General features: G+C 41.7%; 2 protein-coding genes across 7 annotated transcripts; both read left to right on the plus strand.

Moving 5' to 3' along the window:
- Positions 1-317: 317 nt before the first annotated feature.
- LOC105027824 (bile salt-activated lipase-like) lies at positions 318-19229 on the plus strand. Its single transcript, XM_029124862.2, has 12 exons — positions 318-501; positions 901-1010; positions 6486-6621; positions 7076-7198; positions 7362-7559; positions 10642-10772; positions 10874-10981; positions 11882-11996; positions 15684-15870; positions 17342-17539; positions 18619-18793; positions 19140-19229. Exons 1-12 carry the CDS (start codon positions 318-320, stop codon positions 19149-19151), a joined length of 1677 nt encoding a protein of 558 aa, XP_028980695.2. The 3' UTR covers positions 19152-19229.
- Positions 19230-36190: 16961 nt separating this feature from the next.
- grin1b (glutamate receptor, ionotropic, N-methyl D-aspartate 1b) lies at positions 36191-89856 on the plus strand. Of its 6 annotated transcripts, XR_002197690.3 has the most exons (22): positions 36191-36912; positions 39410-39544; positions 43889-44065; positions 51670-51732; positions 52428-52525; positions 53155-53276; positions 53915-54089; positions 55078-55222; positions 55529-55615; positions 56063-56201; positions 56368-56495; positions 60896-61060; positions 61193-61311; positions 61874-61986; positions 62813-62961; positions 65384-65541; positions 71176-71337; positions 72447-72556; positions 72900-73045; positions 84009-84119; positions 84454-84523; positions 86940-87027. XR_002197690.3 is itself a non-coding variant. In XM_010900107.4 (21 exons), the coding sequence occupies exons 1-21, from the start codon at positions 36664-36666 to the stop codon at positions 87003-87005; spliced, it is 2817 nt and encodes a 938-aa protein (XP_010898409.1). In that variant the 5' UTR covers positions 36191-36663; the 3' UTR covers positions 87006-89856. The 6 variants fall into 6 exon arrangements, 5 of the variants coding, with proteins under 5 accessions (XP_010898409.1, XP_010898410.1, XP_010898412.1 ...); XM_010900107.4 differs by lacking the exon at positions 84454-84523 and having other exon boundaries at positions 86940-89856; XM_010900108.4 differs by lacking the exon at positions 84454-84523 and having other exon boundaries at positions 56428-56495; positions 86940-89856.
- The last annotated feature ends 32747 nt before the right edge of the window (positions 89857-122603 follow it).

A 122603-nucleotide genomic window follows, 5' to 3' on the forward strand; every position in this document is an offset into this window, starting at 1 on the left:
ATGAGTGAAAAACAGCCTTTAGCACCACATCCGGCCACTATGAGTATTTAGTAATGCCGTACGGTTTGATGAATGCTCCATCAGTCTTTCAATCCTTCATCAACGATGTGTTCAGGGACATGTTATGCAAGGGCGTGGTAGTGTATATCGATGACATCTTGATATACACGGCTACCCGCGCTGAGCATTTCTTGTTGGTGCGCAAAGTGCTTGTTAGACAGTTGGAGCATGACCTGTATGTGAAAGCCAAACAATGTCTGTTTTTCCAGTCGTCTGTGTCCTTCCTGGGGTATCGTTTTTCCAGCGCAGGTGTGGCTATGGAGGAGCATCATATTGACGCTGTGCGTAATTGGCCGACCCTGACCACGGTGAAGGAAGTGCAACAATTTTTAGGCTTCTCAAATTACTACAGGAGGTTTATCCCGGGCTTTAGCCAGGTTGCGGCTCTGATCACCTACCTTCTGAAGGGGGGGGGCGACCCGGTTGCGATGGACCGCAGAGGTGGAGCAGGCGTTTGTGGAACTGAAACATTGTTTCACCACCGCTCCGGTCCTGGCCCATCCCGACCCGTTGCTCCAGTTCATTGTGGAGGTGGACGCGTCCGACTGCGGGCTCGGTGCCATCCTCTCCCAACGGACGGGGAGTCGTAACACGCTGTGCCTTCTTCTCTCTGAAGCTCAGTGCGGCTGAGCGGAATTACGGCGTTGGTGATCGTGAGCTGTTGGCCGTGGTTCGAGCCCGGTCGGCGTGGCAGCACTGGTTAGAGGGGGCTAAACACACTTTCCTCGTCTGGACGGACCACCGAAACCTGGAATACATACAGGCAGCGAGGAGGCTGACCCCTCGCCAGGCAAGGTGGGCTATGTTCTTCACCCGGTTTGTTTTTACTCTCACATACAGACCGGGGAGCAAGAACGTTGGGGCCGACGCGCTGTCCCACCAGCATGACACGGAGGAGAGTGGATGATGCTCCCGTGCTCCCGGCGTCGTGCATCATGGGCGCCGGTGGTGTGGGAACTGGACGCGGACATCGCTAGAGCGCAGCGTGATGAGCCCTCTCCGCCCACATGGCGTTCTCATTCTCCTGGTTCTCATTCTCATCATGCCCTCCAGTATATATGTTCCCTCTGCTTCCCCTGTCTTTGTGTGTTATTGTCTCTCTTTGTTAATAAGAGCACTGTTAAGCGGCGCTGCTGTCTCTACAATATTAAACACAGCAAATACGCATCGCCTTGTTCTCCTGCTTCTCCTTCCATCCATCCATCCATCATCTTCCGCTTATCCTGGGCCGATTGATTGATCTCTAAGGGATCGCCCAGCCACCCTGCGGAGAAAGCTCATTTCGGCCGTCTGTATCCGGGATCTTGTCCTTTCGGTCATGACCCAAAGCTCATGAACATAGGTGAGAGTAGGAACGTAGATTGACCAGTAAATTGAGAGCTTCGCCTTGCGGCTCAGCTCTTTTTTCACCAGGACAGACCCCTAGATACTTAAACTCCTCCACTTGAGGCAGGCACACTCCACCAACCTGAAGTGGGCAAGCCACCCTTTTCCGACTGAGGACCATGGCCTCGGATTTGGAGGTACTGATTCTCATCCCCACCGCTTCACACTCGGCTGCAAACCATCCAAGTGCATGCTGAAGGTCCTGGTTTGAAGGGGCCAACACGACAACATCATCCGCAAAGAGCAAAGACGAAATCGTGTGGTCCCCAAACCTGACACCCTCCGGCCCCTGGCTGCGCCTAGAAATTCTGTTCATAAAAATTACGAACAGAACCGGTGACAAAGGGCAGCCCTGCCGGAGTCCAACATGCACTGGTAACAAGTCTGACTTACTGCCGGCAATGCGGACCAAGCTCCTGCTTCGGTCGTACAGGGACCTGACAGCCCTTAGCATAGGACCCAGGACCCCATATTCCCGAAGCACCCTCCACAGGATGCCGCGAGGGACACAGTCGAATGCCTTCTCCAAATCCACAAAACACATGTGGATTGGTTGGGCAAACTCCCATGAACCCTCCAACACCCTGTAGAGGGTATAGAGCTGGTCCAGTGTTCCACGGCCCGGACGAAAACCACACTGTTCCTCCTGAATCTGAGGTTCTACTATCGGCTGTATTCTCCTCTACAGAACCCTGGCATAGACATTCTCGGGGAGGCTGAGAAGTGTGATCCCCCTATAATTGGAACACACCCTCCGGTCCCCCTTCTTAAAAAGAGGGACCACCACCCCGGTCTGCCATCCCAGAGGCACTGTCCCCGACCGCCACGCAATGTTGCACAGGCGTGTAAACCAAGACAGCCCCACAACATCCAGAGACTTGAGGTACTCAGGGCGGATCTCATCCACCCCCGGTGCCTTGCCACCGAGGAGTTTCTTGACCACCTCTGTGACTTCAGCCCCGGTGATGGACGAGTCCACCTCTGAGCCCTCATCCTCTGGTTCCTCAATGGAAGACGTGACAGCGGGATTGAGGAGATCCTCAAAGTACTCCTTCCACCGCCCGACGACATCCCCAGTTGAGGTCAACAGCTGTCCACCTCTTCTGTAAACAGCGTTGGTAGGGCACTGTTTCCTTCTCCTGAGGCGCCGGACGGTTTGCCAGAATCTCTTCGAGGCCAGCCGATAGTCCTTCTCCATGGCTTTACCGAACTCCTCCCAGGCCCGAGTTTTTGCCTCCACAACCACCCGGGCTGCAGTCCGCTTGGCCTGTCGGTACCCGTCAGCTGCCTCAGGAGTCCCACAAGCCAACCAGGCCTGATAGGACTCCTTCTTCAGCTTGACGGCATCCCTTACTTCCAGTGTCCACCACCGGGTTTGGGGATTGCCGCCCCGACAGGCACCGGAGACCTTACTGCCACAGCTCCGAGCGGGCCGCTTCGACAATGGCGGTGGAGAACATGGTCCACTCGGACTCAATATCTCCAGCCTCACTCGGGATCCAGTCGAAGCTCTGCCGGAGGTGGGAGTTAAAGATCTCTCTGACAGGAGACTCTGCCAGACGTTCCCAGCAGACCTTTACAGTACGCTTGGGCCTGCCGAGTCTGTCCAGCTTCCTCCCTTGCCATCGGATCCAACTCACCACCAGGTGGTGATAAGTTGACAGCTTCGCCCCTCTCTTCACCTGAGTGTCCAAGACATACGGCCGCAGGTCAGATGAGATGACAACAAAGTCGATCATCAACCTGCGGCCTAGGGTGTCCTGGTGCCACGTGCACTGATGGACACCCTTATGCTTGAACATGGTGTTCGTTATGGACAAACTGTGACTAGCACAGAAGTCCAATAACTGAACACCACTCGGGTTCAGATCAGGGGGGCCGTTCCTCCCAATCACGCCCCTCCAGGTGTCACTGTCGTTGCCCACGTGGGCGTTGAAGTCCCCCAGTAGAACGATAGAGTCCCTAGTCGGAGCACTTTCCAGCACCCCTCCCAGAGACTCCAAGAAGGTCGGGTACTCTGCACTGCCGTTCAGCCCGTAGGCACAAACAACAGTGAGAGACCTATCCCCGACCCGTAGGCGCAGGGAAACGACCCTCTCGTTCACCGGGGTAAACTCCAACACATGGCGGCAGAGCTGGGGAGCTATAAGCAAACCCACACCAGCCCGCCGCCTCTCACCATGGGCAACTCCAGAGTGGTGAAGAGTCCATCCTCTCTCAAGGAGTGTGGTTCCAGAGCCCAAGCCGTGCGTGGAGGTGATCCCGACTACCTCTAATCGGAACCTCTCAACCTCACGCACAATCTCAGGCTCCTTCCCCGCCAGCGAAGTGACATTCCACGTCCCTAGAGCTAGTTTCCCTGTCCAGAGATCTGGTTGTCTAGGCCCCCGGCTTCGACTGCCGCCCGATCCTCTCCGCACCGGCCCCTTATGGTCCCTCCTGTGGGTGGTGAGCCCACGGGAAGGCTGCCCCACGTCGCCCGTTTGGGCTGAGCCCGGCCGGGCCCCATAGGGAAAGGCCCGGCCACCAGGCGCTCGCATACGAGCCCCAACCCCAACCCTGGCTCCAGGGTGGGGCCCCGGCTGCGCCATACCGGGTGACGTCACGGAACTCAAAATTTTACTCATCATTAAGGGGGTTTTGAACCGCTCTTAGTCTGACCCGTCGCCTAGGACCTGTTTGCCTTGGGAGACCCTACCAGGGGCATATAGGCCCAGACAACATAGCTCCTAGGGTCACTCGGGTACTCAAACCCCTCCACCACGTTAAGGTGGCAGTTCATGGAGGGGTGCTTCTCCTTCCTCGAAGCCATTACAATTACGCAACTCAAAACATCATAAATACCTGTCATATCATCATCATATTACCGAACATTTCTCTTAGTATGTACATGGAAAATATAGACTAGATTATTATTATATGTTTAGTATAATCATCATCATTATGTAATTTCTTTGTCTTTTAAATCATACCCATCAAGGGCCCACTAAGTATGAATGCTTAGTTTCCAGGGCCCTTATTTATCAATGTTGCGTATGAACATTTTCGTAAACCATTAGTGAGATCAGACTGTGGGATATATAATGTTACTTATACTTAAGAATGTGCATACATTTAAGCGCACCTCTGATCATGTGTACGCACAGCAAGATTTATACGTGAGGCCCCTGGTCCACTGCAGAGTGAAGAGTCTCTCCACCCTCCTTCTGTTGGACTTAAATCCCATTTGTGGATCATACTATTTTGCGTATCTTTTCAAATCAAACCATTTCTTATTAATGTCATACAATATTATGCACTCAGATGAGGCATTAGACTTCATGTGCACAAGCACAATGTTTTAGAATGTGTCTGTTTTATCAAGGCAAAGTACTTACAGGTTTGTGTAAATCAAGTGAACGAGCAATTGGTGAATGGCAACTTTTTGGTTGTGGTGAACATTCTAAATTTTCTTTTTACGAGTAAATGTAAATCTTTGTACAAGCTTTTCTACACAACACTGATAAATAAGGGCCCAGCTCCTTACATAATTGTGAAGGGAGTGACAACTGAATTGATAACAGCCCTGGGAACCAGCCTTATCTGACTCTTACCATGCACTTGAATGGTACCCAATTAAAAAATGGATTGCACCAAAATATGGCACAGACTTCAAAAGCAACATAACCCCCTAGTAATGCAATTGTTCACCAAAGGTTCTGTGTAGTTGTACACCTAAATACAGAACTGAATGCTCTGTTTATCAGTCTTTATTCAACACTAAATTGTCTTGACAATAAACTAAGACTTCAACTATACTCATAAACTAAGAGTTCAATAACTCTGGCCCTCAAAGCCAGTTCCACACCATTTGTTCATTGCAACCTTATAATCAGGAACTTATTTAGACCTGAGATACCTGATCCGTGTGAGTGTTGTCCACAGAGGGAGTTGTGGTGAAAGATAAAACCAAGGTCCTCCTCCCATTTTTATCTCACCTTAACACCTGCTACTCAGACTGTAACCTGCAATAATCTCACACTGGTCACTCCTGTAAAACCTAGCAAAATAATACAGAACATTGCTAAATTCCTGGAAATGAAAATAAATGTTTGTTTTCTCCAATGTTGGAGGATGTCCAGAATCAGTATTGTAGGTGGATATCCAGAATGCTCCAACCAGGATTTCTAGAAGACCTGAGAATTGTTTTAATGTTCCTGACCCAGAAAATGGGTTGATGTGTTGACTTCATAATTAAGCATGTCAAGTCTTTATTTGCCCAAGGAAATTATTACTCAACCTTCCTTTTTAACTTTTTTGGAAAGGAAAGAAAAAGGTGCAGTGGTCTCTTAATTTTTTCCAGAGCTGTATAAAAAGCCTGTGAGTACAAGTAGTGGTGGCTGCAGGCGACTTAGAACAAGTCCAGTACTCAAGGCAGCTAGTATTGTCTTTAAAGCTGGCATCCTTAATCGTGAAACTTCCACACCCATTTATGATGTTACAGTAGCAAAGAAACGTCACTATAAATAATGAAGACAGTTGCTTTGTCCTCTGACATCATTGGATGAACAATAAAACAACAGAACCCTCTGCACCCACCTCCAGCTTTTCAATGGCCTGACAATGAGTGGGCAAAAGCACAAGCAGCTCTGGGACTGGAGTCACCAGACTATCATGTTTATGGAACCCATATAGACTGTACAAAAATATGACATTGACTTCAAAAGAACATTATCAGTTAGTCATGCCTATCAGTTAGTGCATACTTTGTGGTGACATAGTATCCAGACCAGTTAAAAAGCATAAATACTGCCAGGGAGGAAATACTTTCGTCATGTTTTGATATCAGCTTTAGTTTGGTGATGGATGTGCTCTGGAATATTCTGTCAATTGCCACATGTCTGGGGTGTGCTACTTCAGACAAAGTATGTATGATTTTATCCTAATCAATTTCTTAAGCTGCTTAAGTATAATGTAGTTTATTCTTCAACAGCTGTCTTCATCAAACTGTTTTTTAGACTAAAATATTGATGCAAGATATTGAATATCGGTGCAGCTAGGAGGGAGGAATGGTGAAAGGGAAAAATCATGGAATGGGCTTCCTTAGCGGTCGGTCGGTGGATGTGTTCAAGGGAATTCCATTTGCTGATCCGCCAGAAAGGTTTGAGAAGCCAAAACCCCATCGGGGATGGGACGGTAAGTGTTTATTAATGTTCTCTTCTCTTATGCACTCACATCTATCTGCTCTCTGACATTCATTTAGTAATCTGTTCTCACATGGCTTACTAAATTTGATGAGGGGCTAAAAGCAGCACTCAATAGTTAATTATTTTCAGTTGAGCCAACATATGTTCATTGACCCCCACTGCCTGTTAAGAAAAATATTTCAGAACCACTTGCAAACCTGCATGCAGAGTAGGGTTGAAAATTCCAGGAACATTAAATATTTTTTTTTATTAAATTCTGGTTGTATCACCCAAACCAGGAATCACTCAAACAAGGAAGAAAGACCAAGGAATTTAAAGAACTTTTATGGAAATAAAAACCCTATTTTCTAATGTTTAAAATTGTTATGCATGCCAATCCAATAGATCAATAACTTTTAGTTTACATGCAAGAAATGTTATTTCATGTTATTTTTCATTTAAAGGTGTACTGAATGCATATGAGCTCAAGGAGCGATGTCTGCAGGTGACTTTGATGCAGTCTAGCACTCATGGCAGCAAAGACTTTCTTTACCTCAACATCTTTGTCCCTCAGAACAAGGGTCAAGGTAGCCTTCACATAATCAGCAATGCTTTAGTCAAATAGCCATGAAGATTTCTTCCGGGACAAGATTGCATGACACCCCCTCCCGGTGATGAACCAATATTGTAACCTATGGTCCTACAGTATGCACAAACAAGTGGTTTGTCATTATTTTCCAATCTTCCCAGTGTCCATGGGCCTGCCTGTAATGGTGTACCTTTTTGGCGGTGCCTTCCTCCTCAGGGCCTCCAATGATGTCAGCTTCTTGGGCAACTCCCTTTACAATGGGAAGGAGATAGCGGACAGGGGAAAAGTGATAATTGTTACTGTGAACTACCGTGTTGGTGTTCTGGGATTTCTCAGCACAGGGGACTCCAATGCACCAGGTGAGCAAGCAAAGCAGCATTTGGCATTAGGATCCAGGTTCATAAAGCCCTAAAGTATCTAGGGGTGGTTCAGAATGTTCTCTCATATTATTCTCAGATTGGCCCCACACTATTAAAGATGCAGACAATGTCATTACTATATGACAACAGCTCTAGTTCCCGTCCGTAACTCACACTGATCTTACCTAAAGTCAGCACTACCTTAGCCTGCTTTTCAATTTTCTGCTTCCAGAGAGTGAAATGAAATGCAAGACTCTCAAACCTGACACTTTCACCAGTCCTTATATCTCTAGAAATAAATGTGATGATCTATTGCTGTCACAAAAGGTGGTGTAGTGCAGTGTTGCAAGAGCAAGGAACCAGGTGCAGGCAGGTGTAGTCGATGTGGAATCTTTAATAGACAAGAAATAAACAAACACCGAGCACAAAACACACAAAAGCAAAGGGCTGACTATAGCAGCAAAAACGACAATATGCAATGGAACAAGTACTTACTAACAACGGCAACACACACAACATCCAAACACGACAAGAACAATGAGCCACAATGTGGGGAGCAGAGGGGAAACATACATACACATACAAATTAGCTAGATTGGGACCTGGTGTGGAAGATTGGAAACATGTGACAGTCCGGGATGTGTCCGTGAGATATGGAAACTGAGAAACTATGGCACGGTGGCGCTGCTGCTCACCGCACCATGACAGTACCCCCCCCAAAGGCCCGGCCACCGGACAGGCCAAGACGAACCCCAGCCCAAGGGAGGGGGGGGCGGGGCACCGCAGTACCCCCATCGGCACAAACCCGCCGAGGGGGCGGAACAGCCGAGACTAACCAGGGTGGCGGAGCCGTCGGGACAGGCCGGGGAGGCATAACCGGCGGAGGGTCAGGAGCCGGGAGAGCCGACAGAGGGTCGGTAGCCGGCGGAGGGTCAGAGGCCGGGAGAGCCGACGGAGGGTCGGTAGCCGGAAGAGCCGACGGAGGGTCGGTAGCCGGAAGAGCCGACGGAGGGTCGGTAGCCGGAAGAGCCGACGGAGGGTCGGTAGCCGGAAGAGCCGACGGAGGGTCGGTAGCCGGAAGAGCCGACGGAGGGTCGGTAGCCGGAAGAGCCGACGGAGGGTCGGTAGCCGGAAGAGCCGACGGAGGGTCGGTAGCCGGAAGAGCCGACGGAGGGTCGGTAGCCGGAAGAGCCGAAGGAGGGGCCGCCGGGGCGGCCGGGACAGGAAGGGGCGCCGGGGCGGCTGGGACAGGAGAGGGCGGTGGCGGCCAAACCCCGGCAAGCTCAGGCCACTCCTCCTCGGCCTCAGGCGGTGCAGGCCACTCCTCCTCGGCCCCAGGCGGTGCAGGCCACTCCCCCTCGGCCCCAGGCGGTGCAGGCTGCTGCCCCAATGCAGCAGGGGGTGCTGACTGCCGCTGCTGGCAGGTGGGAGGCGCTGGCTGCTGCTCCAATGCAGCAGGGGGCGCTGACTGCCGCTGCTGGCAGGTAGGAGGCGCTGGCTGCTGCTCCAATGCAGCAGGGGGCAATCGGCGCCGTGGCGCAGGGACAGGGGCGGCGGAAGGCCGCGGAGCAGGAAGCGATGTGCAGCAGCCTGCACGGGGTCGAGGAGGCACCGGACATAGAGGGGGCACCGTCAGGACTTCCCTCGGGCACCCACTCAGCCCCCCCCTTAAATTTTCCTGGGGGGACCTCGGACCGATCGTTGGGCACCTCGCCCTCTTCTTCTGTGCTTTCCCAGATGAAGGGAAGATGTCCCTCTGCAGACGAAATGGGTACCGGGCCAGCAGCTCCTTCATGCTGGTGATGGCCCATTGTCTGCATGCCTCCCCGAGTACACGCTCGACACGCTCCACGGTAAAGGGAGCATCCCGCTCCATGTCTCGGTAGAGGAACGTGCCGAGCATGCATAAGAGGAGGCGCCGATTCCACAGGTGATCCTCCTCTGTCATAGCCTGCTGGTTCCAGTTTAGGTGGCTCATTATGTCACAAAAGGTGGTGTAGTGCAGTGTTGCAAGAGCAAGGAACCAGGTGCAGGCAGGTGTAGTCGGTGTGGAGTCTTTAATAGACAAGAAATAAACAAACACCAAGCACAAAACACACAAAAGCAAAGGGCTGACTATAGCAGAAAAAATGACAATATGCAATGGAACAAGTACTTACTAACAACAGCAACACACACAACATCCAAACACGACAAGAACAATGAGCCACAATGTGGGGAGCAGAGGGGAAACATACATACACATACAAATTAGCTAGATTGGGACCTGGTGTGGAAGATTGGAAACATGTGACAGTCCGGGATGTGTTCGTGAGATATGGAAACTGAGAAACTATGGCACGGTGGCGCTGCTGCTCACCGCACCATGACAATTGCACCTACTGAGCACCCTATCCATCTGTACATAATGTGTCACCGTTGGTGGTGTCATGTATTGATACTTACTTTTACATATTCCATTGTACATAAAGTATTGATGTACATTCTATTCATGTGTAATTGATTGTTGTCTTTGCAATCGTTATGCCTTTGGCCAGGTCATCATTGTTAATGAGAATAACTTCTCTATCACTGTACCTAGTTAATGGGGAAATAATAATATGGAATATACATACATACATACATACATCTTCTTCCGCTTCATCCGGGGCCGGGTCGCAGGGGCAGCAGTCTAAGCAGAGATGCCCAGACTTCCCTCTCCCCAGACACTTCCTCCAGTTCTTCCGGGGGGACACCGAGGCGTTCCCAGGCCAGCCGGGAGACATAGTCCCTCCAGCGTGTCCTAGGTCTTTCCCGGGGTCTCCTCCCTGTGGGACAGGACCAGAACACCTTCCCAGGAAGGCGTTCCGGAGGCATCCGAAACAGATTCCCAAGCCACCTCAGCTGACCCCTCTCGATGTGGAGGAGAAGCGGCTCTACTCTGAGCTCCTCCCGGGTGACCGAGCTTCTCACCCTATCTCTAATGGAATGGAATATGGAATATATAGAAGTGAAACCCATCAGCACATAACTGATCCACATGAGATGTTTATTTTGGGTCCTTCAAAGTTGCCTTATTGACAGATGTTTGCTTCCATGGCAGGAAACTATGGACTCTGGGACCAGCATGCTGCCATTGCTTGGGTTCACAGAAATATTCAGGCCTTTGGCGGAGCAAAGGAAAACATTACTGTCTTTGGTCAATCTGCAGGTGCAGCCAGTGTAAATTTCCAGGTACACAACTGTTTAACTACTGCGAAAGAAGCCATAGACAGTGTGTTAATGCTTCTGTTATCATTTTTGTGAACCAAGTTTTATCTTTCTAACCCCGCCAGATGCTGTCTCCGTATAACAAGGGCCTGTTTCGCTGGGCTATCTCACAGTGCGGCACCGCATTAAGTCCCTGGGCCCTGCAGACCAACCCGCTCCCGCTGGCTAATAAGGTCCAACTGTGGTTGCTCTAATACATTTTCTTATTTCCTCATTCATCTGCCATGTTACTTTAATCAACTGACTGTTGTTGTTTTACAAAAAGTGTATTTTCGGTATGTGTTTTTATGAAATGTCATGACAACAACAGTGGCCAACAAGGTTTGTAGTACAAACCTTAGTCAACATGCATTCATATAGATACCACAAGTTATCTATTGCTTAGTTGATCAAAGTCTAATTTAGTAATCATCTCATTGAAATCCACATTGTTCAACATTTTTATTTTGACATTACACAATACAACTACACAAAAAAATACTCTGCCTTCACAATCATGAGAAATAAAACAAAAACACATAAAAAACAGATTTATATTCAAAAATATTGTATAAGACAGGATTATAACATGAGAAAATAAATCAATACAACTAACATAGGAAGTAAATAGTAATGGAAAGATAATGATTAAGTAATGTTAATTCTTATTATTATATACTTTTATCTTTAAAACTGTGGAGTTTTAGCCCTTTGAAGCCTGTCCTTCAGATTGTTGTTGCAATGCCACTGAACCATGATATTCAATCATGGTCACAGTGACACTGGGATCTTAGAGATTGATAAAGGACTATATTCAGTTAGCACACAGGTAGCATCATGGAGGCATCTCTTTTTTTTAGAAGTCGATTTGAAATGTTTTATTCATTGGCTGATTCCTCTTGATGACCCTGGTGGACAGGACTATGAGTAAGTCCCAACAGTTTACCAAATTAAAATGGTAAAAGCATTCAAGGGCATTACCCATGTTAAAACTGCCAGGCCCTTTTCTTTTGGTCCTCCACCTATAGCTAAATGAATACTATATTTAGTTGGATAAACACAATTCTTTATTTCTACCATGTTTGTGATCACAGATAGCTGAGAAAGTGGGCTGTGCTACTGATGAGCAGATGATGACCTGTCTGAAAATCACTGAGCCGGTCGCTCTCACCTTAGCTAGAAAAATAGAGCTGGGGGAGTTGGGAAAAGGTCAGCAGTGGGACTGTGGACTGCAATATTCATCTGCATGTTACAGTGGATTAGATTACAATACCTTTTATAATCCTGTTTCCAGTTGGGACGCTGCGTAAAATGCAAATGAAAACCGAATGCAATGATGTGCAAATCATTTATCCTTATATTTATCCTTATATTTAATTGAAAATAATACAAAGACAACAAAAAAGTTGGAACAGGGGCATCTTCACCGCTGTGTTGAATCCCCCCTTCTTCTAACAACACTCTGTAAGCCTTTGGGGACTGAGGAGACCAACTGGGGTAGTTTTGAAAGTGGAATGTCCCATTTTTGTTTGATATAGGATTGCAGCAGCTCAACAGTTCAGGGTCTCCTGTATTTGTCATTTCATAATGCGCCAAATGTTTTCAATGGGGGACAGGACTGGACTGCAGGCAGGCAGGTTTAGCACCCGGTCTCTTTTACTATGCAGCCATGCTGTTGTGATACGTGCAGAATGTGGTTTGGCATTTTCCTGCTGACAAAATCAAGACCTTCCCTGAAAAAGACATTGTCTGGATGGCAGCACATGTTGCTCCATAACCTGTATTTACAGCTCTGGAAAAAATTAAGAAACCACTCCTAATTTTTCTTAAATCAGCATCTCTACATGTATGGCAGCCATTCCATTCCAGTGTCTGTTAAATTCCAACACAGGCACACCTCATTTTACTTAATGAGTTACTGATTATGTAATCACCCAAACCAAATCTAGTTTAACGAGGAAAAGTATAAAAACCACTGCTGTGGACATCACTAACTTCTTGCAATAGGACCAGCTGGATGGCAAAAACAGTGGAAGTAGTACCTCTAAGGTAATTTGAATAACCAAATAACTATTCAGCATGACAAAAGAGTTGAAAAGAAAAGTTGAGGAAAAGAAGGGTTCAATTCTGGCTTTACTGGCAGAGGGCTACAGTGAGCGTCAGGTTGCTTCCATCCTGAAAATGTTAAAGACAGTGGTTCATAAGAACAAGATCAAGCAAGAGACATTGGGGACAACAAAGCTACAGACTGGCAGAGGGCAAAAACAACTGTCCACCGGCTGAGATGACTGTCAACTCATACGAATGTCATTCAATAACCGTAGGATGACATCAAGTGACCTACAAAAAAAATGGCAAACAGCAAATTGGTTGAAATGCACGGTGAAGACGGTTCGAAACAGGCTCCTAGGGGCAGGGCTGAAGTTGTGCAAAGCTAGAAAAATGCCCTTCATCAATGAGAAGTAAAGAAGAGCCAGGCTGAAGTTTGCAAAAGACCATAAGGATTTGATCGTAGAGGAATGGAGTAAGGCCATCTTGTGATTTTCAAATTTTCAGCTTTGCCCAACACCTGGTCGTCTAATGGTTAGACTGAGACCTGAAGAGGCCTTCAAGCCACAGTGTCTTGCACCCAGTGTGAAATTTGGTGGAGGATCAGTGATGATCTGGGGATGCTTCAAGGCTGGAATTGGGCAGATTTGTATTTGTGAAGGACACATGAATCAAGTCAAGTACAAGGTTATCCTGGAAGAACACCTGCTACCTTCTGCTCTGACAATGTTCCCCAACTCTGAGAACTGGTCTTCCAGCAGGACAATGTTCCATGCCAAGCAGCCAAGGTGTGGATGGAGGACCACCAGATCAAAACCCTGTCATGGCCAGCCCAATCACCAGACCTGTCTCCAGGTCTGAAAACAATGCATATTTTTGGGGTTATTTTGACCAGTTGTTTTTTTCTACAAATAAATTCCCTAAATGACTATATTTTTATTTGGAATTTGGGAGTAATGTTGTCAGTAGGGAGGAGGAGACCCCGGGGAAGACCTAGGACACGCTGGAGGGACTATGTCTCCCGGCTGGCCTGGCAACGCCTCGGTGTCCCCCCGGAAAAGCTAGAGGAAGTGTCTAGGGAGAGGGAAGTCTGGGCATCTCTGCTTAGACTGCTGCCCCCGTGACCCGGCCCCGGATAAGTGGAAGAAGATGATGGTGATGTTGTCAGTAGTTTATAGAATAAAACAAAATGGTTCATTTTACTCAAACACATACGTATGAATAGTAAAACCAGAGAAACTGATAATTTTGTTGCGGTCTCTTAATTCTTTCCAGAGTTGTATATTGTTCAGCATTTATGGTGCCTTCACAGCAGTGCAAGTCACCCATGCCATGTGCACTAACGCACCCCCATACCATTAATGATGCTGCCTTTTGCACTGTGTAACAAGCTGAATGATCCCCCTCTGTGACGGTGACCTTCATTTGTCTTGTCTCCAATTGTCGCTCACACCAGGTCCCAATCAAGTGGTGCTCAGTGTTCTTTTCAATTAAATATCACATCATCGACTGCCACTCTGCCTGCGCCTGGTTCCTTCCTCTCCACCCCTACGCCAACCTGTGACAGAATGACAGACCAAAAAGGAACCCGCAAGCAAGCACCAAAAACCTGCCATGGCCACAGGGATGACTACCTGTGGTCATGGGAAAAGCCGGAGGAGGAAGCTTGGCGTCTCTGCGCTTATTCCGGCTACTACCCTCCAATTTGTTGGACGAGGGGGGAGTACACCTGGAAGGGGGACTGGGGATCGGCTTCCCTCTCATCGGGAAGATTCGGAGGTGGAGTACGAATCCTGGGAACATGATGAGATGGAAGGGGTTCTGGTGTGGGACCCAGTACGGTGCGTGCTGGTTCCGGCCTTCCCAGAGGCTGGCTGGAGCTATGAAACGCCTCCACGATCCGCAACCCTGGGTCCGCGGCCCCGGAGGAGACAACAACAGAAGCGGCGTCACCAACCTGCCGTGAGTCACAGATGTGAGCAGGTTCACACTGAGCATGTGACAGATGTCTGGAGACGCCGTGGTGAACGTTATGGTGCCTGCAACATCATACAGCATAACTGGTTTGACGGTGGGTCAGTGATGATCTAGGGAGGCATATTCTTGGAGGGTCGCACAGACCTCCATGTGCTAGCCAACGGTACCCTGACTGCTGTTAGGTACCGGGATGAAATCCTCAGACCCATCGTCAGACCTTACACTGGTGCAGTGGGATGCTACGTATCGGTGTATCCAACGCCGTTAAGTTGCGCCGCAGACTTTCCAGGAGCTCACTGATGCCCTGATGGTGTCTTGGGAGAAGTTCCCCCAAGACACCATCCACTGTCTCATCAGGAGCATGCCCAGATGTTGTCGCGGAGTGCACTGGCACGTGGGGGCCATACACATTACTGAGTCACATAATGAGTTGCCGTGATGAAAATCACGCAAGTTGGAACAGCCTCTGATTTCAATTGTATTCTTTGATTTTGAGTTTGAATCCCTCAATCGGTTGGTAATTTTGGTTTCCATTAACCGTTGTTACGTCATGTTGTTCTCAGCAAATTATGAGTATGAGTTGCCATATATGAGTATGAGTTGCCAAGACTAAATTCATGCAAGTTGGAACAACCTGTGATTTTTTTCACAATGAATTATACAATGTACAGTAAAGATATTGATCTTTAAAATATTTTGTTCATCGAGACCTGATGAGTGATTTAAATGTTCTCTTACTTTTTCTGAGCAGTGAACTTTCAACTGAATATATTGATTTGCATCATTGCATACATTTTACACAGCGTCCCAACTTTTTTGGAAAATAGGTTGTATATGCTAAGCTTCAAAATAGCCTTCTTGATAAAACAGGATCTGTGCTGGAGCTGCTGGAGCATGCCCCAGTAGTGGATGGCGACTTCGTCCCAGAACACCCCAGCAAGTTGTTCCACAATGCAGCCAATATAGACTATTTAGCAGGCGTCAACAGCATGGATGGTCACTTGTTTGCAGGCGTAGATGTCCCTTCAATCAACAAAAACCAGATGCCCACCACTTCGTGAGTTTTCAGTTCAATGCTATAAGTTATTCTTGGTGTAACTCTTCTTGTTAGGATACTAGTATATTATTTTATTTGTCTTCTGACCCAAGATCCTGAATACATATAACCGTAAAATAGTGTTCCAAAACATCCCTTTACCTTGTTCACTGCTGCTGCAAGTTGATTTCAAGTGTTTTGAAAACTCATATTGGTTTGAAATGTATCTTCCTTTGGTGTATGTCTGAAGGCCCATGGTGTCACAATTAAGTAATAAGGGGTTGTGGTACAGTATAACCAATATACTATGGGTAGCTGTATATTGGCACAATGCATTGAGGAGTGCCTGGTCATAGAGCTGGGCTATGGCATATTGGCAATATACCTCAAAAACCTGAGATGCCTAACTGTTATTGCTATAACTATACAATTAACACACTAAAATGTTATGTAATTCCCATGGTATACAGTCTCGTGTACTACAGTAGTCAGCATTCAGGATTCAAACCACCATGTTTATAATCCACAAACACATTTTATGTTTACTTTGGCTTCAGCCCAGTGTTAGCTTAACTAGCATTATCAAAATTCATGAATTTAAAACGTGCAACCATTCAGCAAAAGCTGAAATGGAAATTGTCTACTTAAAACTGACATTATTTCACTAATATAGTCATACCATTCACCTTATGCATGTTAAGTGTTGGTGTGCATGTTAAGTATTCACAGAGATCTTTTGTGTGGTGAGTCTATTTCATGAACCACAGGGGAAGAAGAGTTAGATATAGTTTTTTGACCATCTGGCTGGAAATTGGCACAGAGAGATCAAATCTGTGAACAAAACTGATAGGTAAACATAGGAAGTATCAGCACAATTGAAATCTGAAAACTGCAAAAAGTACAACATTCTTAAGGGATTTTACTACAATTTGAGTATTTGAAGAATATACTTAACTATACTTATACACTAAAACAATGTTGATGTACTGTTCTTCTCAACTGAAGGGAGGAGATAAAGGAGCTCCTGGCTGGTCTAACCAAACATAATCATTGGAGTACAGTAAATCTGTCCATTCCAAGTTTAAGTATTAAGTATTATACGTGTATTCTATTGCTCCTGCAGCAGCTACTCAATCTGAGATCTACATAAAACATCTAACACATGAGAAAGTACATAACATTTGATTATAATTAATCTAAATATATAACCAATTGACTCTGGTACGTTACGTTGTTCCCAAAAGCAGATTTGAGACGTTAACTACATGGCATACTTCAGCAAACCAGTTGAACATAATTCAATCATTTGCTGGAACAAATACTCATTTTAGCAATTGGAGTTTACTCCCTGCTGTATAGAATGCTTAAATGCCAACCTCTCTTTGTCCTTCAACCTGCTTACCATCATTATAACACAGAAGAATCATTCAAAAGTATTAGCACATACTGTTATTGTCACTTCTGTCATTTTTTAAAATGCTTTTTGTTCCAGTGGTGCGCGTACCTACTCCTACCTATTCAACATGGGTAATCGCATCCCTGGTTTCCCCAGCTGGGTGGAAGCTGAGCATGAAGAGGATGTCCAGTACGTCTTTGGCAAGCCCTTTGACACACCTCTGGGCTACTTTCCAAGGCACCGCACTCTCTCTGAGTACATGATTTCATACTGGACCAACTTTGCCAGAACAGGGTAAAAATGGTTGTCATTAACTTGGTGTCAGATATGTTTGTACCAAGCGTGCCGCACAAGCCCTGAAAAGTGAAGCCAAAACGTCTCGATCGCTAGTTATTTAATGCTCTAAAAACGGTGGTGTGACGTCGTGATTCACAGCTGTGATTGACAGCTATCTGAGCCGAGGAGCCACTGAATCTTCGGAGGACTGAGGAGATTGGAACTTTACATTTAATCTCTAAATTTCTATAATTGATAAAATTTCACACGGACATAATGGGTTGTTCTGCAGTACATTGTGCTAACCGATCTGGCATTTCCAATCGATCTTTGAATTGTTTTCGGTAAGTTAAATTTATAAGCTATTTAATTAGTAAATAAATGTAATGGGCTAGCTAACGTTAGCTAAAAGACAACAAGCCTCGTTAATAGCCATGTTAATAGCTAGCAGGTGATCGTTAGCTAGAAGTTACCAATTATTTTTGTATTAGGCCTATTCTAAATTAAGGTTAAACATGATGTAAGTTAGGCTATAACATATCGTCTAGGTTTAACAAGCAAAGGTTGTACTGTACTTGGACTTGCGATTGATTACGGTATGCGCATTCTGCGAGGGAGAGTGAGGGCGGGGCACAGGGGTGGGGCCGTTGATTTCGCGGCTTTACGGCTTTACTTCCTTCTCGCTACTGCGCATAACTACTGCGCAGAACTGGTCCCAAGATCGCTATCTGCGCAGACGCAAGTCCAATGTGTCAGTGCTGTATCAGGACACTGGTGGCTTCATTTTTCACCAATGGAAAAGAGCGAAAGGGCGTCGTCCATTATTTATACAGTCTATGGTTTGTACTGTCAATTCTTTGTCATTTAATGTTTGGAGGGATCTAGATTCAGCCTAGATTGTCATTTAATCTTCAGATACATTTTTAGATCTAGATACAAAATATTTGCTTATTTTAACTTGGAAAAAGCCTTAAGATCCATGTTGTATATCTTTTTGCAGTAACAGACTGCATCTTTCCTTCTGTTATTGCTTTATTCCTGAAATTAATTCTATATATCTCTTCTCTTGAATGAGTCAATTCACCTTTTTGTCACAGTGACCCCAACCAAGGAGTGAGTAAGGTACCGACCACCTGGCCAGAGTTCAGCTGTTCAGAACACCCCTACCTTGTCATCAATAACAAAATCAAAAAGTCGTCTATCAAGCACAACCTGAGGAGTCAGTATGTGAAGTACTGGACCAGCACCTATGCCAGTCTTCCATATGTTGAGGTCAGTCTGAAGAGGTTAAACAGATTTTCTTTTTGATATAATGTTGAAAGAAGAGGTGGAATTACATTTTTAAGTGTGTTGATATTGATTGACATTGCAAGGGACAACATCGTCGCCCACTAGTTAGAGCATCTGACTAGTCAAATCCTTAAGTAGGAAAGTTCAATACAATTCTGTCACCCTGTCCCTTAGCAAGGCAGTTGTCCCCAATTGAACCCAGGTCATTGCTGATAATGAGGATGTGTTCTCTGTCATATGTTCCTGATAAAACAAAAAGGATAAGAAAAATAAATGTATCAAATCAAAAAACTTACTGTAATTAACAAAAAGGTAATGTTTCCCATAGGTACAGATCTAGGATCAGCTTCCCTTCCAAAGTTTTAGCACATGGAAAGGCTAAACTGAACCAAAATCAACATATGAAGATATCTCTCCATACATCTTGAAGTTCTCTTCCAGTTCCAGGAGGGGGAGCTGCTTTTCCTGAAACTTAGTTATTTACATAGAAAACACAGACAGTGATGATTTCATTCTCTAGTGTATTGCGACACAGTGCGGCAGGTAGCCTAGCGATAAAACCTTTGGTCCAGTATGGTAACTGAAGGGTTGCTGGTTTGAGTCTCTTTGCCCGGAGGGTGAAAAGGCTGTACATTTTTCAGGTTGCCTTGAACAATGCATTAAAAGTTTTCCTGTAAATTGATAGAAGAGTATTTGCTAAATTATTAAAATGTATATTTCATATATTAGAACTGATCTTTTTAGCAGCCCCATTGAGTCCGGTATTACATACATTACATATAAGCTATGTTACTCTCAAGATCTGTTGGAAATATACAGAACTTAGAGTCATTAAGTATGTTTGTGTGTTGTCAGGATCAAAACAATTCACCATAAAATGCAAATCAGAAGAATAAAAACACATATCAACCCATCCAAAAAATATCCAGTTCAACACCAATGCATGCAGTGACAGAGTAACCAGAATGTGTAGTGACTCAGTGTCAAATCATCCATTTAGTGCTTCACTTGAGTGTAGAGGCCTATGCCGCACACACCTACATTTGCATTAATATCCAAGAAGACACTTTTAGGACTTCCATGGTGCTCTTAGCATTTTTTGTCTCTCTATTGGAAAATTGTGTGTATTTCAAAATGATAAAAATTACATTCACACTCATCTCTCCTTGCGCTGGTAATGAAAATATCTGTTGAGAGGTTCCAGATGCAGTGTCTCTTTCTACTTCCTTTCCAGAGTGAATCTCAATGGTCCTTTATGTATTTGCATCTTCTCAATTGTTCATATTCATATATTTGTTTCTTCTCAGGTGAATTTCTTGGGTTCTTTGCATCTTTTCAAAAGGCACCAGAGGACAATGTATTTGGTTCCTTTTTGCATCTTTTCCTCAAATGTGTTTTGAAAAAGAAGATAAGAAGACAGAAATGAAGGAATGAAGGAAATGCAATTGAGATTCACCCCCAGTCGTGAGAACCTGTATTCTCATTAGGGGCACTTAAGCATAATCAAACAGACGTTCGGAATGAGATTTTTCACATGGTGTGATGCTTCAATTATGCATGAAGAGAACATTATGCCCAAATGCACATTTACCAGCGATTTATACCATGCATAATCTGTTTGGAATTCTTACTGTGCTGAAGTTTTCCACAATAAATTGTAAAAATGAACGCTGCCTTTTTTAACTTTAGGTTTACATCCAGTGTTCACTAAACATAGGAACAAGCTGCAAAACTTTGTTTTATAATAATTTATCACTTTTTCTTTTTGCAACTTCAACAGATTTGGGAGGTTTGAAGATGATGGCAAGCTTTTCTCATAGGGATCTGTAAGCAATTCAGTTTTTTCCAGTCACTGCTTCCAACCAGGAAGTCACATGGGTAAATGTGGGAGGACACGCTTACTCACCTGACCACCTCAGTTAATGTTTCAGAAGCCTTATTATTAAATTATAGAGTTTGAATGGATGAGGGAAGCCTAATTATTTATTTTTGTTAAACCAGTAAGTCAGTTGATTGCAGATAATAATTTGGATGACAAACTGGCCAAAGGCATTCAGTTGCAAGATGACAAGACATCACACAGAACACATATTAATAATGAATAATTATAGAGTTACACCAAGACACGTACAGAGAGGTTTGATGGTTTCATCAAGTACATTGATCAGATAGCAGCACGTTTATTTTTGAAGGTGTGATGAAAGTGTTGAGCTTAAGGGTATTTTGCAGTTGTTGAAGGGGGGACTGGTTACAAAGCGGGGTGGCAGAAGGGAGGTAGACAGAAAGAAAACTGTCTTCCATCAGAGTAAACATGTATTACAGGCAGCATAGTGGCTATCCATGAAAAACTGCATGACTACTGGTTAAGTACAATTATGGGCGTGGAAAAAGCCACTTAGGCCAGTGCATTTCCACCCTCTCAACAGTATCCATGAAACGTTCTAGACAGTCAACATTCCAATTCAGTAAATCAATTAAAGATGAAGTCTTGGACTTAAATAAATAATATACTAACTTTTGGTCTGAATGTGTAGTATGGTGTTTATGCGTGCATATTCAGAATCATAGGTGGTTTTGATGACATTAGGTATATATTAGCAAATACATGATAAACTAAGTTTTAGACAGCAGAGACACTTGGGAGGCCAATGTACACCAATTTGGATTTCATATTTAAACATGTTGTTTTGCTGAACAATCATGCCACACACACGGAAGGCATACAAAGTGTTGTCCCTGGTTCCCTCTTTCACAGAACAAACATTACAGGCATAAACCAATGTTCCGTTTCAGTTGGTCACTCAGTGCAACACTTAGAAGATTAGTGCACGTACCAATATGGACTGTGGGTCATGTGCAAAACTATGTGCCACATGTTTCTCCTCTCCTTTCCCAACTGAAAGCTCACTGAAGCTCGGAGCTGTTAGAAAACGGCGGTTTCATATAGTGGTCAAAGAATGTAGAACCCGTTTCAAATCGAAGAAGAGGTTTGCTCAAGTTTATTGGAAAATTGCAGCAAAGATGTAATTCGGTGAACGTTCCATTATCTTCTCACTGTAATGTTGGTTACAAGCTGATATATACATTGAAGGGTGTGTCTATCTAACAAAGATCAGGTTTCTAAGACAGTAACCCCCATGCCAAATGGTCAATGTGAACATTCCTGGGGTTAGTAGAGCGCAACCTACAGAGAGATAATCTAAACAGAGATGTTTCTGTTGTTCTCATTATCTAGGCACATTCACTTCCAATGAAACGTACATATTGTAATTGTTAATGCTCAGATTCCACAGAGCCGTGATGTTCAGATGTTAAGAAAATCACAACAGTATGAGATATTGCCCAGCTCACATCAGCTCAAAACTCCAATCAAATCTCCATTTTGACAGTGCCCAACATGTTGCCTTTTCTGTAGGGGAGTGAGCAACACCAGCACATTATTGTGATAAACCCTAGAGATATCCTTAACACTCCAGTGGAAGAGATGTTTCCCCCTACACTGGATTGGCAAACAGTATCCTGTGAGCTCAGATTAATGTGACTGCAACACCCGCACGGCTCACCGCCCAAGGAATGGTTCGTATACCTGCACTAAGACCGTCCAAATGATTCAGAACGTTTTTGCATAGGTACAGATGTGATTATTTGTCTGTTTTGCAAACGAATATACTTGAGAAAAGGCACTCCCCATTTAAATATTGGAACAACATTTATAAAGATTCTAATCCCCCCTCCAAATGGATTAATGGGTAGTCCGACTTGCTCCGGATGTGACTGCACATCAGGTTACTCGGCATGCAACGGTACATGGTATCGAACTGTTTGAGAAACCCCCTATGGTTCAATACGCACATGTGAACTGCAGAGTTACGATATGCCGGTAAGTTTCCTGTAATTTCCAAAACATGCTTATTGCGCTGCAGAATACACGCACGTATCTTGTGATCAAGTACGGCAGGCAACTGGTTGGAGCCCCAGGCCATTAGGGGGCTCCTGAGTGCTGACAAACTGTACTCCACAGCAATGTCTCAAAATGTGTCAATCGCAGTGATCGCAACACCCTCCACCTTAAACAACCAATGGATGATGTGCAATGATTGCGCCCCACAGGATATCTGCAGATATCAGAAAGTGACATTTAAGACTTTTTTATTGCCACTATGAATTCAATTTAAGACCAATTTCACAACAACACCCCATGCACAAAATGCATAAGGACACCAATTCAACTGAAGTACTTTTTCAGACTTTCTAAGGACCCGTGGACATCCTGGCTCCATGAAGAGAGGGGAAACTAAAAACAAAGATTCTCTCAGCTCCAATGTGCCAGTGGGGACACTAGCGAGACAGAGAGAAGTACATTTAAAGAGGCACCGTTGTCTGTCAAATCTGCTGTATGGGAGCATTTTGGATTTGGCGTTCAAAATGATGATGAGCGTAAAAAGACCATAAACAAAGTACAGTCTGCAAGCATTGCTTTGCCGCTATCGGTTACTCGAGTGGAAAAACCTTATTCATACCGAAACTGTACCGTTACCGTGACCCACAAACCACAATACGTACCAAACCGTGGGGCCACTGTAGTGTTGCATCCCTACAGGAAACTTCCAAAATCACTGGTCTTGTCGCCAGTCATTTTCCTGAAGTGGATATAAAAACTCTACACACCCCTGTTAAAATACCAGGTTTTTGTGATGTAAAAGAATGAGACAAAGATAAATCATGTGAGAACTATTTTCACTTTTAATGTGACCTATAATGTGAACAATTCAATTGAAAACAAACTGAAATCTTCGAGGGGGAAAAATGAAAAATAAAAACCTTACAATAACCTGGTTGCATAAGTGTGCACACCCTCTTATAATTGGGGATGTGGCTGTGTTCAGAATTAACCAATCACATTCAAACTCATGTTAAATAGAAGTCATTACACACCTGCTATCATTTAAAGTGACTCTGATTAATCACAAATAAAGTTCAGCTGTTCTAGTAGGATTTTTTCCATCTCAGAGCAAAAGCCATGGTCTGCATAGAGCTACCAAAGCATCAGAGGGATCTCATTGTTGAAAGATATCAGTCAGGAGAAGGGTACAAAATAATGTCCAAACATTAGATATACCATGGAACACAGTGAAGACAGTCATCATCAAGTGGAGAAAATATGGACATCCCTCATATATTGATGAAAAGATGAGAAGAAAACTGGTCAGAGAGGCTTACAAGAGACCTAGAGCAACATTAAAGGAACTGCAGACATTTCTGGCAAGTACTGGTTGTGTGCTACATGTGACAACAATCTCCTGTATTCTTCATATGAATGGGCTATGGGGTAGGGTGGCCAGACGGAAGCCTTTTCTTACAAAGAAAAACATCCAATTCTGGCTGAAGTTTGCAAAAACAAACATCAAGTCTCCCAAAAGCACGTGGGAAAATGTGTTATGGTCTGATGAAACCAAGGTTGAAAACATTGCCATAATTCCAAAAGGTATGTTTGGCACAAAACAACACTGCACATCACCCAAAGAACACCATATCCACAGTGAAACATGGTGGTGGCAGCATCATGCTTTGGGGCTGTTTTTCTTTAGCTGGAACCAGGGCCTTAGTCAGTGTGGAGGGAATTATGAACAGTTCCAAATAGCAGGCAATTCTGGCACAAAACCTTCAGGTGTCCGTTAGAAAGCTGAAGAGGAACGACCCAAAGCACACATCCAAATCCACAAAAGCATGGCTTCACCAGAAGACGTTTAAAGTTTTGGAATGGCCCAGCCAGAGCCCAGACCTGAATCCAATTGAACATCTGTGGGATGTTCTGAAGAGGGCGGTGCACAGGAGTTGTCCTCGCAATCTGACAGATTTGGAGCGCTTTTGCAAAGAAGAGTGGGCAAATATTCCCACGTCAATATGTGCCATACTAATAGACTCCTACCCAAAAAGACTGAGTGCTGTAATAAAATCAAAAGGTGCTTCAACAAAGTATTAGTTTAAGGGTGTGCACACTTATGCAACACACTTTTCCCCCTCAAAGATTTCAGTTTGTTTTTCAATTGAATAATTCACATTATAGGTCACATTAACCTTGGTAGCCTATGGGGCTTTCGGCCGGATTTCACTACTGGGACATTTTGGGTCCAAGATTCATTTCTGTAACAGATACAACCTATTATGATGTATCCTGGTAATACCAACCCCTCTGACTACAATAAAAACACATAAAAACAGACTTCTGGGTCACTATTTATAAAACTCATCTGTTTGAAAGGCAAAAAATTTTTTTCTGAAAACATTTCTGCCATTCAGCATCAAGATTTTTTTTTAAAGCATTATGAGATTTTGTGTCAATGGTATTTCCTCATACTTTCATGCCTTTACTATCAAATTACACTGTAATTGGGTTGAAAATAATGAAATAATTATATAATAGAAGGTAAAAAATATAGGCACCCCCAAAAAATTTGGTTCTTCAACCTAGAAATGAAACACTATAAAATGAAAGATTAAAAACCAATATAACGGTTCCTTTAGGTGTAATGACACAAAACGCTAGATCGCTAGATCGCTAGTTACGTTTGGACTTATATATTTTATAAACTCAGAAAAATTACCAACTTCTTCCCAAAAACTCAAGAACATCCCCATACTATTTTGACTAAATATTTATTTTTATATCTTATATATAATACAAATGATGTTTTATGGTTCAAAACATCATATATAGTGATGTACACGCTTGTAATATTTATTCTAGTGTACACATGAGCCTTTCTAAGATGCATTGGCAATGTCGTTGCCTGGTGAAAAGTTCTCATAGCAACCCAAACTATACAACTATACAACCCATATTATACACGGACAACCCCAATTATACACGGAACGCTTCAGGAAAGTGGCTACAAATAATATACCATTGAAATCGGACGATTATGGCGAATCCATTTTTCGACTATGGATGGTTAAAAGTGAAAAAAGTTCTGATATGATTTATCTTTGTCTCATTCTTTTTACATCACAAGAACCTGGTGTGTAGACATTTTATATCCACTGTTTATGGTTACATTTTACTAGGAAGCATTATGCAAATGTTTCCCCAACTCCACTTGCACTTGATCATTTTCAAAGAAACTGAAATGGCTGGTAGAAATCTACTGGAATCAACATTTAATAACATTGATGTGGCCCAAAATGTCATATAATCTTCACCACAAAAACCAGGCTCTATGGCTGGCGGTTGCCGCTTTTAGTCTGAAATCACCTTTACAGTTTTTTGGATGTGATGGTACGCACTCTGTTTTGTGTGGATGCTGTTAATTAAATTAATCTTAGTTATGATTTATATATCTTTTGAATCTCATTGTATCTTTTAATACCTAGTACACATTTTGATTAACTGAGCTGTATGCCTATTTAGGAAAAGTCATGGAAGGGGGAGGGTGTAGCTTTCAAAATGGCAGTTTTATTTTAATTACAAACTCAAATGCCAAATCCCATAGGCATTAGGCAGTCCTAGTGTTACATTCCTGTATGTTATGACAGTCACACATGACATCTGGTTATTTAATTTTCAACACTGCTGAACCAGTAGTATTTTTTTGTACTGGCTAATATGAAGCCAGTACAATAATATCATTATTTGGCCCTTCATGTTGCTACAAAATTACGACAAAGATCTTCTGCAAATGAAAGTTTGTCCTATTTATAAATTAGATGGTGCCACCCCATATTCTGCTCTTGCCACCCCTTTGCCACCCCATGTCTAACATCCTGGACATGCCACTGGTTGAGTGTGACCAGTTACAGCTGACCTGCTCAGCCCATCTTTGTTTTTGGGAAGTGAATGAGAAAATAATAAAAACCATATGGAGGATATTAATATTTTGCATCTGTGAAATCAATAATGGAGATTTATTTCTTCAGACAAAGTAATCACTCTTCCGAGATTAAAGCTCCTCAGGCCAATGTCATTCCTGCTCCCTATAACAAGAAACTCCTCTTTTACCCCACCCCCATCTAACCTTGATTTTCACTTTGAGCAATGGGGAGAGCTGGGGATTCATTCCATAGATGGATATGTACGTAGAAGTAACCTTTGCTTCCTTTTATGTGCTGATTGTAACACTTTGTCATGTGTACATAAATCTTTTGGATTAAAAGCTGTTTCCTTTACTCTGTGTTGGTCTCCTGTTTCCATTGAAGACGTGACACTGAGAGAAACCAAGAATATTCACAGGTTAACAGCTTTCAGATACCTACAAATAAAGACTTAAGTTTAAATAAAAAAATAATCTTGTTGGCTGCTTCTTAACATGCCCCACCTACATAGCATAATCATTTTAGTCAACCTTTTTTCAACATCAACTGGGCACTCAGATTTCCATAACATATTGGGAGGACAGCTTGGAATACAGTACATCCATATCTGTCCAATCAACTCCAGACATAATCTTAAACAATTCAATATCATGCACAGACTATATTATTAGAAAATAAATGTAATAGAATCGTCCATTATACAATATGTTCTACTATGTGAAAATGTTTAATTACTGCTTTGACTTATATTTCAACCTCCACGGTTACTGGTCTGACATCTTTGGGATCCTTGCAGATTTCCAGTATATGGTGTTTGAACTGTTGTTTAATTAACCTGGGAGTATCAGAAAAGATGAAAAGTTTACCCATCCCATCACTAACCATACCCACCTGCCCACCGCTTAGTACTGCCTCTCAGGGACCTTGTTGCACTACTATAGACTTAATACTTGTAAATTTGTACATTTACTGCCCTCCCTTATTTTCCTTCATTGCTCATTTAGAATGACAATTTTGCGCTGCATTTGCCTTCATTGCACACCTATACATTCCACTTGTAACATACACTTTACTTAATACTTGTACATTCCCTGCCCTCTTCTATTTGTACTTCTGGTTAGATGCTAACTGCATTTCGGTGTACTGTACTCGTACTGTTCAATGACAATAAAGTTTAATCTAATCTAATATGAAATCTAATCACCCAAGACCCATATGTGGTTGTTTTGAAAAAAGAATGAAGCTCAACAAACTGACAAACACCCTACATTTTAGAGAGAAATTGATTTATGCTGAGAGAAAATGTACCAACATTTTCTTATCTTATCTCCTATTTGGACCATTTGGCACAGTAATATGTCATTCTAAATTATACCTCTGATGTGCTTATCTTTTTGCATGTAGTCTGTGGCCTCGCGTCCTGACCCTTTCCACTGAGCAGTAGAGAGGAGGGAAAGGGAAGAGGGAGACTGAGTGAGGGTGAAGAAGGCTAAGGGGGAGGCAGTGGGGGGTTCTTTAGGTATGTGTTTGGGTGTTTCTTTCTTTTTCTGTTTATTTCAAGGTGTTTTGCCAACATTCATGGCCCCCAGTGCTACAGGCAGCAGTGGAACCCGATAACGTAATCACATTGCCCCATAATTGTTTGTGGGCATGGTTCTCTTTTCTCTGAACACTTAATTTTGGTTGTTGATAAAAAATAAGACTCAATAACATCTGTAGTAGATGCAAGAAAGCCTCCTTGAACCTTGAAAAAAAACAAGCCCAAATCCTGTGGGAAATGTTCTTTGGGAAAATTAAATAAAATAAGAACTCTTTGGCAACACAGATCAGTGCTTGGAATACTGACAGCCAAATGAAACATTAATGAAAAGAACACTCTTGCTTACAATCAAGGATGGCTGAGATTTGATAAAGCTGGGGGTTGTTTTGCTGCCCCTGGTACTTGAAGGCTTGAACACGATCTTGAAATATGCTTATAATGAGGTCTTTTTAGAATCTAATATTCCAGAATCCAAAAAAACGATTCTACATTTTAGGATAGGGTCTTCCGGCAGGACAATTACCACAAACTCAAATAAAAAAACTCCCAGGAATGGTTAAGAGGAGATGCTGGATATTCTGGAGTGCAAATAGTCCTATTTGCCTGTAGAAAGGTGCTTATTCATGGCTGAAAGAAGTATTGTATTGTATTAGCCAAGAAAAGTCAATTGCTTCTGTAATGTTTAATATCCAATAAAAAGGCTTGCTAATGAAAAAACATTTTCAAAAAATTATTCAATTCATTTGAGAAGAAATAGGTCATGATTTAAGTAACAGGATGTCTATACATTTGGTCTCAGCTGTTTCCCTTAGGGCATTGTGGTAGCATGATACAAACTGACACAGAGACAAAAGTTGGAGAATTCCGCTGCTGTTAGCTGCAGTGAGTGAGAGCCTGGAGCAGTGTAGGAATGGGTTCAGCTGCCATATCCTTTTATCTGCATGCCCATGGATCCCGTGTTTCTACTGATGCTTCTGTGCTATCTAATAATCCCAGTCCCATCATTGGGCTCTATGAGCCTTTGGCTTACAAGTCCCCAAGCGGAGGACCATTTGTCTAAGTGGATATTCAGGTGGAAACAAATGTGAAACGGTTTGACTGGCCAGGAAAAAGTCTAGGTCATGATGTGTGTGTATGTTGAGTGTTTGTCTGTGTGTGTGTGTGTGTGTGTGTCTGTGTGTGCTTGTGTTCTCAGGACTTAATGTTTGTGAAGTCTCTGTTCCACCATGCAACGCTTCCTTACCTCCAGTTTTGCTTTTTATCTACCAATTAATTTCCACCATCTTCGGCCATTTTCATAATGTTGGCTACTTTCATACTGACTGATCAGACAGTAATCAAATTCACCTGGTTCTTCTTCTGTTATTATAGTAGTCACACAGGAATACAAACACTTTTAAAACTTACCTACTATAGTGTAACTATGCATTTGAAATTTACCTAGATTTTTAAATAATAATTATGAATAGCAGTTACCACTTTCTGTAGTCCTGATGGCCTACAAGGCCTGGATATATCTCAGAAGTTAACAATCTAGTCTGTACAATTTATTTTTAATGTCTGTTACAATGTTATTTTTATCTGATCTTTTTCAAAGACTAGATAGTAAAATATAATGCCTTATACACTTCAATGATGGCTTTTATTGTGATAAAGAAAATATGAGTGCTGCCAGCATAATATCCTGCTGCTAAAATAACTCTAATGAAGCCTTGAATGTCCATCACTATCGTCACCTATATTGATAGATGTATCAATGTCATTCACAAATGGCTAATTAGCTGTTAAAACTGTGAGTGGTGTTGTGGACATTTCTCTAACCAATGTATTCTCACTGATTTAAGGACTGAGTCCCCTTGTTCAAATTAGAAAAGGAATGTGGGAGTGGGGGATCTGGAATTTGCCTAGGGGGCATCATAGTCTGGTATCGGCAGATTATAAAGTTACTCATTAATCTGCGCATCTGTATAACTCATCAGGGCATCTATTGTCTGTCCGGGTGCTGTAAAAGTTCTTTAGAGTTCAAGAGGTTACCCATGTGGGGAAGGACAGATTGCCCCTTGTGTGAAGCTTAGGTATTGACAGAACAAAGGGAATGTGTTTTATTGACATAACAGATGGGCAGCAACTCACCACACCCCTTTTTCCTCTACAGATACGAACTGTTCATGTATTAAGTTAGAGACTCCTCGGATGATAATGTTTGTAAGCGTTTGACGAGTCTCTCTATTTGAAAATAAACTGTTAAATTGTGCCAAGAGAATTTTGTCTCTGTACTTCCACCTTTAAAAGTTCTGATCGATGAAATTGCCATCACAGTGGCAAAAGAGAATTTGTTCAGGATAGAAAAAAACCTTGCTGGCTACAACCTTCAATAGCTACATTATACAGAAGCCTGCCATATGAAACTGTTCACCATTATATTGTGGATTTTCAAATTATGTCTTAGGATTTATTCAGGATAGACAAATATTTTGCTGACTGCACGGATTTCTCGTTTTTTCACTGGGCACCCTGTTTTGTTTAAAGAATAGGGATCTATCAAAGTCAGATCTTCTCAATACATGTAAAGTCTGATCTTCTCAATACATGTTTATGGAAGTGTACCATAAAATGTTGAACAATAAAATGGACAATAAAATGGACAATAAAATGGACAATAAAATGGACAATAAAATGGACAAACTACACACTCATTGACTTCCAGTGGGACATGCCAAAATGCTGCGTGCTAGCATTTGTTGAGACCTGTCTAGACCGTATGGTGCCTGACTCTGGTTTTTCCATATACTGGCAGGACAGAACTTTGGAGTCAGGGAAATGTAAAGGCGGAGGGGTCTGCATTATGGTTAACTCTGGCTGGGTTTTGGATATTGCAGTACTTTCAACATGCTGTTCAACTGACCTGGAGCTCCTAACTACACTGAACCAAATTATAAACGCAACACTTTTGTTTTAGCCCCCATTTGTCATGAGCTGAACTCAAAGATCTAAGACTTTCTCTATGTAGACAAAAGGCCTATTTCTCTCAAATATTGTTCACAAATCTGTCTAAATCTGTGTCAGTGAGCACTTCTCCTTTGCCGAGATAATCCATCCACCTCACAGGTGTGGCATATTAAGATGCTGATTAGACAGCATGATTATTGCACAGGTGTGCTTTAGGCTGGCCACGATAAAAGGCCACTCTAAAATGTGCAGTTCCATCACACAGCACAATGCCACAGATGTTGCAAGTTTTGAGGGAGCGTGCAATTGACATGCTGACTGCAGGAATATCCACCAGAGCTGTTGCCCGTGAATTGAATGTTAATTTCTCTACCATAAGCCATTTTCAAAGGCGTTTCAGAGAATTTGGCAGTACATCCAACTGGCCTCACAACCACAGACCACGTGTAACCACACCAGCCCAGGACCTCCACATCCAGCATCTTCACCTCCAAGATCATCTGAGACCAGCCACCAGGACAGCTGCTGCAACAATCGGATTGCATAACTAAAGAATTTCTGCACAAACTGTCAGAAACCGTCTCAGGGAAGATCATCTGCATGCTTGTTGTCCTCATCGGTGTCTCGACCTGACTGCAGTTCATCGTCATAACCGACTTGAGGGGGCAAATGCTCACATTTGATGGCATCCAACATTTTGGAGAGGTTCTCTTCACGGATGAATCCCGGTTTTCACTGTACAGGGCAGATGGCAGACAACATGTATGGCGGTTTGCGCATGTCAACATTGTGGATCGAGTGGCCCATGGTGGCGGTGGGGATATGGTATGGGCAGGTGTGTGTTATGGACCACGAACACAGGTGCATTTTATTGATGGCATTTTGAATGCGCAGAGATACCGTGACGAGATCCTGAGGCCCATTGCTGTGCCATTCATCCATGACCATCACCTTATGTTGCAGCATGATAATGCACGGCCCCATGTTGCAAGGATCTGTACACAATTCCTGGAAGCTGAAAACATCCCAGTTCTTGCATGGCCAGCATACTCCCTGTTCATGTCACCCATTGAGCATGTTTGGGAGGCTCTGGATCGACGTATACGACAGCGTGTTCCAGGTCCTGCCAATATCCAGCAACTTCTCACAGCCATTGAAGAGGAGTGGACCAACATTCCACAGGCCACAATCAACAACCTGATCAACTCTATGCGAAGGAGATGTGTTGCACTGCGTGAGGCAAATGGTGGTCACACCAGATACTGACTGGTTTTCGGACCCCCAATGCAGTGAAACTGCACATTTTAGAGTGGCCTTTTATCATGGCCAGCCTAAAGCACACCTGTGCAATAATCATGCTGATCAGCATCTTGATATGCCACACCTGTGAGGTGGATGGATTATCTCGGCAAAGGAGAAGTGCTCACTAACACAGATTTAGACAGATTTGTGAACAATATTTGAGAGAAATGGCAGGTGTTTTGTGATCCAGCCGATGCGGACATTGATGAATACATATACTCCGTCTTAGCATATATCTCCAAGTGCATTGATGATTTCATCCCGAGGGTCAATGTGAAGATTTTCCCCAACCAAAAGCCCTGGGTTAATGGTAATGTCCGTGCTAAGCTCAGAGCACGGTCCTCTGCTTATAGTTCCGGGGACCTGTAGACTTTGAGGAGGTGCAGATATGACCTACAGGAGGCCATCAGAGATGCAAAAAGAGACTACAGAGATAAGTAGGAGTCTAACTTCCACAGCTCTGACCCCAGATGCATGTGGTGTGGGCTGCAATACATCAGACTATAAAGGGATGGCATTCCAGGCTGTGTCCTCACAGGGTCTGCCAACCACCTAGTGGAGGTATTCACCTCTATATTAAAACTCTACTTGACTCAGTCAGCAGTCCCCGCCTGCTTCAAGCAGACCACCATTGTTCCCATACCAAAGAAACCTTCCATCACCTGCCTGAATGACTACTTTGAGCGGTTGGTCAGAACCCACATCTGCTCCACCCTTCCTGATACCCCTTTCAGTTTGCATACTGCCCCATTAGATCTACGGATGATGCCATCACCCTGACGGCACACACCACCCTCTCCCACCTGGAGAATAAATAAATAAATAGGTAACACATACATAAGGATGAAGATGAGATGAGATACATGAGGATGCTGTTCGTGGACTACAGCTCAGTATTCAACAATATTGTGCTCACTATGCTTGTTGCTAAGCTCAGGACCCTGGGACTTAACACCTCCCTCTGCTATTAGATTCTGGACTTCCTGACAGGCAGACCCCAGGTGGTGAGAATGGGCAACCTCACCTCCTCTACACTGACCCTGTGCATCGATGCCCCCCAGGGCTGCATACTCAGTCCCCTCCTGTACTCCCTGTTCACACATGACTGCATGGCCACTCACAGCTCCAATGTCATTCTTAAGTTTGCGGATGACACCACCATCCTGGGCCTCATCTCCAGCAATGATGAGAGCGCTTACTGAGAGGAGGTAGGGACCTGGCTACATGGTACCAAGACAACAACCTCTCTCTCAATGTCTGCAAGACTAAGGAGATGATCGTGGACTTTAGGAAGCGACAGAGGGCCCCATACACATCTCCATCGATGTGCATCAATGGAGTAATAGTGAGTGAGGTCACAAAGGACCCCAGGGTAACTTCTAAGCAACTAAAGGCCTCTTTCACATTGACTAATGTCAATGTGCATGAGTCCACCATCAGGAGAACACTGAAAACAAAGGTGTGCATGGCAAGGTGGCAAGAAGTTAGCCACTCCTCTTCAAAATGAACATTACTGCTTGTCTGCAGTTTGCTCAAGGTTATGTGGACAAGCTAGAAGGCTATTGGAAAATGTTTTGTGGACGGTTGAGACCAAAATATAACTTTTTTGTTTAAATGAGAAGTGTTTGACAAAAGTAAAACACTGCATTCCAGCATAAGTACCTTATTCCATCTGTGAAACATGGTGGTAGTATCATGGTTTGTGCCTGTTTTGTTGCATCTGGGCCAGGAAGGCCTGCCATCATTGATGGAACAATTAATTCTGAATTATACCAGCAGAATATATACCCAGCCAGAGTTAACCATAATGCAGACCCCTCCGCCTTTACATTTCCCTGACTCCAAAGTTCTAAAGGAAAATGTCAGGACGTCTATCCATCAACTGAATCTCAAGAAAATGTGGGTCATGCAGCAAAACAACAACCCTTAGCACAAATGTTATTTTACCAAAGAATGGCCAAAGAATAATAAAGTTAATGTTTTGGAATGGCCTAGTCAATGTTCTGATCTTAATCCGATCTAAATGATGTGGAAGGACCTGAAGCAAGCAGTTTATCTGAGGAAACCCACCAACATCCCAGAGTTGAAGCTGTTCTGTATGGAGTAACAGGCTAAAATTCCTCCAAGCCCATGTGGAGGACAGATCGACAGTTACCGGAAACGTTTAGTTGCAAATTATGCTGTGCAAGGGGGTCACACTAAATACTGAAAGCAAAGGTTTACATATTTTTGTCACTCACAGGTATGTAATATTGGGTCATTTTCCTCAACGAATAAATAACCAAGTATAATATTTTTGTCTCATTTGTTTAACTAGGTTCTCTTTATCTTCCTTTAAGAAAATCTGATAATGTTTTGGATCATATTTCTGCAGAAATATAGACAATACTAAAGGGTTCACAAACTTTCAAGCACCATTGTAAATCGAACAGGGTATCATAACAATGCCATTTAATTATTGTTTGGCAGAACAATGGAGTTTTACCATTAGTTATACATATTCATGGTGACACCGGAACCTAAATCTGGTAACCAAGAATGACCAGTGACTATAATAACATAATGCTTTGTAATGTGTGTCTTTGTGAGAGTGCGCCTGTCAGTGTTCAGCACATCAAAAAAGCTTTACTGCAACAACAAAACAATCATTTCAGAGATCACATTACCCACAGGACAGATGTGGTATATGAAGGTTGGCTTAAAACCTGGCTCAAAATGTCTTTCAACCTATACTTCAAAAAGAGGTGTGGCATTAAAGAGTAACTGTTGCCAAAAAAGATACAGTGTTTCCTGGATTTATAGAGGGCTGTTAATTAAGTGTTATGTGCCTCTGTGAGTATGTAGCTTATGTAAACAATCTTAGTGTACTGGATTTTTATCTGTGTGACTGGCTCTGTATGACCTTGTGTCCCCTGATTTTTACACAACATTGGATAGATGACTGCCAATATGCTTTTTGTTGCCTATCAAAATGATCACACTCTTTCGTCATGCCAGATTTTTCTCTCTCCAAAGCCTCTACCCATAGACGTGGTATAATTGCAAGTTAGGCTCGCGTGTTGGGGGGAAGCGTTCACCACTGCCAGAGATGCTTGTTTCCTTGGTAACCGGGTTCTCTAGAATTTCTCAATGCTTACCTTATGGTTGTACCCTTTTGGAAATCTCGAGCCGTCTGTGATAGGGATTCAATAGATTTTTTTGAGAGTACAAATAAATCGACCCACGTCTTGTTTTGACATAGACTACTAAAACAAATCGCCTATTTCAAAGTCTGCTATAATTGTGTCTGCTTAGTCTCCAATAATTAATGAATCAAATAAAAAAGCATTTATATTAAAATTAATATTAGTGTGTATTTCATTATCAATTAAGGAATACACTTGTATTAAGTTTTGATGTCAGTTAATATGGCATTAGCACAATATCATATATATATGTAGCTTCAGAGCTGAATAGCACGGGTAAGCGAACAATTATCAGTTTCAGTCTGCGTTGTTTTAAAAAAAAATACTTTTAAATGATTACTGCAGACTTTCAGCAGATCATTCACTATTCTATCCTACGAAAACGTTAATATATCAGGATTTCAAGCCTACAGAAAATCATCATTACAAATAAAAATGATTACTTTATTAGTCAACATCTAAATTCCAAAGCCATTTCAAATATCCACTGATAAAGCTGTAATTTCTCGTGGCATCAATATTAAATATTGCAAGAGCATTCGAGCAGAATACTAAAGGTATACCAAGCGGCTTGAGTGGAAGGGCACGCGCGTCGCTGCGCGGGCACGATTTCTGGACCAAGGACAGCCGCTCGCGCTCAGCATCAGGTCATTGGACCCTAACAGCAAAGCAGAACCTCGGACCGTAGTCGTGTCAAGGGCACGGAGACATGGATCTCATAAATATTGAGAAAACACAAGCTCTGCCAAAACAGATTAATCTATGCGAATTATAGAAAGCATTTTCTATCGGCAAAGAAAATCAACAGGATTTACCCACCACAAACCAAACGTGTTATTATTATTTTAAAACGGTAAAGTAATACAGGTTTAGAGATCAGCTGGAGTAAAATCGAAGGAAGCACATTCCTCTACTGGGCGGACTAATGTAATTGCATTCCACTGGTATCGCTGTTAGCACAGGGTCGAGAGGACGTGATCCACGAAGACCGGTTAACTGGGTTGGCTACGACGCACAACCACTCTCAATAGGAGACTCACTCTGGGTCCAGTTGTGTCGATGTCAATATGCGTGTATTTATGCTTGTGTTTTTCATCTCCTGCTCCTGTGCGGGTGGTGGATGTGAACCAAAGATCGTCAATATCGGAGCAGTCCTGAGCCAGAAGAGGTATGAACAGGTGTTCAAGGACGCCGTCACACAGGCGAACACGCTGTATGGGAAAGATAAGTTCAAGATGAACGCCATCTCTGTCACTCATAAACCAAACGCAATTCAAATGGCTCTCTCCGTCTGCGAGGACCTCATCTCGAACCAGGTAAGCATTAATATTCTAACTGGGTAACTGCTTATGACATTTTGGAGTGTAGCTCTAACTGAATTTTAACTACTGCATTGTAACTAGGCTACCCATGTTTACTACTATTTCATCATTCCGTATGTCGGGAGACTGAATTTTAGGATGGCCGCTTATCAAGGCTTGATTGGTTTGTTAACATTGTGTTATAATAAAGAGAGAGAGAGAGAGTTATAGTGTGTCTCTGTGTGTGTGTGCACGTGTGTGTGTGTGTGTATGACAGTGAGAGACATGCGTCATGTTTTTATGTTTGTCTTGTTGTGACTTTTATGAATGGGGAAACAGGTAGCAGAAGAACGTTATAAAATAGTTGCTACAGGTTGAGAAGAAAGACAAGCAGTTTCAATTGTTGCAGTTTATTCTCTGGAGAGACTCTGTGGAAAAGGACCAGGTCCCAATTATCAGTCCTTCATCCCAAGTTGCGAGCAATTGTTCACTTTGATTTATTTGAAAGGACATTATATTGGTTATACTTCAAACAAGCCTCAAACAGGTGTGACAGGAATGACTTTCTTTATGTTTTTTATTTACCATTCCTCTTCGCAATCGTTTCATCATATGTAAATAATGTAAGCTGTTTTGTCAATACGGAAACAACAACAATGAATATATGCATTAGGGCCCATATTAATTGAAATGACATTGGTAAACTACTGTATGTCTGGAATAGACCAGCCGTTTGGAACTTTTAAAATTGTTTGTACGTTTATCTGAATATTATATATATCATTATATTATTATATTTTAATAGTCAAGACTATCATAATAATGTAAATATATATAGAAAGGTATTATTATTTAGAGACATTTTTAGTTTAACATCCAAGTAAGACAGTGTTGGAAATAATGGATTTAGGCGTCACACAAACATCAACAGCAGCACACTGTAAGCCATCTATATACATTTACATAACAATGATATGATCCAGTTGATTAAAATGTTATTTTACATGACGTAGACTAGAAATGAGTGTGATCTTGTCAGCTATTGGTCAGGTAAGCATTAGACATGGGGGTGCCACGTTACATGCCAAAGTGAACGTTTGTGATTTTATCGGCCTATTGAATGGAGAATAAACCCAAATGGTGGGGCAATTATGGAGCAAGGTTGAATAAAGGTGGACTGAGAAAGTCCTGTTCTGAGGTAATGGCTTTGCTTTAAAGCTTTGTACAGAGGGAGATCACTCTTGCAAAAGAAAATGAGGCCAACATGGCGTCAGTAGGCCCACGGGTTGACAGCTGCTTTGTTGCCGTGAGTAAAGTACGACAGGGCTGCGTTATACAGTGATGTAGAAGATTATAGCCCACTCACCAAAGCAACAGCTCGGATTATAATGCTAGTGGGGATGCGGGTGCGGGATCACACATGACACACACATCCTCTATCTTTCTCCTTCTCTGCCCCTCACATCTCTCACTAACACAAACACACAGACACACACACATCCTCTATCTTTTTCCTTCTCTGCCCCTCACATCTCTCCATAACACAAACACACAGACACACACACATCCTCTATCTTTTTCCTTCTCTGCCCCTCACATCTCTCACTAACACAAACACACAGACACACACACATCCTCTGTCTTTCTCCTTCTCTGCCCCTCACATCTCTCATTAACACAAACACACAGACACACACACATCCTCTGTCTTTCTCCTTCTCTGCCCCTCACATCTCTCACTAACACAAACACACAGACACACACACATCCTCTGTCTTTCTCCTTCTCTGCCCCTCACATCTCTCACTAACACAAACACACAGACACACACACATCCTCTGTCTTTCTCCTTCTCTGCCCCTCACATCTCTCATTAACACAAACACACAGACACACACACATCCTCTGTCTTTCTCCTTCTCTGCCCCTCACATCTCTCACTAACACAAACACACAGGCACACTCAAAGAGCAGCAACAAGAGGTTTCTCTGTAGGCCTATTCATTCCATATTCAAATTCAGGAAACGTTTTGTGATGCATTTTGGTTCCTGTATTTTAATGTGAGGGTCAGATTACTGTGTGATAGATTTAATACAACAGTCTTGTAGGATACACACCTATTGGTTGCAAATCCACTTAGCATATCCTACTTAAAAGGTCCAAAGGGTTTTACTGGTTCACTGATATCATTACCAGTCAACCTCAAAACCACTCCCCAGGCTATCTTGAACAAATCCAAAGCATGAAATGGCTGGAGATCCGGTCCCAAATGTTTGGTTTGAGAATTACTGCATTAGCTTACTGATGACATTCAATTTAACAGGATGTGGGGCACATTGTGGTAAATCAGTTGTCATTGAGTCATGTGTGTCTGTGTGCCGATGTAGAAAATCAACCTTGCGGGGGGGGGGGGCAGTTCACATATGATTCCCGTGTATAAATAATCATGTGTGGTCACACAGCCACTTTAGCATGCTGTATCATTTAAAGGGTTTTACCATCTCTCCACAGGTTTATGCCATTTTGGTGAGCCACCCACCACAGTCCAATGACCACCTCACCCCGACTCCTGTGTCCTACACGGCAGGGTTCTATCGCATTCCGGTTGTGGGGCTCACCACCCGGATGTCCATTTACTCAGACAAGGTGAGACACACACACACACACATACACACATAATGTGATCCTGTTGATTTCTTCATTTTATACTACTCGTCGCAGGCACACAGAAGATCTCAAATTTAGCAAGTAGTGGTGTGGTGCTCTTTGATGTTGGGACCCTTTTTAATGGGTACCACATCATCCAATTGCGTATTACATCACAAATGTTGTATTATATGTAACAACCAAAACATAAATAAAAGCCTTAAATAAAAAAAGATCCCTAAGTGCATCTTTAATAGTTAAGACATTAACAGACTGGTGGGTTGGCACTTAAGTTTGGGTTAATGTAAAAAACCCACCCAAAAAACATACAAATGAAATAAAAATGCAATTTAACATCATCTTTGCTAGCGGCAAGGATTTGAGATGTCAACTGCAATTGCTGACTGTGATAAGTTGCATCAGGCTCTGAGGCTCCTGGGTTGCATCCCAGCAGTCTTTCTACAGTTATTTTTTAATAATATTTTTAACACATTATTACTGTAAGCATATGAAATCTGACAGATTTATAAGCAGTGGGTATAGAAAGTCACCAGTCGCTTTCAAACTGTTCACCTTTTGTTGCCTGAAAGGAAAACACATAAAACACATAAAAACACATACAATATTTATGTATTTACAATTAATAACCCACAATATTCAAGTGAATATAAAACTCTGTTAAAAGTAAAACAGTTAAACACCTTATTTGTATAAGTGAACACCCCCCTTGATTAATAATTGGTGAAACCATATTTTGCTTGAATTACATTATTTATTTATTATTCTTATTCTACATTAATTCATTATTATTAGTACATATAACCCTAACCCTAACCCTTCCCTTCATAATAATGTTGCCATACCCCTTCCACTTCATAATAATGTTGCCATACACCTTCCACTTCATAATAATGTTGCCATAGCCCTTCCACTTCTTAGTAATGTTGTCATACCCCTTCCACTTCTTAGTAATGTTGCCATAACCCTACCACTTCTTAATAATGTTGTCTTACCCCTTCCACTTCCTAGTAATGTTGCCATAACCCTACCACTTCTTAATAATATTGTCATACCCCTTCCACTTCCTAGTAATGTTGTCATACCCCTTCCACTTCTTAGTAATGTTGCCATAACCCTACCACTTCTTAGTAATGTTGTCATACCACTTCCACTTTCTAGTAATGTTGTCATACCCCTTCCACTTCCTAGTAATGTTGCCATAACCCTATCACTTCTTAATAATGTTGTCATACCCCTTCCACTTCCTAGTAATGTTGTCATACCCCTTCCACTTCTTAGTAATGTTGCCATAACCCTACCACTTCTTAATAATGTTGCCATAACCCTACCACTTCTTAATAATGTTGTCATACCCTTTCCACTTCCTAGTAATTTTGTCATACCCCTTCCACTTCCTAGTAATGTTGTCATACCCCTTCCTCTTCATAATAATGTTGCCATACCCTTTCCACATCTTAATAATGGTCTTAACTGTGCTCCAAGGGATAGAAAAAGCACATCCTGACTTGTGCTTTTCCACAAGATAAATCTGAACTTGTTCTCATATATTTAAGGAAAGTTGTTCTCTATGCTTTTATTCTGAACTAATCAAAATCACTATAGTTGATCACAAATGGAAGCCAATCCAAATAGTTCACTTATCCACATAGGGTATTTTATAAATTGTTTACAATTGCATCTCCACTTGGATATTATGGGTTACTGTGTGTAAATAAAAACTGAAAAAGTCTGATTTTATGTGTTTTTCTTTCAGGCTGTAATCCAACACATGTTGAACATTTTCAAAGGAGGCGGTGACGTTCTATACCCACTGTATAATATATACACAGTGGGGCAAAAAAGTATTTAGTCAGCCACCAATTGTACAAGTTTTCCCACTTAAAAAGATGAGAGAGGCCTGTAATTTTCATCATAGGTACACTTCAACTATGAGAGACAAAAAGAGAAAAGAAAATCCAGAAAATCACATTGTAGGATCTTTTATGAATTCCTCTGTAAAATAAGTATTTGGTCACCTACAAACAAGATTTCTGGCTCTCACAGACCTGTAGCTTCTTCTTTCAGCGGCTCCTCTGTCCTCCACTTGTTACCTGTATTAATGGCACCTGTTTGAACTTGTTATCAGTATAAAAGACACCTGTCCACAACCTCAAACAGTCACACTCCAAACTCCACTATGGCCAAGACCAAAGAGCTGTCAAAGGACCCCAGAAACAAAATTGTAGACCTGCACCAGGCTGGGAAGATTGAATCTGCAATAGGTAAGCAGCTAAGAAAATGGAAGACATACAAGACCACTGATAATCTCCCTCGATCCGGGGCTCCACACAAGATCTCACCCCGTGGGGTCAAAATGATCACAAGAACGGTGAGCAGAAATCCCAGAACCACACGGGGGGACCTAATGAATGACCTGCAGAGAGCTGGGACCAAAGTAACAAAGGCTACCATCAGTAACACACTACGCCGCCAGGGACTCAAATCCTGCAGTGCCAGACGTGTCCCCCTGCTTAAGCCAGTACATGTCCAGACCTGTCTGAGGTTTGCTAGTGAGCATTTGGATGGTCCAGAAGAGGATTGGGAGAAAGTCATATGGTCAGATGAAACCAAAATAGAACTTTTTGGTAAAAACTCAACTTGTCGTGTTTGGAGGAGAAAGAATGCTGAGTTGCATCCAAAAAATACCATACCTACTGTGAAGCATGGGGGTGGAAACATCATGCTTTGGGGCTGTTTTTCTGCAAAGGGATCAGGACGACTGATTCGTGTAAAGGAAAGAATGAATGGGGCCATATATCGTGAGATTTGGAGTGAAAACCTCCTTCCATCAGCAAGGGCATTGAAGATGAAACATGGCTGGGTCTTTCAGCATGACAATGATCCCAAACACACAGCCCGGGCAACGAAGGAGTGGCTTTGTAAGAAGCATTTCAAGGTCCTGGAGTGGCCTAGCCAGTCACCAGATCTCAACCCCATAGAAAATCTTTGGAGGGAGTTGAAAGTCTGTGTTGCCCAGCAACAGCCCCAAAACATCACTGCTCTAGAGGAGATCTGCATGGAGGAATGGGCCAAAATACCAGCAACAGTGTTTGAAAACCTTGTGAAGACTTACAGAAAACGTTTGACCTCTGTCATTGCCAACAAAGGGTATATAACAAAGTATTGAGATGAACTTTTGTTATTGACCAAATACTTATTTTCCACCATAATTTACCAATAAATTCATAAAAAATCCTACAATGTGATTTTCTGGATTCATTTTTCTCATTTTGTCTCTCATGGTTGAAGTGTATGATGATTACAGGCCTCTCTCATCCATTTAAGTCGGAGAACTTGCACAATGGTGGCTGACTAAATACTTTTTTGCCCCACTGTACATATATACAGTGGGTATATACAGCTACAGAAAAAATTAAGAGACCACTGCACCTTTTTATTTCCTTTCCAAAAAAGTCAAAAACAAAGGTTTTGAGTGAGAAACAGAAGGGTTAACATTAAGAGACGACTGCAAATTGAACGCTTCTGTTCCTTTTTGACTTTTTTGGAAATGAAAGAAAAAGCTGCAGTGGTCTCTTAATATTTTCCGGAGCTATATATATGCATATATATCAGTCCACTTGAATATATACATATTTGGTGTGTTTTTAAGTCCAAATTAAAGTCTACATTTTGTGATCTGCTTTCACAACCACATACCCTCAGAAACAATGAAGAAAACAGAATAATAAATTATATTCAAAATACAGACTGAAGGTTCATTTGTATTTCAATGGGCAGATATTGCTATTTTTCCATTTCCTAAAATATATTTGTTTTGGAAATGAGAGGTTTTTACCCAAAAGCAACAATGTGCTATTTGGGAGAATTTAATTAGTCACATATTGAAATCCTAGCGCAACTCAGATGGTTATAGTTATTCACTGTCATTTTTCCTGTTCTGTGATGTTGTTTTTTCAGGGCTAGATATAGTCAACTCTATCTGACATATTTTTCTGGAAGCTATACATTAGAGCAGAACATGAAAAAGTCCATTAATAAAGAAATGCTTGAAGTAGCTGCCTTTAGAATTAAAGTTCCACCACTTTTGCGTATCCAAACAAGTTATACAAAAATATATTGTAAATTACATAGAGATTTTTGGGCTGACTCATCACTTACTATGGAGTACAAGGCATTATGTAGTCCATTGTGAGAACAAGAAAGAATTAAAATAAAACCACATTTAAAAATGTGTTGACCTCCCCTTTAAGTGAATAAAAAGGTCCTCAGCATGATTTTCTCTTTGTATGCTAATCTTCTCGGTTGTGTTGGTTTTTTCTCCAGAGCATCCACCTGTCTTTTCTGCGTACAGTCCCTCCATACTCTCACCAGGCCCAGGTTTGGTTTGACATGATGAGGGAGTTTCGCTGGAACCACATCATTCTGATTGTTAGCGATGACCATGAGGGCCGTGCCGCCCAGAAAAGGCTAGAGACCCTGTTGGAGGAGAGAGAGACCAAGGTGAGGCACCCTGGGCCCAGCCATCATGATGAACACAACACTGTCTGTCTGTACGTCTGTTTGTCTGTACGTCTGTGTGTCTTTCTGTCTGTACCTTCGTCTGTCAAACTTGCATTCAGTATCACAAAGGTCCTCTATGTGCTGTTTGTAATTATTTTACTTTCTGTTACGTGAGCGCATTTTTTTCTGTTTGTAACATTGGCTAATATTTTTTTATGCCAGAGGCATCAAAAGCATCCTAAGTGGCTTCCTGGCAGAATTGTATTTTCTACTCATTTCACATTGCTTTCACCATAGTCAAACTGTCAATCCACAACCGGAGCGCAACGAGGGACTTAACCTGGGGCTATGCAAAAATACATACAGTTCAGTCAGGGGCAGGATCTTCTTCCAACAGTTTATCAGTTTCCATTCAGTTGTGCTAAATTCTTGTGAAAAATGTGAATTGTTTGAAGGGGTAGCATAACTTTAATCCATAATTCTGGAGTTTTGAATGAGTGCTTCTTTCTCTCTCTGTTTTTTTTTTTTTTTAGGAATATACTATTGCTGTATTTTTATTTGTTTATTGATTTACTTCTTGTATGTTGCATATTAATATGAATCATGATTGAATCATGATTGTTTTGTGCTTTGATGTGAGTGTTAGTCATTTTAATATTATTTGGGTTAGAAAATAATTGTTTTTTGTTGGAAATTACATTGATGTTTTATGAGCATTTGATTGTTTTAGTTATTGTCATTTTGTTAGCGCTTGGTTGGACTTGTCTAATGCTTGGTTTCAGTATCTATGGTCTAATGAATGTGTGTGTGTGGGGGGGGGGGTGTTTTGGAGAGACTTCTGATATTTAAGAATAGCTTATTGTGAAGAATCCATTTTGAGTGAAAATATTGCTATCCCAGATATCTAAATTGAAATCATCTACAGTATGTAATCCTGTTATAGTTACACAACATTGCATCATGGAACATACATTGTATTTTATTTAAAGTGTTGGAAAGTCTATATTATGCAACATAACATCATTACATTTGTAATTTTGGGATCTCCTAGTAATTAAGACTTTGGTAACTACAGTTATTACTATTACTAATACTACAATTCCTCTTCCAATAATACTAATGATAATAATGTATAATGTTCTTGATTGTCGAAGTAGTTTAACATGGTTTGTCCATAGTTGCAGATGTGATGCAGGCAGATTTGATGAAATTAAGGGATTTGCAGATCAGGAGAATTAAAACTGTTATTTGAGGGACAGGAAGCCAGTGGATCAGCAGGGATGGGAGTGATGTGGGCAGACAATTATCTGTGTCGGGATCCATAAAGCACTATTTTCAATTAGCTATAATGTATTAATTGCGTTTCCAAGCAGGCCCCCAAGTATTACATTCTCATAATCAATTTTGGACCAGACATACATATATAAGCTTTTTTTCATTGGAAGTGTTGAGAGGCAAGGGTTCGAGACATGACTAATGTAGGTATGATTAGACCATCTATAAAAGCCTGATGCTGCATGAGTTGGTGATCTCCTGTTGTGTGCCTATCTGTTGGGCGTCTCTGTATTGCTGCTATTGAGTTAGATGAAGTTGGTTGTTCTATATCCAACATGTCTACCTCTTCAGACAGTCGAACAGGTTTAACAGTGGGTCAGGTCAGACCTGGTATTAATACATATCTGTGTGTTGTCTACTTAGCAATGGAAATAGACACTTGTCAATCTGGCAAAGTGCGGAGCATAGATCATAAAGAGAATGGGTCCTAGCACCGACCTTTGTGTGTCACCACAGGTTATGGTGCAGCCCTCTGGTTTTTAAACACTGATGGCGATTTAATGCTTGAGTTTTGGGGAGGTGAGCCAGTTTAGAGCAGTCCCACAGGTGGAAGGGTGCTCTTTGAGGTGCTGCAATAGAACAATGAGATAGAATGTGGTGAAAGTGGCACTGAGGTCCTGAAGAATCAGGATGGTGGGGGATCTTGTATTCACAGCCAGGAGCCGGTTATTTACAACCTTCACCTAGACCGTCAGTAGATGGGCCTGAAGCCAGACTGCAGAGCCTCATAAAGCTGGGTAGCACTGAGGTATGAGTAAGAATGAGATGCCATTATCTTCTTTGACTTTAGATAGAATGGCAGGCTGGTAATAATGTGTTGTATTGTTCAGGTGTTGCTATTGTAAGTATTGTATTTGATATACATACAGTTGGGTCTTGAAATATTTGGACACTGACACAGTTTTCATAATTTTGTGTCTGTAAGCCACCACAATGGATTTGAAATGAAACAACCGAGATGCAGTTGAAGTGCAGACTTTCAGCTTAAATTCAAGGGGTTGAACAAAAATATTGTTACGAACGTTTAGGAATTGCAACCATTTTCATACACAGTCCTCTTATTTCAGGGGCTCAAATGTAATTGGACAAAATATTTTTCATACTTTGTTGAGAATCCTTTGCAGGCAATGACTGCTTTAATTCTGGAATCCATGGACATCACCAAACGCTGGGTTTCCTCTTTGTGATGCTTTGCCAGGCCTTCACTGCAGCTGTCTTCAAATGTTGTTTGTTTGTGGGTCTTTCTGCCTTAAGTCTTGTCTTCAGCAAGTGAAATACATGCTTGATCGGGTTGAGATCAGATGACTGACTCAGCTATTGGAGAATATTCCACTTCTAAAAAAATCCTGTGTTGCTTTCGCAGTATGTTTTGGGTCATTGTCCATCTGTAAAGTGAAGCTCCATCCAATCAACTTCACTGAATTTGGCTGAATCTGAGCAGACAATTTATCCCTATACACTCCAGAATTAATCTGACTGCTTTCATCTGGCCTTTGTCTTCTGTCATATCATCAATAAACAAAAGTGACCCAGTGCCATTGGAAGCCATTTATGCCCATGCCATCACACTGACTCCACCGTGTTTTACAGATTATGTGGTATGCTTCGGATCATGAGCCATTCCAACCCTTCTCCATACTTTTTTCTTCCCATCATTCTGGTACAGATGTTTTTTGGCAAAGTCTAATCTGGCTTTTCTATTCTTGGGGCTTATGAATGGTTTGCACCTTGTGGTGAACCCTTTGTATTCCTGGAGAGTGTTCTTCACTTGGCTGGATGTTCTGAAGGGTTTGTTCTTTACCATGGATACAATGATCCTATCCATGGAAGTTGTCTTCCGTGGACGTCCAGGCCTTTTTGTGTTGCAGAGCTCCCCAGTTCGTTCTTTTATTTTTTGCAGAATGTACCAAACTGTTGACTTGGCCACTCCTAATGTTCCTGCTATCTCCCTGATGGATTTTTTTGCAGCCTTTGGATGGCCTGTTTCACTTGCATTGAGAGCTCCTTTGACCTCATGTTGGGTGTTCACAGCAACAGCTTCCAAAAGCGAATTCCACACCTGGAATCAACTTCAGACCTTTTACCTGCTCAATTGATAAAGAAATAACAAATTAATAGCCCACACCTGTCCATGAAACAGCTTTTGAGTCTATTGTCCAATTACTTTTGCTCCCTTTAAAAAGAGGGGGCTACATATTAAAGAGCTGTAATTCCTAAACCCTTCCTCCAATTTGGATGTGAATACCCTCAAATTAAAGCTGTGAGACTGCACTTTCAGCTCATATTCATTATTTAACTTGAATATTCTAAAATAACCAAACTTGTCAGTGTCGCGATGACAAAACGTGTCAGTGATTTGTTATACATGTCAGTTAAAGATGCACCGTGGAATCAAATCCATATGATATACTACAAAGTGGAAAAGAAAAATAATTAATAATAATAATTTTCTCTTCAGGTTGTAACATAGCACACAGCATCAGTGATGTTGCCAGATTAAATGGTCCCGGTTTTTCTTGTGAGCTCCACATTCACAATGACTGATGAATTTTCAAAATGTCCACAGTGCACCATTACGGTCATTCATCTACAAGGTGGCTGAAGAAAAACAGATTTCGTCTCAGTTTTCCTCCTCCTCATTAAGAATGTTTTGATTTGAGCCTCAGCGGTGTGTTGTGGTGTGATGTGGGTGTGTAATGTCCTCTACATCCTATGCTGGTCGAACAATTGTTCTTCTTTACTCACCGTCGTTATTCAAAAGAGAATGAGCTCTACTTAACCCAAACATGTAACCTTACCATAATCCCTTAAAATCTGAATATGGGGAAGAGAATGAGCTCTACTTAACCCAAACATGTAACCTTACCATAATCCCTTAAAATCTGAATATGGGGAAGAGAATGAGCTCTACTTAACCCAAACATGTAACCTTACCACAATCACTTAAAATCTGAATATGGGGAACAGAATGAGCTCTTCTCAACCCAAACATGTAACCTTACCATAATCCTTTAAAATCTGAATATGGGGAAGAGAATGAGCTCTACTTAACCCAAACATGTAACTTTACCATAATCCCTTACAATCTGAATATGGGGAAGAGAATGAGCTCTACTTAACCCAAACATGTAACTTTACCATAATCCCTTACAATCTGAATATGGGGAAGAGAATGAGCTCTATTTAACCCAAACATGTAACCTTTCCATAATCCCTTAAAATCTGAATATGAGGAACAGAATGAGCTCTACTTAACCCATACATGTAACCTTACCACAATCCCTTAAAATCTGAATATGGGGAAGAGAATGAGCTCTACTTAACCCAAACATGTAACCTTACCACAATCATTTAAAATCTGAATATGGGGAACAGAATGAGCTCTTCTCAACCCAAACATGTAACCTTACTATAATCCCTTAAAATCTGAATATGGGGAAGAGAATGAGCTCTACTTAACCCAAACATGTAACTTTACCATACTCCCTTAAAATCTGAATATGGGGAAGAGAATGAGCTCTACTTAACCCAAACATGTAACTTTACCATAATCCCTTAAAATCTGAAAATGGGGATGATAATGAGCTCTACTTAACCCAAACATGTAACCTTACCATAATCCCTTAAAATCTGAAAATGGGGAACAGAATGAGCTCTACTTAACCCAAACATTTAACCTTACCACAATCACTTAAAATCTGAATATGGGGAACAGAATGAGCTCTTCTCAACCCAAACATGTAACCTTACCATAATCCCTTAAAATCTGAATATGGGGAAGAGAATGAGCTCTACTTAACCCAAACATGTAACTTTACCATAATCCCTTAAAATCTGAAAATGGGGAAGAGAATGAGCTCTACTTAACCCAAACATGTAACTTTACCATAATCCCTTACAATCTGAATATGGGGAAGAGAATGAGCTCTACTTAACCCAAACATGTAACCTTTCCATAATCCCTTAAAATCTGAATATGAGGAACAGAATGAGCTCTACTTAACCCATACATGTAACCTTACCACAATCCCTTAAAATCTGAATATGGGGAAGAGAATGAGCTCTACTTAACCCAAACATGTAACCTTACCACAATCATTTAAAATCTGAATATGGGGAACAGAATGAGCTCTTCTCAACCCAAACATGTAACCTTACTATAATCCCTTAAAATCTGAATATGGGGAAGAGAATGAGCTCTACTTAACCCAAACATGTAACTTTACCATACTCCCTTAAAATCTGAATACGGGGAAGAGAATGAGCTCTACTTAACCCAAACATGTAACTTTACCATAATCCCTTAAAATCTGAAAATGGGGATGATAATCAGCTCTACTTAACCCAAACATGTAACCTTACCATAATCCCTTAAAATCTGAAAATGGGGAACAGAATGAGCTCTACTTAACCCAAACATTTAACCTTTCCATAAACCCTTAAAATCTGAATATGGGGAACAGAATGAGATCTACTTAACCCAAACATTTAACCTTACCATAATCCCTTAAAATCTGAATATGGGGAAGAGAATGAGCTTTACTTAACCCAAACATGTAACCTTACCATAATCCCTTAAAATCTGAATATGGGGAAGAGAATGAGCTCTACTGAACCCAAACATGTAACCTTACCATAATCCCTTAAAATCTGAATATGGGGAAGAGAATGAGCTCTACTTAACCCAAACATGTAACTTTACCATAATCCCTTAAAATCTGAAAATGGGGATGATAATGAGCTCTACTTAACCCAAACATGTAACCTTACCATAATCCCTTAAAATCTGAAAATGGGGAACAGAATGAGCTCTACTTAACCCAAACATTTAACCTTACCACAATCACTTAAAATCTGAATATGGGGAACAGAATGAGCTCTTCTCAACCCAAACATGTAACCTTACCATAATCCCTTAAAATCTGAATATGGGGAAGAGAATGAGCTCTACTTAACCCAAACATGTAACTTTACCATAATCCCTTAAAATCTGAAAATGGGGAAGAGAATGAGCTCTACTTAACCCAAACATGTAACTTTACCATAATCCCTTACAATCTGAATATGGGGAAGAGAATGAGCTCTACTTAACCCAAACCTGTAACCTTTCCATAATCCCTTAAAATCTGAATATGGGGAAGAGAATGAGCTCTACTGAACCCAAACATGTAACCTTACCATAATCCCTTAAAATCTGAATATGGGGAAGAGAATGAGCTCTACTGAACCCAAACATGTAACCTTACCATAATACCTTAAAATCTGAATATGGGATTATTCTGAGTTGTTCATCTCAAGGTTTGAACTGTACTTTCTAGGACTTGTGCAAATGGAAGGGCTGTTGTGTTTGCCATGCTAAGGTTAGCTCATGAATGTGGGGATGTTTGAACAAGATTTGTTCTTTCAACATTACATTGATTTCAATGCTATGGACACAGCTCTGGATGTAAATATCTTTGGGGTGATATATTATGCATTATGATGTATATTATTTTTTTTACTCAAAATCTATATTTACACACTATAAAAACACCATATTTAGTTGATTTGTTATAAAAAATCAAAGGCTCTTGTCCCAAACTTTGGGGCATTTCAAGAGTATGGGATGGTCAGAGAATTTCATTACTACAGCCCTTAGCTTTGGTCTAAACAGACAATCTTAATGTCATATTGTTTTCTATAAGTGTACATAGTTTAAAATAATAATTTGACAAGAATAATGGGTAGATATTTTGATACTTATTAGAGAGACATTGAATAAGGAGAACTTTCTGGATGGTGCCTTTTCAGATTGAAGATCTGTGATGAATTGTTCATGAGCAAATACATTTGCTGAGATTAACATTAAGGTATTTTTTCCCAAGAAAAGCTATTAGCCTAGTACATTTCCTACAGTCCAATTTGATATGATATATTTACATATTAATTATGTTTTAGTGAATTACTTTGGTTAACTTGCTGCATTGGCCATGGGCCGTTTATTCAAGCATGGCTATCGAGTACTAAAGGAACAAGGTTGGTGGAGAATATATTCAGTTCCCTCATCACAAATCACCATGGTGGAGCATGCTTGTGTCAGACAGTTAAAACCTAAGGACTCTGTAATGCTGTAAGCAGGCCTTGGATGTTTTTGCAAGCCCCAGTGTTAGAAATCCCAAGTTGAAGCAGAAAAGTGGAGATTTGTTGGAATGCTTTACTACACGCCATTTATAACTGTTTATAATATTATTCTATGTCTGCATATTTTCTCTGTGCATATTACTCATCAGAATAAAAACAGGAACTATGAAAACCTCGACCAACTGTCCTATGACAACAAGCGAGGACCCAAGGTATACTTGCATGGTCAATGCACGCCGCCCACCAATTCTCTGAAAGTAGCCACTAGAAACGAAAAAGTAAAGAAAAAAAAACATCAACAACCGATTCCAGAGATATCCTTATCCTGGTAGCACGTCTTTGTATATGATTTCAGTCGAGAATGGGTTTTTAGTGTATTTTCAGCAAAATGAAATGCCCCTTCCTACCTTTTTATTTCTTAGTGTAAAGGGTTGCATGTGTTCAATAGAAGGAGATTGCAAGTATATTCCTTTGACAGAGTTTGTGGAGATCTGGTGATGTGGGACAGGCACAATCCAGATGGCACCTCCTACCTTTCTGCAGCATTTCCTACCTCTTTTGTTCTTGGGAAAATAAGCCACCACCACCCCCTCCCTTTCCTCCACCTTTTTGATTTGCGGTTGCATCAGTCTTTTTTCCTTCGTTTTTTTCTCCTCTACTTCTAAATTGCACGTTCCTTTTTGGAGTCTTGATAATCTTTAGTTTGCATGCAAATATGCAGAGCAATTTTTCCTCCCAGCTTCCAATTTTTTTCTTCTGTTAAGCAAAATTATCTTGGAACCTTTTTCTCCGTAACTTTTTTGACCAAAAAAAATCCATTAAAAAAATGACGAAAGATAGAGCGATGACAGCATGGTTCAGGGCTGAGTCCTTCTCCTTCCTTGCTAATCGTATCCCCCAACTTCAGGCAGAGAAAGTTCTCCTGTTCAGCCAAGACACCAACCTGACGTCCATGCTGTTGGAGGCCAAGGACCTGGAGGCCCGCGTCATAATTCTCTCTGCCAGGTCAGTCCTCATATGCATGGCTCAATGCACTTCACTACCAAGCCTCACAAGAATGCAGACACATATCTTCATCATGGAAAGCCGTGGGGACTCAATGACATAATTATACAGTAGTGATGTATGGTACGTAGTATCTAATGCATTAATTCATATTATAAATTACATTATGAACCAGGTGGTTCATGCTGAAGACTCGCAATTTTTACTATTCAAAATGAATAGTAACCACTTTATAATTGCAATAAGGCACGCCAGGGGTTTGTGGTACATTACAAGTATACATATCATGGCTGAGTGCTCTATCCAGGCATTCGTCATGAGTGAGAACAGTTGTTAGCTGTCGTATTTTGGCCATGCATCACACCTATGCCTTACTGCTTATTGTTATTATAGACTTAAATAAAATACAAATATATTAATGATCAAATCCCAAATAAACTGTGGCCTTGAGTTATTGGTTAGGATTAGGGATAGCAAATTGTGGAACTGGAATGGCCAACTGTGGACCTAAACGTTTAGGACAAACTATACATTTATTGCACAGAGCAAAAGAAGCAATGACTTGCATTGTGCTCAGTGGAGATTGACTGGAGCTGCCATTGTGGTAATGATGGGTGTCTTAACTGCAGCGAGGACGAGGCAGCGTCGGTCTACAAAGCAGCACGCCAGCTCAACATGACGGGCTCTGGTTACGTGTGGCTGGTTGGAGAGAGGGAGATGTCTGGTAAAGCTTTGAGTGAAGCACCAGATGGTACGTACTGCCCTATACCCCATGCCTCCCTCACAGACTGTGGCGACAGATTGGTCAGGCTGGGCACATTGCTTTATTATTGAAATGTTTTGATCTCCATCGGCGAATCAGTGGCGTGTTTGATACATTGAACGTTTAAACGTTTAAACATTTGGTTGTTTAAAGGTTTCAAACAAGTGACTTCTCATTGTACTGTGCTTTAAATGTCTAACATCTTTTGTTTGTTTCATTTTTAGTGTGTGCCTTTCTTTCAGTAGCCTACACTACAAATGAAATAGAGGTTTTGGTAATCTACATTGCGTTCAGTTCACATTAATATGAGATCCCAGGTCTCATGAGCATATTTAGACAGTGTGTGTTGCTACCCCCCACATTGAAGTATAACAGAAAGCTGATGGTAAGCGACAACTGCATTTTTTTTGTCCTGGCTAAATGTACGACACATGTCCGTAAAGAACCTTCATTTTAACGTGCTCACTTTGCCCGAACCCCTGTTCTGTAACCTTTCCAACATAACTCCTATCCTTCATAGGTACTTGTCTTGTCTATATAAGCACGTTTCATGTTTGTCACAGGCTTAAAATAAGTCGTTTCACGCCAAGCGCTTTACTAAACCTGAGATTTTGTCGACTGGTCAGGCTTGCTCGGTCTTCAGCTCATCAATGGCAAAAATGAGTCGGCGCACATCAACGACGCTGTGGCTGTGGTGGCGCAGTCCATTCAGGAGCTCTTTGAAAAGGAGAACATCACGGAACCGCCCCGCGGCTGTGTGGGCAATACGAACATCTGGAGGACTGGACCGCTCTTCAAAAGGTAATGCACAAGTGATAACAAGAGGAAGTATTTAAATTACAACTTTTTAAAATTCTGTTAAATAACGTGAGTTTATGAAAAGGGAATGTAACCAGAACAGCCCTATGTCCAGCTACAAGTCAAGCATAGAATCCACATACATATTCCAATTGACATGCTGGTCCTGGCACTCAACATTGCTGGGAGACAGAGGAGGAAGGAAAGGGCAGCGTGAAAATAAGGCCTCCGTTCTGAGCAGTTCTAATTGGAAGTGGACAATTAGTCCCCTGACAATCCTTTATTTCATTGAGAATCCTTTAAGAAATGAATCTGAAAAAGTTTCATTTGCATTCAGGGCCAGGGTCAATTCCAAGCCAGGTCGGGCTAGCCTCGGCACATATAAAATTGCATTGTCACTGCCTCCAAAATGTTGTGTCTGGCTGTTGGCAAGACAATGCAAACAGAACTCCAAAGTATGAAATGGGATAGCAGACCACTAGCAAGCAGGCAAGCACGTTTATTTATATAGCACAGTTCATACTTAGAAGCAATTCAATGTGCTTTACAAAGAAAAAGAAAAAAAATGCAGAATACACTATATTTTCCATTCCTCTTTGTAGCCTTATTCTTGAATGGGGTGTGGTGCTATGTTAATATTGTACAATGATTGTTGACTTTTCCTTTTAATAACTTACTTGATGAGGCTTATAAAGACTCAGAACCACCCATACACACCCTGTCCACACACAACAGAAATAACCAGAATAATTGGCGTATATACAGTATGTCAAACATGCCCTGATTTCCAATTTGCCTGCCAAAAGAAATCACATTGAATTTCTATTCAGATTGAGTTGCAGTTTTCCTACACACTCCCGCATGCACCCTCTGTCCTCACTATTTTCAATCTGTCATTTCACCCACGCTCATCATCCACCAAGCCCATCATGTCACATTGAGATGATTTGTCTGATGACATCATCCCTCCGATTTCCCCACTGGAATGTAGAGTGCTGATGGCGTCCAAGTACCCAGATGGTCTGACAGGACGCATCGAGTTTAACGATGACGGCGACAGGAGGTTTGCTACCTACAGCATTCTCAACTACCAAAAGACCCGACTGGTACAAGTGGGCGTCTTCAATGGCACCCAAGTATGTCAGTTTTGACAATGTCATCAGTTTTGTTTTGTGTATTTTTTATTGTGACAATGTTAGAAATCTTTCAGAAATATGTAACTTAACATGTCACCAGTTTTACGTAAGGATTTCATTGTGTTAAATTCAATTATTATGTTTATTACATTAAGTAGTTATGTCTTTGGGTTATCATTTGCTAGAGTTATTAGCAAATTTATAAAACCAGGTGAGGGGGAATCAGAATTTCTTATAAATTATTTTTTAAATGATTAAAACCAATGCACATCTTAATTCAAGCAAATCTATTTTTATCTTTTGTAGGTGGTGATGAATCCACAAAGGAAGATCATTTGGCCAGGAGGAGAGACAGAGAAGCCAAGAGGATACCAGATGTCTACCAGACTTAAGGTACAGCAGCTAAGCTGCTTCTTCATCCTGCATAACCGGGGATGTATTCGCTAAGAAGCAAATGGAAGTAAACGTTTGGAAACAGGGACAAATCTGCCTGAATTTGCCACATAGGGCAGTGATTCTGTCCTTGGGGACTTCTGGCTATTCCATGTATTTTGACTATTTCAAAGCTAGCATGCTTAGTTCAACTTCTAAACAAACCATAAAGCCCTTGTTTAGGGAAACAGGTGAGCTGGTTCAGGGCTAAATCAAAACATCTGGGGCATCCCCAAGCATAGATTTGAGAGCTAATGCAATGTGACACCAAAACATCAAAACCTTTTCTGTCTCTGGACATTTCACTACGGTGTGAACTAAATGAGTACATCTCTGCAACACACTTCCTATCCTCTCTGTAAATGTCTGTCTGCTGAAATGGGACTTGTCCTTGTTTATTGTGCACAGATAGTAACAATTCATCAGGAGCCATTCATCTATGTACAACCTACAACAAGTGATGGAACATGCTACAAAGAGAAAACTGTAAATGGACTCAAAGATGTCCAAAAAGTGATATGTACCGGTCCCAATGGTACCATCCCAGGTAATAAAACAGCAACAGCAAATAATACATTAATGAATACTTTAAATATGAATGATTCCCTTATTATTAATGACATTTGTCAGTGTTGGCTGTGCCTCATCAATATCTTGCTGATATGTTAATTTGTTATCAGAACTTTTTTGACTTTGTCTTTTGGCTATTATAGGACAGCCTATAGTACCTCAGTGCTGCTATGGCTTTTGCATTGACCTCTTGATTAAACTAGCGGATACCATGAACTTCACCTATGAGGTTCATCTGGTGGCTGATGGGAAGTTTGGTACACAGGAGCGGGTGAGTATATTGTTGATTAGACTGATTTTGACTGCTGCACCACCAGGGAGGCTCCCCAATTATTTGAAGACTTTTTTGGGATCCACAACTAATAATAATTAAAAGAATACAGTACCTTCCACAAAAATTGCCCCCCTTGGTATATATGAGCAAAGCAGGCTGTAAAACTGATTATCCTCTTTGGTCTTTCATAGAAAATATTCAGAAAAATGTAAAGTAAATTAAATAAATGTTTTCTCCAAAACAAGTGTGCCACAATTATTGGCACCCCTTTTCGTGAGTAAAATCTAATCATAGTATACTGCCATTCATATTTCCCTTTTGTAAGTTCACCTGGCAAAATTGAGTGGTAAGCCATGTCTTCCTGTTTCACTGGGGTATGAATGAGGAGACACACATGCCAAATTCCCATAGTCATCCCTCAATAGATGGGAAAGACCAGAATATATTGTCATGATGTGCGACAAAAGTTTGTTGAGCTGCACTAATCAGACAATGGCTATAAGAAAATACAGCCCTTTTTCCTAAAACTTTGGGATGCAGTGTAAAATGCAAATAAAAACAGAATGCAGTGATGAGCAAATAATTTATCCTTTTATTTAATAAAAAATAGTAAAAAGGCGACATATCTAATGTTGAAAGAGAACATTTTATTGTTTTTGGAAAAAAAACAATGCCTTTTTTGAATTTGATGCCAGCAACACATTTAAAAAAAGTTGAGACAGGGACATGTTTACCTCTGTCTTGCATCACCTCTTCTTTCAACAAAACTAGCATTTAGGAACTGAGGAGACAAATTGCGGTAGTATTGAAAGTGAAATGTATTCCCATTCTGGCATTTTATTGGATTCAGGGTCTCTTTTGTCATATTTTTTTTGTCTCATAATGCGCCACATGTTTTCAATGGGTGACAAGTCTGGACTGCAGGCAGGCCAGTTTAGCACCCAGACTATTTTACTACAGACCCATGCTGTACTAATACGTGCAGAATGTGGTTTGGCATTGTCTTGCTGAAATAAGCAAGGCCTTCCCTGAAAAAGACGGTGTCTGCATGGCAGTATAAATTGCTCCAAGACCTGTACATATTGTTCAGCATTAATGGTGCCTTCACAGATGTGCAAGTAACCCATGCCATGTGCACTAATGCACCCTCATACTGTACCATCACGGATGCTGGCTTTTAAACTGTGCATTGATAACAAGTCGGATGGTCCCTCTCCTCTTTAGCTCTCGCAGCATCCATGATTCCCAAAAATTATTTAAAATGTTGATTTGTCAGACCACAGTTTTCCACTTTACCTCAGTCCATCTTAAATGACCTCAGACCCTGGATCTTGTTTATATATGGTTTCTTCTTTGCATGGAAGAGTTTTAACTTGCATTTGTGGATGCAGAGACAATGGTTTTCAGAAGTGTTTCTGAGCCCATGAAGTAATTTCCACTACAGAATCGTGTCTGTTTTTAATGCAGTGCTGTCCGAGGGCCTGAAGATCACTTGAATACAGAGATTTATCCGGATTCTCTGAAACTTTTAATGACATTATGTACTATAGATGATGAGATTCCCAAACACTTTTTTTTTGTTGAGAAACGTTATTCTTAAATTGTTGCACTATTTGCCTGTGCAGTCTTTCACAGAGTGGTGAACCCCTCCACATCTTTACTTCTGTAAGACTCATCCTTTCTGAGATGCTCTTTTTATATCCAATCATGTTACTGACCTGTTGCCAATTAACCTAATTAGTTGTGATATATTTCACCAGTTTTTTTTTTAGCATTACACAGCATTTCCAGTCTTTTGTTGCCCCTGTCCCAACTTTTTTGAAATATGTTGCTAGCATCAAATTCAAAGTGGGCACATCTTTTTCAAGAAACAATAAAATGTTTCAGTTTTAACATTTGATATGTTGTCTTCAAGGCGAAAGTTGGGGTCATAAAGTCCAAAACTACAATCAGACCCCACCTACAAAGCCACAAGTTGTTTGGGAAGGTTGTCATAAAAAACAAAAGACACAAGTGCCTACATTTTGCCAAATGTTACTGGAACTTTCAGTGGGACTGGGTTCTCATGTCAAATGAAACCAAAATAGAGCTTTTTGGAAACACCAATGGTGGGTTTGGCATAGACTGAAAGAGACATTAGCCATGCAGAAAAGTACCTCATCCCCACTTTAAAGTGTGGTGGTGGATCTTTGTTGTTGTACATCTGTTTTTCTTCCAAAGGCCCGCAACAACTTGTTGGGATACATGGTACCATGGACTTCATCAAGCACCAGCAGATATTAAATCAAACCATGACTGCCTCTGCCAAGAAACTTAAACTGGGACATGGTTGGATCTTTCAGTAACAATTATCCAAAACAAACCTCAAAATTACAACACAATTTTTTTTCAATTTGACATGGCAATTCCGGTTCTCTTACCTAAACCCTATAGAAAACACTTGGGATGATCTGAATAGGAGAGTCCATAAGTGTGGAGAAATTCTGTACAGAGTAATAGCCTCAGATTCATTACTGTGTATTCTCCAACCTCATTATTCATTACAGGAGAAGACTCAGAGCTGTTGTCTTGGCAAAGGGAAGTTACAAAAAGGATTAAATGAAGGTGTGCCAATAATGGTGGCAAACATGTTTGAGAAAATAATTGTTTGATGATAAAAATATATTTCTTTTTACACTTTTTTATTTTAATTAACAGTTAGGGGTTAATATTTTGAATATGTCCCTGATATTTACCAAGGCTGCTAATATTAATGAAGGACAATGCATAACATTTTGCAGATGCTTTTATCCAAACATTTTAGGGTGCCCTGGGAATTTAACCAACAATTCTGGCATTCTAAGCACTGTGCTCAGCTGAGCCATACAGGACTAAATTACTTATCCACCCATTAGATTAGATTACAAAAACAGGAATGTCCCAATGAGGCAGTTCAATTCACAGCACAATGCACACACAGTACAAAATATAAACTCCGCAATTTAAAAACAATAACAGGTAATCCATGAATATTTTAATTTGACCTAGTAGCCAGTGTATTAGGTATATCGATTGCTATGTAAAGCAAGCAGAAAGAAATCTCTTCATTTTTTATTTTTTTTTAATAACAGGTTAGTGTACCCAATAAACTGGCTACTGTGTCTATTAAATACCAGATGGTTCAAACCCTGAATGCTGATTGGTCGAGATTTGTGATGTATGACTCCTTTTTTCACAAGAATGACAAGAAGGTTGTTAACAGGTTCATAACAGCAATAAGACACCTTGCTGGTTTGTGGTACACCGATCAGCCAAAACATATTAACTACCTGCGTAATATTATATTGGTCCCCCTTTTGCCATCAAAACAGATCCGACCCGTAGAAAGCATGGACTCCACTAGACCTCTAAAGGTGTGCTGTTGTATCTGGCAGTAAGAAATTAGCAGCAGATCCTTCATGTCCTGTAAGTTGCGAGGTGGGGCCCCTATGGATCGGACTAGTTTGTCCAGCACATCCCACAGATGCTAGATTAGATCAGACCAGGCCACCTTCTTCCATTGCTCCGTGGTCTAGTTCTGATGTTCATGTGCCCATTGTAGGCGCTTTCGGCAGTGGACAGGGGTCAGCATGGGCACCCTGACTGGTCTGCAGCTACGCAGCCCCATACGCAACAAACTGCGATGCAGGTGTTTTCCGACACCTTTCTATCAGTACCAGCATTAACTTTTCTGGCAATTTGAGCTACAGTAGCTCGTCTGTTGGATCGGACCACACGGGCCAGCCTTCGCTCCCCACATGCATCAATGAGCCCATGACCCTGTCGCCAGTTCACTGCTTTTCCTTCTTTAGACCACTTTTGATAGGTACTGACCACTGCAGACCGGGAACACCCCACAAGGGCTGCAGTTTTGGAGATGCTCTGACCCAGCCACCTGCCATCACAATTTGTCCCTTACGCTTGCTCATTTTTCCTGCTTCTAACACATCAACTTTGAGGACAGAATGTTCACTTGCTGCCTAATATATCCCACCCCTGATAGGTGCCGTGATAACAAGATTATCTGTGTTATTCTCTTCACCTGTCAGTGGTCATAATGTTATGGCTGATCAGTGTATATTGCCAATATACAGTGACTAAGGGCTGGATTCAGGCATCTCACATGTTGTGCATACGAACAGCCCTAATATTTGCAATATATCACTGCCCCTTGTGCTGCATTGCTTTAATATACAATATATACTGTATAGCTCAGTACATACCCACATTTGTTTGTGTATAAGTAGAATGTGCTAAAAGTTTGTGCTAAAGTTTAACATTAGTTATGAAACAGTTGTTGGCTGATTCAAGCATCCTTCAGGTGCGAAATGATGACTAAGTATGTCAAGTACTGTGAATCTCTATCCACTCTCTCTCAGGTGAACAACAGCAACAAGAAGGAGTGGAACGGCATGATGGGAGAACTCCTGGGTGGACTAGCTGACATGATTGTTGCTCCACTAACGATCAACAATGAACGTGCCCAGTACATCGAGTTCTCCAAACCATTTAAGTACCAGGGGCTCACAATCCTTGTGAAAAAGGTACGCTGCTTCTATTCCTGTTGCTCAAACCCCATTGAAGCATTTGTTTCCTTCCCACAACTATGACCCAGAATAGTATCTCTGCCCACAGTAGAATGAATGGGATGAGTCATGGCTTTTGTCTGACTGTAGGAAATACCTCGCAGTACTCTGGATTCGTTCATGCAGCCCTTTCAGAGCACACTGTGGCTGCTGGTGGGTCTATCGGTCCATGTGGTGGCGGTGATGCTCTACCTATTAGACCGGTTCAGGTAAAACGACAACGTCTCTTTGCACATTGGTTTCCATACCACAAATCAACATTAAATATGCCGTTAAGCAGGAGGTTTATCAACTGTCACACATGCGTTTGTTCATATGTATGAATCAACCCCAGCATTGCAAGTGCCATACTATATCAACTGAGATTCACCATATATAGCCCTGTGCTACAAGTTGCTCATGTATTAGTAATAAGCAGCTGAAATAATTATTCATGTCTGTGCATAAATGAAAGTAAGCACACCAGGAGCATTTGGAAAAAAACATGCACTCACATGTCTATACTCACTGTCTATTTTGGATTTTCATATGATTGACTTCACAGTCAATGTCAGTAAATATTGGAGTTACGATCTGTTTGGTGGAAACAATACATTCATATCCTTTATGAAGGTATTGTTTTGAAATACAATTTAAACAAGACATTAAATTGTCTTTCAAATTACGTGGAAACAACCGAATTCAACTAGTTTAGTTCCAATAGGATCTGTTGGAGGATTTGGTGACTGAGAAGACAGATGAGCTCACATAACTAACTTATGTACACTGCAGCCCATTTGGAAGGTTTAAAGTGAACAGTGAAGAAGAAGAAGAGGACGCCCTTACCTTATCCTCCGCCATGTGGTTCTCATGGGGAGTCCTTTTGAACTCTGGGATAGGAGAAGGTAAATATCCACTGGCCTAAGTGTAAGTTTCAGAAACAAAAAATACAGCCCCAATCAGACTCAGAATCACCTTTATTCACTAAGTACATTCATGCATAATAACAAAAAATATTTTTTAATTGGTAATAGACTATATAGAGTTAAAATAATATATAAAATAATATACATACACAATAATCATTAAATTAATTGTTATTTATAATTATTATAATCCTTATAAAAGAATAATATAATTATAAGGGAATAATTATTTATGAATAATATTTTTTATCCTATAGATTATATTGGAATTCTTACAGTCTATACGTGTTGTTTTTTCTGTGTACTTCAGCAATTTAGATTTATAAAATTGATTTATAAAATGATAATGGGGTTAAAGAACAGACAATCTGATTTAATTTGAACATATTTTTATTCATATTGGATGAACCATTTAGAAATACCAGTTTTTATGGCAATGCAGGGCAGCGGCCTCTAATTGGGGGCAACCAAAACCAAAGCCCAGATATGCCCAGAGGCATCTCTGCTGTCTGGTCCTGACTATCACCACTAGGCTTGCACAGAGACGCCTAGAGGCATCCCTATCATCAGGACCTGACATACATGCCATTTACGCAGATGGCTTCAGTCTGATCACAATCATAAAGGCTTGATTGATTACAGCCCATGTTCTTCTGACAGGTTTTCCTCTCTGCAGAGAAACTCTGAAGCTCTGAGTGGCCATTGGGTTCTTGGTCACCTCACTGATCATGCCCATTTTTGCCAGGTCAATTAGCTTGTGCAAATAGCTGCTAACTGACTGATTATGTTTGCGATGTGTTTATAGGAGCACCCCGGAGCTTTTCAGCAAGGATCTTAGGTATGGTGTGGGCTGGATTTGCCATGATCATCGTGGCATCCTATACTGCCAATCTGGCAGCCTTCCTAGTGTTGGACCGGCCTGAGGAGCGCATCACCGGCATCAATGACCCCAGGGTAAGCAGAGTGTGCTTGCTGACCCTGATCACATGCACCCTATGACTAATGCAAACAAAATGTTATGTTTTCAATGAAATGTGTTAGTTGACCTTTTGTTGGTAATAGAAGCCATTGGACACTTTCCAAATGTACAATGTGTGAAGAGATATCATTGGGACACGAGCCCCACAGTACATTAACAACAGTAATCGGTGGGTAAATACAAGTGCTGCTCTCTGTTGGATTCACAGTTACTGTACTTACAGTAGGGAGATAAGTATTTGATACACTTTTTGCATGTTTTTCTACTCACAAAGCATAAAGAGGTCTGAAATTTTTATCATAGGTACACTTCAACTGTGAGAGGGGGAGTCTAAAACAAAAATCCAGAAAATCACATTGTATGATTTTTTAATAATTAATTAGCATTTTATTGCTTGACATGAGTATTTGATCACCTATCAACCAGTAAGAATTTTTTTTTAAGAAGCCCTCCTGTTCTCCATTCATTACCTGAATTAACTGCCCCTGTTTGAACTCGTTACCTGTATAAAAGACACCTGTCCACACACTCAATCAAACAGACTCCAACCTCTCCACAATGGCCAAGGCCAGAGAGCTGTGTAAAGGCATCAGGGATAAAATTGTAGACCTGCACAAGGCTGGGATGGGCTACAGGACAATAGGCAAGCAGCTTGGTGAGAAGGCAACATCTGTTGGCGCAATTATTAGAAAATGGAAGAAGTTCAAGATGACGGTAAATCTCCCTCGGTCTGGGGCTCCATGCAAGATCTCCCCACGTGGGGCATCAGTGATCATGAGGAAGGTGAGGGATCAGCCCAGAACTACACGGCAGGACCTGGGCAATGAACTGAAGAGAGCTGGGACCACAGTCTCAAAGAAAACCATTAGTAACACACTACGCCATCATGGATTAAAATCCTGCAGCGCACACAAGGTCCCCCTGCTCAAGCCAGAACATGTCCTGGCCCATCTGAAGTTTGCCAATGACCATCTGGATGATCCAGAGGAGGAATGGGAGAAGGTCATGTGGTCTGATGAGACAAAAATAGAGCTTTTTGGTTTAAACTCCACTTGCCGTGTTTGGAGGAAGAAGAAGGATGAGTACAACCCCAAGAACACCATCCCCACCGTGAAGCATGGAGGTGGAAACATCATTCTTTGGGGATGCTTTTCTGCAAAGGGGACAAGATGACTGCACCATATTGAGGGGAGGATGGATGGGGCAATGTATCGTGTATGGCGAGATCTTGGCCGACAACCTCCTTCCCTCAGTAAGAGCATTGAAGATGGGTTGTGGCTGGGTCTTCCAGCATGACAAACACACAGCAAGGGCAACTAAGGAGAGGCTCCGAGCTGAAAGTCTGTATTGCCCAGCGACAGCCCCGAAACCTGAAGGATCTGGAGAAGGTCTTTATGGAGGAGTGGGCCAATATCCCTGCTGCAGTGTGTGCAAACCTGGTCAAGAACTACAGGAAACGTATGATCTCTGTAATTGCAAACAAAGGTTTCTGTACCAAATATAAGTTCTGCTTTTCTGATGTATCAAATACTAAAGTCACGCAATAAAATGCTAATTAATTACTTAAAAATCATACAATGTGATTTTCTGGATTTTTGTTTTAGATTCCGTCACTCACAGTTGAAGAGTAACAATGTTAAAAATTACAGACTTCTACATGCTTTGTAAGTGGGAAAACTTGCAAAATTGGCAGTGTATGAAATACTTGTTCTCCCCACTGTATAACACGACCTGGATGTAGTGTGCATGGATGAAGGGGTGGATGTTGGAAAGGGTGGGCTTTTCATGTTGCACTCCTTTTGGTAGATTGGGCGCATGCGATGTCAATCATTGTTTTTAACTGAGGAATGCATTCAGCCTTCAGCGTGTGTGCCCGTGATATCCTTGTGGTTCAGTAAGCAATATCATACTAAGCAGAAAAGCACTTAAAGAAACATGTCTTAATCTTTGCCTACGCAAAACCTATTGTCGTGCTGTTGTGACAAGGCCAGACCAATTTGACATCCCAGAGTTGGGAGGGAAGGAAAGTGGGCAAAAAAAATTATTAATATGAAAACGCACACTTCTGAAAGTTGGCAATAAAGAAAGAGTAAAGCAAAGACGAATTTTATCGATCTACACTTGGGAGATAATTTGACCACAACAAGCATCATCCGTGATTACAAAGACAAAAAACACTTATTAAAAAAGACATCCACAAAATACACTTAGGAGCAATAAAAGATAGAGTCCAATTTAGAATGTATATAAATGCTGATTTCTAGCCTGGGGAAATAAGCCACAAGAACATTCATTGTGCGCAGATGTTTTATGAGTGACGCTGATATGAAGAACAGCCATGGGGGGGTCAACTGATTGACTCCCTGCTGTGCCTCTGTTTGGGCCTCTGTTTTGCAGCTGCGCAACCCATCAGACAAGTTCATTTATGCCACAGTGAAGCAGAGTTCGGTGGACATCTACTTCCGGCGCCAAGTGGAGCTGAGTACTATGTATCGTCACATGGAGAAACACAACTACGAAAGCGCCGCTGAGGCCATCCAAGCTGTGCGTGACAAGTGAGTAATAGCTAAGTATATTAAATAATGCCACAACCTCCTCACATTACTATCTGGTGGAGACACCTTTTGCTGCAGTAACAGAACTAAGCATTTTGGAAGTACTGTAACAGGGTAGTACACATAGAAGGTAGACATAGCTTTTGGCATTCAGGGCTAATGTTCTGAATTTAGTATTAACAGACCAGATCATCTTTTTCCTGAAGCTGAGTCTTCAGATGGCATGTCATACGCCTTTTTTCAGAAATGGCTTATATGCCTTTTACTCAGAAATGGCTTCAGTCTGATTATCATAAGGCCTGATTGACAGAGTACTGCAGATGTCCTTCTGGCAGGTTTTCCTCTCTGCAGAGAAACTGAAGCTCTGAGTGTCCATAGCCATTGGGTTCTTGGTCACCTCATTGACCATGGCCCTTTTTGCCAGGTAAGAAGCTGCCCTCCGTCTGTTTTCCATTGCCTCTTATTCTTCCTCCCCAACTCCTTCATTCTCTTCAACTACATGGCATTCATCATAGGCTTCTTTCCATTTCTCCCTGGAGCTGGGCAGTGGCTGGCCGCTGGAAGGTTTTAGAACCTTCTTCCTTTGGGGCGTAAGTGTGTTGCTGATGTAACAAGGGAGGCATGTTCGCGCCACAGTATGTAGACTATCACCTTTACACAGCTTCAGAATGATTTTGTGCCATTGTTATTGGCAGATCCATGTTGTTCTGGTTAAATGACGGTTGTAGATAAATAATGACATAGATTCTCGATGCAATTGAGATCAGTATGTTGCTTTGGCCTTGTGCATTGGATGTTCAGCTGAAATGAATATCCTCCCAGGCTTAATTTTTTTAGCTAATTGAATTTAATTTTGCTTCATCCAATTTGGATGGAGAATAAAACCGCCACACTCCATTCTTCCTTACATTTTAACAAGGGGTCCAGTCCCTTCTTATGTGAAACATCCCCACTGCAGAATGTTGCCACCACCCATACCTCACAGTAGAGATGATATCTTGAAGCATGGGCAGTTTTAGTTTTTTTCCACACATACTACTTTAGTTAAATTTTTCTCCAAAAAGCTCATCTGATCATTCCCCCCATCTGTTTGTCATGTTTTCAGATAATTTTTTTGAGTAACATTGCCACCCTCCAATATAGGCAGTTTTTGTTTGCTCTTCAACTCTTCATATGATTGATCGGTGCGCCATTAATCCACTCCCAGGCATGGAACTCTGTAGCTTCTTCAATGTGCGGCCTCATTGTGGCTTCTCTCATGAGTCTCCTTGTTGTTTGGGCAATGAGTTTTGATCAACAGCCTTTTCTTGGCAGTGTCAGGATGTTGTGATGCAACTAGAATATACAGCGCCCTCTACTCTTCATTTTCCTTCAGATTCCAGAGGAGATGGCTGTTGAATATGCACTGGAATTGAATTTATTATCTTATTTTGCCTGTTTAAAATATATTTTTAAAGGAAAATGGCAAAACAAAATCTGCCAAAGCACCACTTTGTGCAAAAATTGTGTCCAGTATGTCTCTAACAATGTGATCTGAAATGCATCATTTAGAAAACCTGACATCAGGGAATCAGCTTCCCATTGTAAGAACACAACCTGGAGGCCGATGTTTGGTCACAATAGTAGAGCGTGCATTAGTAGATTTAATATAAAAATCCAGGCAACAGACTTGGTCAGGAGAACAGGCAATTGTCAAAACACAGGAAATCCAGGTAAGACAGAGGGACAGTACAAAAGGACCAAGCTAGAGGCAGACTGTCCGAAACTAACAAAATGGTGGGTACACGGAAAAGAACAGGCAAAAGCACAGAGGACTAGGCAAACTCAAATACACCAAAGGCAGGCTAGGGTCAAACAGGTAGATAGTAATCTCAGTGTAAGACCGGGCTTAGTATGTTGTATGCTACAAACAATACCTCACACAGAAAGGGGTACCGACTGTTGCGGTAATGAGAAAGAGGTGCTTAGAATGCCGGTGATTGAAAACGGGGAGGAATGGTGCGTTTGTGTGAGCTGGGAACTTGGCATTCGGAGACTGTAGTAACCGGTTGAAGCTCGGAGTTGCCCGCAGACCTTACACCCATTTTATTTCCCATTTTCCCAAGTGGTCAAATTAGATCAAATATTGTAGACTCTTAAGAAAGTACACATTAAATGTGCAATGGAAACACAATGAAATCTAAAAACAATGAAATTATTTTTCAGAAAAAATTCACACATGAAAGAATATATTTTCCACATCAGCTAGTCTTTTTCATTGGCATTTCCCTTATTCAACCACTTTGCACTCTACATAGTCATGGTCATACTGTATCAACACATTAATTTACAAACATTCTCAAGCAGACATTGAGCTTGATAAATCCCCGACTTTGCCTAGATATGATTGTATGCACAGTTCACACACAGATTTGTGTGTATGCATGCTTAATACATTGCTCAAAAACATTAAGGGAACACTTAAATCACACATCGGGTTTCGATGAATGAAATATATTAAAGATCAAAATCTTTAATCTACATCATCAATGGAAATGGAAACAAAAATCAACAGCAGATTCAGGGCTGGATTCAAACTCACAATGAAAATGTATGTAAACAATTGAAATCACAGGCTGTTCCAACTTGTGTGAATTTCATCACAGCAACTCATAATGTGACTCAGTAGTGTGTATGGCCCCCATGTGCCTGAATGCACTCCTGATGAGAGGGGCATGCTCCTGATGAGATGGTGGATGGTGTCCTGGGGGATCTCCTCCCAGACCTGGATCAGGTCATCAGTGAGCTCCTGGACAGTCTGTGGCGCAACTTGGCGGTGTCAGATGCACCGATACATAACGTCCCAGATGTTCTCAATTGGATTCGGGTCTGGGGAACGTGAGGGCCAGTCAATGGCATCAATGCCTTCGTCATCCAGGAACTGCCTACACACTCTGGCCACATGAGGCCGGGCATTGTCCTGCACCAGGCGGAACCCGGGGCCCACAGCACTAGAGTAAGGTCTGGATGGATCTGAGGATTTCATACCATTGGCCTGCATTGGCTAGGTGTGTGCGACCCTCCAAGGCTATGCCTCCCCAGACCATCACTGACCCATCACCAAACCGGTCATGCTGGATGATGTTGCAGGCAGCATAACATTCACTATGGCATCTCCAGACTCAAGTCTGTCACATGTGGTCAGTGTGAACCTGCTCTCATCTGTGAAGAGAATAGGGCGCCAATTTTGGTGTTCTCTAGCGAATGCCAATCAGTCTGCACTGTGTCGGGCCCTCATGCCGCCCTCATGGAGTCTGTTTCTGACAGTTTGGTCAGAAACATGCACACCAGTAGCTTGCTGGAAGTCATTTTGTAGGGCTCTGGCAGTGCTCCTCCTATTCCTCCTCACACAAAGGAGCAGATACCAGCCCTGCTGCTGGGTTGATGCCCTCCTACGGCCCTGTCTGTGCTCATCCTATTCCTCCTCACACAAAGGAGCAGATATCAGCCCTGCTGCTGGGTTGATGCCCTTCTACGGCCCTGTCCGTCTCTCCTCGTGTAGCAGCCAGCCTCCTGGTATCTCCAAGCTCTTGAAACTGTACTAGGAGACACAGCAAACTTTCTTGAGACTGCACGTATGGATGTGCCATCCTGGAGGAGCTGGACTACCTGTGCAACCTGAATGGGCTGCATGTACCACCTCATGCTACCAGTGGTGACAAAGACACTAGCAAAATGCAGAACTTGAGAAGAATCAGTCAGGAAGGATATGGAAAGACAGCCTGTGGCCACCACCTGCAAAACCATTCCCTTTTTGGGAATTGTCTTGCTCTTGCCTCTGCAGTGCATCTGTTGTCACTTTGATTTGCATCAAAACAGGTGACACAGATTCACAATCACTTATGCTTCCTAACTGGACTGATTGATATCCTTGAAGTTTGACTTCGTGTTATACTGCAATGATTCTGTGTTTCCCTTAATTTTTTGGAGCAGTATATATATACAGCTCTGGAAATAATTAAGAGACCACAGCAAAATTATCAGTTTCTCTGGTTTTACTATTCATAGGTATGTGTTTGAGTAAAATGAACAGTTTTGTTTTATTCTATAAACTACTGACAACATTACTCCCGAATTCCTTATTTATTTTTTTTTGTAGTTTAGAGTATTTATTAGTAGAAAACATAAACCGGTCAAAATAACAAAAAAAATATGCATTGTTTTCAGACCTAAAATAATGCAAAGAAAACTAATTCATATTAATTTTTCAACAACCCAGATTTTTTATCACAGCTTTCATGTGTCTCGGCATGCTCTCCACCAGTCCATCACATTGCTGTTGGGTGACTTTATGCCACTCCTGGCACAAAAATGTAAGTAGCTCAGCTTTGTTTGCTGGCTTGTGACCATCCATCTTCCTCTTGATCAAATTCCAGAGGTTTTCAATGGGATTCAGGTCTAGAGATTTGGCTGGCCATGACAGGGTTTGATCTGGTGGTCCTCCATCCACACCTTGATTGACCTGGCTGTGTCAATTCTCAGAGTTGGGGAACATAGTGAGAGCAGATGGAAGCAGGTGTTCTTCCAGGATAACCTTGTACTTGGCTTGATTCATGTGTCCTTCACAAAGACAAATCTGCTCCAATCCAGCCTTGCTGAAGCTTCCCCAGGTCATCACCGATCCTCCACCAAATTTCACAGTGGGTGCGAGACACTGTGGCTTGTAGGCCTCTCCAGGTCTCCATCTAACCATTAGACGACCAGGTGTTGGGCAAAGCTGAAAATTTGACTCATCAGAGAAGATTACCTTACTCCATTCCTCTATGGTCCTGTCCCTATGGTCATTCGCAGACTTCAGCCTGGTTCTTCTTTGCTTCTCATTGATGAAGGGCCTTTTTCTAGCTTTGCACAACTTCAGCCCTGCCCCTAGGAGCCTGTTTCGAACCGTCTTCATGTCATTCGAATAAGTTGACGGTCATCTCGGTCAGTGGACAGTCGTTTTTCACCCCAATGTCTGTTGCTTGGCCTTGTTCTTACGAACCGCTGTCTTTAAAATGTTCAGGATGGAAGCAACCTGACGCTCACTGTGTCCCTCTGCCAGTGAAGCCAGAATTGAACCCTTCTTTTCCTCACTCAAAACTATTTTGTCATGCTGAATAGTTTTTTAAAATTAAAAGGTACTACTTGCACTGTTTTTGCCATCCAGCTGGTCCTATTGCAAGAGATGTGGTTCAGGTAATCACCTAATCAGTACCTCATTAAGTAAAATGAGGTGTGCCTGTGTTGGAATTTAACAGACACTGGAATGGAATGGCTGCCATACCTGTAGAGATGCTGATTTAAGAAAAATTAGGAGTGGTCTCTTAATTTTTTCCAGAGCTGTATATATATATATACACTTATGTATCGTTAGTGTGTGAATCATGAAGCAACAATAATCATACAAAATAATAATGAACTAATTCTGGCAATACAATAAAATATCCAACGCGGAAAGCGTGGGTCCGTAATGGGGATGTATGTATGCTGTATACATCGACATATGTATGTATGTATGCTGCAATTGAGCAAATGGGAAATCTTATGAGCATTTCTAGTCAATCATTAGTTTCTGTTCCTCCTCTTCCCTGTCTTCTGTGTCACTCCCTTCTTCAGCAAACTGCACGCGTTTATCTGGGACTCTGCCGTCCTGGAGTTTGAGGCATCACAGAAGTGTGATTTGGTGACAACAGGAGAGCTATTCTTCCGCTCCGGCTTTGGCATAGGCATGCGGAAGGACAGCCCTTGGAAGCAAAATGTTTCACTGTCCATTCTCAGGTGAATATCGACCAGCAACAAGCACCAAACATTGTCGAATACTGACATAGCTCTAATGAAACTTCATTTGCAAAGGTATCTCAAAAAACTATGCAAATTCTGAAATTATCAGTTATCAGTATATTACTATAGGAAATAAGCAATGTTGTACTTCTAATAATTGTGTACTAATAATTGTATTTTAATAATTGTGTACTAAAATACAGTTGTGCTTATACTGTAAGTTTGCAGACTGGCAGAAATTGTGAAATTTTGGCATTGATTTTGGAAATATGACTGATCATGCAAGAAACTTTTATTTAAGGATAGTGATCATATGAAGCCATTTATTATCACATAGTTGTTTGGCTCCTTTTTAAATCATAATGATAACAGAAATCACAGAAATTGATGGCAAGATGAATGCAGAATGTAATCTGAAAATACTGGCAGACAATTTGCATTCTTATGCATGGGATGCTGTTGGACTTTCCAGCACCACAATTTCCCTAAGCACAAGGGCAAGTTGACCATCCAGTGGTTACAGCAGAAAAAGGTGAATGTTCTGGAGTGGCAATCACAGTCTTCTGACTGAAGCCACTCTGGGGGGATCTCAAACGTGCGGTTCATGCAAGACGACAAAAGACTTGACCTTGAGGCATTTTGTCAAGACGAATGGGCAGCTAAACTACCTGCAAGAATTTGGGGTCTCATAGACAACTATTACAAACGACTGCATGCTGTCATTGATGCTAAAGGGGGAAATGAGCAACTTAAGAACTAAGGATATGCAGTCTTTTGAACAGGGGTCAGTAAAAATAAAATGTGTTTGCCATGTTTTGTTTTATGATTGTGCCATTCTGTTATGACCTACAGTTGAATGTGAATCCCATAAGAAATTAAAGACGTGTTTTGCCTGCTCACTCATGTTTTCTTTACAAATGGTACATACATCACCAATCCTCCAAAGGTATGCAAACTTTTGAGCACAACTGTATATAAGAATTTTATAAACCTCATCTTTACTGCTTTGTGTGTCTTAGCCTGATCAGTCTCCAGGAAACCAATTTATGTGTAAGTATCTTGTTTCAGACCTAACCTTGAGTATAATCTGTCTTTTACTTTAACAGCTCTCATGAGAATGGCTTCATGGAAGAACTAGATAAAACCTGGGTGAGATACCAGGAGTGTGACTCTAGGAGTAACGCACCGGCCACACTCACATTTGAGAACATGGCAGGTATGTACGGTTCTCGTTAGTCCACATTAATACAGAAATGAGAAGAAATGGAAACAACAAACTGTTTTGGGAGGATTTAGCCTGCCTTGTCTAAGCCGGAACATTCTGTTTGTGTAGTGTGAAACAGCTTGATGTACACTCCCTAGACAAAACACTGCAGGTGCATAGTTGCTCAAATTGATTTGTGTAGGTGTTCATATGTCTGTGGTAGTTTGATAGATTATATGGATCTTAAGTTCAAAATGATTGTCCATAGATGATACCGAGGTCAGTAGAGAATTGAGTTATTAGTTTAGACTGTTCACTGAATTAAGGTAAATAACGGGTTGTCATGTCCCAAAAGGTGTGTTTATGTTGGTTGCCGGGGGTATCGTTGCTGGAATCTTCCTCATCTTTATTGAGATTGCATACAAACGCCACAAAGATGCCCGCAGAAAGCAGATGCAACTGGCCTTCGCTGCGGTCAATGTGTGGAGGAAGAATCTACAGGTATGATCCATCTGTCTTCCCACCAGAGTTTACTCTAGACTTTTTATGGCCAATATTGCCATTAAGATTCAACAATTCCAGCCATATAGAAAAGCTACCGGACATATTTTCTTTATATAATAGCCTACATTTAAACAGCAATAAAATACAAATGTTGTGATCCAAATTTTTTTTACATTTAAATTAGTCAGCAGAATTAACTTATCACAATATATGTGACCTGAACATATAGGCTACAACAAGGGCAGTCCAAATTTTACATAATTACCTGATCAAAATAATTTGAGCCAGATCGCAATTATTTTTATAGACAGTGATCTTTTTTAACAATATTTTGATTCCAAAATCATGTTTCCAGTCTGAATAATGGATTTGGAGGCCAATGTTAGAAAAATCTCAAAAAATGCCATGCAAATTATGGCAGTTTCCATAGGATGTTTGATACCTCTGGGGAAAGTTATAGGCACAGATCATTTCCTGAAACTCGCTTGCTTCTAGGTTTCAGTAGGCTATGTTGAAATCTAGTTTAGAGTTGTTTTGCAATGCACCATAATGTAGCCTAATTTTCGCAACATTATTATTTAATAGACAAACGCGTTTCAGTCGCTTATTTGTCACATCAACTCTGATCAACCAAAGGAAAAAACACTGAAGCGTGTGTAAAATATTTCAAGTCGAATTTTGTCATTTACAACCATATTTCCTAATTAGACAGTGCGCATTAAAATGGACGGATATAAATATATGTTGTTCCATTACATATTAAACATTGAAATATTTTTTGCTACATAAGGCTATTTCAAATAACAAACTTTTCTGAGGTCTTGCTGGCCTCAGCTGCATCGTCACCTGTTTTTTTGTTAAAACGGCCCGGGGATGTCTGGTTCACATTCGACATTTCAAAGTCATATGCTGGAGTTGCTGCTTGAGTTGCTGTCCGGAGTGTGCGACTTTTGAATCTCGTGCCACGCTTAGTCACATGACCAAACACTCAGTAATGTCTTACAAAAAGAGAGAGTGGAGGCTTGCTGTTTTCTTGGCAACAGATCATATAGGTCACACAATATTAGGCTATTTAATATGATGTTAATCTATTCATTTATTAATTTTCATCTGCCAGACAACTACACCTGATATTAGTGAAAAGCTGGGATTTGCTGGCTAACGTAAACCCTGCTTCCCACATACACCTCAAAAGGTCATCCCATCATCTGATAGCATTCTCTGGAATGAGAATGAAGTCTCAGATTCATAGCTTGCTGCATCTGCATCTAATGTGGCCTATAGTAGTCTTGGTAAATCCACATCACTGTTGTAAGGAAAAACCTCACTTGGGGTAAACTTAAGATTTGTAAATTGTTTTATTTTTCTGGCGATTTAATAATTACTCAGATAAATGCCCATTGATATATTTGTGTAGTCATTGTGGCAGATGTTAATCCCTGATGATTGGATCACACTGACAGGACTAGAAAAGAAAAAATGATTGTTATTACGGATTACATTTCACAGACCAAACTGGGTATATTGCTGTATTAGTGAAATTGAGCCCATGATTAATAAGAGATCCATGTTCAGCTTGGAGGGTAATTGCAGCTGCATGAGTATACGTACACTGTAAGCCCGTTGCTGTGAAAATTACAGGATTATACTGGCTGCTCTTTCCCAGTCATTCACTGTAAAAGGGATTATTGTAGTGTTACTGGTATAGAAATTACAGTATTATTTGCATTACTGTGAAATATATTAGCAGCGGAAAAGGACAGCCAGTGCAGCGGGGAAGTCAGGTAGGTCTGTGGACTGAATACAGACATTACCTTACATGGCCAGCATCCACCTTTGTGCATCGATGACTGAATTTCCTACCAAACAATGTACACCCAAGGTATTAGCATGCATTATGTTTATTATCATTAAGTTTGATTCAATGTCAGATTTTCTTGTCTAGATATTTTTTCATTACAGAACGGGCAAACTCACCAAGATGTTAAGCCAAGAACTACTGAACAGAACATCGCAAATATCATAGGATCCTAATGACTCTTTCATTACCAAGCACTTTATTGCTCTGGGTAGAAAATTCTGAGATTCTTACCAAGTACAATCAGTCTTGGGGTGCTTGGGAGTGAGAGCATGGCCTCTGCATCCACTGGGGTAGTTATGACCTGAATAAATATTAAATATAAAAAGCAATGTTTAGTTACATAATAGTCTTAAAATGCAGTTATAGCTGAAAGTGCAAGCCCTGGTAAAACCTGCTCACAAAAACCTAAAAAGTACCTACATCAGCCTGAAGATATAGCGAGACCTTCTCTTGGAAACTGGCCATCACGACAAGAAGAGATCAGATTCCACAATCCATTGTTCCTTCATCAACCTCCTGACATCTCTGAGAAAAGATGTTACATTTTTCTTCCACCATGTAACTAGAGTTTAAAAAAAAGTGTATTATCTTTTTGTCTTTGGTGTCCAAAGCATCCTTTAAATGGTCATCAAGATCAATCCCAGTCATTGTTTGGAAGTGATTACACAGGAGTCTCTTCATAAACAGAGAAGGCCATTGTTCCGGAAGTTTAGCAATGCTTGGTGGAGGGCTTGAATTAATGGCATAGCGCTGGGTAACATATATGATGTCTATAAGTTCATCAACTCTGCCACACTCTGCTCTGCATGGTCCTTCTTGACAATAAGGACTAAACATTTCCTGTCTTTTCACCTCTGCTGATTCTGGGGTCTCGTCTTCCAGGATGTCCAGTGGCTGCCAGTTGATGCAGGCATAGCGGTCAGATTTTGCACACTTGGATGTTGTGGGCGAGTGGGTAGGTGTTGTCGGCAGGCTATCATCCCTGTCCTACGCTGTGCGCTTGTGTCTCCTCACTCTAAAACTGCTTACACACTAGAAGCAGCAATCGCCGGCCGAAACACCTTGTTCCTTTTAATCATCGGCGTCAATTAGGGCGGCATGCAAAGAGGCAAAATGTTGAGTGTTTTTCTGGGGATCGAGTCACTGTGATGTCTTTGACATCAACATCTACTCTGCCTTGTCATATCAGTTCGCCAAGTATGTTAGTATTATTATTTCATTTAGTAATAAGTACAAAACTAAACTGAATGTGAAATATCGGTTTGGTACGTGTTGTGATCCGGAAATAAAATGATAAACCCTGAGTTTCCCCCTGAACAGACCTTGATGCTGTAACTATAGTAACAGAAATAGCTTAGCACTCTTGATTCAGCCTCGTAAATATGGCAAACGCAAACAAAAAGCCAAACCTATATCTGCCTTCCTTCGTTCAGGGAATTATGGCCTAATAATTTTGTTTCAATCTTCATGATTCTTTGACTTTGTGTCATTAAAATCTGGGTAACGACAACAGCATTATTAAATCCTCCATTGTTGCGATAGTGACAAAAGCACAATATCTGATTGGCTACCTTCTGGCGGCAAGAGGTAAAAGTTGAACATAGTTGAGGTTCGGCGGCTCGACCAAATATTTTGCGCATTCCATTGGGCGGCAGCCGCTTTGCTTCAGCTTGGCGCTGCCTCGGCCACCAGGGTAGGAGGCAAAGCTGCCGTCGAGCATTCATTGAAAGTAATGTAGACTGTAGGCAGAAACTTTTCCCCACACTGTCCGACCACTTGCTATTAATGGCTTCTGTCACACTTCTCATAAAAAAAAAAAAAACGGAGAAAAAATCTATAGTCTACCTAAATCATTACAAATAAAACACAATTAGAATATAATCTAAATATAGGCTACTGTTTTCTCACCGAATGTAATCGTCTGAACTGGTGCCTCCGTAGCAACACACTGTCCCAGTCTCAGGCCCACCACAGTAACTGTGCATCAACGCACAGAACGGCACAAATTAGCTTACAAATGACTTTCAGAAATTAAATCAGTAGCTAAAATATGAACATGAAAAATTAACATGCATATATATACAGTGGGGAGAACAAGTATTTAATACATTGTCGATTTTGCAGGTTTTCCCACTTACAAAGCATGTAATTTTTATCATAGGTGCTCTTCAACTGTGAGTGACAGAATCTAAAACAAAAATCCAGAAAATCACATTGTATGATTTTTAAGTATTTAATTAGCATTGTATTGCATGACATAAGTATTTGATACATCAGAAAAGCAGAAATTTATATTTGGTACAGAAACCTTTGTTTGCAATTACAGAGATCATATGTTTCCTGTAGTTCTTGACCAAGTTTGCACACACTGCAACAGGGATTTTGGCCCACTCCTCCATACAGACCTTCTCCAGATCCTTCAGGTTTTGGGGCTGTCGCTGGGCAATATGGACTTTCAGCTCCCTCCAAAGATTTTCTATTGGGTTCAGGTCTGGAGAGTGGCTAGACCATTCCAGGACCTTGAGATGCTTCTTACGGAGCCACTCCTTAGTTGCCCTGGCTGTGTGTTTCGGGTCGTTGTCATGCTGGAAGACCCAGCCACAACCCATCTTCAATGCTCTTACTGAGGGAAGGAGGTTGTTGGCCAAGATCTCGCAATACATGGCCCCATCCATCCTCCCCTCAATACGGTGCAGTCGTACTGTCCCCTTTGCAGAAAAGCATCCCCAAAGAATGATGTTTCCACCTCCATGCTTCACGTTTGGGATGGTGTTCTTGGGTTTGTACTCATCCTTCTTCTTCCTCCAAACATGGCGAGTGGAGTTTAGACCAAAAAGCTCTATTTTTGTCTCATCAGACCACATGACCTTCTCCCATTCCTCCTCTGGATCATCCAGATGGTCATTGGCAAACTTCAGACGGGCCTGGACATGTTCTGGCTTGAGCAGGGGGACCTTGTGTGCGCTGCAGGATTTTAATCCATGATGGCGTAGTGTGTTACTAATGGTTTTCTTTGAGACTGTGGTCCTATCTCTCTTCAGGTCATTGCCCAGGTCCTGCCGTGTAGTTCTGGGCTGATCCCTCACCTTCCTCATGATCATTGATGCCCCACGAGGTGAGATCTGGCATGGAGCCCCAGACCAAGGGAGATTGACCGTCATCTTGAACTTCTTCCATTTTCTAATAAATGAGCCAACAGTTGTTGCCGTCTCACCAAGCTGCTTGCCTATTGTCCTGTAGCCCATCCCAGCCTTGTGCAGGTCTACAATTGTATCCCTGATGTCCTTACACAGCTCTCTGGTCTTGGCCATTGTGGAGAGGTTGGGGTCTGTTTGATTGAGTGTGTGGACAGGTGTCTTTTATACAGGTAACGAGTTCAAACAGGTGCAGTTAATACAGGTAATGAGTGGAGAACAGGAGGGCTTCTTAAAGAAAAACTAACAGGTCTGTTAGAGCCGGAATTCTTACTGGTTGGTAGGTGATCAAATACTTATGTCATGCAAATAAAATGCTAATTAATTATTTAAATATCATACAATGTGATTTTCTGGACTTTTGTGTCTGTGTCTCTCACAGTTGAAATGTACATATGATAAAAATTACAGACCTCTACATGCTTTGTAAGTAGGAAAACCTGCAAAATCGGTATCAAATACTTGTTCTCCCCACTGTATATATATATATATATGTGTACAGTACTATGAAAATATATTTCACCAATACAGATGAATAAAACAGTTAGCCTAGTCATTCTCAAATTATCTAAAAATGTATATGAATATTAAATGCTATTCAATGACATCGGATGGTTCTGTGTGCAATATTTACAACAAATATATATATAAATAAATATATAACATAAACTGCTACTAAAATTATGACAAGAAAATATTTTTTTTACTTAAATTTTTCTCTTGTTGTAATTCCTTTCCCAAAACAAACTTTCAAATGTTGCATTCCTCTTATTGGTCATATTTGGGCAGGTGATTCTGTGATACTGTTAGTGGCTTTAAAGTAGAACTAATCACAGTACATTTGACCATAATGCATTGCGATTCATAGGACTGTACAAAATACTTTTTTTTACAATACAATATTGTTCATATTGAGGTAAAACACTTTGATATTCATAAAACGTCTTTCAGTGTACATGCAAAAATACATACAACAGAGTACAATCCTTGGTGCCTGTGAAAGGACTGACTTAAGTCTCCTTGTCTTCTGCTACTTTGTGTCAGATTGCACAAGGACACTGACAGTTCCCTGACTGGAGGGGATGATGACCCCTTCCCCAACCACTCGCTCTCTTTCGAGTGCAAAGAATGGAAATGTAGTGGGGAGTGCAAGCCAGGGAGTTTAGCTGAACACCATGGAGACTTTGATGTCTCACTGAAAGGCCTGGAGTGATGAATAGCACGACAGGTGGCAGCAGTGATCAGAGTCAATGTACCAGTGGTCACTCTTCAACGCACATTGTATCCACATTTTCTTTTCATAAAGGGGGATCGGTAAGTAACAGGTCCTTTTGCGTTTTGAAAGGCTAAGCAGCCTAGGTTTGAAATGATGACTCATTTTGGTGCCAATGCTTTTATTTTTGTGTCGACAGTGTTTTAAAGACAAACTAAAGTTGTTTTACATGCCAGGATAATCTGTTGGTAAGCAAAACAATACAAGCCCCACAATAATGTTCCCAGTCACTGATTAAAACTTCAAATACTTTAGAGATACCTTTATCTCTTAACATTGGTTGCAACAGTTTCAAGGCTGAACCTCTGTAATATACTTCTTTATCAACAACTATGCCAACTTGAAACTAACTAAATGTATTTTGTCAAGGTAATTTAGCTCTGGGCCAGAGCATAACTGTGTGTTCTTCAAGTAGTAGCAGCCAACTTTCTGTTGCATTATTGGATTATAGCTAGTTGCTGCTTAGCTTTTTAGATCCAGTTACTTTCAATCATCTATGAGTAAGTATGAGGGATACACTACCGGTCAAACGCAGACAGTAAATTTCTATGAACAATGTTCTCACCAGAAAATACTTGACATACCTGAGCGTTTCAAATTTGACTGGAGCGAGAAGCGTTATTTGAGCAGAACCCTCTCGCTCAATCGCTCAAGTACCACTCCAACACCGCTCCAATACTGTTCCGAGTAGAGCTCACTTCATGTGGTCAGGGCATGCTCATCCCAGCATGCATTTTTAAGACTTGTGTGTTACTTTGCTCGTTGCTTAAGCTGTCATGAAGTTTACTAATTCATCTTATAAAAGGAAGCATCCAATTATATAGAGGTAAGATTTAATAGAATGCACTGACATTCTTTGGTAGGCTGTTCCAGAGTCTAGGGGCCCATATAGCAAAGGCCCGGTTCCCTATAATTTTCATTTTGGACTCTGGAAGAGCCAGAAGTCCTTTTTCAGCAGATCTGAGAGGTATAACAATGCAGTATGGGTTTACCCTGTCACTAATGTAATCAGGTGCCTGACCATGTAGTGCCTTAAAAGTAGAATTTTAAAATTTAGTCTGATCACAAGTAACAAATGTAGAGCTGCCAACGCTGGGGTTATTTCAAACCTTAGTTTAGCCCAGGGCTGGCCAACCCTGTTCCTGGAGAGCCACAGTCCTGTAGGTTTTCTCTCCAACTCTTATTCGGGCACACCTGATTCTAATTAGTAGTTGGATGAAAAGCAGACTCAGGTTAGTCACAAATGAGGCTGAAGAGAAAACCTACAGGACTGTGGCTCTCCAGGAACAGGGTTTGCCAGCCCTGGTTTAGCCCTTGTAAGAAGTCTGTCAACTTGGAGTTTAGCTAGGGACTTCTTGTTGAGGCATGTAAACAAAGCATTACAGTAGTCTAGGCAAGATTAAATAAAAGCATAATTTTCTGGCTGTCTAGTATCTGTGAAATCAAATGGCTATTCGTTGTTATGCTGGGGCGAGACCTTCCAAAAATGTTGTTACTTCAACATCATTTTATGTTGCCTCGCCTTGATGGAAAAGGACAAATGTAATGTAATTGACTTAGTTAGGAAGTTAGGAATCCAAAGGAAAAAAATACTTCTAGAAATGTTGAAAATGTATCGGAAGTTGGCAAAAAACGTTAACTTCCATCCAACTTTTTGGTGAACGGATTAACAGTTAACAAATTTAGCTTTTTGATTATCTGGGCCCAGCTAAGGTAGTAACCACAACCAAGAGTCATAAGAATCATTATGGAATACATGCACATGCTATCAGAAAGGATCAAAGTGGGTAGCTACATTGTAGCTAAGGATTAAAACAATCAGTTCATTTTTGTTTAATTTGTATATTTATATTTTAACAGGGCATTTTTGTTTGATTCCCGATGGTACCACCCTGACTTTTACAATTTCTTTTTTGATATGGTCATTCATGTAAAAAAATAGAACTATAGAATATTCTAATGTGATAATAGTTGTAGTAGTCTGTTAATTATAATATTATTGGAAAACTACACTTAGAAAATGTTTTCACTTGTTAAATGCAGTACTTTTAAGATAAGCATCTTGTATCACCAACTCTTAAAACAGAGTGGATGATCTGGTGCATAACCAGTTTAGAGAAATACGCGACTGCTTTACCCGGCTGCAGCAGTCCTCACTGGACACAAAAGGAGAGGCAGAGAAGTACAGGGTTATAAGAAATGCACCATAGCATGAACCTGAATCCACACACTCTGGCCAAACTCATGTTTTTAAAAGTGAATTCCAAGTTACTATGGACAGACATTTAGCATAATGTTAGCTTATTATTTAATTTCAAATAAATTTTATATTTTTGTTTTTACAGCCAATATGCACATGTATATGCTAGTTAAATGCTAAGTGGTTAATATTTCAAAGCATGTGATTTGGTTATATTTTATAAAACGAATACTCGACAATCACAAAATTGAAGGATTTTGTTTGAATTGTGACTAAACAAAAATGGAATGGCGCAAATTTGGAGTGGTATTTTTCTTCCTGTAAGCAAAGAGTGGTTTTGAGCGGAGCGATCGAAATGACGTGGAGCAGGACATAACCTTTGCTCAGAGAGCGATGAGCGGGATTTACAACAGCTCCAAAACACTCACATACTCTGGTCTCAATAGACAGCAGTGAGGTGAACTTGGCTCCATTTTTCGGCAAGCCTCCGTCTGCTTCTGCCAGAGGTCTTAACATTGGGTTAGGCACTCCCACATGCACCACCCACTTACAGCCATACTGCCATTAGGCCTTCTAATTATGATAGCACAGTAGAAGTGCATTTCCTTGTTCAGTTCAACCGATAAAGCACTTACTGTTCTTTGAAACCATGTTGTTTTTTCCAACCGCTGAACCGTGAGGTAAACAAATCAAAATAAATCGCCTTTAGTACTTTTTTCTACATAAGGTGAAAAACACATAGAGGGGCAGGCTCTTATTGGCAGTGGGGTATATCCTATGAGACACTGTGTTTCTTTGTAGGGTCAAATGAATATCTTGCAAATGTTCTTTATGTTTAAAGATAGATGTCTTGCTTTTGACTGGATGATGTATTATTGTGATATACAATTTGAACTCAATTCTGAAGGTTGTACTTGTGCATATTTAAATAACCCTGATCATGGCTGGCAAACAACAAGCACCACTGATAAAATGTGCCACTGATTCTAGCCAAAGATCAAGCTGTGATCCCTATGAAACACTGGCACAATCTTTTCTGGAGCAATACATGTACAGAAGGCTTCTCAACAAACTGTATTGGCCCTGCATATTGGAAATGCACATTTAGTCCTCTTGCCTCAGGCTTTATTAGCATTTCAAACGATTTCAGACAGCTCTCTGATCAAGGCAGTGTCATTAGGCAACCTCATTCAGTGGTGTACAGTCTGAGGAAGGTTGCCAGAAAAGGAGATGAACACAATGGTGGGAAACTCAAAGAAGGAGTCTGCAATTATTTCACTATTTTTGTCGATATCTGCTATTGAATCATCTCTTGAATATGCCCTATGTCTTCCTTGTAACTGTAATTGATTCTATACTGTGTTTTAGAAAGTGGAAAGAGTCTTGAATGATTCAGACATCTAAAATGAATCATAAAGCTATATTTTATTACTGATACATCTTGTCTATTATGTGGAATTCAAAACACTATGGCGGTTGATATAAACCCGCTCCAGTGCTTTTTTTTTAAGACTCAAGGACTATTAGGGGCATAAAGCCACCAGGAAGATGACCAGTCAGAGAAGTGAATATGGTACAGTCCTGGCCAATAAATCTGATATCATATCACTAACTCTACATTCTGCAACCCTTTTGGTTTCATACACTGCATGTTTTCTGGTTGACGCCCCACCTGCTCCCTTCTCAGACCCTGCTGCTCACTGCCTCTTTGCCGTGGAAGAAACACCATTATACCTCTCACCTTGGTATAATGCAAAGGGGGCCATGTTGAGTTTAACAAGTTTATTGGTTGGTCATTTTTTTTACCCTCCTTTACTTATTCATCATTGTATTCCCTAGCTTCCATCTCCTCCAACCACACCACCCCCTGCCAAACTAAAATATATTTGCTTTGCTTTGTTACTGTCTGTATTGCATTCGTTTTAGCTCATTTTCTTTGCTGACGCTATTGCTTCTTTTTGTATGTAAAATGAACACAGATGGTTCTTATTTTACTCTACCATGCCATCCGAGGCTTCCCCCTTCCGCACTAGTGGCTCAGAAAGTAACCGGGAGAAAATGCACAGCTCTTAATAGCAACCCAGTTCTTTGGAAGCATTCAATTATATAGAATTCTTTATATGTCCACATGACATGGGTTTAGTCTGAAAACAGACTTGAGACACGGGACCATGTTCAATATAGATTAATGTTAGAGCTTCTTGGCAAAAGCAGAAACTGAGAATTTCACACAAGGGAAGAGCTAAGAGGTAGAAAGTGGTGTACTGCAATGTAGTGATGTGGGTGAGTGTGGGGGTCGGTGGGTGGGGGGCTGAGGGGCTGAGGGGCTGAGGGGGGGTTGGTGATGGTTGGACAATGAGACGAAAAAAAACTAAACGCACTCCTTCACTAAAAGAACACCAATAATGTTTCTACATATATATTTATTTTAGGATAGGAAAAGTGATAGAGCAGAGCCCGTCTCCAAACAGAAAGCCTCTTTTAGGTCCATCAGTACCTCCCTGGCCTCCAACATCAAGAGACGTAGGTCCTCCAAAGACACGGTAAGGAGATGAAGAAATGACTGCCCTCCCCTGTAATTCTCTCTCTCCTTCTCTTCCTTCATCTCGCCCTCTTCTCACTCTCCTCTGTCATCTCATTTATTTCGCCAAAACGTCTCATTCCAGACTCTTGTCAGTCATCCTCCCACACATGAAGTTACAGTCATGGCCACGCGTCTGTCAGTCAGTCAGTCATCGGTAAACCATCCAGACATCTGTCCAAAATCAAACAAGGAAAACCGATAAGAGCAGGTGTAGGCTTTCTAAAGCTAAGGGCTTTGGTTTTCTTTTTCTCTTTTCCCCCGCTCCTTTCTTTTATGAATGACTACTGTGTAAGGGGGCAATATGAGCAGCACGTCACGCGATTTGCTGGTCGTTGTCCTGTGGCTAACCTGCACATCATTTTGGTTTGTACTCTCCTCTAGTTGTGTATCTGTGTGTTTTTGTGTTGTTTCACTGCTTGGTCTGTGCTGCACCTTCCTTTGTGAGTCACATAATGTGTGGTTGTTGTCAAGCCACATTCCTGTCATTAAAAAAGAATGGCCAAGAAAAAAACTAAATACCTAAGGTAACAGACTCACAAAAATCTTGTTTCTTTCAACAGATTTAACTTTTCTTTGTGTGTTGGGGGAGGAAAAACACTTTTTGACCAAACAATTTTCACTTGCAGTGTCTGAATCAACTGATGTTGCTGGGATTGAAGTGTCATTGTATACCAAGTATTGTCCAGATGAAAAACCTTTAATGACAATTGTTTCTACACTAGATTATTTCGGAATTCAACAGGAGTCCTGGTTGTGTATACATGGAAAATGTGTTGATTACTGCTGCAGTTATTATTGTTATGGATTTGTTCTATAATGTATGAGCTGTTGCCAGCTCCTTTTGAGGTCATATATGTTTTTGCGCAAGCTAACTTGTGTTTATGGTATGTGTTGAGCACTGAAATTGTCCACGTAATATTTTGGGTTATTTTATTCCCCCTTTTGCCTCCAGGTGGTGTCCTGCAGATCCTTTTGACCAAAGATCAAAGTAGTGTTTTGAATTGTTTTGGTTTTTTGTTACAGGTTCTTTTACAGACCATTTTCCAGAGCTGACCCAGCAAACCAGAACTTGTTCTGTCAAAGTTCCCAGAACATTTGTTAGGTTACAACAATTGTTCTTATGATACAGAAACAATTAAGTTGTGCTTAGTTTAAATAATTTTTGTAAAAAATAAACCTGATGTTGCTCTCATTTTATTATGGCAGTTTAAACACTACTGGTAAACTGAGTTATTACCGAATCAACACTTAAGAATTTTGTCAATGTTGTGCGCAACATTTTAGTGAGTGTAAGGAGTCAATTCCAGGGATGTTTTATACAAAACCTTCGAAATAAAAAAAATGTGTTGTCAAGGAAATGGTTTTGGGAATTTAATCATCCTTAAGTTGCATAAAAACCGTACATTATTTTCTGGGAATGTTCCCAGGTTACTGGCTTCCCTGTAAATAATTAACCCAATTTTACTTCAGAATTTGTATTATTTTAAAGCAGGGGTACTGCAGTAGCCTAAGGTAAACAACTGAGAAGAGCTTAATATTGATATATATTGTTAGAAATTTACCCATTTATTTTTGTCCTTAACCATCCTATTATTTTATATCAGTGTTTATTTATGAATGGATTTTTAGTGTCAGTGTCCACTTCACATGCCACACTGCTACTTTCCTCCTCCTTGGTTGTTGTGGAGTAGACTGTTCTCATGCTGTTCACCTGTCTGTCAGCAGGCGGTGCTGTGAGCTATGATTCGGAATGTGTAGCTACAGCGTTACATTACACTGTAACAGCATTGGAAACAGTGAGGTAAAACTGGGCCATGTTCAGTAGCCAAATGTTGTTGAATGTTGCAGATACAAAGGCCATGGAGAGAACATACTTCATTCCTTGTTCTATATGTCAGAGAGGGATGTTTGTTCTGCATAGCACATTTCTATCTGAACGTTCCACACCATTGGCCCCATGGTACAAAGTCATCTTTGTGCAACATGGTATAAACCTTTTACATTTCCTTTATGGATTTCTTGGTCACAACAGAACCCAAATGAAGCAACATATATTTTTTACCCTCACAGGGTAAAATTGATAATTCAAACCTTATACCAAGGGCATTTGGCAAAAAAAACATTTGTTTAGGAGCTGGTTGTTTTGAAAGGTAAACAGCTCAATGCCATTTATTCAAACCTCCTTAATACAAAGGTAATTGGTCGATCCATGCTGAAATGAACGATTTCTCAGCAGGAAAAAAGCATCTGTGTCCACATATAATCATGTCAGTTTCCATGGTAACCTTTAACCAAGAGTATAAGCCATTTTTAAGACCCTTAGTAACACATAGAAATAATTCCCCAATACTGATGGTAAATTGCATTCTGTGCAGCAAAATATAAGGGTATAACATTTTGCATTTATTTAAAAACAATACTCACAGTAACACTTCTAGCACACATCTCTATAAAAAATGTAAAATACCATGGCATATGGCAGAAATTAAAATTGGTCAGTTACTTGGCAACAAGGCAAGCAGCTTAGTCTTACATCTGTGACCTTGCTTTGTTTATTGATCAGCACGCACAGTTCAGAGTGCTTGCTGTGCTCGGCGCGATCTGTCCAAACAACCATTCCGAATCACAGGCAAACACTGCCTTGTGGGGAGAGGAGGGTCAAAAGTATGACATAATCACTTGTTACATAACGTTTGTGGCCTATGCGCTGTGAATGTATGGGCTTTGAGTACAGCTGAAATCATGCTGTCTTTATGTCTTTCTCCCATACTCTCTGCAGCCTTATCCCACGGACATCACAGGCCAACTCAACTTGTCAGACCCCTCTGTTAGCACAGTGGTGTGAGAAAGAAAGATGGAGAAAAGACTGGAGATAGACTTTTGACTGAAAAAGAGAGAGGATTCTGGTTGTGGGCCAGAAGTGCTGGTCTGCTGCTGCTACGCTGCCTGAGCCGTTGCCTTTTCCTTATTTTGCTGTCTACCCATATAGAATGTTTTGCCCATTCTACCGGAATCCCACCAAACAGGACAGACAGGAACCAGAAAGACAGCATCCCACTGTCACACTGTGCCAGTTCACACTGGAGCCAAACTGCACGTTTTTGTGGACCGACCTAGCACAATGACAGCTTTAGGCTGTTTTTTTTATTTATTCAACTTTATAATCTGTCTGCTATTGTCCCGTTGTGCTGTTTACTGTATTTACAAAACAACAAGAATTCTGTTTTGTTTTGTTACCAGAGACCGTTTCACCCCTGGATTGCAACATGTTGTCCTGCACTGTGTTATTTGATTTTCAAAACACGATAGATTTGATAGATCAGAATGTTTAATGTCACTGTCTTACTACCTCCATTTATTTAGAATAACCTTAGACATTTACTGTAGATATATGTATTTTGTACTGCATTTTCATAGTTTTTTTCTTTGTGTTCTTTATCAGCCGTTTTTTTGTTAGCTTTAGGCTAATGCTGTGTAGTTTGTGCAATAATTACGCAAACGTGGATGATTTCTAAATAAGTGGCATGCAGTAATATCAATACCTTATGTGTAAATCCGAGCTAAGAAAAGTTTCTGTTGTAGCACTCAGTTTAGCTGCAGTCTTTCTTTATCTGTCTTCGTTAATACTTTTTCATGAGTTCATTTTCTTTTTTCTCTCAGTGGTGGTAAAGTATTTAATTGGCTGGCAAGTGGCAATACCTTCAGCGTTCATTATACTACAGTATCGCGGCGCCAAATGCCTTTGGCAAGACAGCGACAAAAGAGCTGGCTCTAACAGAAATACACAGGGACAGGGGTGTTGTAGGCTACTTGTTGTTTATTGAAGAATATTGTCTGTCAATACTGTTGCATTGTTTTTTTTTACACAGTATAGGAAAGTCATTCATGAAAATGTATTCTTCAGTCAACATTAAGTCTCTCTGTAAAGTATTTATTTTACATCAAGACATCATTGAGGATAACAAATGAGATGTTGCTAACTGTTGTAACCTAAATGTAGCTGCCCTCTCTTCCCCCAGATGATTCACATTTCTGTTTTTTTTTTTTAACCCTAAATTGTCCCACCTGATTTTAATATTAAACTAATCATCAAGCGTTTTACAAAATGATCAGATGTGCCAGTTTAGGGTTAAAACATAAATGTGAAACATCTGCTGTGGCTCGAGGAGGAGTTTGGAAAACGATGTAAAAGCTATCAAAGATTCTCATCACTCAAGCAAAAAGCAGCACCATGCAGAGAGATGGTTCAGATGCAGATATAGGAAGAGACTATGAACGTTGCATATACATTATTGTGACATGTACATCATTTCCGGATGCTTTGAGAGTAGTTGCATTGAAAGAGATTCCCTCTCTTTGGGTCAAAGTATCCTGTAATGCTATCTACGTCATTGTACTGTGTATCGTGTCCATATGTATAATATCAATTCATGTTTAATCAACTGTAGGGGCTTTATAGTAATTGGCTAAGATGGCTGTGGTAGATGTGTGGTTAACCCTAAGTAAGTTACTACCATGTATTACTAATATTATAATATATTTCACTATATTACTGTATTTAGCTTTATATATGAAATTAGATAAATAAGACCCCCCCCACCCCTTTCAATTACTGTTACTGAAAATACGCTGGCATTTAGTCTGCCGATAGCAAATTGGCTAACTGCAAAAACAAGATATTGTATAAAGTTTGTTTTCTTAAAAACAGTAAAATGCTAAAGTGTAACAGCTAAATTGTATTCTAAATACAGTTCCTCACTCAAAATCTAAAATTCTTTAGTTTAGTATTTTTGTACTAAATCAAAGTGAGGGCCTTGCTCATAATATTTGTGAGAACTTAAGAATGTTAAACATGTACCTGTAACTGCTAGACAAGTGTACTGTATTTTATGAGAGGATGATATGTTTTTCTGCAATTGGCCTAAGATATTAGACTTAGAGAGAGACAGAAATGTATCTTTCTGGATCAACTTTTTTTTATTATGGTTGAAATGTTTATGGGCAAATGTTTTGTAGAAATGTTTCTTTATTATTCAAGTAAAATAATGTGGCAGAGTTCAATATTACTACTAATAATGTAGCCATCAACTAGAGATCTGAAGTTTAGCTATGGTTGTCTTACTGTTTTCATGGATATGGAAATGGTCAAATGGTTAAGTAAGTATAATAAGTCTAAATGAAGTTCAAATAAGTTTTAATGATGTACAAATTGTACATTGTAAATTGTATCTTTGATAATGTAATTTCCAGGGATCATGATTATTCGCAGCAAATCCTGCCTATTAACTCTATCAAATGTTATAATTGTTTGACAGACCTACTTATTTCTCAAAACAGCATTTATTCAGAATGCATTATAATTCAAATAGTGAGTTGGGTTTAATAGGCAGTGCAAGTGAACATTTTGGTTTGCTTGTGAAAAGTGCAAAGGTTATGTTGGTCCAGAGGGTTTAGTGGTGGCAATGCTTGGGAAAACGATATGGCATTGTGTGATAGAATTAAAGACTGTAAGTACAGGGTACAATGGCCAATCAGAGGACTCAGAAACATTGTTTTTCTATTCTTTAAAAGTAAAAATACAATATTTTAAGATAGTAAGTTAGGCATCTATAACCTAAGCAATCACTACCAAATGTGCTTTCTATTTAATTCCTATGTTGTGTGAATTATTAATAAAAAGTAATATAATATCTCTCTGTAATAGAAATCAGTTTTATTATTTAATAAAATGTCTGACATATTAAATGCAACGACTGCACCCACTGCTGCCTCTCCTCCCCCTGCAGAGGGCAGGCTCCAGCGGTCGACGTCACTGGTCTTCTAACACCACCGCCCATCTCATTCATGCATTTCACCTGTTGTCTTGTTTAGCGCAGCTGGTCCTCATTCCCCCCAGTATATATGTTCCCTCTGCTTCCCCTGTCTTTGTGTGTTATTGTCTCGCCTACCAAGAGCATTGTCAGGCTACGCCATTATTTCCACAATTAAAATACATAATCAGTACGATTTCGGATTCCTGCTCCGGGGCGTTTGTGGAACTGAAACATCGTTTCACCACCGCTCCGGTCCTGGCCCATCCCGACCCGTCATTCCAGTTCATTGTGGAGGTGGACGCGTCCGACTGCGGGCTCGGTGCCATCCTCTCCCAACGGACGGGGAGTTGTAACACGCTGTGCCTTCTTCTCTCTGAAGCTCAGTGTGGCTGAGCGGAATTACGGCGTCAGTGATTTGGGAATTGGACATTGCTCGAGCACAGTGTGACAAGCCTTCTCTGCCTGCGTGCCCTAAGGGTCGCATGTATGTGCCAGCGTCTGTCCGTGACCGACTCATCTACTGGGCGCATACGTCTCCCTCCTCCGGTCATCCTGGTATCGGGCCAACGGTGCGTGCCCTGGCCGGTAAGTACTGGTGGCCCACTTTAGTCAAGGACGTGAGGGTGTACGTCTCTTCCTGCTAGGTGTGCGCCCAAAGTAAGGCCCCCCGGCACCTAACTATGGGTAAGTTGCACCCCTTACCTATTCCACAACGACCATGGTCCCACCTGTCCGTTGATTTCCTGACTGATCTCCCCCCTTCACAGGGCCACACCACCATCCTGGTCGTTGTGGTCCGTTTCTTGAAGTCCTGCCGCCTCTTGCCTCTGCCCGGCCTCCCCACTGCCCTACAGACCGCGGAGGCCCTGTTTACACACGTCTTCCGCCACTATGGGGTGCCTGAGGACATTGTGTCTGACCGGGGTCCCCAGCTCACGTCCAGAGAGTGGAAGGCGTTCATGCAGCACCTGGGGGTCTCGGTCAGCCTGACCTCGGGCTACCATCCCCAATCTAACGGGCAGGTGGAGCGCGTTAATCAAGAGGTGGGCAGGTTCCTTAGGTCCTACTGCCAGGACCGGCCGGGGGAGTGGGAGGAGTTCCTGCCCTGGGCAGAACACACGTTGAACTCCCTTCACCACTCCCCCACGAGAATGTCGCCATTCCAGTGCATGCTGGGATACCAGCCGGTCCTGGCACCCTGGACTCCGAGCCAGATCAGTACCTGCTGGAAACTGGGCCCGCGGTTTGTGGGGCCTTTAAAGTCCTGAGGAGAGTCAAAGAGGTGACATATCGATTGCGCCTTCCCCCTGACTACCATATTGACCCCTCGTTTCATGTGTCTCTCCTCAGGCCGGTGGTGGCTGGTCCCCTTCAGGGGTGTGAGGTGCGGGAGGTCCCTCCCTCCACCTGGACCTTGAGGGGGCCCCGGTGTACTCCGTCCACTCCATCATCGACTCGAGGTGCTGGGCGGGGGGCCTCCATGGAGTGGGAGGGGTATGGCCCGGAAGAACGCAGCTGGGTTCCCGTGAGGGACGTCTTGGCTCCCTCCCTCCTGCGCGACTTCCATCGCCGTTGCCCGGATCGCCCTGCTCTGTGTCCCCTGGGTCGGCCCCGGGGCCGGTGACGTCTGTGTTAATCAGTACGACTTCAGATTCCTGCTCCTCATTCCTCCTCGAGCCTCACATTAAATGCCTATATTTGGACATAGACTATTTATCATGACACCATGTAATAAAGAAAACTAAGTTCATGTGAGAAAATCCTTTTTAACGTAATACTATGTTGAAGGTTAAAGTAATAAAGTTTTCAGGTTTTCTGTTTTTCAGTAAAAAGTAACATGTTATTACACTAACATTGTGATTGAAATTAATCAATGAGTAACAACTTTAATATTGATGAATGATGAAACAACTTGAACCGATCACGTAATAACATACCAAAATCATTGTTTTTACAGTTTCCTTAATTTGATACACATAACACCACTCAAAGCTAAATACATTACAAATCAACTCATGCACATGGCACAGGAATAATCATACACAGGCATTTACAAGCACACACAAGAAATAGAAAGAAAACATCCCTGGCCCATGCTAACATGATGACTTTGCCCTCTGGTTGGACAACTTAAAAAGACTCCAGTAGATTTTAGTCTGAGTTCAGAAGAGTCTAAAAGTGCAATAAAGATGATTTGGTAGTTTGCAAAACACAATTATATATTGAGTAAGATTATGTAAGACTGGAAGACTTGCATCCACCTGCTGCTGCAGTCAATAAAGTTCTAGCCAGCTGGTTAGCACCCTTCCTCATCTTTCAGTACAATGATGACAAGAACCACCCAGCCAAGACGTCACAGTAGTCTGACAGTGTATGGGAGTGGTCCAGCCAAAGCCTCTCTTGAACCCAATCGAGCATTTGTAATGAGACCTGAAGATTCCAAATTACTGACACAGACTGAGAGGATCTGCTAAGAATATGGTAGAGGCATACCCCAGAAAACAGAAAGCTGTAATCCTTGCCAAAGGAGCTTTAACAAAGTACTGAACAAAGGGTCTGAATACAAATGTATATGAAATAAATGAATACATTTGGGCACCTTTTTTAAAACATGTTTTCACTTGGTCATTATGGAGTGTTGTGTGTAGATCGATGGGGTTTTAATCCATTCTAAATTAACTCTATAACATTGGAAAATGCTCGAAGGCATGTATGGAGACATTAGCAAAAGCTCTTTTAATATAGCCAAAAAATGAAACATTTTAAAAGCATTCTGGAGTAGGTACACACAGCGCTAGACTTGGGATAAAATAAGTGCAGGAACTGAAAAAATCGCTCATGCTGTCCCTGTCCCTGTCCACCTGGTCATACTTCTGACCTAGTCTAAAATCAAATAGACTCTGGATTTAGCCCAGATAAATGTATTTATTATTCCAATTGGACTCTTAATATCTCACCCGGCACAGCCAGAAGAGGACTGGCCACCCCTCTGATCCTGGGTCCTCTCTAGGTTTCTTCCTAAAATTCGACCTTCTTAGGGAGTTTTTCCTAGCCACTGAAATTCAACACTACTGTTGTTTGCTCCTTGGGGTTTAAGGCCGGGTGTCTCTGTAAAGCACTTTGTGACAACTGCTGTTGTAAAAAGCGCTTTATAAATACATTTTGATTGATTGATTGACATTAGACTATGTTCATGAAAAAGTATGTGTTAGTAAGGCTTGCTTAAAAAAGGAACCGGAATGCTGTTTGCCTAAATTTAGATGTAGTGGAACATCATTCTGGACCATTCTGGCCCAAGTCAAGCACAAATATATCTGGTTTACCATTAATCTGAAATTGCTCTTAAAAACGGATATATGGAAAACATTCAACAACACAGGACGTTTACATTACAGAGTTATTGGAAAAATATCCCTTAAGCATTGGTGTTTGTGTTTTGAAAACACAGAGAAATGTGGCTTGACCACTGGAGTAGTTCTGCTGAAATGTTAAGAAACTAATAGCAGTAGGTAATTAGGCTTGGAAATGTGATTTACATTAATTAAAGTGTTAGATCATTTACAGTCTATGAGCTATTAAAGCTACCTAACAAAGCATTGTGCCAGTGTTTTGTCCCAGATTGTAAACCATTGCTAAGGAGTTGATAACTGCATTGCATTTGTTTTCCAATGTCTAAAATGCTTGTGGAGAAAGGCCACAGCTCATACAGTATGAGGCGATTTGCTGTTTTCCCCTAACTACAAAGAAAACAGACTGCATTGCTCCACATGCTCTGATTAATAGTGGTTTTCACCTCTACTGACAGGTTTCTCGTCATTCCTAAAATAACCCAGGGCATCTTTTAGCTAACTCATGATGTCGCTGGCACTGTCACAGGAATGAGTCAACAACCAGTCCAGAGTCAGTTTCTGTGGCATTCGAATCACCTTTACTTGTTAAGTAACATGCTCAGTATTACACTTGGTTTAATTGTGATGTTAGTGATACACATGACATGGGGACAAAATAGATTTTGCAATTACATAATGTTTATAATATAGTTTATACATACACTACTGTTCCAAAATATGGGGTCACTTATAAATGTCCTTGTTTTTTTATTATGAAAAAGCACATTTTGTCGATTAAAATAACATCACATCAGAAATACTGTGTAGCCTAGACATTGTTAGTCTTGTACATGACTATTGAAGCTGGAAATGGCAGATTTTAATGGAATATCTAAATGGGCATAGAGAGGCCCTTTATCAGCAACCACCAGTCCTGTGTTCCAATGGCATGTGGTACTTAATAATCCAAGTTTATAATTTTAAAAGGCCAATTGATCATTAGAAAACCCTCTTGCAATTACATTAGCACTACTGACAACTGTTCTGCTGATTAAAGAAGCAAAAAAACTGGTCTTTAGACTAATTGAGTATCTGGAGCATCAGCAATTGTGGGTTTGACTACATGTTCAAAATTACTAGAAACCATGATGTTTCTTTGTGAATTGACTCATCAGTCAATTCCTGTTCTGAGAAATAAAGACTATTCCATGTGAGAAATTCCATGTGTGAATTTTCACTTACAAATCTTGGAATACAAAACTTCTCGACTTTGTAAACATGTTGAAATTCTGAGTAAAAAAGATCAGTGTGTGCATTTCAGCCGGAAAAATGCTCTTGTGTTAAATCTGAATATAAAATATGCTTGCAATTCCAGTTTAATTTATACAAACGTTTGGTTACAGAATTGCAATTTAGTAAAATGTGTTCAAATTTCATTGTATAAGCTTGTCAAATATAGCTTGCAACGCCAAACTAAATGTACAAACTTGCAAACATAAGCTTGCAAGCATGTAGCTAAATGAACAAGCTTGCAAAATGTAATTACAGATTTGAACAAAAGACTTGCAACCATATCCCTCAAAATATGACCATGACATGTTTGACCCAAGTGCACAGACTTTTGACATAGACGGGGAGGCCCTGGTACACAACTGAGCAAGAAAAAATACATAAGGGTGTCAAGTTTGAGAAACAGACTGCTCACAGGTCCTCAACTGGCAGCTTTATTATATTGTACGCAAAACACCTGTCTTAAAGTCAACAGATAAGAGGCAACTCCAGGATGCTGGCCTTCTAGGTTGTGTTGCAAGGGACAAAGCCATATCTCACACTGGCCAATAAAAATAAAAGAAATGGGCAAAAGAACACATTCACTGGACAGAGGAAGATTGGAAAAAAGTGTTATGGACAGACAAATCCAATTTTTAGGTGTTCACAAAGAACATTTGTGAGACATAAAACCAATGAAAAGATGCTCGAGGAGTGCTTCACACTATTTATCAAGCATGGTGGAGGCAATGTGATGGTCTGGGGGTGCTTTGCTGGTGGTAAAGTGGCATATTTGTACAGGGTTAAAGGGATCTTGAACAAGGATGGCTATCACTCCATTTTGCAACGCCATGCCATACCCTTCTACAACAGGACAATGACCCAAAACACTGCTCCAAACTATGCAAGAAACTATTTAGGGAAGAAGCAGTCAGCTGGTATTCTATCTATAATGGAGTGGCCAGCACAGTCACTGAATCTCAAACCTATTGAGCTGTTGTGGGAGCAGCTTGACCGTATGGTATGTAAGAAAAGCCCATCAAGCCAATCCAACTTGTGGGAGGTGCTTCAGGAACCATTGGATAAAATATTTTCAGATTCTCTTAAGAAACTGCCAACTAGAAAATCAAACGTCTGCAAGGCTGTAATTGTAACAGCCGGCAAATGCCTGTGCCGTCCTGGCTGTTGAAATAACGATTATCTACCTGAAAAACTAATGTTCTGTCAAAGCCATAACACCAAACTGGAGAGCAGCAATCTGTTGTGGTGCATGCCATATACATTTATGATAAATATCAGGTCGCAGGTTTCAAATTTGATATTTTCTAACATCCTAACATCATTTATAGCACAAGCCGACGAGCCTTCTTTGGAGTAGATGTTAAAACCCCAATCGATTATAGTCCAATCTCCTGTCCTTCTTTATGAAACAGATAATGGCAGGTTCATGTAGCTTGTCTTTTTATTTTAAATCTGAAATAAGTAATTTTTCGATTGAGATCAAAGCCAGGGCTGACAGCTGCGCCATCACCATCATTATGTACAGTAACTGCAAAAAGCTAGCCAGCTAGCTAGGCTCAAGTTAGAAAACAAGTTAAGGCTCGCTATTGGCCCTGAATTAGTGACGTATACTTATTGAGGCGTCAAACAATTGTCCTACCTAATACAAGACAATTTGTGATTGGTTGATTCTACTGTCGTTCCAAAATGCTGCTCTAATTGAAATCAATGTCAATGATATTGGCTGGTGCAGTCTATTCAAAGCCTGAGGGCCTAGCCAATGAGCGTTGAGCACAGCTAGATAATTTCTACCAAGATTCTACCAGTAAGTAAAGTACAATTTTGATTGGATATTTTTTTCTCTTGGATATTAACCATTCTTATTCCTACACTGACTGAAGAAATTCAATAGGAAGATCATTACAAGACAAAAAAAGATACAAATTATAATATATAAAAATATATGCAGATTTGTATATATCCTAAGGCGCTCTCTGAGGGCGTAGAGGGCCCTGACGGATCCGCACTGGTATATACTATGTTATAAATTGATTGGGTTCCCTAATTTTGTCTTTCTGATGTGACTAATTGAAGAAATTTGTTGTTATTGCTTTAATTCCCCTTCTCCGGTCCATCTACAGCTGGATATCCTAAATCTCACAGGTATTATACTGAAACCCACCAGATACAACCTGAATATAAATGAATAGGACCACTGTTCTGAAATGAATCATGTTTTAAAGCAGGTTTTTACAAACAAAAGAGATGCTGCTAGTGGCTCTAACCCAGCTCCGGGACAATGTAAAATCAATAGGAAATAAAAACGCTTCTTCTCAGCTGCCTACAGCACTGAAAGTCCAAAACACTGTTACCTCTGATGAAGCCTGAATGATTGATAGATTCAGTAATTATGGCTGGCCGTGCTTTAAAATCGACTATTCCCTTTCCTGCTGCCGGCTCTGCTGCTCCTGCTTCCCCTAGAGTCTTTCACACTTCCCCTTTCAACCATTTCAGGATAATGATGTCTGGAATGAGATTTAAATTCTGTCCAGCCTATCTAAAGTTTTTGAAAGCCTGGTAAATAAATAGATAACTTAGTCCCATCATATTCTCTCTGCAGTGCAGCCAGGCTGTAAAGCTGGCCATGAGTGTTTCTCAGCAACACTAAATGTCTCAAATGATATCATATCTGCTATGGACAAAAAACGATATGAACTCAGCTGGGTAGAGTATTATGATACCAAGTATCTTGGTATTTGGTGGGATTGCTCACTCTATATCCAGACCCACATCAGCAACCAGTCTAAAATCTAATCAAAATGTTGTTTCGTATTTCGCAAATATAAGAAGTGGACAGGTACAAGCCAAAGGATGACTATAAAAAGGTTTTGTCTATTCCTTGGAGCACAGTGATTAGTCTAGGGATGCACCAATGCCAATTTTTCATTGTCAATACCGATTTTAAGTACTGAACTTTGCCAATACCTAGTAACAATCCGATACTGTCATATTCCTTAAAATGTATACAAGCGTTTTCTTACCGGTTAAAATCAAAACATTATTTTAGCTTGTCGTCCAATCACAATTTGATCAAATCTAGCTAATCGTTTGAAAATGAAACTAAAAGAAAAGGCTGCAAACATGGATTTCAAGAATGGAAATGGCACAGTTAAAAATATAATGTATTTCCAATTAGCCTTGGTGTTAACTACATGGCGTTAGTTAGCATCAGCAAGCATTAGCCAATTTAACAAGCTAGCCTGAGCTTCTCTACGGTCACCTCTTGAAACACTTGTTTTGCAACAACGACTAGTTTTAACTAATGTTCTAATTCCAGATTGCAGACAAAATTATTTTAAATTATCCTTAAAAGCAGAACAAACTGTTTTTAAGGTGAGTTTAAATTGAAGCTTTCCAGTCTGAAAAGGTCCAACAATATGCGCACAAATTTTACATTAATTTAAAGAGTCATAAAAAGGTGTTTAACTGCCTTGTTGTTTGAAGAATGGATGCTAAACATCATTACACTAAAGCTATGGCCAAATCCAGTGGAAACTACTGTATTGTAAGTATTGACACTAACGAATGCATCACCAACGATGAACATTTTGAAAGTGTTGTTTGTATATTCATTGCGTGAAGACAAGTGCGCTGCACTTGTTTAGAAGAGCCGGTCCAATTACTGGCTCTAATATAATATTGATTTCAGCAAAAAACCTGTCCCTTGGTTACACATAAGAGACCCCACAGAGAATAACACCTGTGTTGAGTATGGCAGTAACATACATTACAGTGTGAACTAGCAGCAATTGAGTGAAGAATCCCACTCATATGTATCTATAAAAGTTACTGAAATGTTATAGATACATATGAGTGCAATATGCGTATGAATGATGGCATAGCACACTACAAATACGTAGTGAGAATTAAGAAGAAAAATTTAGCAACAGAATAAAGCAATAATATACATTTCACTCTACGTAGCAGAAGTTTAAAAATAGTACTGTATACTAGTAACAATATTCGTAGTAGTGTATACATTTTGAAAGAGTAGGATGGGGGAGTATAAACAGTTTGGTAGAAGCATTGAGTATTATAGATAGATACAGTTGTGCTAAAAATTTTGCATACCCTTGGAGAATTGGTAAAATACAGCAAATTTATAGTGTTATACAAGCTGTACACTCACTACTTTACATTGTAGCAAAGTGTCATTTCTACAGTGTTATCACATGAACAGATATAATCAGATATTTACAAAAATGTGAGGTATGTACTCACCTTTGTGAGATACTATATGTACCATTTGTAATAAAAAACCTTGTGCTTAGGGTCATTGTCATGCTGGAAAGTCCAAGAGCATCCCATGTGCAGCTTTCGGGCAGAAGAATGCAAATTGTCTGCCAGGATTTTCTGATAATATGCTGCATTCATCTTGTCATCAATTTTCACAAGATTCCCTGTGCTTTTAGAGCTCACACACCCCCAAAAATTCAGTGAGCCACCACCATGCTTATAGTGGGGATGGTATTCTGTTCACTATAAGCCTTGTTGACCCCTCTCCAAACATAGTGCTTATGGTTGTGACCATAAAGCCCTATTTTGGTCTCATCACTCCAAATTACAGTTTGCCAGAAGCTGTGAGTTGTGTCAAGGTGTATTGTAACCAGGCTTTTCTGTGGCATTGGCGGAGTAAACTTTGTTGAAACTCAATGATTCCCTCTCTGAAATACGATTTACAATAAAAAGACTTCAATAAAATGTTGATTTATTCTGGTTGCACAGGAGCAAGTCAACGGCACGTCAGAATCAGAAGATAAACTACTGCAGGATGGGTTGCTCTAACTCTTATTGTTACAGGGGGCTTCATATACACTTGACCAAAAGGTTGATTTCTTTGTCACAAAAGGTGTGAAAACTCAGGAGAACTGGCGCCAAAGTCTAATGCCATCTTTCTTTGTTTTCTCCAAAAATGAAACAAAGAAACCGGCACTCCCACATTTACATTTATTCAATTAGTCTCACCCAAGTCTAAACTCTTGGTCTACTTCTCAACAATCTCTTGAAATACAGGAGAACATTTACTGGTAACAGAAAATCAATTACAGTATACTCAAGATTATACCCTTGATCATTTCATTCAATGTAGGCTAGGTTAGCACACATCCAGTTCTTACAGTTGATTATGATAATTAATTACCAGGATAGGAAATAACTTTGATCAGGATACAGAAATTGAGCATTAGATGATGACAACAATCAAGGTATACCATGTTGAAATGACATAGTCCTTGATTAGGCTTTTGTAAGAATGAGGGGGTATGAGACACCCCAAAATCATGTTCTCAACAGCTTCTTTCTGGCAACTCGACCTTGTAGCTCATTTCTGTTCGTCTTATTGTGCTCATTGAAACAACCACACTGTCTTTTTCCAGAGCAGCCTGGATTTCTCCAGAGGTTACCTGTGGGGTTTTCTTTGTATCCCGAACAATTATTCTGGCAGTTTTGGCTGAAATCTTTCTTGGTCTACTTGACCTTGACTTGGCATCAAGAGATCCCAGAATGTTCCACTTCTTAATAAGTGATTGAACAGTACTGACTGGCATCTGCAAGGCTTTGGATATCTTTTTATATCCTTTTCCATCTTTATAAGGTTCCATTACCTTGATACACAGGACTTTTATTGTTCTTTTCTGCTCCCCATGGCTCAGTATCTATTCTTCTCAGTGCATTCACGTGACAGCTAACAAACTCGTTGACTATTTATACACAGACACTAATTTAAATTAAAAAATTGCAATTTAATTGCTATTTCAAAATGGCAATTAAATTCGCCTTTAATTGCCATTTTCACCAGTGTGTGTCACCTTGTGTGCCTGTGACAAGGCCAAACATTCAAGGGTATGTAAACTTTTGATCAGGGCCATTGGGGTGATTTCTGTTATCATCATGATTTAAAAAGGAGCCAAATAACTATGTGATAATAAATGGCTTCATACGGTCACTATCCTTAAATAAAAGACAGTTTTTTGCATGATCAGTCATATTTTCTAAATCAATCCCAACATTTCACAATTTCTGACAGGGTACGCAAACTTGTGAGCACAACTGTACCTATGAGTATAATATGCTTATGAATGGCACATGCAAAGGAATATTCTAATGCCTATTATAAGTACCTGAAAAGACATCAGAGCATTTGGAATGTTCATATGTGATCAGTATGATCATGGATCAGAGTTGTTTGTTAAGGAGCCTTTTGGCCTGAAGGAAAATGCAGTTTGTGCTCCAATACTCTGGTAGTGTCTACCTGACAGCAAGTGTGAACAGACCATATCCTGGGTGGCTGTGATCTTTGAGGATGTTTCGTGGTTTCTTCAGGCATCGTTTATTGGTAGATGCCTTGCATCATTTCTAACATCTGGTTATAACAAGAAACCAGGCAAGCCTAGTTCAACCGGCCCGCAATAAAGAGGGTTGATAGTGGCTACTCTGTCAAGAACTGAACCCAGGTCATCCACATGATAGGCAGCATCATTAACCACTATGCCACTGATTTGCCAGGTGTCAGTATAGCCACTTGACATGACATAATTTTCTCACTCGTTAACATCTCGCTAAGTTTGAATATTTAACTATTGCGTTTAACTGAGTAACGTTTCTTATTAAGTTCACCTCCACCACAAATAGTATCTATGAACTGTATGACTTTTGCCACTGGACGTTTTAAAAGCTTATTAGCAAGTAATATATTGCTAGACGCCATTAAGCATTGTGTTAAGCTGATTAACATTTCTTATTAAATTTACCTCCACCACAAATAGCATCTATGAACTTTATGGGTTTTGCCACTGGCTGTTTTAATAGCTTATTAGCCATTCGTGAATGACATTGATACAATAACTAGGTGGAGAGTGCCTGCCTCAAGTGGAGGAGTTTAAGTATCTAGGGGTCTTGTTCACGAGTGAGGGAAGGATGGAACGGGAGATTGACAGACGGATCGGTGCAGCTTCTGCAGTAATGCAGTCGATGTATCGGTCTGTTGTGGTGAAGAAAGAGCTGAGCCGCAAGGCGAAGCTCTCGATTTACCAGTCAATCTACGTTCCTACTCTCACCTATGGTCATGAGCTTTGGGTCATGACCGAAAGGACAAGATCCCGGATACAGGCGGCCGAAATGAGCTTTCTCCGCAGGGTGGCCGGGCGATCCCTTAGAGATAGGGTGAGAAGCTCGGTCACCCGGGAGGAGCTCAGAGTAGAGCCGCTGCTCCTCCACATCGAGAGGGGTCAGCTGAGGTGGCTTGGGCATCTTTTTCGGATGCCTCCGGAACGCCTTCCTGGGAAGGTGTTCCGGTCCCGTCCCACCGGGAGGAGACCCCGGGGAAGACCTAGGACACGCTGGAGGGACTATGTCTCCCGGCTGGCCTGGGAACGCCTCGGTGTCCCCCCGGAAGAGCTGGAGGAAGTGTCTGGGGAGAGGGAAGTCTGGGCATCCCTGCTTAGACTGCTGCCCCCGCGACCCGGCCCCGGATAAGCGGAAGAAGATGGTATGGTATGGTATGGTACAATAACTACTGTATCAATATAGGTGACGATAACTGACTTTTTCGTCAAGTGAAAAGACGAGAGAATGGTGTAGCCAGCGAAGCTTTTGTCTATCCAGAACAAATCCTGAGACATAATTCAAAAATCCACCAGATATAGTCGCAATATAACAGTAAACAGTTTCATTTTAGGCTTCCCATAACGTAGCTACTCATGGTTGTAGCCAGCAAGGTTTTTGTCTGTCCTGAACAAATCCTCTTTTGCCACTGGCCATTTTACCAGCTAATTAGCCATTCGTTAATGACATCAATACAGTATCTATCAATATAGGTGATGATAAATAGTGATGCCCATTCAAGGCTTTATTAGCATTATTTTAGCAGCAGGATATTATGCTGGCAGCACTCAGATTTTCTTTATCACAATAAAAGCCATCATTGAAATGTATAAGGCAACAAAAGTTAACAATCTTGTCTGTGAAAAAGAACAGACAAGAATAACATTGCAACGGACATCAAACATAAAGCGTACAGGCTAGATTGTTAACTATATTAACTTCAATATATTAACTTCCGTTATGGCTTTTATTTTGAAAAAGAAAATCTGAGTTAGCACTGTTAGCATAATATCCTGCTGCTAGAAGAACGGTAATGAAGCCTTGAATGGTCATCACTAACGATAACTGACTTTTTTGTCAGTTTTGGAATCTACCAGAAATAATAAATAAATGTTGTTGCTCTCAATAGATTTGAAAATAGGTCGTCCACATGAGAGGCACTTGCCTTTAACCACTACGCCACGGCATCACACGTTTCAACAGTCGCTAGATTCCATTGAGGATTGTGTTAAACTAATTGCTAGCAAGACTGAAGATTAACATTTCTATGCCAGAAACAGTCACAATATAACCGTATACAGTTTAAGGCTTACTATAACGTAACAACTGTATGATGTAGCCAGCACATGTGTTTGTCTATCCTGACCCAAAACACATGCATGGTTGCGTACTTCGAAAATCCACCAGAAACAGACACAACCATAAACTGTTTTATTACAGCCTTACGATAATGTAGATACTGAAGGTTTTAGTCAGCGAAGGTTTCGTCTATACAGAGTAATTTATACTTTGCTTCACCTGCGAGGAGATACGAACATGGGACCTACAGTTCACAAGTCTTCGTCTCTAACCACAACACTATTTAACAAGGGTCAGTCAGTTAGTCACTCACTCACTCAGTAACATTCGCTCTTCTTAGCCGGCCCCGCTTACACGGTCCGGCAATTACCTGTTGCGGCATGCGTATCACAATCTGATATAATTCTAAATATCTTTTTAGCTGTTAGGTGCCAAGGCTGATAAGCTGTGTTTCCTATACTCATGTGGCAGTACTAATGACTGTAAAACTAAACAGTGATTTGAGTAAAGGAAAATACATACTGATACCTTCCATTGCATGGACGAAGGTGTTACAGTGCAACAAAGAATGGACAAACATACATCTAATTTAATAAATGATTTGTTTTAATTTGAGAAAAATACTTTCTGAGTATCTTTGTATGCTGGTATATTTGAAGGCAGCACAATCCATGCAGATGTTTTTTTTTTCCATTTCAGCTATAATAATAGAAAGATGCAGATATTATCGGTATCTGTAAATATTTCCACTCAAAAACTGAAATCGGTATCGGGTACAAAAATCCCATATCAGCTGGGCTCTAACCATTATTAAAAAGTGGAAGGCATAATATGCCTATATTAATAGCACCACCCAGAAAATGCATAGAACAGGTCATTCCTCCAAACTGGATGATTGGGCAAGGAGACTGATCAGAGAGGCTACCAACAGCCCAATTGCGACTTTGAAGGAACTTCAACCTTTATAGCAAAGACTGGTCAATGTGTGGATCTGCCCACAATATCACATGCACTCGATAAATCTGTTCTCTATGGGAGGGTGGCAAGAAAAAAAATACACCTTAAAAGAGCAAAATAAAGTCTTGTCTGAGCTTGGCCAAAAAGCAAACTGTAGATTCCGAGGTCAAGTGTCAAAAGGTGCAGTGGTCAGATGAAACCAAAATAAAAAAAATTGGCCCAAAGAACACCATACTTACAGTAAAGCAACCTGTTGTGCGGGTGTTTCTCTTCAGCAGGGACTGGGAGCACTTTTCAGTATAGAAGTTAAAATGGACTGTAAAATACCTACAGATCCTTTAGGAGAACCTGCAGTGCTCTGCCAGGATGTTGAAAATGTGAAGGTGGTTCAGGTTTCAACATGACAAAGCACACTGCAAAATCACCCATACAATGGCTGAAGGACAAAAAGGTGAATGTCCTTGAGCGGCCTAGTAAGAGCCCTGACCTAAATCCCTTTAAGAATCTGTGGAATTGGTTGGAAATCTGTGGAAAGTGTGCTGCCCATAAGTGATCGCCAAGCAATTTGACAGAGCTTGAACAATGCTGCAAGGAAGAATGGGCAAATATTGCACAGACCAGGGGACATATTCAAAGAGACTCATGGCCGTAATTTAAGCAAAAGATGTCGGGGGGGTTCACCAAGAATCAAGTCAGTCACTTATCCAAATAGGCCATTTTATTGTTAGAATTTTTCATATATTGTTATTTTCACATGGTAGATTACTCTGTGTGAAAAAAGGCAGAAACAGTTGGATTTTATATGTTTTCATTTCAGGCTAAGGAAACTAAAGGTTAACTTTTTGAAAAGGGGTGGTGACTTTCACTGTATATGCTAAGTGCAAATGAAACATTTTGTTTAACCTGCAAACCAGCAGAATACATCAATTAAATGGCAGACGCTGGTCAGTAGACAAATTTTCAGAACCGTGGACAGTGACCCGTATCTATGCCTATCCTGATTTAACCGAGTAGGCAGGCAGGCCATGATGAAACGCAACAACTAAAAGCCAATAGACATCGTCGCCTGGCTGGGGTAAGAGCACGGCTCTTCAAGCGCCCAAATACATTTTCTAGAACACGCGGCAGGAAATATTTTCAACTTCTAGGTAAGTTAATTTAATTTTACATTATTTTAAACAACTGGTGCTTGCAACCTGTTAAACATCACCTTACATTTTCACTTAGCTGTTGTCCTCGATCCAACATTACTATAATATTGTCCGGCAAATAACCTCTTCGATATTCTCCTCAGACCAACATGATGGTAATATTGTCAGGCAAATAACCACTTAGCTGTTGTCCTCAGTCCAACATTACTTTATTGACCTCAGGCAAATAACCACTTAGCTTTTGTCCCCAGGCAAATAACATATTACCTTTTGTTCGCAGGCAAAAAACATTATGGATATTTTGGATAGGCAAATAATCACTTATAAATAATTACCTCTAAGCTGTTGATGAATACAATGATTGAGAATCATGTATGTTTAGTTTTATTTTGTAACGTTCGAGCAGGTAACACAACCAGTTTGGAAAGGGTGTTAGCTGTTGTCCTTAAGCCATTATCATTTTAGGCTCAGTTGTAGTTTATGAAGGACATACTGTTAATGTTTGATGTTTTAACTTTTGTCACATACTTCTCTAACTTTCAACACCCATTTTCTTAGCAGTGTAATGTTGTGACAAGAGTACTTACATACTCCAATTCCCTTAGAGAAGCACCCAGCAAATTGTAAAAGAATGGGGTATGTGCAAGTGTATTATATATATATTAGTGCTGTCAAATGATTAAAATAATTAATCGCAATTAATTGTGTAATCTTCTGTAGTTAATTGCATTTAATCACAATTTTAGAATGTGTTAAAATGTTGCCTTTAATACACACTTTTCTGTTTAAAAACCAGTGCATTATGGTAAAGACACCCTTTCTTTTATAGCTTACTATGGACAGTGCTTGACTGGGAATTAAATAAATGCAATATGTCAATGCCCTTAATTTAGTTTAATATATATAAAATGTCAGTCCATAACTTACCACAATAACTGGCTGCATCTAAATGTAGCCCATGTAAATGCAAATAGAATGTTGCCATCTCATATTGTTTTCTTGATTAACGCACCAAGAACAACATCTGCTACATTAGGCTACTGTATAAAACACATATCAGCCCCTCTTATCTGGACAGCTTCGTGGTGTGCAGGAATTTAACCCATTGAATCACAACTAAGCTGGTCAAGGTATGGTGGGTATAGAAAAGAATCACCTCCCCTTTAAAATAATCATATTTTGTTGCTTTGCAGCCTGAAATGAAGACAGGCACAGTTTTTTCATTCAGCTGTATTTACTCAGTGCAGCTTATAACATCCAAGTGAAAGATATAACACCAACATAAAAAATGTAAAAACAATCACTGAGTTGGAAAAAGGATCACCCCCTTGTGTCAGTATTTTGTTGAACCACCTTTTGCTTTAATTACAGCTTTTAGTCTGTTGGGATATGTCTCTACTAACTTTGCAATATCTAGACGTTGCAATATTCGACCACTCTTCTTTGCAGAACTACTCAAGTTCAGTTACATTTGATGGAGACCATTTGTGGACTCCTGTCTTCAAGTCATTCCACATATTTTCAATGGGGTTTAAGTCCGGGCTCTGACTTGGCCATGCAAGGACATTCACCCTTTTCTCCTTCAACCACTGTGTGGTCAGTTTTGCTGTGTGCTTTGGGTCATTGTCATGTTGGAAGGTACAGTGGGGAAAAAAGTATTTAGTCATCTACCAATTGTGCTAGTTCTCCCACTTAAAAAGAGAAGAGAGCCCTGTAATTTTCATCATAGGAACACTTCATCCATGACAGACAAAATTATCCAGAAAATCACATTGTAGGATTTTTAATGAATTTATTGGTATATTCCTCTGTAAAATAAGTATTTGGTCACCTACAAACAAGCAAGATTTCTGGCTCTCACAGACCTGTAACTTCTTCTTTCAGAGGCTCCTCTGTCCTCCACTCATTACCTTTATTAATGGCACCTGTTTGAACTTGTTATCAGTATAAAAGACATCTGTCCACAACCTCAAACAGTCCCACTCCAAATTCCACTATGGCCAAGACCAAAGAGCTGTCAAAGGATACCAGAAACAAAATTGTATACCTTCACCAGGCTGGAAAGACTGAATCTGCAATAGGTAAGCAGCTTGGTGTGAAGAAATCAACTGTGGGAGCAATTATAAGAAAATGGAAGACATACAAGACCACTTATAATCTCCCTCGATCCGGGGCTCCACGCAAGATCTCACCCCGTGGGGTTAAAATGATCACAAGAATGGTGAGCAAAAATCCCAGAACCACACGGGGGGACCTAGTGAATGACCTGCAAAGAGCTGGGACCAAAGTAACAAAGGCTACCATCAGTAACACACTACGCCACCAGGGACTCAAATCCTGCAGTGCCAGACGTGTCCCCCTGCTTAAGCCAGTTCATGTCCAGGCCCGTCTGAGGTTTGCTAGAGAGCATTTGGATGGTCCAGAAGAGGATTGGGAGAATGTGATATGGTCAGATGAAACCAAAATAGAACTTTTTGGTAAAAACTCAACTTGTCGTGTTTGGAGGAGAAAGAATGCTGAGTTGCATCCAAAGAACACCATACCTACTGTGAAGCATGGGGGTGGGAACATCATGCTTTGGGGCTGTTTTTCTGCAAAGGGACCAGGACGACTGATCCGTGTACAGGAAAGAATGAATGGGGCCATGTATCGTGAGATTTTGAGTGAAAACCTCCTTCTATCAGCAAGGGCATTGAAGATGAAACGTGGCTGGGTCTTTCAGCATGACAATGATCCCAAACACACCGCCCGGGCAACAAAGGAGTGGCTTCGTAAGAAGCATTTCAAGGTCTTGGAGTGGCCTAGCCAGTCACCAGATCTCAACCCCATAGAAAATCTTTGGAGGGAGATGAAAGTCCGTGTTGCCCAGCGACAGCCCCAAAACATCACTGCTCTAGAGGAGATCTGCATGGAGGCAGTGTGTGAAAACCTTGTGAAGACTTCCAGAAAACGTTTGACCTCTGTCATTGCCAACAGAGGGTATATAATAAATTAAATTACCAATAAATTCATAAAAAATCCTACAATGTGATCTTCTGGATTTTTTTTCTCATTTTGTCTCTCATAGTTGAACTGTACCTATGAGGAAAATTACAGGCCTCTCTCATCTTTTTAAGTAGGAGAACTTGCACAATTGGTGGCTGACTAAATACTTTTTTGCCCCACTGTAAATCTTCTTCCCATTGACAACTTTCTGGCAAAGAACAGCAGATCCACAGCTGATCACAGTTGAAAGTCAATTGGCTTTGTGTGCTATTGAGAAGGTGATTAATTACACCTGGTTGGGTTTACAGGTCATTTTTAGGAGACAAAGATAAATCATGTCACAACTTTTTCCACTTTTAATGTGACCAATTCAATTGAAAAACAAACTGAAATCTTTGAGGGGGAACATTTTAAAATAAAAACCTTACAATAACCTGGTTGTGTAAGTGGGCACACCATCTAATAACTGGGGATGGGCCTGTGTTCAGAATTAACCAATCACATTCAAACTCAAGTTAAACAGAAGTTATTACACACCTGCCATCATTTAAAGTGACTCTGATTAATCACAAATGAAGTTCAGCTGTTCTAGTAGGATTTTCCTGACATTTTCTTAGTTGCAGAGCCAAATCCATGGTCCGCAGAGACCTTCCAAAGCATCAGAGGGATCTCATTGTTGAAAGATATTAGTCAGGAGAAGGGTACAAAATAATTTCCAAAGGATTAGATAAACCATGGAAGACAGTCATTATCAAGTGGAGAAAATATGGCACAACAGAGACATTACCAAGAACTGGACGTCCCTCCAAAATTGATGAAAAGACGAGAAGATAACTGGTCAGGGAGGCTTCCAAGAGGCCTACGGTAACATTAAAATAACTGTAGGAATTATGGGCAAGTACTGGCTGTGTGCTACATGTGACAATCTTCTGTATTCTTCATATGAATGGGCTATGGGGTAGGGTGGCAAGACGGAAGCCATTTCTTACAAAGAAAAACATCCAAGCCCAGCTGAAGTTGGCAAAAACAAACATCAAGTGGGAAAATGTGTTATGGTCTGATGAAACCAAGGTTGAACTTTTTGGCTATAATTCCAAAAGGTATGTTTGGTGCAAAAACATCACTGCACATCACCCAAAGAACACCATACCCACAGTGAAGCACGGTTATGGCAGCATCATGCTTTGGGGCTGTTTTTCTTTAGCTGGAACCAGTGCCTTAGTCAGGGTAGAGGGAATTATGAACAGTTCCAAATACCAGGCAATTTTGGCACAAAACCTTCAGCTGTCCGTTAGAAAGATTAAGATGAAGAGGAAGTTCACCTTTCAGCATGACAACGACCCAAAGCACACATCCAAATACACAAAAGGATGGCTTCACCAGAAGAAGATTTACATTTTGGAATGGCCCAGCCAGAGCCCAGACCTGAATCCAATTGAACATCTGTTGGGTGATCTGAAGAGGGCTATACACAGGAGATCTGACAGATTTGAAGCGCTTTTGCAAAGAAGGGTTGGCAAATATTGCCACGTCAAGATGTGCCACGCTAATAGACTCCTACCCAAAAAGACTGAGTGCTGTATTAAAATCAAAAGGTGCTTCCACATAGTATTAGTTTAAGGGGAAATGAAACAATGAGTAAGGGTTTGACATGTGAGCTTTAATTTGGAGGTTTATTTCATAAACCATCAGCTGGGTAGGTATTACAGATGTTTTTATACATAGCGCCAATAATTATCTGGATAATTGGCTGCTTATCGGTTTCTTGGCCAAGTGTGTCATTATATTATTTGTTTAACTGACAAGAGGTAGTTCTATAGGTAGGTCTAGAGGTAATTCTATGTTTGTAATTTTTATTCAGAATCTTTTGCTTTTGTCTCCCAACATGAGCAAAAAAGTATCAATTTCAGTAAAGCAGGTCATCAGTGTTGGGGGTAACACATTACAGTAGGCAGACTACTTTTCCTTGGTAATGAGTAATGTAACGCATTAGTTATTTGATTTAAGTAACCCCTTACTAGTTAATCCATGAAATAAATAACGTGTTACTCAAAATCAGAAGCGATCATTGCAGCGGAAGGCTGAGTTGCACCATTAGGGAAGCACTTTACAATTTCGACTACATCATTATTACCCTTGACAATAACAATTATGTTTTTTGAGTAAGGAGTAGCTGTTGTGTTTTTGTGGAATGTTTTGCCTGTTGGACAACCAAAGTTCGATGCCAAATCATCCTCTGTTGGACAACCCAAGTTGATCACAAATGAACATTGAAAAATGTCTAAACAGATTTTGTCATTTTTCACCTCTGAATTAAGACATCAAACATTAATGGATTATGGGAGCACGTGACCCATCGACAGCGATGCCAGCGTAGTTTTCGGCTCTGCTCGCATAATCTTATTTTTTCAGTAATCCTTCAATTAATTTAAAATACTTCGATATCTATCTCATCATGAATACATCCCCAAGCAAAGAAGCACGGAAAAGGGAAAATGAACAATCGCCTATGAAGAAAAAATTCAAGGATTCTGCCATCTCTAAAGAAGAACTCGATGCAGCTATTGCTAATGGCATAAAGCTAGCCCTCCAAGAGCAACAACGTGGTTTAGATGTGGCCGTAGCCTCCGCTGTCAGGGCAGCTGTGGATTCTATTTTGGTCCCAGCACTACGTGACTTGCGAATAGAAATTCAAAAAACTAATGAAACTGTGAAGGAGTTCGGCAGTGAACTTGAAAAGGTAGCCACGGGTTCAAGACCGAGTAGAAGCTGTGCAGACGGCCGCGCGAGAGGACAGGCGATCGGTTATTGAACTAAAGACACAGCTAGACCAGCTAACCACAAAACTGACAGATTTGGAGGATAGGGGACGAAGAAATAATGTAAGGTTGGTTGGCTTACCAGAAACAGTGGAGGGTTCGGATGCAGTCGGCTACCTGAAAGTCAATCTTCCCAAATGGATTCCCTCATTGGTGGGCCGAGACATTGACATCGAACGGGCTCATCGCGTATATGATGGAGGAGAGGCTAAGTCCAACAAGCCACGCACACTCATCTTCAGATTACTGCATTGGCAAGATAGATCGGCTATCCTTAACGGGGCACGTCAAGTTTATCCAGTGAAGCATACTGCCATCAGCGTACGCGCATCCGCCCGCCCGAGTACGCCTCACGCTCATGCTGCGGCGCCAACAGCCGGCACTATCCTGTTCTTTCCAGACTATAGCCCCGCGACAACAGCAAAGAGAAAGAGCTTCAGTTCTACCATGAAGAAAGCTAGGGATATGGGCTTGGAGCCGTTCCTCATCTATCCGGCACGGCTGAAACTGCAATACTACGGCGAAAAAAAGATGTTCGACTCCCCTCAGGCCGCCGAAGATTTCCTCAACTCTCTTCCACGGAGGTCCACCTTAACACCGGTACGGCGCGAAGGTGATGTCACTGACGTAGCTTCAAACCCGATCAAAGAAAACAACCATGGGGATCCTCCTCACGCCAGAGAAGGCAATTTAGTGGACATGGGGGAATGATCAGCACCTAACATTTGGTGTGATTGTTTATTTTCAGGGTCCTCACCACAAGGTATGATCATCAGTTAATATTTACCTGTTGGGTTCTAAAACTAGTAGCACCAACTTATGCTAAATAGCCTTGCTTACTCTGTTTGAGATGTGTCGAATGTATTCATTTTAGGTGTTGAGATTGTGTGTGTTTATCTGATTCTGTTGCTATGTGTTGGGGTGGTTTGGTCACGTATCTGACACTGTTTATGTTCTTGCAGACCTACGGATCTTTACCTGTGCGGTCTGTTTTTGTTTTTGTATATAGTTTTTTCCATCCCCTCCCCTTGACGGACATATTCATACTCTTTGATAGAACATCAGTTTTAGGACACCAGTATGGTAATTGGCAGGATGTTTACATACTTCTATTACATCTTATACTAACACATTTATATACTAAGACAGATCTTAGCGGTATATGTCGATGCAATCATTGAATATATTGTCACTTAATGTGAATGGCCTAAATTCCGCTATCAAACGCACTCGTGTGCTTGAGTATATATATCGTAAAAAGGCAGACATTGCACTGATTCAAGAAACACACCTAAAACAATGCGATGTGGCACGATTTCAGAACAGACATTACAAATTAATTGTATCATCGTGCGCCCTAAATAAGACCAAGGGACTATGCATCCTTCTTAACCGAAAGCTATCATGCAATGTAAATGGTACTGGAAATGATGAGAATGGAAGAATTGCTTTTGTCCATGTTTGTATATTTAATCATAAATTAGCTTTCACATCCATATACTGCCCAAATGTGCCTGACAGAGAATTTTTTTCTTACATTGGAAATACATTGTTAGAACAAAATGACTGTTCTTTAGTGGTGAGAGGTGACTTCAATGCAGTCATTAATCAGTCTCTTGATAAATCTAATAATGATGCAACAGGCAATCCTTCGTCTACCTTATTGAAGTCTCTCCTCAAAGATTTAAATCTTGTAGATATTTGGCGTATACTACTACTGCTAGAGATTACAAATTTTTTTCCAATAGACATAAAACATTTTCCCGAATAGATTATATCTTTCTCAGCCCAACCCTCATTGCAGGACATACGTCCATTACAATACTACCAATTCTAATATCTGACCACTCTGCACTTTTATGTAACATTGATCTGCCCAGCATTAAAGCAAAGGCCCTTAGATGGCGTTTTAATACATCGTTATTAACTAACTCTGGATTTCTTAGTTCACTTAAAGTACAACTAAGATATTTTCTAGATATTAACACAAAGGATTGTTCCAATCCACAAGTTCTATGGGAGACCACAAAGTGCTTTATCCGTGGTTTCTGTATTTCATTCTCCTCAACTTTAGCTAAAACAAAAGCTTCCCAGATCACAAATCTTGAAAATAAAATAGATTCGTTAGAAAATCTACAAAAACATAGTTTTTCAGAAGAACAGTCTAAGTTGCTGGCTTCTTTAAAAAATGAATACAATACACTGGCCATATCAAAGGCGGAATTCATCTGGCATAGAACTAGACAAAAGTACTATTTTGAAGCAGAGAGGCCTAGTCACCTACTGGCTTTAATGCTGAAGGAATGTGAAACAAAAGCGCAGATTCCAGCAATAAACACTCCTGAGGGTAAAATTGCTACTAATCCGCAGGCCATTAATAATACATTCTTAACGTTCTATGAAAATTTATACAAATCAGAGATTTCTTTTGAAGAGTCTACCAACGAACATTTTCTTGATAAATTAGACCTTCCCTGCCTTAAGCAAACTGATCAAGATGATCTGGAAGCTGCATAAGAGCTGAATGAATTACATAGAGCAGCAAAATGTCTTAATAAAGGCAAGTCGCCTGGCTTGGATGGCCTCCCCCCAGAGCTTTATTTAGAACTATGGGACATGGTGGGCACACTCATGCTGAACTAATTTAATTTTGCAATCAAAATTGGGACCTTCCATAGGGACCAAAAAACTGCACTCATCACCTTGCTTTTGAAAAAAGGTAAAGATCCTTTAGAGTGCGCTAGTTATAGACCAATATCTTTACTTACAAGTGATCTTAAGATATATGCCAAAGCACTTGCTCTCCGCCTGGAAAAAGTTATTAAATCGCTAGTCAATGAGGATCAAACAGGATTTATCAAGGGACGCTATGCATCTGATAATATGAGAAGGCTGCTACAAATTATAGAGTTTGCAGAGTCGCAACCAAATCCTTGTGCCGTATTTTCACTCGACGCGGAGAAAGCCTTTGATAGGATAGAGTGGGAATATATGTGGGCAGTGTTACAACGTTTTGGTTTCGGGCAAGGTTTTGTTTCAATGATCAAGACACTCAACCACTCACCTTTGGCGAGTGTTTTAACAGGGGACTTGATCTCCTCTCCTTTTACACTACAGCGTGGTACCAGACAGGGGTGTCCACTCTCGCCGCTTTTATTTTGTCTGTCTCTGGAACCCCTAGCACAAGCCATTAGACAATCTGCAGCTTCCCCTATGGTAATTGGTCACCATAATGTCACGGCTTTGGGGTTTAGAGGAGCAAGGAGGAACCGGAGAAGGCGTGGTGGAAGGTTTGTTTAATTGTATCCCAGCGAAAGTATATAGCATAAGCTTTAACAAAGCGTCGTACAGCTCTTATCGTAGCTAGAGACAATTACACACAAAGACAGGGGGAGCAGAGGGAACATATATACCGGGGGAAACAGCGATGATGAGGAACAGGTGCATTAAACGAGACACAGGTGAAATGTATGATGAGACGGTGGTGTCAGAAAGCCGGTGACGTCGACCGCTGGGGCCTGCTCCCTGCAGGGGGAGGTGAACCAGCAGAGGTCGCAGTTGTCACAGTACCCCCCCCTCTGACGCGCGGCCCCAGCCGCGTGACGACACCGGCCTCGGGGCCGACCCGGGGGGCGCGGAGCAGGGCGATCCGGCCGACGCTGATGGAATTCGCGGACAAGGACGGGAGCCAGGACGTCCTTCACCGGAACCCAGCTCCGCTCCTCCGGGCCGTACCCCTCCCACTCCACGAGGTACTGGAGGCCCCCCGCCCGGCGCCTCGAGTCGATGATGGAGCGGACAGAGTACGCCGGGGCCCCCTCGATGTCCAGAGGGGGAGGGGGAACCTCCCGCACCTCACACCCCTGAAGGGGACCATCCACCACCGGCCTGAGGAGAGACACATGGAACGAGGGGTTAATACGGTAGTCGGGGGGAAGGCGTAACCGATATGTTACCTCGTTGACTCTCCTCAGGACTTTAAAGGGCCCCACAAACCGCGGGGCCAGCTTCCGGCAGGGCAGGCAGAGGGGCAGGTCCCTGGACGAGAGCCAGACCCGGTCGCCCGGCCGATACACCGGGGCCTCCCCGTGGTGGCGGTCCGCAGAGGTCTTTTGACGGCGGACAACGAGCCGGAGGCGGGATTGTACTGCCTCCCATGTGCCCGCTGCCCGCCGGAACCAGTCGTCCACCGCAGGGGTACCGGTCTGGCTCGGCGTCCAGGGCGCCAGGACCGGCTGGTAGCCCAGTACGCACTGGAATGGCGTCACGCCCGTGGAGGAGTGGTGCAGAGAATTCAGTGCATATTCTGCCCACGGCAGAAACTCTGCCCACTCCCCCGGCCGGTCCTGGCAGTAGGACCGGAGGAACCTACCCACTTCTTGGTTTACCCGCTCCACCTGCCCGTTGGACTGGGGATGGTAGCCCGAGGTCAGGCTGACCGAGATCCCCAGGTGCTGCATAAATGCTTTCCACACCCTGGACGTGAATTGGGGACCCCGGTCAGACACGATGTCCTCGGGCACCCCATAGTGCCGGAAGACGTGTGTAAACAGGGCCTCCGCGGTCTGTAGGGCAGTAGGAAGGCCGGGCAGAGGCAAGAGGCGGCAGGACTTCGAGAACTGATCCACAACGACCAGGATGGTGGTATGGCCCTGGGAAGGGGGGAGATCAGTCAAAAAATCAACAGATAGGTGGGACCATGGTCGTTGTGGAATGGGCAAGGGGTGCAACTTGCCCACAGGTAGGTGCCGGGGTGCCTTACTCTGGGCGCACACCGAGCAGGAAGAGACATATACCCTCACGTTCTTGGCTAAAGTGGGCCACCAGTACTTACCGGCCAGGGCGCGCACTGTTGGCCCGATGCCAGGATGACCAGAGGAGGGAGATATATGCGCCCAGTAGATGAGGCGGTCGCGGACAGACGCCGGCACATACGTACGGCCCTCAGGGCATGTGGGCGGAGAGGGCTCGTCGCGCTGCGCTCTGGCGATGTCCGCGTCCAGTTCCCATACCACCGGTGCCACGATGCATGACTCCGGGAGCACGGGAGTGCTCCACGCCGACAGAGCTCGAACCACGGCCAGCAGCTCACGATCACCTATGTCGTAGTTCCGCTCCGCCGCACTGAGCTTCTGGGAGAAGAAGGCACAGGGACGGAGCGTGTTACGACACCCCGTCCGTTGGGAGAGGATGGCACCGAGCCCACAATCGGACACGTCCACCTCCACGATGAACTGGAGCGACGGGTCGGGATGGGCCAGGACCGGAGCGGTGGTGAAACGGTGTTTCAGTTCCACAAACGCCCGCTCCGCTTCCACGGTCCACCGCAACCGGGTCGCCCACCCCTTCAGAAGGGAGGTGATCGGAGCCGCGACCTGGCTAAAGCCCCGGATAAACCTCCTGTAGTAGTTAGAGAAGCCTAAGAAACGTTGCACATCCTTAACCGTGGTTGGGGTCGGCCAATTACGCACGGCGTCAATGTGAGGCTCCTCCATAGCCACACCCGTGCTGGAAAAGCGATAACCCAGGAAGGACACAGACGACTGGAAAAACAGACACTTCTCGGCTTTAACGTACAGGTCATGCTCCAGCAGTCGAGCCAGCACCCTGCGCACCAACGAGACATGCTTGGCGCGGGTGGCAGTGTATATCAAGATGTCATCGATATACACCACCACGCTTTCGCATAACAAGTCCCGGAATACGTCGTTAACGAGGGACTGGAAGACTGAAGGAGCATTCATTAACCCGTACGGCATCACTAAATACTCGTAATGGCCGGACGTGGTGCTAAAGGCCGTTTTCCACTCGTCTCCTTCCCGGATACGCACCAGGTTATAGGCACTCCTGAGGTCTAATTTAGTGAAAAAGCGGGCCCCGTGCATCTTCTCCACCTCCGCAGAGATCAAAGGGAGAGGGTAGCGGAACGGGATGGTGATCTTGTTCAGCGCCCGGTAATCGATGCACGGGCGCAAACCACCGTCCTTCTTTTTCACAAAAAAGAAACTCGAGGAGACCTGTGACTTGGAGGGCCTAATGTAGCCCTGTGCCAACGCTTCCGTAACGTACGCGCCCATGGTTTCCGTTTCGATGCGGGACAGTGGATACACGTGACCCTTCGGGAGTGCGGCTCCGTCAACGAGGTCTATCGCACAATCCCCCGGCCGGTGTGGTGGCAACACAGCGGCCTTAGCCTTGGAAAAGACAGCAGCTAAGTCCCTGTATTCGGAGGGAATGGGCACGGCGGGAGCACTGTCTGGACTTTCCACCGAGGTCGAGCCAACGGAAACACCCAAACACCTACCCTGGCACTTCCGTGACCACCCCGACAGACGTCGACTAGACCAGGAGATGGCGGGGTCATGGAGGGACAACCAGGGGAAACCTAAAACGACTGGGAACGTGGGTGAGTCGATCACGTGAAATGAAATGGTTTCGCTGTGTCGGTTGTCGGTAATCAGGAGGAGGGGAACAGTGCAACTTGTGACTAGACCTGACCCTAGCGGCCGGCTGTCTAAAGCTCTCACGGGCAGGGGGGTGGTGAGGACCTGGAGGGGTATGCGTGACCGCAGGGCAAAAGACCTATCCATGAAGTTCCCAGCTGCGCCTGAATCTACCAGCGCCTTACACCGGGAAAGCAGCGGAAAGCCGGGGAACCTAACAGGGACCGTGCACATAGAGAGGGAAGAGGTAAGTGGTGAATGGGCATGTGCTACCTGGGGTGACGCGGAAGTACCATGCCTGTCGCCTCTCGACTCGGGGAGGGAGGTGCGGTGTGGTGCAGTTGAACGGCCTCGTTGCCCCTTGGAGGCACTCCGCACCTGTCCTCCCCGACGTCTGCCCGGCAGTGCAGCCGCCCCCAATTCCATGGGGACGGCGGAGTCGGGTTGATAGGGTGGAACGGACGGGCCTCTTCCGGGACGTCCTCGGGCAGCCAGCAGGTCGACAAGCTAGCTCCCTCCGGACGTCCTCGCGAAGGCTACAACGGTAGTGGTCGATTTGAGCCCGTTCGTTCCACCCTGATCCCGCTGCCAGGGTCCGGAACTCCAGTGCGAACTCCTGCGCCGATCTCGTCCCCTGCCGTAGGTGGAACAGCCGTTCACCCGCCTCTCTTCCTTCGTGTGGATGGTCGAACACGGCTCGGAAGCGGCGGGTGAAATCGGCGTAGCTGCCCTGGGTGGGCTGCTCGGTGTTCCAGATGGCGGTGGCCCACTCCAGGGCTTTTCCGGACAGGCAGGAGACGAGCGAGGTGATCTTCTGAGCCTTGGTCGGCGCAGGGTGCATCGCCTGGAGCGCGATGTCCAGCTGTAGGAGGAATCCCTGGCAGCGGTCCGCCGCCCCGTCGAAGTCCCTGGGCAAGGGAAGATGCAGTGCCCCCATGCTTGGCGGCACGGGATGGGCAGGCGGAGAAACGGCCGGTGCTGCGGGGGTCTGCTGGCTCAGCTCTAGGCGCTGCACCGCTTTTAAGACGTTGTCCATTGCAGCGCCTAGGCTGGCCAGCATCGTTGAATGTACTTGGACCGCCTCCGCAACACCGACCTCGCCTGTGGCTCCTGTAGGCTCCATATCCTTGCTGTCTTGTGGTGGTGTGTAATTCTGTCACGGCTTCGGGGTTTAGAGGAGCAAGGAGGAACCGGAGAAGGCGTGGTGGAAGGTTTGTTTAATTGTATCCCAGCGAAAGTATATAGCATAAGCTTTAACAAAGCGTCGTACAGCTCTCATCGTAGCTAGAGACAATTACACACAAAGACAGGGGGAGCAGAGGGAACATATATACCGGGGGAAACTGCGATGATGAGGAACAGGTGCATTAAACGAGACACAGGTGAAATGTATGATGAGACGGTGGTGTCAGAAAGCCGGTGACGTCGACCGCTGGGGCCCGCCCGCTGAAGGGGGAGGTGAACCAGCAGAGGTCGCAGTTGTCACACATAATCATATTATATCTCTGTATGCGGATGATATAATTCTGTTCTTGGATAATTTTGATTCCTCTATTGATCCGGTTATTAAGGAATTTGACAAGTTTAGCAGCCTATCAGGCTACAAAATTAACTGGACAAAATCGGCACTTATGCCTCTAAATAATATACACCCAAATTTACCTATTCCCTTCTATATCCAGTCCAAAAGCTCTTTCACATATCTGGGTATTACGATCCATAAAAACATACATACAATTACCAAAGACAACTTTAACACCATACTAAGCAAAATAAAATTAGACATTCATAGATGGAGGAATCTTAAAACATCTCTTCAAGGTAGAATTAATATAGTCAAAATGAACATATTGCCCCGTCTCAATTTCCTCTTTTTTATGTTACCACTCTGCCCCCCTCCAAATTACTTTAAAGAAATCCACTCCATGATCTCCAGTTTTATTTGGGATGGTAGACGGCCTAGGGTTCGTCTGAAGACATTGCAACGACCCAAACTGCTTGGTGGTCTGGCAGTACCAAATGTTGAACTTTATTATTGGTCATTTCAGATCAGAGCACTCAGCACATGGGTGGATCCTCAGTCTACCACTGCATGGCGATTGATTGAATCTGCTAAGATATTTCCACACAAACTGCAAGACATACTATTCTCTAGCGTAGCAAACAAATTGATAAAAAATAATTTTGGGCCCATCATTGCCAACTCTATTCAAGTGTGGAAGAAAGCAGAACGGTGGTTAGGCGGCCCACCTAAATTCTGTCAGAGCACGCCATTATGGCATAATCAGAAATTTTTATGCGGCAACAAACCATTCAATCAACCATCTTGGTCTTCCCTTGGGCTGAATACATTGGGTGATATTTATGATACTCAAGGGCTCTGTTCCATTCAAGATCTAAGAACACGCTTTTCTCTTCCTGCTTCCGCTTATTTTGTTTACTTTCAAAAACGTATGGAGTTCCCTGGAATTCTCCTCTCCCTTCTCATCCCATGTTACAATGGATTGCACCATTACTGGGTAGAGCTTCTGTCTCCTTAATATATAGTGCACTAATTCAGCATAGTGCTACGGCTCTACCAATTGAATCTATATGGAACAAGGAATTGGGGAGCTTAAATATAAATCTAGATTGGGAAAGAATATGGTGCAATCTAAGTATGACTTCTAAGAATCTAGCTCAACAACTAATTCATTTCAAGACTATACATAGAGCCTACATTACACCTTATAAGAGATTCCAGATGAAATTACAACCTACTCACAACTGTCATATATGTAATACTGCTTCACCTGGAACGTTTTTACACATGTTTTGGGAGTGTCCAGTTATCTCTAAGTTTTGGTTGCATGTAAATTCAGTTTTAGCAGATATACTTGACATTTTTTATGTTCCCAGTCCTGGTTTCTGTCTCCTTAATGATAATTCTGATATAAATCTTAAGCAAATTCAGTTCAAAATGGTGTTTGCAGGGTTTACCTCAGCAAAGAAAACTATTCTGAAAAACTGGTTCTTTCCGGATATGTGTATGAAGTCATTCTGGATCCATAGCCTTGTCAATATTGTCAACCTTGAGCTTACAACTGCAAGACTCAACAAAGCACGACCAGTGACTGTACAAGCTTGGAATTCTTTCTCATCTAAGATAATCTCTTGGGCCAGGGACAATAGCTAGAAAATCATTGCTGTGAAACACCTGTCGATCATGTTTTTGATGTCTTATCATTGATGTCTTGTCTTTTCTTCTCATTGTTTATTTTGTTTTTGTCTCTCTTATATGGTCATATGTGATTTTGGATATGTCTGTAACCCCCCCCCCCCCCACCCCCCCTGAAAATAATAAAAATGTTGATCACAAAAAAAACATTAATGGATTATGTACATTATTGCAAAGACATTTGAAATTGCTACGTGCCTAATGTTTTCTTTTTTGAGAAGATATGTTTATCAGTGTACAATACTATAGCTGTTATTTTGTTTTTCATTGTTCACTGCAATGAATATATCTAGCATTGAAGTCTATACTTACAGGCTGTTGAATAAGCTTGGCCTGAAATTGTGGAGGCACTTTTTTTGTGGAGATCTTTAATGGATTCTTGATTAATGAACTAAATGCAAATATTGTTTCTGATTATGGTATATGATTACTTGAGATGATAGGATTGGTCACTCTTGCTGTAATGTTATTTGCTGGTGACTGACACTGACTATGCAATACCTGACTATGTAATAATACAATAACTCATTAAAGTGGCCAACATGTGAATATAGAATCAAAGGACTTTTTTTAAGTAACTAAATAACATAACACCTTACTTTCTACAGCAAGTAACTAGGTAACGTAACTATTCACTTCATGGGAACTGTAACTAATATCTGTAATTAGTTACTTTGAAAAGTAACATTCCCCAACAATGGTCAAGAAGCTAAAAATTCTGAATGAATTGATCAGAGACAGCCAAAACATTAGTCTTGTCAAAACCAACTGTTCAGAACATGTTGATGTAATGATGTGAAATGGCTGGTCTGTTAATGTCACTGATAGCATTTTAATCAGTTACATCACTCACCCGGAAATCTTGAAACAGTTGTAATCTTTGTAATAAGGACCACAGCTTTTGTGAGGCATTAGTAGCAACGCTTTATGGGTGACAGTCTCTATTGTGTTCAGATGATCACTGGTTTGAGCACTGCGTTGGGAAGTCGGATCGAAACTGGTCCCTGTTCATCAGGATCATCTTTGTGAGCAGGGAATATCTGGTTCAAGCCCAGCGGGGTTTAGTTAAAGTGTAGCTGTATATTTAAGAAGCAAGAACACACTGTTGAGCTCAGGAATAGCAAGGAACCTGGTAGACCACCGGAAATCACTGAAGTCGATGACCTTTTCAGCTTTAGGATAGATCAAGAACACTTTCCGGTGTGTAGGCATAGATGTATTAAAGAGTAACATAAAGAGAAAACTAGTATACACCAGTATAACCTCAGAAGGCTTACCACAAGATGTGTCAATCTGCAGGATGAAGGGCAGGGCAAAGTCCGGGGCTCACAGGATCAGCTCGGAGGTCAAAACCCCTTTCTGTTCCCAGAACACATTATCCGTGTCGAGGTCCAATGCACTTATTCCGGGTGGGCCTTCTTTGTCAGGTCTATTAGGGGAGATGGTAATGAAGAGAAGTTTTGTACAAAGCGCTGGTAATAGCCAGCTAATCCCCTGGGTTTTGGTGGTGGTATGTGGGAAGGATCTGATAGCCTCTACTTTTTGCTAGGACCTCATACCTTAAGGTGGTGGCTGGGCACCAGGGCCAACAGACACATTAGGTGACTGTGAAGGTGGAGTGGACAGGAGAGCAGGGAGGAGCTGCCACAGTTGTGGATGGCACATTCTGCCAACTGGCTTCCTGGGTCAGTTGGCATAGGCTCATCCTGGGGACCGGATATGGATAGGCAACATTCTGCCAGCCACTGCAGCTGGGCCATCTAGGCAGGGGCTGGGACTGCATGCATGTATCGCCACAAGTGGATCTGGTGGCTCACCACTACCAATGACAGCTACAGCTGAGATAGGATCTCCTCTTTTACCCAGGGGTGATAATGTGTAGGCTTGATGGGGCAAATAGTAATACGACTGCTATACATTTTTCTCTAAACATCAGCTTCAAGACAATACCTTGAAAAGCGTATGTGTGATTTAGGCCTGCATCAAATGCTTGCACAAGT

This window comes from Esox lucius, chromosome 13, assembly GCF_011004845.1.
Source record: "Esox lucius isolate fEsoLuc1 chromosome 13, fEsoLuc1.pri, whole genome shotgun sequence".
In the NCBI taxonomy this organism is placed as follows: domain Eukaryota; kingdom Metazoa; phylum Chordata; class Actinopteri; order Esociformes; family Esocidae; genus Esox; species Esox lucius.

Coding starts and splice junctions, on each gene's coding strand:
- LOC105027824 (XM_029124862.2), top strand. CDS start 318: ATGGAGGAGCATCATATTGACGCTGTGCGTAATTGGCCGACCCTGACC. Junction 502..900: donor GGTTGCGATGGACCGCAGAG/GTGGAGCAGGCG, acceptor TCTCACATACAG/ACCGGGGAGCAAGAACGTTG. Junction 11,997..15,683: donor GCTGGGGGAGTTGGGAAAAG/GTCAGCAGTGGG, acceptor TTGATAAAACAG/GATCTGTGCTGGAGCTGCTG.
- grin1b (XM_010900107.4), top strand. CDS start 36,664: ATGCGTGTATTTATGCTTGTGTTTTTCATCTCCTGCTCCTGTGCGGGT. Junction 52,526..53,154: donor GTCATAATTCTCTCTGCCAG/GTCAGTCCTCAT, acceptor TCTTAACTGCAG/CGAGGACGAGGCAGCGTCGG. Junction 61,312..61,873: donor TACCTATTAGACCGGTTCAG/GTAAAACGACAA, acceptor TGTACACTGCAG/CCCATTTGGAAGGTTTAAAG.